This window comes from Gouania willdenowi, chromosome 1 (genome assembly GCF_900634775.1).
Source record: "Gouania willdenowi chromosome 1, fGouWil2.1, whole genome shotgun sequence".
Lineage (NCBI taxonomy): Eukaryota > Metazoa > Chordata > Actinopteri > Blenniiformes > Gobiesocidae > Gouania > Gouania willdenowi.
This window is the reverse complement of record NC_041044.1, coordinates 17,389,373-17,533,551: the sequence shown is the minus strand read 5'-3', so window position 1 is coordinate 17,533,551 and position 144,179 is coordinate 17,389,373. Positions and strand designations below refer to the sequence as shown.

The 144,179-nt window shown below is 39.5% G+C and overlaps 1 protein-coding gene across 1 annotated transcript; it reads left to right on the top strand.

Moving 5' to 3' along the window:
* The first annotated feature begins 24,558 nt into the window (after nucleotides 1–24,558).
* On the top strand, nucleotides 24,559–89,439 carry mtnr1aa (melatonin receptor 1A a). The gene is made up of 2 exons (XM_028454864.1): nucleotides 24,559–25,051; nucleotides 88,136–89,439. Exons 1-2 carry the CDS (start codon nucleotides 24,868–24,870, stop codon nucleotides 89,002–89,004), a joined length of 1,053 nt encoding a protein of 350 aa, XP_028310665.1. The 5' UTR covers nucleotides 24,559–24,867; the 3' UTR covers nucleotides 89,005–89,439.
* Nucleotides 89,440–144,179: the final 54,740 nt, after the last annotated feature.

Genomic DNA, 144,179 nt, shown 5'->3' with positions numbered 1-144,179 from the left:
AATAGTAAAACAATACAACAACAACTAAAATACATGATAATTAAAGGCAAAAATTGACTAAACCAAACCGAGCGGTGAGGTCGCTAGCATAGCACAGTAGTAGCAGTGATCACTGGGAGTAAACAGCCTTTCTGACATTTCAGCGGAAATGACGTCATGTTCCTGCGTACATAGAGCCGATTGCGTGCAGTGAATCTGAATTTGAGATGCAGAAATATATTGAATTTTTGGAATGTACTAAGGTTAATTTTGTTCAACAGGTAAAACACAATTTCAAGTTACTTAAACAGTTTCAAACAGCAAATTGAGTTTCTAGTGGCACAAATCTCAGCCCATACTCTTAGCCCTGGATGTAGCAGCTATAGTGTGGTATGTGGTAGCAGGTTAATAAACTATAGTCTAGTCCAGGGGTCTGCAACCTGCGGATCTGGAGCCTCATGTGGCTCTTTGACTCTTTTGCAATGGCTCTCTATAGCTTTCAAATAAAATAATGAATTGTTATTTCTTACAGAGTTATGACATTAACTTCAAATAAAATTATGATAAAACAATTTGTTAACCTAAAAAATGAATCACATTGTTCAATGATTCTGCCACTTTCCTACTTCACCTCCTGCAACTTCTACAGACTTTCAACTTTCCGTGTACCTGTGGTTAACCTTACTTTTTACATCCCTGGTAAAAAAAAACCAAAAAACAGAAAAAAAAAACCTAACAAAAACACTATTCTGGAAGAAAATATAGATTTTATTTGTGTGGAGAAAAATGTATTCATCTGCCAACATGCCATCTTGCATGCTTGATATGCTGCAGGAAATTAGCAATTAGCATGTGTTATTTTTCTAGCCCTTCAAATATATTAACCTCAAAAAATATTAACATAAATTTATTTGACATATTTTAACTGTATATTCAATTTTATACAATATACTGTTTTCATTGAGAATGTATTTTTTCATCTCCGTAAGGATTTGAATCCATGTGAGATTAAAGAAAATGGCTAGTTTGAGAGTAAAGTTTGAAGACCGCTGGCCTCGTCTAAAAAGTCCCAAAAAGCGTGAACACATTATTACGCACAGATTGATCCTCTAAACTCCAAGCTGACCTATATATTCTACTACCTGAGCCATGAGCATGACCAAATATTACTGAAGTCAACACAATCTCACAGGGAAACATCAGCACACTGTCATCAAAATGAATGTTTCTATTTAATGCGTGTCAACACAGTTTGTGCATTTTGTTGTTTTTTTTGGTCTTTGTGCTACAGGAAACAACTTTCAAAATGTTGTATTCACATTGGAAGTTATTTCTTGCAAACACAACTTAATAGTGTCATGAATGGTGGTTGTGATGGTGGTGGAGGATCCATAAGCAGGTGGCTCTCCACTTGTTGGTAGAGCCAAATGATTAAATAAACAAATCATAATCTCGTCACTTATTACTGTTAACTAATAAAACGTGCCTGTAGAACTGTTGTATTTTATAGAGGCAATATACAGCACCTGGAAGCACAGAGACAAGCGTTATTAAAACTTAAAACAAGACCCACATAATTAAACTAAGATGTACAGAAACAACTAAAGGAGGACCATAAGAGTTAAACAGAACCAACCAAACAGACCCTGATAATTGGAACAGTTTTGGAGGTAAGAAGAGTTGTGTTTATGGTGAGAAATCCGGTTGCAATATATCGGTTTGCAATTCGTACTAAGCAGCTTGAACAAAATCGTGCAGCACAAAAATAAATCGTGTCAGCATCAATAAAAGGTGATCTGGGACGCTTTGGGGGGCTCGGTCGTGCGCCTGGGGGCCGGCGGGGCGATTGCAGCGTCCCCTTGGTGCCCTAGGCAGCTGGAGATGTGGTGGTCATCCCTGGGCGGGCTACTCCCTGTGCTGCTTCTATTCAGGGTCCTTCTGGCCTGGGTTCCGGTCCCTGCTGGCTCTGGGCCTGCCGGCAGGCGCCAGCCGGCTGCCTATTGTGCGCGGCTCTGGCCATCTACGGGCGTGGGCCTTGGCTCCTCTGCTGGGGCTCTTTGGGCCCTCCCTTCGGGGGTTGGGGTGCAGGGTTGAGGCGGCGGATATTGGCGGGGGCCTTGGGTTGGTGGCGGGGTGCGCTGGGTCCTCGGCTCCTTGGGGCTTTCTTGGGTGTGTATGTGGGGTGGCGGTGGCCGACTCTCGGCTTAGGATTTTGGGGGGCGTCTGGGGGGTGCTCGGCCATGGGGGGGTGGCCTGGGGCTCCCTGGCTCCGGCTCATTCTGCTGGTTCCGGGGCAGTGCTTGGTTTGCACATACATTGGTCTACGATACACTGGCACGCCTTGGACTGTGGATAAAACTCGTACTGGGCTTAACTTTAGACACGTTGATTTCCATTTCCTACCTTGAGTCTCTCCTCCCTGTTCCTTCCCCCTTCACCCAGGTGTAGCACTGCCCTCTCTTTTTATATCCTCCCTTTAATAAAATATTTCTTACCCTTCCTTAGGAAGAGCTGGTGATGGTCTCAATTATGCAATAAAATAATATCATTTATTTATTTGCAATAACAAAACATGCATTGCTGTCTTAAAATAAAAAAATAAATAAACAATCATGTCACACAGCATGAAAAATGTGAGGAAATTGTGTTGCCACGCATGAAAGATTACATCAAGTGATTTTCGTCAATTCCCGCAGCTTCTGGCAATTTTGTTTTGATTCGGTATGTTCACTCCATGACTGCTTCAAATATTGTGGAGGATTTATTAGTATTTTAGTAAATATTCATCACTTCTTGGTGTTTCTGGTACTCTGACAGGTTTTTTAAGCCACTCTCTGACATTTCTATGATCACGTGGCCTATTTTTTACCCCCCCCTGTATTTTCCACCAGTCTTGAAATAGATAACGCAATGATAACACCATTGTCACTGAAAGATAAACTGTCAGATTATTCCATTGTCTCACTGCACAATTAGTTTCTACATCAATCACTATGGCAACTCTGACCTTCTTTCTGCACGGGATGAGTGAGGAGCAGAAACACAGCAAATGGTGAAATGAACACGTCCCTTAGAGGAAGGCTGGGGGCTAAAAACGTGCACAAATGTGAAGGATTACGTGTTTTTTTTAAACATGTCTAGACAGTGCTGAAAAGTCAATATTGATCTCTTAGGCCTGATGATGTAAACAGAGGCTAAAGTTGTGCTGAAACGACAACTGTGCTGTAGTACAGGAGTGAATTATGGATTCAAATGTAAGTTGCTTTATTTAATTCTACAAAATTAAATAAATACACAACAAAACCATAAAATTTGCACGTTTCTACCTATAGAATTAAATCAATGGCTTGTTGTCGATCGCTAACACACAACGCTGGGATGCTTATCGATTGGTTTCAACAAACACATATCACTTTAGCGTCATTGCCTTGCTAAAGATGGTTTTTAAAATCACACACATTCAAGTTTGGAGATCTGGTAGAATTTATAAGGCAGCACAGATAATGTATAACTGCTACCTATAAACACAGGTTATAACTAAACTAGAAACAACATTATGCTGAGACCAGTTTGAAAAGTATGTGTATTCCACATTTGTATTTGTGCGCGATCTTGACGAAACGATTAAACAAAAAGTACAAATATGATGCAGTTTACAAACGACACGCGTTTGCGGGACACGAAGTAGTGCACAGGCCCAGAATAAAACATCCAGTTTCATTTTTTAAATAAAATACTCTGTGTTCAATTATTTCCGTTCATTTTCTGGCCCGCTGCTGGTGCCTATCTCTAGCTTTCGTCATGCGCTAGGTAGGGCTACATCCTGAACATTATTTATATTTCACATATAAATATTACACTTATTTATGGTTGAATCACAATAACATCCATAAATGCGGAAGATCTACAGGGCAAGACCGCGTCAGTTTCTTTCTGCTCCTTTTGAAGGACACAACAAACTGTTTATATGGTTTAGTGGTTCTCTTTATAGAGACTACAACTCCTTATATTGTGTGATTGCACATGAATTAAGGAGATCTCATGTCCGGCAGAGCCGCAACAGTTTGCATCACAGGCACATCTGGTGGGGGTTGACGGACAGCGGAGCCGTTGCGACGCAGTTACACATCCAGTGGAACTTCGGTATTAATGTCATTTAATTGACTAGACCATAGCTGAAATAGTTCTGATGACTAAATTGTGACTAAACTACATTTTAGTGAAAAGACTACGACTAAATGAAATATAATTTTGCATTCAAAATGGGAACTTGTTAAAAAATGACATTCAATCAGGGCTTGCAACAAGATATCCAATTTTTTTTTTCTTTTTGTCTTTTTCATCCATCCATCCATCCATCCATCCATCCATCCATCCATTTTCTGACAAGCTTGCCTTCTTTTCTCAGGGTCGCAGGGGTCAACGGGGAACAACACACAGACAAAAAAACACTCACACTCACACTCGCTCCTACGGACAATGGTAAAGACTCCAGTCAACCTAACAGTCATGTTTTTGGATTGCGGGAGGAAGCCAGAGGACCTGAAAACCGACGGCAACCACGGGGAGAACATGCAAACTCCCACAGAAAGACCCAAGTGTCCATCTCAGGACTTGAGCCCAGGACCTTCTTGACGTGCTCATTTTTTGTCTTTTTTCTTTTCAAAATAATTAATTATGTATCGATTGTGTTGAAGCTAAATCATATTGTGAACTTAGTGTCAGTCAATGTCTATAGTCTATAGCCTATAGTCTCAATCCATCCATCCATCCATCCATTTTTGTATCATCATACATGGAGTAACGCTCAGTCAAACAGACGACCATCAAGGAGGATAAACATTCAATGATTTCAAAGCAGTCACTTTTTCTCAACTTACAAAATAAAAACACCAATAATGCTTAAATCACTAAACCTGTGACAGTGACAACAACACTTAAGAAAGCACAGTTCAACTCATTTCCATTGAAGTCGATGTGATTGTGTATGTGTAGTGTAAGTATACTGATTGATTCAAGGTTTTAAATTATTAATAGTTGGAGTACACGTTCATCCTCTCAGTGAAAGTGTAGTAGACCTAAGGGGAGCGGATTCCTGGAACATGTTGCGATGCAGAATCTTGTGAATGGAGCTTCCGTTTCAGCGTCTTTACAGTGAAGCGAGACAGGATGAATAAAGTGAGAAATGAAATCTGCTGGAGCTAGTTTGTTTTAATGGATTGTCCTCTTAAGAGCCACTTAGGCTGAACTGTGGGAAATTACTGCAAGTGTTCAGACCTTTGGAGGGATATTAATAAACACGGGTCTTTGTTGTGTTTTCACGTGTCTGCTGTGGAGGTAGAATAAAAAAAAATTTGATAGCAATCATTTCAACAGTTTGTATCAAAAATATGAACAAAGTCTTCAATATGCATAAAAGAAATATCTGCTTGAGTTGAGTGTACGGAAACCTGACTGTTCGCCCTTCGTTTTTCATCTAAATACTCAGTTAGTGAATTGTTACGTGTGAGTAATCATATGCTGTGAGAAAGCTTGTGCCTACATGTGCGTGTGAAAGAGAGCGGGAGAGGGAGGCAGCGACCACTGACCCCAATAATCCTCTTTCTCACAGCATACACATCTCGTTTCTGGGTGGAGCTCCGCTGTTGTCGTGGCAACCGGGCTGAGCAGCAGTGGATGAGGAGGAGGAGGAGGTGAATAACGGAGGATAAAAGCAAACACTCTTGTTTCTCTGTGGATGTAGTGATGACCAGTGAAGCAGCAGAGACCAGCGTGTAGAGGCTGCCCTCATTACACGGGACTCCTCTGCTTCATTCTGCTGACGGCTCCTTAAATCAGCGACTCAGGCATAAGTTTGGTGTGGGTGTGTGTGCGTGCGTGCATTTGTGTGTGTGTGTTGCCAACCCAGTCCTAATCCTGCAAAGTTCATTCATTCATTCATTCATTCATTCATTCATTCATTCATTCATTCATTCATTCATTCATTCGTTTCTTTCTCCCCCAATAATCTCTCGGATGATATCCCTGCATCTTCCTCTCTTTCTTTAAAACGTTTACAACAGGAAGTATATAAATATGACTACACAATAAAATAAAGAACAGAAACACTGGGTGGAACAAACTGATGATATGTTAAAGCACACGTGTCAAACTCAAGGTCTGGGGGGCCAAATCCGGTCCATTAAAACATCCAAATCGGCCCGCAGGGGAAAGTAAAATGTGTGAGGAAACATGAATCATTGTGTAAATGACCAAATAACGTAGTTTAGGATATATCAGTAGGGTTGCAAAGGAGCGTAAAAATTCCTGGCAAATTTCCACGGGAACTTACACTCAGGAATTTTGGCAATATTCAGAAAAATTGAAACTTTTCATGGGAATATTTTTTGACATTAAGCAAAATTTGGGATTGATTTTAAATCATCCATCCATCCATCTTCTCCCGCTTAGCCATTTCCGGGTCGCGGGGGCAGCATCTTCAGTAGGGAGGCCCAGACTTCCCTCTCCCCGGCCACTTCCTCCAGCTCTTCCGGGGGGACCCCGAGATGTTCCCAGGCCGGCCGAGAGACATAGTCTCTCCAGCGTGTCCTGGGTCTTCCCCGGGGCCTCCTTCCGGAGGGACGTGCCCTGAACGCCTCACTAGGGAGGCGTTCAGGGGGCGTCCTAATTAGGTGCCCGAGCCACCTCATCTGGCTCTTCTCGATGCGGAGGAGCAGCGACTCTACTTGGAGCCCCTCCCGAATGACTGAGCTTCTCACCCTATCTCTAAGGGAGAGCCCAGCCACCCTACGGAGGAAACTCATTTCGGCCGCTTGTACCCGTGATCTTGTTCTTTCGGTCATGACCCAAAGTTCATGACCATAGGTGAGGGTTGGAACGTAGACCGACCTGTAAATAGAGAGCTTCGCTTTTTGGCTCAGCTCCCTCTTTACAATGACGGACTGGTGCAGACGCCGCACCAATCCGCCTGTCGATCTCTCGCTCCATCCTTCCCTCACTCGTGAACAAGACCCCGAGGTACTTAAACTCCTCCACCTGGGGCAGAACCTCATCTCCAACCCGGAGAAGGCACTCCACCTTTTTCCGGTCGAGAACCATGGACTCGGATTTGGAGGTGCTGATTCTCATTCCGGCCGCTTCACACTCGGCTGCGAACCGATCCAGTGAGAGTTGAAGGTCACGGTATGTTGGAGCCAACAGGACCACATCATCTGCAAAAAGCAGTGATGCAATACTGAGGCCCCCGAACCGGACCCCCTCAACGCCCTGACTGCGCCTAGAAATTCTGTCCATAAAAGTTATGAACAGAATCGGTGACAAAGGGCAGCCCTGGCGGAGTCCAACCCTCACCGGAAACGATTTCGACTTACTGCCGGCAATGCGGACCAGACTCTGACTCCGGTCATACAGGGAACAAACAGCTCCTATCAGGAGGTTCGATACCCCATACTCCCGGAGGACCCCCCACAGGAATCCCCGAGGGACACGGTCAAATGCCTTTTCCAGGTCCACAAAACACATGTGGACTGGTTGGGCGAATTCCCATGACCCCTCAAGGACCCTGCTGAGGGTGTAGAGCTGGTCCACAGTTCCACGGCCAGGACGAAAACCACATTGCTCCTCCTGAATCCGAGGTTCAACTATCCGGCGGACCCTCCTCTCCAGTACCCCTGAATAGACCTTACCGGGGAGGCTGAGAAGTGTGATCCTCTATAATTGGAACACACCCTCCGGTCCCCCTTCTTAAAAAGGGGGACCACCACCCCTGTCTGCCAATCCAGAGGCACTGCCCCCGATATCCACGCGATGTTGCAGAGTCGTGTCAGCCATGACAGCCCCACAACATCCAGGGCCTTAAGGAACTCCGGGCGGATCTCATCCACCCCCGGAGCCCTGCCACCGAGGAGCTTTTTAACCACCTCGGCAACCTCAGCCCCAGAGATAGGAGAGCCCACTCTCGGGTCCCTGGGCCCTGCTTCCTGATTGGAAGGCGTGTCGGTGGGATTGAGGAGGTCTTCGAAGTATTCCCCCCACCGATCCACAACGTCTCGAGTCGAAGTCAACAGCGCACCATCCGCACTATACATAGTGTTGACGGTGCACTGCTTCCCTCTCCTGAGACGCCGGATAGTGGTCCAGAATCTCTTCGAAGCCGTCCGGAAGTCGTTCTCCATGGCCTCACCAAACTCCTCCCATGTCCGGGCTTTTGCCTCAGCGACCGCCGTGGCTGCACTTCGCTTGGCCCGTCGGTACCTGTCTGCTGCCTCCGGAGTCCCACAGGCCAAAAAGGCCCGGTAGGACTCCTTCTTCAGCTTGACGGCATCCCTCACCCCCGGTGTCCACCAACGGGTTCCTGTATTGCCGCCACGACAGGCACCGACTACCTTGCGACCACAGCACCGATCAGCCGCCTCAGCAACAGAGGCACGGAACATGGTCCACTCGGACTCAATGTCCCCCGCCTCCTCCGAGACATGGTTGAAGTTTTCCCGGAGGTGGGAGTTGAAGCTCCTTCTGACGGGAGACTCTGCCAGGCGTTCCCAGCAGACCCTCACTATACGTTTGGGTCTGCCATGTCTAACCGGCATCCTCCCCCGCCATCGGAGCCAACTCACCACCAGGTGGTGATCAGTTGACAGCTCCGCCCCTCTCTTTACCCGAGTGTCCAAGACATGCGGCCGCAAGTCCGATGACACGACTACGAAGTCGATCATCGAACTGCGGCCTAGGGTGTCCTGGTGCCAAGTGCACATATGGACACCCTTATGCTTGAACATGGTGTTTAAATCACTGTATCATATACAAACATAAATATTGGCATCCGTGCAACATAATACACTTAATAATACAAAAAAACAACATTTCAACAGATTTACTGTATTTGAAAGTAGTAATTATTCAAGTGGAGTTTCATTGAAACCGAAAAACAATCCGTGTACCTTTTGTTCTTTGGTTATTTTGTTTCAAAACCAAATTGAAAAATTACCCAAAAGTAAAAATAAAAAGGTATTTAGTGGCAATTAACTATTTTTGTGGCTCTCATGCTCCATTGAAATCTGAAGGGCAGTCCTTTGATAAACTAAAGCAATGAAAAGAAAAACTAATGTCTTTGTGATCACGTCCATCCAAAGAAAAGCAAATACTTGATTGTTTTTTTTTAGTTTTTTTTTAAACAATTTTAAATGAGAAAAAAACCTTAAGGGAGACAATAAAGTCCTAAATGCACGAGGGTAATTACAGCAGCCTCCTGCTCTCACTCTATTCATTACTAGTGAAACGGTGATACATGTTCTGGGCTTGCGTCTTTCCAGCTAATATTACTGATTCATAAGCTGTTTCAATTATCCATTAGATAAAACTCTAATAGCTCGAGATAATTAGAAAGTCAGTGCAGGGGAAACATTGAATCAGAGGCTCAATAAAAAACAAGGAGGTAGATACAGAAAATGACGGCATGTGATTTATGCATGACATAAAAAAATATGCAAAGGAATGATTATTACTCATAAAAATGACCAATTTAAAGCATTTCACATTGAACCTACTTACTGTATAAAATACACCTTTTGAATACAATGTGTTTTAGACCCTTTAAGTGCCTGAAGGTCTAAGGCCTGTGCAAAGGTTTGCTAGCGTGCGAGTAAGCTGTACTAGTGAAGCAAAAAGTGTGACTAGTGATAACAGTAAAGCAAAAAGTGTCTCTAGTAAACCACGTATGCCAGAGGTTGGCAACTTTTATTACAGTGGGGCCAAAAATGTGTTTTTTAAATTGAGGGCCATATTAACCAAATTCATGTCAGTATTTAGAATAACTACTACAGTGCCCGTCGGAAATATGTATTCATAAAGTGGGTGCTTAAGTAGAGTTGTCAATTATGGGCATAATAATAACAACATACTCTGTAGCATTATAAAGGGGTGTATTTGCAGGTGCAAAGTAAAATAGTGTATGCAATTTCCCTGGTTTAATTCTATGAGACATGCACATGATAAATGTGTTGGTTTTTTTAATCATTTTTATATTTTTTTGTTTAGTGTATTTTCCTGTAATGTATGTTTTTTTGGAGTCATTATGTGTATTTTTATATCTTTCTGTTGTCTTTTTGTGCATTTTTTGTATAATTATTGTTTTTTGTTGCCATTGTAGTGTGATTCTGGAGTCATTTTGTGTATTTTTTTCTTTTTTTTGTGTATTTTTGTGCATTTCTGTTGTCATTTTATTGTATTTTTTTGTACAAATATGTCATTTTCATATTTTTGTTGTCGTTTGGTGTATTTTTCTGTAATAAATTTTTTGTAGTCATTTTGTGTGTTTTTGGAGTTTTTGTATATTTTTGTGCATTTCTGTTGTCGTTTTGTGTACTTCCTGTATAAATATTGTTTAGTTTTTTGTTTTCACGTCATTTGTGCAATTTTTGTACAATTATTGTTTTTTGTTGCATTTGTAGTTTGATTCTGGAGTCATTTTGTATCTTTTTTTAAGTGTAGTTTTTTGCATTTCTGTGGTCTTTTGTGTATTTTTTGTACACACTCAAGGCTGCCGTCCAGAAGTGAAATACAATTAAAATAAACATTTGGAAATGACCAAACTACTCCAAAATAACAGATGCACAAACTTGGGGTATTTGGAAGCCATTGACAAAGTTTCAGGTCGAACAGGCACCACGTCGGGGAGATATTTGCTCCACACACAGACAGACAGACAGACAGACAGACAGACAGACAGACAGACAGACAGACAGACAGACAGACAGACAGACACACACACACACACACACACACACACACACACCTCCCTTACTTTTATAGGTAGATGAACGATCCGAGCATTAATACAGGAAACAACAAAGAGTTTTCCTTGTAATTTTGTTTGTTTTCCTTACATTCTGTGTATGATTGTGGTTGTCTAGCTTATTGTGAGGCATTTTGTGCATTTCTGTAGTCCTTCTGTGTATTTTCCCTGTAAAATATATGTTTTTGGAGTCATATTGTGTATTTGTGCTGTCATTTAGCATTTTTTTGGAGTCATTTTTGTGTATTTCTGTTGTTATTTTGCTCGTTTGTTAGTACTGTGGGTTTGCTGAGTCATTTTTTTGTGTTTTTCTTGTCTTTTTGTGTACCTATGTTGTCATTTCCTGTAATTTTGTGTATTTTTCCGAGTAATTTTGTGTATTACTGTTGTCATTTTGTTCATTTTTGGAATAGTTTTGTGTGTATTTGGAGTATTTTCTGTGTTTTTCTCTCGTCTTTTACTGTTTATTCCTAAAATGTTTTACTTTTTACAGTGTGCTGCATTTGGTTAAGATTCCTCCTACTTCATTTGCAATAGGTCTACTAGTAAAAACAGTCTACTACTACTACTACTACTACTACACTACTACTACTACTACTACTACTCAAACTCTCGCTACTACTACTACTATACTACTACTACTATTACTCAAACTCTCGCTACTACTAATACTACTACTACTACTACTCAAACTCTCGCTACTACTACTACTACTACTACTACTACTCAAACTCTCGCTACTACTACTACTACTACTACTACTACTACTACTACTACTCAAACTCTCGCTACTACTACTACTACTGCTACTACTACTACTCAAACTCTCGCTACTACTACTACTACTGCTACTACTACTACTCAAACTCTCACTACTACTAGTAGTGAGAGTTTGAGTGTACTTGTAATTGCATTACTGTAAACTAAACTTTTGTCTTACGAGTGAAGGTTTTTGGTGCACTAGTGCGTTAGTAGACCTTACAAGAAAAGCAAAAATAAATCCTCTACTAGACACGTTAATTTGACTAAAATAATATTTTTACTTTACAACTCTCCTTAACCAGCTTTATTTTAAGGTTTTTTCCACTTGAAAATGAAATGAAAACTCCTTGTTGAAACACATTGCGGTCTACGTTTTGGAACTGTAACAGTTTTATCTACTTTTACTGTTGTATAAATGATAATCACCCCCTTATATAACATGTTTAGCCACTTCAGCGAGTTCAAAGCACTTGACACTATTAGTCAATTTCACCCATGAACTCACATCAATTGCGACTAAGCCAAGGAGCAATGCGCTCATGCTTCATCAAGAGGTGGAAGTACTGCCAATTTTGGAAATGGAGGACAAACCACTCAGCAACTTGAACCACAACTGTAACCACCTAATACTCTGCATGACGCCATCAAGTACCGACGTCATCAAGTACCGACGTCAACACGGTGGCATCAGGCCATTATCACTGAATGGAAATTGTAGTAATTACTTCAGTATTTTCATGAATGATGACACATCTGGAGGTTTAATACATTTAGTTCATAAATATTTGAGTTATCTTCAATAATACATTACTTAGATAAAATAAAAGTCAACACAGTTTGTTTTACAAAAGCACTACAAAATGGTAATATTGGGCCAAACTTGGTTACCTTTGAGGTAATTCCACTCATTTATTGAAATGTATTAATTACAATTGTAAAGTAAATAACATTTTATACTGGGAGTATTAAAGAAAAAACTGAAGCAATAGAGAAAACTTGTGAAGTGAAATACATTTGTGTTATTCCATAAGCCACAAAAAGAAGATAGCTGATGATACAAAAATGCAGCACAAAAAGTGAATGAAGTGAAAATAAATGCTGCTTATGAAATAATTGTTTTATCATAATCAAAACTATATTCATTGTAACTACTTTAAAAAATGATGAAATTATTTTTTTCTGATGAAATGAAACACTTGTGACCTTCTTGACTATTTGTAGGCAGAATACCTCAGCTCAGAAACGTCAACTTGTCACAACTGGTCCCTGGACAATTGTGATACTGACAGATACTGGACAAAGTAAAGTGAAGAGCAGACCCTTCCTCTTTTTGTTCCAGAATCTCAAGAGGCAAAAAAAAATCCTCAAAACTAGAGAATTGGATTGACAGTTTGAAAAGTTTTACAGAGTTTAATTTCAGAAAATAATATGCATCCAGTATGTGGCAAAGGTGGACTGGAAGCCTTTAGCCACCATTGGAGGATGGGCCAACGGACTATGTTGTTTTCACAGGTGGAAACATTTCATTTCTAAATTCACACAAGCCCTGACAATCATTTTGAATAGAACGAGAGATGTTTTTTTCCAAAAACTGAAACTGCGATTAGCAAGCATTTCCTAGCAAGACAAAAATGTCCGACTTTTTCCGCTGATGCTGTTGGTGCTTCTTTTATCATAAGAAAAAAAGATACTTGCACACATATACACACACAAAGGCTCCATCTTTCATTTCTTTACATCTTCATCACCAAGTTTCATAATGTAGTCCTTTTCTAAAATGTTATGCTGCATTTTCTCAGAAACGCTTCTGATGATTCCAAAGCTTATTTTGCTGCACCCTTCTTTACGGGCAGGGATTTCTGTCATGTCAGTAAAAGCAAATAATCTCACAAAGATGACATAGAATTGGGCTGAAGATTATTGTAATTTTTGCACAAATACAATGTACAAGTATTGCATGATAATGAGTTTCATGTTCTTGAAAGTTATTAGAATTACTGCAAAAGAAGGTCAAGGGACTTTCAGCATCAAAGCTAAGAAGCATCATGAGAAAATTAATGAATGAATGGATGGATGTCGAGGACTTTCTCAAACTGAGCAGTAGGGATGTAACGATTCACTCAACTCCCGATACGATTCCATTCACAATACTGGGTTCATGATACGATTCTCTCACGATTTATTTTACAAAATGGGACTGTAGACAAATACTGTACTATTTTCCTTTATTTTTCATTGTCAAAAGAATTCCTTGATAAACTATTCAAAACAATGCAATTTAACTAAAAATAAATCTTGCATGAAATAAATTAAAGGAATAATACAAATGAAAATGAAGCCTACTAATTTAAATTCTGGTTCTATAATAAACAATGCAAAACTGGCACATTAGTTCTTTTTCTTTAAAAGTGCAACTGAAAAATGTATTTTGTGCCTTAACAATTGGACTTTAAAAAAAACAAAAAAAAAACGTGATTGCACTGATTTATGTCATTTGGACCAGCAGAGGGCGCTTGTAACACAGTGGTCGGTTGGCATGCAGATATCTTGCAGTGAAGAAGAGAAGCTATGCTAGCAGACAGAGCTAATAGAAAAACGTGACTTTTACAGATATTCAAGTAATATTACAGATATTCTTCGGTGCTAAGGGGTAATGAATCATTTATAAAACATATTTAAGAGTAGAAGGCGGCCAGAAAGAAAGTATTAGCAGACTCTGCCTGCCGCCTACACTTGTGGATAGCGCCCCTGCTGTTTAAAAAAAGTACTGCGATTCAATTTTCAGAAAATCGATATCAACCGTGATACCTATGAATCGATTTTTAACTGCCTTACAATTAATCGTTACATCCCTAATGAGCAGTCTTTGTGGCTGTTTATATGCCGTACAAGATTCACCTTATGATGTGGTGAGGATTAAATCATAGCGGCCAAAGCAATCTAACACAAAGTAGAAAACTGCATAACCAGAGAAAATGCAAGTTACAGTGCAGTCTAGTGAAATCTGCACATGAAGAACACAGGATTTTAGTAGTAATTGCAGCGCTAATAAACAACGCCTAAAATCTTTTATTTTTTAAAGCTGATTCAACTTTCCTTGGGACCTATACTACGATTGCTGGATTTCCTCTTATCGAGTTAACTTCCAGGAGTCATTTGGTGTGTCCTGTACTACGACGCAGGCTAAAGGCTTTAACGTACTCGGCGGACACCTGCAAAATGGAGTCCGCCAATTAAATGAAAAGCTTAGTTTTTACTACCGCGCTGACTTCTCCAGATATATGGTGTCACACAAACAATGCTCTGCTTTGTATCAACCTGCATTAAATGGAACACCGACCTGTATTTCTCCCGCCTGGTGAAACAGAGCAGGAGAGATGGACACGAGTTTAGAGGAGAGACTGGCAGACGAGCTACGAAAGTACGACACCTTTAAAACACATCCCAGCAGTACAAGGACTACAGAGAACCGCTAAGAATCATGGGACATGTAGGATTTTAATGGAAACTACTATGCGGTGGTGCACCCAAGTATGTAAGCTCTAAGGAGAGTGGACAGGCTAAATCATCATGGTAACTTAGGCTGAATGGCTAAGTTGGTTGGGGGTAGGTTTTGATCTGGCTAGGATAAGATCGAGCAAGTATGAAAGTCCCGCCTCCTGAACCAATCAATTTTCTTGGAAAACTACCTGCCCAGAAAAGGTGGGTCATTCTACGAAGACGTCACTGTGTGGATTTGATGTGACACTGACATGAGAGAATATTTAGACGCATCGATGAAATACTTTCATTTCCCCGATGACATCCTATAGAAAACATAGACTTTTAGCTGATGGACTGACTTACTACTAACTTTGCCTGCAGATGAATTCTCCTGGTGTTCACAAACACCAGAATCCATCTTGTGCTGTTCCTGCCTTTGCTTTTCCAAACCGAACCGATTCAAACCAATCATGATCAGTGTTGTTCGGGCGTGACAAAGGCAGAAGCGCCGAAGCAAAAACTGGCACATGGCGCAGTTGCGGGGAGAGGAACTATCTGGGCTCCCGCTATTAGCATAACTTCGAATCAAAATAGAAAGATATTGACGAAGGGAGGATGGTTAACGTGCCGTTAACTCACATACTCGTGTTGCAAAAATGGCAAAAGTCACTCAATGACATAATGGCCGCAGCATTGCTATCCCAAAGAAAGTTTTCACCAGCGGAGACTTGTTGTTGTTGTAGCAGCGTCTCTGCGGTGCATGCCGATGACGACATCATTTGTTACCGTGTGATTGGCTCCATGGTAGAGTTCAGCTGTCGGGCCGGGCTCGGGCTTCATTTTTAACTTTTTTTTTTCTTTTTTAAATCTCTATTACATTAATATTGTTTTTAATAAACGCAAACACTTCTATATTGTTGTGGTATCATTTCTAAAGTGATTTCTGCTAGTAGTGGGATGGGATATTGACTGCGTTGTGTTGTGTTTTGTAGTGTTCACATTCACTGAATATTATTTGCTGATTTTGCTCATTCCTCACTTCAGTCAGGTCTGCGCTTCACGCACAGGCCGCCTGGTCTGGTATGCAATGCTGTAACGAACTGGGTTCTATGTTCTAGTTATGTTCCACTTGTGTGTATTCAGTAGTTAACTGATGCTGAGATTTCCCATGGCCGAGAAGGCATCATGTTTACGTGCAGCTTTCTCTGCCAATGTGTGTCTTTGTTTGCATGTGTTCTGAGTGTTGATTGGCTGGGAAGCTGGGGAAAGGGCGGGCATAAGCGGGGAAAAGACGAGTGAACAATCCTGTTCCCACGGTAGTGTGAGTGTATGACGGTGTAAGACGGTTGTTTGTGTTTGTTTATTTTTAGCATGTTACTATGACCTCCATTAACGCCTGTAAAACTCTGATAACGGCTCGAGTCACATCATTACAATACCTGCGCGAGGCACCACGCTACCAGTCTACCGGCTGCAATACTTTAAATAAAATAACAATTTACGTCGGGTTTGCTTCGGGCTCGGGCCTACAATTAAAGTAAAGAAGTAAACTCTTCTCCCTGGTTCCGAAAGGATTTGCCAGACACAGACCCAGATTGATGTGAAGAACTCGAGTTAGGGGGAGGGTTACACATCAATCTGGCTCTTGCCAAGTTACTGACCTACATTGAAAAAGCCTGCATGCATCGGGCGCTTTCAGACTGATAAATTAATTAATTCATGGGTAATACAAGTCATATCAACCAAGAATTTTCCTTCATCTCTCAGAATTTTGTGAAACTTTGTGAAATGATTGGGGTCCATGAGCAAAGCGCAGAACTCACTTATTTTAACTAACATCCTCTTCATTAGTGAGATATTTGTTAGCAGATATATGGAAGTACAATTGCTACGGAGTCAATTTTAGTATCATTTTTAAGCTCTTTTAAAGCTCTGTCTTTCCCCAAAAAATTCACAGTAGCTGATGATGCCGGAAAGCTTCGCTGTGATATTTTGTGATGGGCAATCCGACACTTTTACAGTTATGAGCAAATATATGCAGCATGGTCACTCGAATTTCATTGACAACCACCAGTTACTTCTGAAGCTGTTTGTTTCAACGAGAGAAGTGAAAGAGGATGGAACCACAAGGACTCCTACGAAAGGAAGCCATCAGGTCTGTTTGGAAATGACATCGGTAAAGTCTCTAAGATATTAAAATTAGTTTTCTTTGGCAGACAACACATTTTTGTTCAGGGAGTAATTGCCAGGAGCTTCTGGTGGTTTGTCAGAAACCAATGATCATAAAAGGCAGGATGGATGCATAGCGTTCTTGGAACCCGTCCATGTTTATTTCTCCAGAAAACGTAACTTAAATCCAAAAAGACAGGAGGTACAAGAAGCAAGGGACCAGACGCAGCAGGACACGAGGAGGGAAGACAATGACATCAACAATGAACCAGCAAACACACTGTGACCAAGCACTCAGCTAAATAGTGGAGGAGGCCTGATTGGGAATGGGCCACACATGGGTGAAAACATGAGGGAGCTAATCAGTCACCAACCAAGCACACAGACATCACTGGGGGTGTAGCTACAAGCAGGAATACCTGGAACACAGACAAGAGTTAAACACAGGAGGCCAGAGTTAAACACAGGAGGCCAGACTCAAACCGAATAAACAAAGACACAGAATAACTTAAAGAGGACCCCAAGGGCTAAATAACAAAACCAACAAAACCTGACAACAGAGCACAATTTACTCCCAGAAAATATCCAAAAACTGTTTTTCTGAGAGAGGGGTGGAAGTAATTGGGGGAGGAAATACATTTATATTTTTGTTACATCTTTGTGCTCACACAATTTTCTTCTTCTTTATTTTTGTGGTATTTTTATATCAAAATGTGAAACATACTGACAGTGGAGCTGAAGCAATGTCCAAACATGAACAAGTTCACACAGTGGTACAAACATATGGTAGAAGAAGAAGAAGAAGAAGAGAGTGACGAACACTAGTGTTATCACATATTGTTTGTTTCCTTGCTTATTATTCATTTATTTTATTTTTCTATTATTTGCACAGGCAAATCCATTGATTTAAGTTTGTTTTGTTCTCTCATATCACTCTCACATGTTTAGAGCATACAGTATATTCATTAAATCATTCAAAGATCTCCAAGTAGGTCCATGAATGGAGAGCAGAGCAGGACGTCAGCAAGCACTAAAACTAATCATCAGTCGTCCTCTGTTAGGATGGAATAACAACCAAAGCTCCATACAATCAAGGTTTTTCTCGAAGAGCAGCTGAGAAAAGAGAAAAACACTAGGGGGGCTGACACATGTTTATCTGAGAGAGAACATGTGGCAGCCCAGAAAAGACTCTGAGCGCAGTACAAAGAAAAATACTCTCTGATGACACAAGACAAAAAAATAAAAAATACACTACCTGGACGAAAACCATGTTACAAGGCTTTTTACCTGATTCACATTCCTACAGTGAGTGGGCAGCGCTATTCAGCAGGAAATCTCAGTGGTGGGACAAAGGGAGGGCAAAGAAAATATGCAGATATGTTGACAAGAACTCACAGCACAGAGCGGTGTCTTAAAAGTTGTTCACCTTTCAGCAAAGCTGACAGCAGAATTCTCTAGACAAGTCCCACACTGTCCTTGAGTGATCCAGCAAAAGCTTAAGCCTTACACAACCTTCAACATCTGTGGACAAAGCTGGAGACAGCATTTCACAGACGCTTGGCATCCAGTCAGATAGAGCTTGACAGGATCTGTGAGGAAGAATGGGAAGAAAAAAAAAATCCTAAATACACAAAACTTGTGGGCAATAAACCCTTTTGAGATGTGGCCAAATAAATTCTTGCAAAGTACTGAAATGAGTCCTGGACTAGCCGAGTATTATTTTACTAGATAATACAAAACACATATTTTCAAATATCAATAAAAATGCTGCAGAACTCAAATTTGATTTAACCTCTTAAGCCCCAGCCACTTCTCTCCAAAAACTCATACGCATAACAAATAACGTTTTTCTAAGCTAATCTGGCTAATTCAGATTGAAGTAGGACCCTTAATAGTTACAAACCTAGATATCCACATCAAATATAAAGCCAATTCTCATTAGGGAAGGCTAAAAAAAAGCAGAAATAATTGAACTAATGTACACAACTGTGCCAACATTTTCCACAAATTTGGGAACAAGTGTGTAACTGTAATATGTCAGTCAAATTGATTCCAATCATTATTAGTCTTATGGTTGATCATTAGGGGTTACAATTTGGCTTGAAATAAAAACATATCAATTTTTATTCAGGTTTCTGCTGTGCCATGCGTAATGCTATTTTTCGTTCCGCTCTTTGATGCTGTTACGCATGGGTGTTATTCAGCAATGCTTTGACCAATCAGAATGCTTGACACATCATTGAAAGGTTCAGAATCTATAGAAATTGGTGATATCAAACACTATGAGACCTCCCATTTTACGCACAAGCGCTATGCGCTCATTGGCATATTTCTCGCCTGAGACACGGCTGGATATCTGTAATGGCGGTATCTGTCTGATGACAATTTCTATTTATCAATAGGCAATTTCAATGTGTACAAACATGAGACACGTGACTGACGTGCTCACGCATACTCGGTGCACAAACCATGTTGTTTACATACTGTATGTGACGCTTGAAAAATGGCAATGAATGAACTGCTGTTAAGGCTCGAAAAGAGTTCAAAGTATGTAGAAAGCTTGTAAACTGAGGATGCGGCCACTTATTTAAGGACCATTGCGGGACCGATGCAGCATTCCCAAAATGAGTGGTCAACCAATGTGCGCTCCTGGCCCGATTTTCAATGGCCAGACATTTATACATATCTGATAGAAAGACCCAGGGTATATACGAAAGAAAACCTAAAAGTATACAAGTAGTATAGTAGTAGTATACTAGATGCTTATAACTACTTGTTACCGAAGGTTTTCGTGTATTTCCACGTATTCTGATCAGTTTCAATGGATCCATCTCTACATTAAGTCTCCCTAAGTCTCGTCCTCACTGTCCCACATCTGCATATCAGTCCATTTACAGCTTTTTATGGTAACTTTTTACTGGATGCAGACTAAGATAGCGCTCCGTTTGTTCCCCGTGAACCATCGCCTCAGCAGCAATCACATTGACACGATCGCTTCTGAACAAATGTAACGTGGTTATTTGGAAAATTACGATGTTCATTTCTCTCATAACCGGCTGATTTTTACTTTATCCGGAATGTTTCAGCACTCTCTCTCTCTCTCTGTGTGTGTGTGTCAGATACGCCAGCAGTCAGCCTCTGTTTGATAGCATGCAACCATAAGTCTCGTCTGTTCTTCTGGAAAGGGAGCCCACCAGCCGGCATGTTGTAAATTTAAGTCCTGGATTGTTTGTACTCCTTTTTGTGCAATCAACAATGCAACACAATGGCATTGTGTTGTTTTTAGAAGAAAACAACACGATCGTGTTTCAATCGCTTGCCAATGCTAGTACAATGCAGTTCTCCGCTTGTTTTGCACCGAGTCTGCGCACGCATGCACTTCATTTAGTTTGCATATGTCACATGAAATGGGTCTATTGGAGCAATTTTGATAAGGAACAACAAAGGTAAGACACAATTAGTCATCATTGCTGACTTTTTCCACTGTGTATTTTCTGATTTTGTGGCATTGTTTTGGTGTGTAACATACCCGACCTGTATACCAATGGATTCAGCTTGGCCTTACGTAGGCTCTTGTTATAGAGCGTTGTGTTTATTTTGTGATTCACAGCAGTGAGAAAACCTGAGTTTGCAAGGTTGTTGAATTTTCCCTCTTTGAACACAATGGGCTGGTGTGTGTGCGGTGGTCTTTGTTCTGAAAGTGGGTTGGCTACAGCTTTAGCTGAGTTTGTTAAGATTACAGAGAGGTTATAGAATTTGTGATTTCATTCATTCTATACAATATTTAGACCCGCGAGAGTCAGGGAGGCTGGAGCTGCATTCGCAGGCGGGTTCGTTGGGTAAATAGAATTTATTTCTGGATAAAACGACTAAGGTGTGTAAACAATGCACTAAAAAGAAGCTATTTATTGTCACAAAATTGTACATTAAGAACATAAAGATACTGTGTGTGTGTCTGTGATATATGTGTGATGTAATTACATCCAAAATATCAACTGAGTTGAAACAGTAATCATCCAACAGGCTGAATTTAGCCTTTTTTCCCCCCACTTCTAGCTTCACAAATCAATAATGAAACTAATTACTTTTCTCCTGGGCAATTTTTCACAATAACTTACAATTATGAGCAAAATAATGTGTACCTTAACAAGAAAAAAGGGTGAAAATACTGAGAACCTGTGGGTGCAGTTACTCTGGTCCAGGAGTAATTAATGACTAAAACCCGGTAGTAAACATCTATAACATTTAAACATTTAATCTTGAAAGACAATTTAATGTTTAGAGACTATTTCTTTGCCCAGAACCTCAAACGTATAGTCCTACAGAATCAATTTGAAGATAAGGATTTAAAACATGGTGACATGCAAAGTCCATGGAAGCCAGCTGCACTGTATAGTTTTGCTATAATATTCAAACCAGATTGAAGGGATGAGAAACGAGGATTTCCTCTTTCATTATAGATAGCTGTCATTTTCTGAGACAGAGCGTGAAAGTGCTGCAGAGGCGAGTATCTGCGAAGGGGAGGGGACGACCCATTTATTTTCAACACCATTAACTAACAATAGCATAAAGGATTTTCATTGTATAGAAACTCCATTCCTTCTCCAGCGCGACTAAAGCCTGCGCCATGCAGGAGCTCGTGTGTTTATTTAGTGTACATTTGTAAAAACCAATAAAAAGCACATCCAAGGGATTGCAGTGTAAAAAAGGTAAAAAAACCCAACACATTCAGTTATACATTGTGTTGTTGATGTAGAAATTAAGCTTAAAAAAGAGTTAATAATGTTTAAGGCAGTGTTTTTCAACCTTGGGGTCGTGACCCCATGTGGGGTCGCCTGAAATGTGTTAATTAACTGTTTTTTTTATTATTGTTTTACTCATTATTCCTTTTCAAATTAAATCATAACACAATCGTAAACAACTGTATTCTATACTTTCACCTTCTAAAATAAAAATCTAATTCAAATAAAATGCAGTATAAAGAAAATAAAAATGTGGAAACAAATACAGTACGAAAACATGTGAGCAGGCACATCGTGTCACTTTGGCTACAATATATTTTTTACACCGCAAAACAAACATGATCAAAAACTAATTCTAGATGAGACTCTTTGGGGTCACTAGAAATTTGTGATATAAAAATGGGGTCAATCAAAAAAAAAGTTTGGACCAGTGATTTAAAGAGCAGATTGAGTTTTCTGTAGAAATCAAAATGATCTTATTCACACTATTTAAACTTTCATGTTGGCTCTGACTGCTCTAAAGTGAAAATCACACTGTGTATGTATTTCCTAGCGTACGGAAGCTTATTGCATTCACTGAAGACATTTCTTTTCTTTTTTTCTGAATTGATGAGATAAAAATAAGTAAATAAAAAATGGCCCTGTTTTTTGTTTTTACAGGACAGGTTTTTTTGTTTTTTTGTTTGTTTTCTGAGTTGATGAGATGATGTTATAGAGGAAATATTTTTCGTTTTTTCTGAGTTGATGAGATTTTTTTATAGGAAATTCAGAAAAAAAAAACTTATTTAATTAATTCAGAAAAACCAAAAAATATTTTCTATAAAAACAGTATGGGGCACCAATTGTAAAGTTTGCATGCTAAAAAAAAAAAACAAAAAAAACTTTTTGCAACATTTAGCAACAAAACACGTTTAAAAAATGTGTGATTTCAATGTATTTATTTATTTTTTACTTTTGACCACATTTACAGCATTTTAAGTTTTCCTAAATTCATTCGAAAAAAATAAAATTCTTTATATAATGTACATAATATACACATGCTATGTTAAGTGTCAAAAACACAGGGAAATGATAAAAATGGCAACATAAAATTCAAAGGTTTACAAAATTAAACCAAGTAAAAAAGTTTTAAAGGACCAGCAGCCAATGACATTTGACCCTCCTGTTTCCGGCGTAATTCAGAGCCACACACAGACAGAGATTCCTTGCTTTTATAAACTTGTTTGGTGCATGTAATAAACGATCCCCGGAACCATTTCTTCATAACAAAAAACGCTCCTTGCCTCATGGTGACAGCGTTTCATGCCGATTCTGTCCATTTCCGTGTTCAACGGTGGATTCTGTTTTCATTGGTCTATTCTGTGATTCCGTCTGCAATTCCGTTAACGTGGATTTTATAATGCTCTAAATAATAATGTATGGTTGTCACAAAATCCCACTTGACACCTTGGACAAAGAGGATTATCATTTGGAGCTGCATAGCAACAGCCCTAGGTTTCACACCATGACATGTTTACATATTGACATCTAAGGAATCAGGTGAGAAAACAAGTTTATAAAAGCAAGGAATCTCTTGTTGTTGGGCTTTTAAATGCTTTTAATCAATATGGATCATTTTATTCTCTCCTACCTGTTGTTTAACTTTTTACAACCGCCAGCAAGTCTCTCCCTCCATGTTAAAGTGTATCTCCCATATTAAAGCACAGTACCAAGTGTTGTATGATATATCATGTAGAACATAATAAACAATAACACTGTTTAATTTGAGCAACTTTACTCTCTCCTTCTTTAAGTTACAGTGGGTGCTGAACATTTCAAGCTGCTTTTTGGATTTATTTGGGCAGGTCCATAATACAGCTTTCAAAACTTATGTTACAGAAATGAAAAATAATAATAATAAAAACAGTTAGATTGGTACATTTGTTTTCATTCCATATTTGTGAAGCGAAATGTTAGTCGTTCTATATATTTATTCATTATTTATTTGCTGCCCCCCTGGCAAGAATCTCAAACTCTGCCTATGATAAAAGCTCATTTAGATTTACATTTAACATTTAGATTTAATGTTTAGATTTAGATTTGACATTTAGCGTTTAGATGTAACATTTAACATTGACATATTTTCAAGAGAAAAAAAATATCACAAATTTCACAAGTAATGCTGTAAATTTGGTCAAAAGTAACATAAAAAAAAAAAGTCACATACTTTTCGGAAATGTGGTTTGTTGCTAAATGTTGCAAAAAGTTATTTTAGCATGCACAACTTTACAATTGGCGCCTCCATAAAACAGGGCAACATTTTGTATTTACCTTAATTTCATCAATTCAGAAAAAAACCCCCAAAAAAACAAAACAAAAAAAAAAAACTAACTTTTTGTTTCTTCAGTGAATGCACTGAGCTTATGTGCTAGCATGAATGATTCTTCAAAATAATAATGATGAATGAGCTGATGGGATAAAGCAACCACAGAGCCATGAATGAACGAACGCGCTTCTGTTTAAATGGAGCACAAGTAGGGGCTGTGGTAGCCAATGGGCTGCAGTAACACAGCTCCACCACCAGGCGGCGGTGTTCCATGCTCAGAGATATAAGCCCGGCTCCTCTCCGGACCGTGAGTTCACATGCTGGGAAGGTTTGAAGTGGCGGCTTCATGTCACACATGCGTACCGACAAAGTGAATGGCACGACGGGCACAGGAGTGACACTGAGGAGACCACCGCGGAGAGAGAGAGAGCGAAAGAGAGCTGAGTGAAGACAAAGAGAAGAAGAGAACAAGAAAGAAAGAAAGAAAGAAAGAAGAATAGATAGGATGGAGATGAAACCCACGGGAGGCTGTAGGAACCCACCGACAGCCCGGCTGTAGGACAGGCAGAAGCGGGAGGACGGTGCGTTTGGCTCGGTTGAGAAAGTTCAGTGACTGTAGTAGTGTAGTGTGTACAATGCTCATAAATGAGTCTGACCTGAACAGCTCCGCCCCGGACCCCATTGACACCGTCCTGAACCGCCCGCCGTGGGTCACCACAACTTTGGGCTGCTTCCTCATCTTCACCATCGTCGTTGACATCCTGGGCAACCTGCTGGTCATCTTCTCCGTCTACCGCAACAAGAAGCTCCGTAATGCAGGTGAGCAACTCACCGGAACTCCACGAAAAGTACCGGTGACGCGCTTCAAAGTGTCACCTGTCCCGAGACAACTCTTTAAAAACGTTTTTTTTATCAATTATTTTAATTTACAAAGAGGGAAATGCTATTATTAACGTCAATAACCTTCACTTTTATGTTTCTTTGACCGCTGTCCTTCAGTGGAGAGTCGCTCATTCAATTCGTTCATTGAGAAAAAAAAAGGATGCACGTGGGGCTAAACGTGCACACCTGAGTTATTTATGTTGTAGGGTAATTCTTTTTTTATTTTTTCATTTTTAGATGCAATTATTATTATCATTCATTTTATCATTGTTATTAATATTGTTGTTAATATTATTATTTTATTATTAATACTATAATCATTACTATTGTGATTATTATTACTACTGTTATTATTATTATTATTATTATTATTATTATTATGTAGACTGAAATATGAAATAAATTTTTCATTTTTTGCTGACTTTGACCGTGTGAAGGATAGCGAGAAGGTGACCCTCCGTCTTTGTCCTTGTTCCAATTGTCAATGTAAGCAAAAAAAACATTTATTGACTGACTTAAAAAAAATAAATAATAAAAAATATATATTATTTGTGCTTCAAAATAACTTTGTGTTTAATTTTATTTTAATCACAGAGTGAGAGTGTAATGAGTTACATTAGGAAACAACAACTTTTGAAGTGAAGATAATTCAGCAGCAGCTCAAACAGCCTCAGATGAGAGGGAAAAAAACACACACAATAGCAGTTATTGACAGTGTGAAGCCACAGGGAAGCCCTGCACTCACCCCCAGCAGAAATGCTTTGACTAATGGTTCCCATGCCTCCACCCCCCAATTGATGTCCCACCAGGGCTGGTGGAGGGGTGATCATATGATTTAATAATGGTAATGAGCAGTGTCGGGAGTAACTAGTGATATAGTAATACATTAGTTTTTGAAGTAACTCAGTAGTGTAACCCAAAAGTGAAAAATGGTAATATACAGTATTATTAGTTATAATTAAAGTAACTCAAGTTACATGCATATTTAATTTAAATGCATATTTAATTTAAGTGCATATTTGCTTTGTTTTCTCACTGTTTGCAATTATTTGAGGAGGAAAAAAAAGATGATTATTAGCTAAATATAACTTATGGGGAACAAAAAAGAGCTTTCTGCTCCTGAAACAGCAGAAGTATTTGAAACAAAACTTAGACCGATGTTAGTCGAACACTATCAGTGTAATATAATTAGTGTTCTGGACCAAAAGTAACTCAAAGTAGTGTAACTCAGTTACATTAAAAAAAAAACAAAAAAAAAACATTAATATTGTAATACAAATATATAATATTTTTATCCCAGTAACTAGTAATATAGATATATTACAAGTTTAGAGTAACTTACCCAAAACTGTGCATGACAACAGAATGTGTAAAAGCGTAACCAGGTACAGGATGGGACTTCTGAATTCTGTGTGTTTGTGTAAAACTTGTATTATACCCCACTTGACCAAGCAATGTAATTATGATATGGGCTGTGGATTAAATTGTGGCCCCCTCTGAGTTCAGACAAGATTGACACAGCAGTGTTTGCTTTACTCAGAGGAGGTGGTAAAACAGTCATAATTTAATAGTCAGAGGACAGAGAGCTGTCTGCACAGAAAAAAGAAAAAAAAAAAACAACCCATGAGGCTCCTGTCATGCTCAGGTCTGCACACTCTAACTGGCAGCTACACATATCACGCTTGTCATCATCTGGAGGCTGTAGTGGGACCGATTTGCTAAATACACGCTTGAAATTACCGTTTCCCTGACTGCAGGAATGTTGGGGTCAGGATACATTTCCATCTTGTTGTGGATGTAGAGCAAAAATGTGCTTTCTTTGAGTTTGGCTTTTCAAATGAGGGCGTTACAACAAGCTCCACGATGATAAGGAATTGATAAAACACTCAGAAACAGCAGATGATTATTATCTATGAATGTGAGAAATGTGATTGCGTAAGTTGTTTTGTTGATTTGTGGAACAAAGCAGACAACGGGAAATATTTGTTTATCTTTGAAGTTTCTCTTTTAATTATGGGTAATAACATGTAAGGAGGTCATAATGCTGCGGCAGGTGTTTGATCAAGCCACTAGTAGTAGGTGTTAATGTACATTTTCCCTGTTATCATCCGAGTAAACCATGAGCTCATTCAGGAGAACAAACACCCGTCCTTATCATTCACGATATTTGAAGATCAAACAGAAGTAGGAAGAAGAAAAAAAAAAACACCCTCTTTATTGTATTTTGCAAAGCTGTGCATGAATACCAACCAGGACTACAAAGGCTGCTGACTTTATTTCTCAAGTTCACATTTGAAGCACGTTTCCCCATTTTTCATTCAAGTTCTGAGAGAGCGCATGTCTAACCCGAAGCTCTTACAATTTTCTGTCCAAGAACCTTTTAGTAGGGAAATTGTGTGCAAATTGGCAGACATATTGATTGGAATAAAAAGTTTTCCAGTTGGACTTTTTATTCCTTATTTCTTTGAGAGGATTTTATCCATTGGAATTAAAAGAAACACACACAAAAACCCTCATAAACATTCAAAAGTAGGTTTCAAATACTGTTTGTCATCCACAAAGAATTCAATTTTTTTTTGTTATTGGATAGAATCTCATCTGCGGAAAAGCAGATATTTGCCTTTTTTTTGGTTTAAGCTTAAAAATGATTGTAATTGTCCAGCAGTCGGACAACAAGGGGACAAATTAAATTACAAGCAACATAATCTATACTCAGTGGAGGAGCTGGCAGGAGAAGTGTTCACATATTGCAGGCAGCAGTAGCAAAGCTGTCTCTGCATGGTCAAACCTTTATTCAGTGCATGAAATGGCCAGTGAGCGAGTGAGCATGGAGCCAACAACACATGGTGAGCAGGCAGAGCTGCATGGCTGGATGCAGAATCCGCTCGGTGTCAATATATCAACATTAACAAAGCTCCTTTAAATCAAATCACACTCACTCACTGCTAATTTCATTCAATTCAACTTTATTCATAAAAGAGCCAAATACAAGTTAACTCAATGGCACTCATCAAGAAATGTAGAGTTATGTTTTAACTTCCACATCATCAGCATCAGTGGAGAGGAAGAGCTTCCTTTAACAGACAGGAAGTAACCTGCAGCAGAACCAGGCTCAGAGGTGGCAGCCATCTGCGGGACTGGTTTGGGTTAGTGGACAGGAAGAGGAGAACAGAACAGGATAGAGAGAGAAAGAAAGAACATCAGGGTATCACAAAAGGGTTGAACCACGAACCAAGAGCCGCCATCTCCAACAGAAGATAAATGCTAATTAGGTAGAGATATCATTGGCATCATCAAACAGTATTTGCCATAAAATGGTCATGTTGGATGTAAAGGTGGGACGATAAATAGTGCGACAAGATATCTCGGTATCAAAACATCACAAGATGTAGCGTCAAGGTACAAGGTGTATCACATGGGTGTGGAGGTATTTGTTTTAGTTTTTTCTAAAAATTGTGGGCAGAGAGAGAGAGAGAGAGAGAGAGAGAGAGAGAGAGAGAGAGAGAGAGAGAGAGAGAGAGAGAGAGAGAGAGAGAGAGAGAGAGAGAGAGAGAGAGAGAGAGAGAGAGAGAGATTTGATTTTGATTTTTCAAGTCACATTTATTTACAAATCGGTGCTAAAACAGTACAAGAACACTCAGATAACAGTACCAAAAATTAATTCCCCCTTAACCACTGAACACAGCACACATTTCAGTGACCATAGATCTTCAAACTCCTGCAGGTTGTCACATGACTTAAAATAAAGAAAATCAGCTTTCAACCTCACTCTGATCATTCTCTTAAAGATAATGACCACATCATCATCTCCACATCCATTGACTTTGTTCTTCCTACTGAGATACACGGCCATTTTGCCCTGTCCCTGCAGGAAGTTCAGTAATCGGCACTCAACTTTCCTTTTTTTTACCTGTCTGATCCCTAGAATAAACAAATGAGTGTTAAAAGTGAGGCCAAACAACAAGAAAAACTGGGACATCAAACAAAAAAAAGGCAGCAAGCCGAGAACACTCAACAAAACAATGAAAAACAGTTTCCCTGTGGGAGCAGAAAGGGCACAGATCAGACACCGTGGGGTCAAGAATTGACACAAAAGAGTTGACTGCAACTGCACCATGAAGAATGCGCCACTGTAGGTCCCCTCCCCTCTTAGTCAGTGGAGGTTTGTACAGTGTACTCCACTCAGGTTTTCGTGAGTCACACAGGGCCAAGTGTGACCTCCATGGAGTATCCGGTCTACCACTTAGTTTCACCTGATTTAAAACTTTAACAGAAAGGTAGTAAAACTCCCGTCCCCCAGTTTCCTCAAACGAAATGGCCGCAGAGGCCCTCAGTCTTAAAAACTCTCCATGATGTGTCATTCTTGGCATCAACGCACACTCCGGGAAGGTATCTGTGGGGTCTGGCACACATCGCCTCTTACCGTGACCTGCAAGGAGCCGTAGCTCAGACTCCACAAGTTGGCCCTTGAGTCGACGGAGAAAATGGCTGACGATCCTGACCGACCTGACGCCGATCTGCGATGCCAATCCTTCGGCATCTTTGAGGAGAGGGCCGGCAAATACCACAAAGTCCGCAAGGGTTAGCACCTTCGAGCTGCAAAGTTTGTTCAGGATTGCGGACAATCCTGCCTCGCATCCAAGACGGGACCCAAACACAACCGGCTCCCTCAGTAGCCACGACAAAGAAGTACAGGGCTCGGAACGGCGAAGGTAAAACAGTTTCCAAACTTTAAAAACTCCCTGGTAAAAGGACGGAAGCTTATCCATTGTCCGACCTTTAAAATCCATCAGGAACAGCGACTCACTCAGACCCAGCCCTCCACACTGCTTCAATATGGCACACGCCAAAGGTCGCCACACCAGGCCGGCAGGAGCGGTCAGGAACCGCTGGATGAAGCGGAGGCGAAAGGCAGCTCCCCGGCTGGCTAGGTGTATCAGACCGTGCCCCCCTTCCTCCTTTGGCAGGAAAAGCACACTTTGCTGAACCCAATGTAATCGATCCCAGAAGAAATCCACCAGCATGGCCTGCAGTCTCGCTAACAAGTCACCTGGAGGTTCCACAGTCACCAGCCGATGCCACAACATGGAAGCGAGCAGACTGTTGATCACCAGGACTCGGCCCCTGTATGACATCCGTGGGAGGATCCACTTCCATTTCTTCAAACGACCTTCAACAGCTTCTAAAACACCAGTCCAATTCTGGGCAATGAAGGTCTCATCCCCGAGATAAACTCCGAGGTATTTCAGCCCACCTGACCTCCACGTCAGGCCTCCAGGTAGACACAGTGTCCTTGTCGAAGCGTTCCCAACTGCGACCGCTTCACTTTTAAGCCAGTTCACTTTGGCAGAGGAAATCTTCTTAAAAGCACACACAGTCTTATTAAGTACATCAATGTCTCTTTGTGTCGTCACCAGGATAATGAGGTCATCAGCATAAACAGACATTTTAAAATTGGTCATACACCCTGGCAATGACACCCCGGAAAGCTGCGCCCTGAGTCTATGTAAAAAAGGCTCCAACGACAGAGAGTACAACATCCCCGACATTGAGCAGCCCTGTCGAATCCCACGTTCAACTTTAAACGGGGCCCCCAGACCACCATTTATTTTCAGCACACTCTCAATGTCACCATACAACACCCGGATCATGGCTATAAAACCAGAGCCGAACCCCATAGCCTCCAGCGTGCGCCAGAGGTACAGATGCTCAACCCGGTCAAAAGCCTTTTCCTGGTCGAGAGAGATCAGACCAAGGTCGAAGCCCAATGCTCTAGAGAGGTCCAAAATGTCTCGAATTAGCGTCACATTATCTGAAATGAGCCTACCGGGCACACAGTAGGTCTGGTCTACGTGGATCACGGATTCCATCACCTTCCTCAGCCGAGTGGCCAGCACCTTGGACAGCAGTTTGTAGTCACTGCAGAGCAGGGACACAGGCCTCCAATTTTTTATGTCCTGCAGGTCCCCTTTTTTGGGGAGTAGAGTCAGGACCGCTCTCCTACAACTCAGGGCCAGCCGCCCTGTCCTGAGACTGTCTCTGAGGACCCTCAGCAGGTCTCTGCCCATCTCAGGCCAGAAAGCCTTATAAAAGTCCACAGGCAGCCCGTCGATACCCGGAGCTTTCCCACTCTGCATACTTTTCAGTGCTGCCTGTAGTTCACCAGCAGTTAATGGGGCATCTAGCTCTGCTCTCAGGTCAGCAGGAACCTGAGGGAGGCCCTCAAAGAAGGCCTGTGTTTCCTCCGCCCCTTCCTGGATCTCACTCCTGTATAAGGACCTGTAAAAGGAGGCAGCATGTTCCCTGATCTCTGCCGACTCCGTCAGTAGCTGCCCGGAGCTGGAGCGCAGAGAGTGCATCAGCCTCCTCTGGCCGTTTTTCCGCTCCAACCCAAAGAAGAAATGTGATGGAGCATCCATGAGAGCCACATATTGGAACCGAGAGCGGACCATGGCTCCCTGTGCAGAGACCCCCAAAAGGTCAGATAGAGTAGATCGTTTGGTTTTGAGAGCTTCAATATGCTCTCGATTTCCCGTGAAGTGTGCCTGAGTTTGCATCTCCTCCACCTCTCTCTCCAGAGCCTTAAGTGACCCATTCATGCTTCTAGTGACATTGAGAGTATACTGAAGACACAACTGTCTGATCTGCACCTTCCCAACATCCCACCATTGTTGCAGAGAATTGTAATCAGACTCTCTACTACTATGGGATTGCCAGAAAATTTTAAAAGCCCTTTTAAAAACTTGATCTTTGAGCAGGTTTGTGTTAAAATGCCAATAAGCACTCTTACATCGAACATTTTTCTTAAAAACCGAAGCTTTAACCAAGGAATGATCAGAAAAACCAACCGGGCTAATCTGGCAACCCCTAAAAACATTAACGTGGTGCTGAAAACAATAAAAACGATCCAGCCTGGCCAAGGACAGATAGTTCGCCCTGCAGTGAGTCCAGCTATACTGCCTCACCCTTGGATGAATGTGCCTCCACACATCACAGAGGTCAAACGCCTCAATCACTTTTAAAAAACAGCTCTTGGAGGCTGTGTGTGGCTCTGGGTGGTTCCTGTCTAATCCAGGGTTAGTGGTACAGTTAAAATCCCCCCCCAGAAAAAGAAGGACATCATCACTGCAGTTAGACAGGACGTCACTTAAAACACTAAAAAACTCCACCCTCTGTCTGCCCACTGTAGGAGCATACACATTAATAAACACCATTGGCACATCTTCAAAAACAGCACTAACTTTTAAAAGACGCCCCGGGATCACTTCCTCAGAGGAACTGGAGACAGGTAAAAAACCCCTGGAGAAGAGCACACCCACCCCACTACTAGTGCTGCTTCCGTGACTAAGGTGAACCTGCCCTCCCCATTCCTTCTTCCAGTCTGCTTCTAATTCTGGTGTGCTGTGTGTCTCCTGGATAAATAAGACGTCTAGCTTTTTAGCCTGACTGAGGCTGAACAGTGAGGCCCTTTTCACCGCCTCTCTGGCCCCGTTTAAGTTCAGAGAACCAAGTTCGAACTCACACATTGTGTCAGCTGGGAATAAACTAACGAAGGATAAAAACACAAAAGAAAAAAAACCACACACCCTAAAACTGATCATCTTGGGAGGCCCGTTTTCTAATCTTGGTCAGAAACTTTTTTAACCGAAAAATCTCCTGCTCCGAAAACACGTCCTGCCCCAGGTTTCCTGGGTTCCTCATAAAGTGTCCCACAGAGTCATGGAACACCTGGAGGTCCGAGAAATAAGCCTCAAGCCGAACCAGCCTCATTCCCTTCGTATCCTTGAGGAAGGATTTTATCCTCTGAAAGGAGTACTGGCTTTGTTGGTCACCCCCTAACCCAGCGCATAGGGAGGGAGCCCCTGCATCTATGACCTGTGAATCTGCGTGTGCATCCTGAGAGGGTGTGAGCAAGTCCTGTGAGTCACTGTGCTCCTCCAAAACTGTGTGCGTGGCCTGCGAGTCTGTAAGTACCGAATCTCCAAGTGCGTGCTGTGAAACCATGTGTGTATCTAGTGCATCTGCGTGTGTATCCTCCATAAGTGTGGGCGTATCCAGTGAATCTGTGTGTGCGCAGCTTAAAGCCGTGTGTGCGCCTCGTGAACCTGTGTGTGTGTCCTGGAGCACTGTGTGTGCACCCTGTGAATCTGTGTGTGCACCCTGTAAATCTGTTTGTGCATCCTGTATCACTGTCTGTGCACCCTGTGAATCTGTGTGTGCGTCCTGTACCACTGCGCGTGCACCCTGTGAATCTGTGTGTGCGTCCTGTATCACTGCGCGTGCACCCTGTGAATCTGTGTGTGCGTCCTGTATCACTGTGTGTGCACCCAGTGAATCTGTGTGTGCGTCCTGTATCTCTGTGTGTGCACCCTGTGAATCTGTGTGTGCGTCCTGTATCACTGTGTGTGCACCCTGTGAGCATGTGTGCATGTCCAGTGAACCGGTGTGCATATCAGGTGAAGTGACATCAGTGTGTGAGATGCCATGTGTGTCAACCTTAGAAACTTTAGTGAACTTTTTAACAATCTTCTCTGTAATTTTACGTTTTGATGAAGATTTCAGAAAATCCTCATCCATCACCACATCTCCCTCCTCCTCCTCCAGTAAACCCCCATTCAGACCAGTGAGCCCTAGCTCTGGCTGAGTGTGAACGTTAACCCCAGCCAACTCACTGCCATCCTCCTTCTGACTGTCACTAGCAGGGGACCCCTCCCCATGTGAGCCGACGGCTCCCACCTCACTACAGTGTGTGCCCCCCGGTGCTCCGTGCTCTCTCTCTGTGCTCTGTGAGACAGAATGAATCAGTGCTCCCTCAGTGACCTTCGATTTGAACGCTTCACCCCGTATTTCCGAATCTCTGCTATCGGGGTCACGTTGACCAACACGCAGCCCCCCCGCGCTGACAGGAGGCGGAGCCTCTGCATCGGCAGATCGACGCGCGCCACCTCCGTCCGGACACGAGCGGATGAGATGTCCCTCTGCCCCGCATCCAAAACACTTTAAATTGTCAGAACTGACATGAACGGTATAATCAAAGTCATCAATGCGGAACCTCATGATTACGTTTATCTCCTGTTTCCCGCTGAGGACCATAAACACCTGCCTCCTAAAGGACACTACATGTCTCAGTTTAGGAGACTTACAGCCCAATGGGATCAGTTTAATCGGAGATACAAGCTGACCGTGCCGGGACAGCTCCTTCTCAAGGAGACTGTTCTTCAAAAACGGCGGAACATTCGAGATCATCACCTTTCTCGCAGGGTTCCCCAACGGTAACACCGGAGTCAGAGCACCGCGGATCACCACCCCACTCTCCACCAGCTGATTGGCCTTCTCCGTGCTCTCCACAAAGATCACCACCGCACTGTTCATACGAGAGGCCGATTTAACGCTCCCGAAACCCACCACTTCACCCACCGCCAAACTACATTCCTCCACAGAGACACCCGGCCCCGTACACAGCTTCACGCCGTGCCGCCGGGTCAGTCTCTCCAGCCCGGGGTTGCTCCGCCCCACGGAGCTCACCTGAGCTGTCATGCTCACCTGAGCAGCGACGGCGTTAGCCGCCGCCAAACAATTCACCAAACTGCGCAATCTAACCAAAAAACACCCAACAGAAACCGAGGCAACGCAAAACTATCACACAGAGTGACGAAATAAGCCAGAAAAAGAAGAAAAAAGGTTCAAACTCACTCACAAAACTCCAAAACACCGGGTTTCCGAGCCTCCACTCACACTCACGCTGCCACTCACTCAGAGAGAGAGAGAGAGAGAGAGAGTTAAATTAACAAGCATGAAAAATATAGGGATTTTAAAATGTGTATTTTTGGTTAAAAATGATAATTATAATGATGGTGCTGATAATGAATGAACAGATGAAGTCATTCAGGGGGAAACCTAGAAGCTGCTGCTTTGTTATTAGATTCAGTTTTCAGTTAGTTTTTTGTTTGAACGAGTGGCCTGCGCTGAATGAATTCACTGAAGATTAAAATTACTTTTGATGATTTGTCATCATCTATACTGTATTGGACGATTGGTAATAGTTTATAATAAAATGAAACCGACAGCTGAACTATCTTTAAGTAAATTAAAAGCTGTTTTCTATTTTGCTGTTATGTACAACACAGTTACAAATGACTTGAAATGAGTATTTGTTACAATTTGTGCCAGTTTCACACTGTAGAGAAAGCCTATAATGTTCTCAAAGCGTACATGTTTTGTGTGATTTGTAACAGGAGGCCAACATTAAGGTGGATTTCCTTCAAATAATTGTTGAAATAAATCTATTCTGGATGGTTTTATTCCACTTATTCACAAAGTTAGATTGTTTGAAAAGTGTGCTATGATTCAGTTATTCCATCATTATGGTCTACAGATGTTTTTTTTAAAGTTAATCTGAGCAAAATGTTTTGCAAAAAGCGTACTTAGAATCAGAATGAAGAGAAAGTAGGAACTTGAGTTTGAGAACCACTGGTCTATCGTATCATGAACATAGTGTATTGTCCCACCCCTAATCGGTTGACATCAGTCGCATTTAGCTCAATCTTTTGACCATTAAGCACATGCATATACTTGGTATCGGTTAATATTGGAAATTGAGTCTTGGACTTAAAGACCGAGTAAATCAAATTCTGACATTTTCTTCTAAACACATTAAATAGTTCATACATGTTTTTCTTAAAACATGTACAAAGCCATTCAACCATTTATAATTTAATTATGGAGCAAGGCTTCAAAAACTCTATTTCCAATTTCTGTGTTCAGGATTTAATGGGCGGGTCAGAAATCAGGGACACGTTATGTAACGCGACCCTGCTGCTGAAGCACACTAAACTTCCACGGCCCCTAGCCAAAAACAAACCACATATTCAGACTCGGGAACAAAACGCGTCCGCTGGTGCCATATTTTCCATGAAATTAGCACATTAATACACCGCAATTTTGTTTTTTGCCGCTAGTTTTGACTCTCCCCAGGAGAGATGCACATATTCAGACTCGGGCGAAGCAGACCTTTCTGCTGATACCTTGTTTGGTCCCATTTAAGCGCTTTTGGAAGCGCACTATCGACGCTGGAGCCGCTTTCACATTGTTCTCTCCCATAGACACAGTACAAGGAGGCGGTGCCCTTCCCACACATAGGCGTGGTTCCAGCGCCTCTAACTGACACGCCCCCAGCATCTCAGAGCACAGAGAAGTGCTTGTTTTTCCATGATTTTGAGACCTAATTTTATATACTTAGCAATTTTTTCATCTTTAAAATTTGGCTCAGTGGTCAATGACACATGTTTCTCCTTTACACGGACTTTAATATCGGCAAAAAGCTAATAGCAAACATTTCTATAATTTAACATGTTTGAATAACTCTGGGATGTTCTATTTTTTTTTTTACACACATTCAAAAGTCATAACACTGAATTTAAGGGACCTGTTTGAGGGCTTCCACGAGGTGTCTGAAAGCTCCCGTTCCTGTCATGCTGTTTTGTTTCTGTCACACCGATGCTGGCGAAGAAAACTTGACAAGTTGTGCAACGTTGAAACAGTTACTCACCTACTGTACCATTCACGATGTGAAGTGACAGATGAAGACAGAAGCCACGCACTGATACCTCTTCGTACAGTGTTGCAGGAGCTGAACGAGCAGGAGAATTTCATGTCACTGCTGTGTGTCAGTAGAATATGATTTTCAATTGCACTGTACACCAGTGCTATACATTTAGACCATTATTGTTTTCTGTGTGAATTACATTGTTCTTGAAGTATATGTGTTTTTAATATGTTAAGGACATATGTGGGGTTTGTTATTCAATTTTTATTCTAAAGTTGGCTCTCACTCTCAAGCTTACTCGTCATGACTGTGAAACGAATACTAACTTCATGACATGCTTCTTGTTTTATTTTCATAATGAGGCCAGCTACTTGAAAGAGTTGGTTTGTGAAAAGCTGGTCATCCCTGAGGCCAAGGTTGATCAAAGCCTATGCTTACTAATCATTATTGTAAGGTGTGAGTGCAGGGGAACAGTAGAACAAAAAAACATTTCTTGGGTTGGATTTGGTACGCTACAATCACGCTTTAAGGTCACATAACCGTGTGTTGATACATACGGCATATATGGCTGTATTTAGCTTTAAAAAAAAGTTTTTTCCTTCTCGAAGTTGAGCTATTTTGCAAAACTCACTTCTTTTTTTTTCACCTGCTCAACTTTTCTGAAACTTAGGAAAAAGAGTCGATGTAGATTTTAATGTTGTAGTGGAAAATAAAAGTTTTGCAGCACTCTTAGTACTAGCCACAATTATAATTTTAATATGTCCGTAACTTGACAGTGCAAGATAAAGGAACAGTATTTGAGAGGTGGCGAGAAAGTTGAAGCCACTTTGCATTATGCATCATCAGCTAGTGTGTCTATCGGACACTTGTATCATATGTTGCAGCAGCAGCCGCTTATGGCATGACTGTCACTTTGTGCCGATGAATGCCCTTAAGCTCACAGTTTCAGCCTCATGTGATTGAGTCAGGGTTGGGGTCAATTATAATTGTAATTGCGTAATTTGTAATTATTTACAATTATGATGTAATTATAATTGAAACCATAATTGAAAAAATATGTTGCTGTTGTAATCATAATTGAATTGTAATTGAGTTCAGATTATTGACTTTGTAATTGCATGAACATATTATAAAAATTGTCATTTACGATGTAATTAAATGCAAAACTACTGTTATAGTTCTATGATTCACACAGTAGTAAAGTAAACTATTATTAAAATCTGTTTCATATCAAGTTTACTCGCTAGTTCTCTTGAGAATCATTGTACCGTTTAAAAACTGACAGAAAAAAGGCTCAGACGCCCACATCAAAAATATTAATACCAATATTTTCATGGATAAGGAAGCCTAACAAATTAGATGATAGATAATATTTTTTAGTATATTTTACAGCTGATTTAAAGACAAAACTGACCCGTTATCATTAGAGATGCTAACAGAAAGCTATCACAAGAGGAAGGTTATGTTTTTGGGCTGTTTTATTAAAGGCTCAGTGATAATGATTAATTGTAATTTAACGTAGTAATTGAGAACATAATTGTAATTGATTTCAGGGGTAAAATAATAATTGTAATGGAAAAAATGCCGGTCAACATAATGGTAATTGGGTTGTAATTGAATATGGATAATTGAAGATGTAATGAGTAATAGTTCAGATTCACTGACCCATTAACCTTGCTGTGTTTGTTGCTAAGTAGCACTTTGAGGTCCCAAATTATTAGTTATTGTCAAAGTTAACGCGTTTTTATCCCATTAATGCATTATCTTAATAATGCAGATAATAATTATAATAGCAAATTCATTTTTTGTAGGCGCCCGTGGTTCATCAGAGTTCAGTTTAATACCATTGCAGGCTTGGCGTCACCGAAAATCATGATGCATTATGGGAAGGGAAGCATAACATGTCCAGACATGTTTCCTTGCTTCCCTTCCCATAATGCAAGTGTATCGTATTTTCCAGGCTATTGAACGCACCGCTGTATTGGCCACATTCCCCACATTTAGCAATTTTCCAAGAAAAATCCACATAAAGACTGCACCGTCACATAGGCCGCACCCTATTGGCTGATGAGGGTACCCTTCAAAAGACTCAGCCAATCAGAACGGGCAGGTAGGCAGGCTGCTATACTTCTGTTCGGTTTAATGGAGATTTCTGTGTATTCTGATGAGGTTCCATCTCCATATGATGTCAACTCCTCACTTCCCCACATCTGCATATCAGTCCATTTACAGCTTTTATGGTCAGTTTTTACTGGAACCAGACTGATACACCACTCTGTCCACTTACTGTGCACTATCTGAGTCAGAGACCTGTGTGCAATCGCTCCTGAACAAACCTAACATGGTGATTTGTCAACTTTATGCTGTTTGTTTTTTCCTACTGTAAAAAAACTGGCTGAGCTATCTTACATTTAAAACTTTATTGCTTTTTTTATACGGTTTTCCCACCGTGAATGCATGTGCCCCAGCACAGAATATTTAACAGATGTATGACTTCTGTAGTCACTCGATCCCATGCAATTTCCTTCACTTGGACACTGTCCTGCATACGGAGACATGACCTGTCGTTATTAGTTATTATTAAGCTATGAATGCTTTCCCTTTTCCTACAATACCCGAAGCTCTTTTCTGAACGTTCAGTTCACCATGATGTTCAGTGGCTGTTCCAGTTCAGTCATTCCATTGTAGGGGTTACTGTCAGTGGTATTCTGCCTCCCGTCACCTGCTTTCACTAGACACATGTGCGACTGATGGAAAAATCCACAAATAGAACGCTCCGTTGTATTGGCCACATCCTCAACTTTTAATAAAAAAAATAGCGGCCTATATGCCAAAATATACTGTATTCTTTTTCTGTTTTTCTGCTGTGAAAAGCAGACACAGAAGGTAGGGGCATGAAAAAAGCTATTATTGACGATTAACTCAGAAAAATCATGTTACTAATCACGATTTAAAATTGAAATCATTTGACAGCACTAATGTATATATATATGTATCCTGGCACTATGTGCTGGACCGTCCTTACAGACATCTTTGGGTATTAAAAGTAATTTCTGGTAGTTCCCCTATGTATGACATGCTTTCTACTGAAGGTTTTATTTGTTATCTAAACAAAAAGCCAATATACAATTCGCTGCGCACATCTTGGCAAGACAAAGTATTTAAATTGGAGGTTGAACCATAATTGTGTGAAAGTAATTTTCTAGAAAGAGTGCTTAAGCAGTGCTGAAGTAGCTTTAATTCAAAAGACTAAGCAACAGCAATAAAAGGACTGTAGTTCAGGGAATACCTGTGTACTCAAGTTGCATAAGACTTTAGTCTTTGCAGGGACTAATTTTCTACTAAAATAGACATTAAGCAGTCGGAACATTTCGTGCAGAATCTTATCACTTGAAGTCTTTTTTATTTAATGTCTTGTGTGCTAACGCAATAGATTCCTAGAATCTGGAGAAAAATGGAATTTAAATTTAATTGAAAGGTAATCAAAGAATACTGCGAAGGGGCACGTTTGACTTGTGATGGATTGAAGGTCGCAGTTTGCTTACAGGTATGTGAGGTCTGTCACTGTCAATGCTGATGGCTGTGATGAGTGTCTGAGCAGCCCAGTAGGGTTCAGCAGCTTAAGAAGTGAAAAGAAAAAAAAGCACTGACTAATTGGGACTCCAACCAGCCAGCAGGTCATGACATTGCAATTCATTTATAGTTTGCCGAAGCTGAATAAATGAACACTGAGTATGAGAGGATAAGGATCTCCTTATTTTTCTCATGAGGCCCTTAACGCCCCGCTATAGATTAGTTAATGCTCCTGCTGTCAGCCAGGACACGTAAGGAAGGAGCGCCTGCAAATGCACCCCAAGGCTCCTTTGCACCTGATAACTTACAGTCAGCATTAAGTGCCTCTTTTAGTGCTCCTGTGAGTCCCTAACCAGGTTGAAAGACTTGATACGTTTTCATTAATTATGCCTGCCTTGCAGATCTACTTTGGAGAGATTTCTCGTCAGAGGCTTTTCTGGCTCTCCTAAGGATTAAAACTCAAACATTAGATTACACACAGATGAAATTAAGCAGCAGATGTATGCATAGCTACATTTTGGCTAGTCAAAGGGTTTTGGCTGATGTTATCGTTTGGAATAAAAACCAGGTACATCTTGTTTACATTCGCTGCCAGTTGTATTCAAAGAAATCAGATGAAAAGGTTGATTGTAAAGATTAGGACAGAGACCATCTTCAAACATTGATAACAAAAAGTCTTATAGGCAAATGGCATATACACTCAGTCTCTATTCAAATCCAGTAAAGTTTTTGCTTTGGCACACATGTTTCACTTAGATGATTATTTGTAAGTCACAGCAATGCAGCCACAATAAAAACATAAAGAAAATGTAATGTCAAGAGTAATAAATCACTGCAAGATAAAGCAGTGTGTACATTTAAAAAAAAAATCTAGCTATAGCCAATTGTCTTCAATGATTCAATAAGAAGACGTCTAATAAAGGCATCGTGCAGGTCTGTGCATATAATGGGTACCACAACAAACACACAATGAGAAAGTATATTGTTCATAGTCACACATAATAATGTTTTAGTTGACTAAGTAAAATTATATCTCGATAGTTCCATTGCATATTCGCTCACTTGGTAAATACTTCTAAATCTCATTTCATGTTTTGAAACTTACGCAGGATGTTTTCACAGATTAGGTGTAGCTAAGTTAACCCCAAACAGAAGGAGCCCTTCATTAGATACATGTCCTTTTAGGTCCTTTTTAGAAAGTCACCTGTAGAACAGACCGAGCATTTATATGTCCATTCATTTAAAGCTGTCAGTGATGATCCCTATCAACCTTTTTTTAACACAGATAAAGACATATCGTAGGCATCACAGATCAATGAACCAATGGTATTTTCTTCACAAACAAATGTCAAAGTTTTTGGGTTTGGGGTTTGTTGACAAATGGTCATGTGACTTGAACTTTGGAAAAGTTTCATGCATTGCATTTTGGAATTGGGAATCCTGTAAAAGAATGCAAATATGGCGCCGAAGTAGAAACATTTCTTGAAAGATTCAGCAAGAAAGGGAGCAATGATTCAAAGGAGAATCATCCTTTTTCATGGCTTTGCCGCAACTTGTATGAAATACATCAAATTATCATGCTAAAAATTAATACTTGAAATGAATAATAATAATAATGCATTGCATAGCGCCTTATTTTTGGTGACTCAAAGCACTTTATTCTTTCACTCCACACTTAATGGTGGTAAGCTACTATTGTAGCCACAGAAGCGAGGCTGCCCTAGTGTGCCATCAGTCCCTCCGACCACCACCAACACTCACTCACACACTACATTTGTACTAGGCAATGTGGGTAAAGTGCCTTGCCCAAGGACACAATGACATATCACTGGAGCGACTGCCATCCCACTGTGGCACCTGGTGTTCTCAGTGGTCTCCTATCCAACTACTAACCAGAGCTGCTTAGCTTATGAGATCGAGCAATGACAGGCAGTATGGCCACCATACTGAAATTATATTTCTGTTCTTTCTGAAGTGTTTTTACTGTGATATTTCTTTCTTTTCATTGTTTTGGCACAACTTTTAATCCATGAAAACACCAGAAATATGATTTCAAAAATGGTTAGGATTGTCACCAGCCGCTTTAATACAAGTTTTTTTTTGTTTACTTCATCTTTAATGCTGTTGGGAACATTAAGGAATCCAAATTATGCCTACAGAGAACTAAACTGTAACATGCTTTTTTGTGCATGTTTACATTATTTCCATTATTTAAAAATTAAAAACAATTGTTATTAACATTAAAAAGCTTATTTTTTTCTTACTTTTTTTCACATTTGTACTTCTAAAACATAAAATGGCAAAGTTGCAAAAATATTGAAGGAACACGGTTTAACTGTCAAAAAAAAAAGTTAATTAAACTATTTCCATAGCTCCAGCCCGAGTAAATTTAAAATCTGGTGCAAGCCTGTCATACAAATGTAATATGCAAGTACTTTTCTTATGGTAAAACCTACATGAGTGCAGGTGCTGTTTTGCCTTAAAGCTGATATCCGGAGTTTCTGAGAAATCTATGTTTATGTATGATTCTTTTGAAATGCGAAAAAAATACCTCTGAGCAGCAGAGTGTCAAGGAGGAGCGCTCAGAAACTCCAAAGTTACCCATTCCGCAATTGCCATCGTATAAAACTTCTACTAAAAGACAAAAGAAAAGTCCTGGTACAAAGCTTGTGGATAAACTTCTTCATGATTGCAACAGAATTTATCTCAGAGCTGCTTTTCAAAGGTGGAGGGACTTGCTGCTTTTAAAAAGATTCAGAACGGACCAGGATTTGGCGACATTTCTCATGGACAGTTAATAAACAAGTTTTAATCAAAAGTTATGGCACTCTAACAATAAAGGTGTAGTTTTTGTAGTTATGCAACTTTGTTATGTTTTGCAATGCGCGTGCACAAACGTAGAGGCGTAGCTTTTGGTAGATTGGCAGAGGCTGGCAGGAAGTAGAGCTGTTGAGGGCGGGACATCGAGACGTTCTCTCAGAAACTCCGGATAGCAGCTTTAAAGGACTTTGAGTCCTTTCTAAGGTCACCTGTGATTGAAACTGAACGCAGCAAGCATCAGTATTGACCTAATCTTTATGAACTGATTTATCTTTTCAACAATTTCATGGTTTCATGGCAAAGGTAGCTCAATGTAATTCAATTTAGATACTCAAACGCCCGTCTCTTAGGTTTCACGTCAGATGTAGGGTTTGTGTTCTCTTTGCTGTCTTCTGCGCACCATTGTCATTCTTCTTCCCTTCCCAAGCTTAATCACACTCAATCATTAACCTTTGATTTTTTTCTTCTTCTTCACTTAAATTTGACCTTCCAGGCTTCATATTCCATGACACCCTGTCTGTTTGCATCACTTTGATCCAACCCCCCCCCACTGTTCTCTGAGGACATTATGTTGTCAGACCACATACCTGTAGAGCAATTCTGCCAATATTGTTTTACATCAAGGCAGTCAGGCAATGAGTTGGTTATATCACATGCACCCTTGGAAGATCAGGTTAATAAAGAGTCAAGTGGACAGAGGGAGTCAAAGCTTGTACTTTGATTTGTGTTAAACAGACAACAATAATGGCTACTGTACACACAATAGGCAATAGTCATCCCTGTGTTGACTGTGAAAGATTTTTCCTCACATTCCTGTTGTTATCTAATGCCCTCAACAGGGACTTTGTTTTTACTTCAAAGCATAAGGAATCTATAAATACAAGGAGGCCTATTTACAGCCATTTAAATTTCCTCTATCACTACCACCACCAGCACCATCCTCACACTTATTATGCGTCCATGTGTTATTTTTAATCATATTGTACAGTAAAAAGTTATATCTGCTTGACATGAGCCTGGGATGACGCACAGGGGAAGCTTAGGGCGGTGAGATCAAGTAAACCTTAACGCTCATTCAAGGGAAACTATGCATTTCTCATGCATACTGTAGAGCTCCGACAGTAGAGTGGTAACTATTTAATTCCACACTCGCATAGGGAAGCAGCAGCTCTGAGATTGAAGATGTTTGCTAGTAACGGTAGTGCCAGAGTGAATCCCAGTTAAGTGAATTGGAACCAGGAAGTTAAAATGGCGCTTTCATCTGTTTCGAGGGTGTCCTTGAATAAAACTCTTCATCCAATAATGCTAGCCAGTCTCTCTACTGTTGGAGAATGAAGGAGGACTCAGCAGCTTCCAGCTGTGAACATGTCACATTGTATGATTGTTACAGCAGGGCACTGATGGAGGAACTGCAAACATTAGCTTTAGTTAGCACTTGATTATACCTCATCCACCAATAGTCATTTTTGAAGTTATTCTTTAATTACATTCATCAAAAATCAAGGCCCAGGTTATCAGCTGATCGAAAAGAACAAACAGCTTCTTCACAAAGCCTCGCCACTCTCAGTGTGCCACTTTAATAACATGCTTTGATGGTTATCAAAGCAGACTCAGGAATGCTGTTTGATCTCCCCCTGTTAATGCTGGCCTAAGTGGTCCGAACATACATCTATTGCTGAGCTCAACTCAGGCTTCAGTTTTAGTGACAATTCAAATGACCTCAATGTCAAAGAAACAAACAAAAACCTAAAATGCTACCTACTGTTTTGGAAATAACTATTTGGTCAAGTTAAGAAAGAATAAATGCCACTGTTCTGTTTGATCATCAACTGATTTTTTATAAATATTGCTTGACTTTAACTGTTTAGCCTTAATTTAACAAAGGTGTAGATTGCATAGGGCAGTGGTTCTCAAACTGGGGTCCTCAAGCTGTCACTCATAAGTCACTAAATCACTATATACTGTATATTACAATAGAGTATAATTACATGAGGACCAATGCAGCAATAAAATAAACATGCTTTAAATGTAGACGCACTGCTGTATCACTGTGAAGTGCAATGTCTCAAGGGATGTTACATTTTGCAATAAAGTACCATGCACGTACTTTGTTTATTGGTATAAAAATAAACACATTTATTATTATAAAAATGACTAGTGCAGGTACTTTTTAACTTCATTTTGTCTATAAAAATCTTTATTTTTGAAGTTGAAACGTTCAAAGACTACATAATTCCTATGGCTGTAAGGGCTACAAAAGTAATTTGTGTCACTGGATCCATAAAATTTGAGAACCGCTGGCTTAGGGGACAGATATTTTTGTTTGTTTAATGTTTTAGGACCCAGTCATGATAGAAAGTTTTTTTTTTTAATTTTGTTTTCACAAGGCTAAGTTTGTGCCGAATCGTCTTTGGAACCCTGCTTGAACTTCTGCGTTATGTAATGATCAGAAGTGGAAAATGTTTTCTGTTTGTAGGATCACTGTGCAACAGACTCGAAGATAGTGGCTCTATTGTTACCAATAGAACAAACACTTCTTACAAAATATGTACAATGTGGACTAAACTGCAGCAATCAGTGATTAAATCTTGAACAAATATTTGTTCTGTTTTTGTTTTTTTTTTCAGAAATCTCATGAAAGGGGTTAATAAAACTGCCCTAACAGCAAAGTTGCAGAGGGAAACTCTAGTTCAAACTAAATTATAATGGTGCAAGATGTTAGAGTTGTTAAACAATGTTATGACCTCAGGTTTCCTGTCCTGTCCATATTTTACAGTCACAGGTAACACTCACTTGCAATCCGTGCTTTGTTTCCCCCCACGCTGGCCCAGCGTGGTTCCCAGGCTCCAAATTATGCCATTACATTTATGTACGATATATTCTTGGCGCAACGTCATCATGATATTTTTTTTTGATGTGGTTGCAGCAGCACAATGTAGAATGAGCCTGCTCACACTTTAAAAGATACCTGTATTAGTCACGTAAATAGCATAAAATGTGTTGAATGTGTTACGAACAAAGAAAGCATTTTCACCAGTGATGTGTCGTGAGCACTAGGGTAGGGTAGTCAGGGCGTTGCAAATCGAGACCACCAATGTCAACACCAATGACAGTTTCATATGTTTCTGCTGGGAAGTGTTAATTCAATTCAATTCAACTTTATTTGTATCGCGCAATTTACAACAAAGTCATCTCAATGCGCTTATCAAAATATAAAATTCATAATAAGAAAGAAAAAACTCAACAAGATCCACATGAACAAACATTTAGCCATCTAACAACATCAACATCATAAAACACCATTAAAGAAACATAAACAATTATTTAATATAGCCTCCATACTCTCCCGACAAGATATATCTCATGACATGGCAACGCATCTGTTTTTTGTGTTGGAAACACGGAGAAAATGACAACAACAACAACTCGGAACAGCCTCAGTGAGGTGCATCCACAAAGCCAATCCTACCATTCACTGTGGAAAATACAAACAATGTTGTGATCTTACCTTTGCTGAAGGTCCGGTAGCTCAGGTGTTGGTCTCCCATCTTTTAAAAGCTGTCGTTTTTTCCTCAAAAGAAAGTTTCTTTATCATGTCTAGCGCTGTCATCCTAATTTTAGTGTTATCCCACCCACTAGCTAGAGAACGTAGCAGTGGCCACGCTCTATCAATTCACTAATGCACTCTGAAGGTACGTATAGCATTTAGCATAGCATGGTTACGTCCAAAGACAGCGTAGAGAGCTGCCTTTTTACATAAATGGTTTTCATCTTGGGGAACTGACTGCACATGCGCAAACATATAAAAACATACTATGGGAACAGAGGCAGAGCAACAACGTGCTTTTGGGAGAGGGTGTGGCCTCCTCCTGCCTTACAGCGGAGTGAGACTGTGCAGTGTCTCTGCCATACCAGGAAATAGCGATGTTTATTCATTTGGGCTATGAAAAGGACAAAATACTGACACTTTCAAACTTATAGCTACTGTAGGCTATCGGAAATGGAAAAATAAAAAAAATTACAATAATATTATAATTAAAAAAATAATCAAAATATAAATTTTCCCTTGGGTAGGCACTGCCTACCCTGACTTAAACGTCACTGATCTTCACATTTCTTGAAGTCCTTTTTTTGTGCAAAAATAAAATACATGTGAAGCAGCCATGTTCTGCCACATTTCATTTCAAATTGTTTTATTTTGATTAGTCAGGGTGTATTTGCTCATCACGGGCCATGTGCATCCATCTATAAATATGCTCCCCGGCGGCGTCTGTGCGCCTTGCTTCAGCACTGAATCTAATAAAATACAATCATTCCACCTATCCAAATAATCCTGATTTTATGTGTCAAATGTGCATGTCGTCTCAATGCATCGTAGACTATAAATCCTTGCTAAAAGCTTCCAAGTAATATTGTGATTTATTGAGTTTTGGATGCATTTGCTTGAAGATACAGTATCTGTTTTTATCTTTTTTTCTCATGTTTGAAGCCAATCTTGTTCATATTAAATACAAAAGGTGGAACGATATATCATGCAATGAGATATCGCAATAATACAATTTCGGAAAATGTATCGTTGAGGGAAGTCAGATAAAAACGATCTACAGCTGACCAGATTGTTATGGTTTGTTTTTATTGTTTAGTATTCCTATTGAGTTGAAAAGATCATACCAAGTGTAATTATGTGGGCCAAGTAAAAGCATGGTTATTTTTCCAATTGCTATTGTTTTTTTTCTCTTTTTGATTTCCAAAAATATTGTGTCATTATTGCAAGTCCATCATCGTCTATCATATCGTCCGCCCCTAATGAATGCATATAAAGCATTTATCATATAAGACTTCTGTTGCATCTCTTAGATCCCAGTGAATTGTTTGTTTCAGTTTCCTTGTTGTAGCAGTTGCGAAGTTGCTGGCAGTGATAATTGAAGTCATGGCAATGCAGAGGTGTAGACTAATTCTCAGGAGGGGGATTATGACACATTCTTCGTGGCCTGTCGTTTTTGTAAAGTAATTAGTCGAGTCCTCCGCTTTGCTCTAATGTGTGGCGGCTCAGTGTGTGAGACTTTTTCATTAGAGACTACTTTTATTTATTGACCTGCAAACAGCCTCTGCGTGACTATTGTTTGAATTGATGTGTTTTTACCCACTTTTAGACAACACTCACACATCATTTGGATTTAATCCGGTGGACTTTGGGTGTTATCCAAAAGCAATATAGAATCAAGTCAAAAGAAGTTTAATGGTGACTAATAATGAGCTTTTTATTGTAAATAGTGCACTGTGATAAAAGTAAGGCTGCAATGATTAGTCGACATTAGGGTTGGGCGATATCGGAAAAATATCATATCACCATTTTTTCTTTCGGAAAATACATCCAGCAACCGAAAGTCGCAACAATAAATCAAGTTGCATTCATGTGAGGCTCATGTATATTATAGTATGTTGGTCACAGGGGACAAACATAAAATAATGTAAATATTTGTTTTTATTGTCACCATTGTTCTCCAGTGAGGCATCTGTCTGTTCACATTACATGTAATTATTGAATCAATGCTCTAAGACGGTATTAATAATAGACCACTGTTGAGGTTCATTGGAACAATGACATAAAAACCTTGTGATGTCTTAATGGGATTGTTTCTTTATCCTACAATTGAGCTGATCAGCCTATTTTTCATGACAGCAACTGTCAACAGACCATAATTATTGACATGCTGGACACAAGGGAATAACAATCTGTTGCATCATCAGCTGTACTTAGGGGGAAATGTACCTGACAGGGACTAACAAAAGGTTGGTCCCCCCTCATCAACCCCTGCCATGATCAAACACTGTCATATATTAGCAGACATTAATACAGAGTGACTCGTGAAAACGAAATGTATGTAACATGGCATGAGCTGACTGAAGTCTGCTTTAGTTGCTTTTCTGACTTCTTTCAGTCCTTAAATATGCATGTATTATGTTAACATTTCAATGAAAATTGCTTCTCCAATGTTAAAGTAACCATAAAACCTAACTGTGCATCTCTGTTCAGTGATTCCATCATAAGGAAAACTTTCACTGTTACTGATGTGTGTGTGGGAGGAGGAAGATACAAGGGTGGAAAGAATAAAAAATGCTTAGACTTGGCCCGACTAAGATTCAGCTTCAGAACTTGTAGGAAGAAGTTCTATAACATTAATAAAACAAACGAATTAATGAGATATAACTTTCCAACCTCTAATGCTGTGAAATGTTTTTTCTGGTTTACAATAGGGGTGTGTATTGCCTGGCATCTGGCGATATGATTCGAATCCCGATACATAGGTCACAGTACTATACAATACATTATATCTCGATATTAAAGTATAAGGCGATTATTGCAAATTTTTTTTAATGTATGATTTAAGAAACAACAAATCTGTAAATTTGTACACTTTCATGAGAACGTTATGGATGAAATAAATTTTATTGGGCTTTTTTACGCTCAAAACAATGGCTTTAACAGGCAATTTTCCAACAACTTAAAATAAAAAAATAACATACAATCTGTCTGTGGCTTTTAAACCTACTTTGACTTTAGTGCAACTCAACTGAGATATATGCCTAGAACAACAAATAAATGCAGAAAGTTAGTACTTTCTTTTTAGATTTTATTGAAAAAACACAAGCTGGTCAACATGCCCAGGTTTCAGAGCACTTTTACAGAGCAGTTCCAATGTCTCCTGCAGTGGAAAAGAATTTCCTTGTTAAATAAAGGTAAAAATTAAAATGGATGGGTTAGGGTTTATTGCCGATATATTGCCGAATCTATTTTTTTCATCACTCCTAGTTTACTATAAAGTAATGAAAGTTACAAATATTTCATTTAATATCGTCAACATTTTTCTCCAATATTACGCTTTATTTCATGATTGTTCTTGTTTGAAATGCTATACTTTTGTCTGAAACCCCATCATAATGTCCTTCCAATTTCTATACACCTGCTGTCCTCTGGTTTCAAAATGACCCTCATTGGTTTTACTGTAATTTAGGGCACAGACATGTATTTATTTAATCAAGTCTGTGTTACACCTGTAGTGTGACTTCAGTCTAACCCATTACCACACATTTTCCCCTTCATTTTAACATTGAAGGCCAATAGACCTTATTTAACAAATAAATATACTGTGTTACATAAAAATGTACCCTCCTGGGCTCAGTCCCCAGAACAACAGCAGGATTAAAATAAAAATTAATTTAGTTTGTTGATTTACTCATGTTTTAATTTTTTCACAAATATTCCTCAAGGAAAGAAACACTTGTGAGCACTGTATAAACCAGGGAAAAAATGTGATCGGTAAAGAAGAAAAAAGTTCCTCTTAGACCCTTGATACAGAACATCTTATTTTTCTTAGTCGGGCTGTGGCATTTTTAAGTTGTTGAAAAAGTAACTATGGTACTTTTATCAATTGTGAGTAAATGGAAAGAGACTTTACTCATTATTTTTTAGAAGCAATTAAATTGACAAACTGAGGGTTTTTAACGCACATTAACAGGTACAGTATATCTCTCCCTTAATTGATAAGTCTGCTGCTATGAAATGCTAAAACGGCTTTACAATAAACACACCGTACAGTAATGTTCAGTGAGTAATGATCCCACTCTGTCGTTTTAATTTTGGTAAACTGTGATGTGTGGCTGCATGGAGCAGCCCGCTGAGCGCCTGTAACTGCAATGACTCGGATCATTTGCATCAACTCATTTTCTTAGCCAGTTTAGTAATCAGTGAATCGTTTCAGCTCTAATCTAGATTTAATAAGGCAAAGTGGTGAAAGCTTGACACGGCTGGAACAGCTGGAGGCATTGAGAAAATAAATAATACCACTTTACTACAAACTATGATGACAACATGTTATTTATTCTTTGGTATAATCCAAAACACAAGAAAATGTCATAGTCGGGCAGTGCTACACTGTCGAAATGAAGATCTTTGGCAGAAGCCAACGGGACCAGATGGGCCGGGTTGGGTTCAGTCTTATCTTCTATATAGTATTTCACACGGACTTGGGTGGTACATTTCGAGAACCATGCGCAAATGGATCAGGGTTCCGGCGGATCCTTAAAAGGCATTACATTCATGAATCTAAAAAGAAGACCTTAATTGTCATTAAAATGTCTCAAATCAATGTTTCAAAAGTCTTACATTTTAACACATGAGTATGATTTTTATGATTGTAATTAGTTTCATATTTTTAGATAAATGGTATCATTAGTTGTTGTTTTTGCCTAAATTAGAATTTAATGTAAAACGTTGCTCAATCATGACAGCGGAACCAACTACAAAACAGACGTGGTGGCAGCGTGTTTTTTAACAACATAGGGAAATGTAAATTTAACAAATATAGCCTGTCCAACGAAGATTTTTGGCTATTTTTGTAGTCATTTTGTATGTTTTTAGAGTGATTTTAATTTGTTTTAGTCTGTTTAATTTGTGTATTTTACTGTCATTTTGTGTGTTTGCTTTGGGGGCCACCAGTTGCACGTCTGCACTAGACACTGGAGAAAATGTACCCTAACTCTATGTAATTGAGTTGGCGTTTTTTCCCCCAATTGTGTTTACTGTGAAGGTGGTCTTAAATTTAATTTCAAATAGCAATAAAAAGTCTTACATTTATTTTGATTGAAGCTGTAGGAACCATGTGGATGCTGAGGAGGTTAAAGGTACAGTCTGCAACTCTTATAAAAGTGACTTTTTGTCATATTAGCTAAAGCTGTCACTATGTAAGGACAGATTTACACGAAGCTAGTAGTTTGTGTGGAAAAAACAGACTCATTGAGTCCCCCGTTGGTCCTGCAGCCTTTGGCAGATTTCCAGAATGCACTGCAACAGAGCAAAAAGGACCAATCAGAGCCAGGATTGTGTTTGATGGGCTATCTGACAGCTGTTGCTCACAGGCCCCGCCCCTTTCCCGGAGTTAGAGCGCTGTCTTTTTTACAGCGTATGGTCTGGAGGAGTAGAAGATGGAATTGGTGACTTTTCTGCTTGAAAGGTAGTTACTGCTGCTTGATTTACATAATGTTTGATTTGTAATTGTTACACTAGAACTCTGTGGTGCATGTGTTCATGTGCGCACAGCAGCCTCCATGTGGGCTGCTGTAATTGACACTGTGTTGTTACTGCTGCTGCTGAGGTGTGTGCACATAGAGAGAGAGAAGCGATGCAGTAATATGCTTTTAACAGTGCATGTTATATTACTGTGATGTTGCTGTCAGGATAACGTTAGCTTGTTAGCTCCTCTGAGGGAGGGACTTTGGAAAGTTTGGAGGCAGGGCAAGAGAGCAGAGGGGGAGGGAGGGGGAGAGAGGGATCTGAGAGTTGCAGATTGCACCTTTAATCGAAGGCTGGCCTCTGGAAAATGAAATGCTCGTTCTTGAGCTGTGTGCGTGCAGAGATAGTGTTGGGCTGTAATGGGTTCGGGATTAAAAAAATCGTCTTAATTTGGGTTTGGTCGGGATGGGGCCGTATTCTGTCAGGCTCTGGCCATGTCGGGACAAATTGATGAGGCTGGATTAAAGCTCTACTATATTGTATAAATATGGTATTTTCCTCATTAAGACTCATGACATAAATTCAACCTGGCTACATGCATCCAACTGTGCACAACTAATGAAACAAGAGTGTGAGTTGTTTATCCCTTAACATGAAATGATTGTAGTTTTGCACGTTGCTCCTGAACCTTATTTGATGTATCCTCAGAAACAGTTTTTTACACAATGTTCTTTTTAGATTTAGAAATGACATGGACTGGAATGGAGAGGAACTGATGTCACCTAGGGCCTGTACTATGAAGCTGGATAAGTAAATCTAGGATATCTCTCCGTTAGCCGGCTTCACCTAACCAAACCTTGTCTGTCAGAGAGCAGCTGTACTACGAAGCTGGATATCAACTTGTTCATCTAAGCAAGTTCATTTCAGACAGAATCTGTGCACAGTCCTGCGACAGTTGTGGAGATTGCAGCATCAGACTAACCACAAACACGGAGAAACTGTGTGGAGCAGTTTACGTCACGATTGAGGGATAATTCTTTAAAAATATGAAGAATTAAAATCCATAATTCAGACCAAAAAAACTGTTGCTTCAGAAAAAGCAGGAAGAAAAGAACACAGGCAGGAAGCTGTCAACATTGTTAATGCGTAAAAGCGTGAGATTATGCAATATTATTCCATCAGATGATAAACTGACAGCGCTCTGATCAGTTTCACTTTATTACATCACAGATGTGTTTCTATTCAGGTAGTCCTCCTCAATTTATCACACACACACACTGGGTTGAGAGCATTATTATAGCGTATGTATGAAGGAATGAGTTGAACCATCCACGCATACAGAGAGCGCCCGACACAGGCTTCATCAGCTGACTGTAGCTGAGTCTATCAGATGTAAATCTTTATTAGGGCTGTGCGGTATACCGGTTCATACCAAATATCGGTATATATTGTCGTTATGATAGGAATTTTTAATATACCGCCATACCAGTGTATTTGATAACACAACTTTCAGAACGTTTCAGACCGGACTCTTTTCAATGTTGCACTTCTAAATAAGAAGGTAAACAGTAGCACTCTGGTGTTAGTTGTGGTGTAAATCATACGTGTAAATGGATAAGAAAGACACAACTGAAAGCTCTGAAGCTGCATGTGAGCATGTGTCTGCGTGCACATGCCTCCGCTATAGGCACGGTTAGCTTAGCATGTTGGCAGTTTGGCAGTAATACACAAAAAAAAGAGCAAAGGATTTCATTTTGTAATTCCTATAATGCAGAAATAAGTTCTGGTGGAGCTGGAAACAAAACGGTCTTGTACTTGAGGTTTATTTTTCCAAACCTGCTTGTTTTCTGGAGTTTTAGCCCACTGAAAAGTCACATTTCTGACCAAATCTGAAACCGAGCTGTTTGAGTGTTATCACCGCTACAAACACTTACCGGCGCTGCAACGTTGCTTTATTGTCATCATATCATATAGAGATTACAGGGATAGTCCTTTCAAAGTGATAGTCTTAACTGCATTGTCGCATTGTGTCACAAACACAGTGATGCCAGATTTGTGGTTCGTGTTTGGGCTGTTTTTATTGGAACAGGCAGGTTCTAAGATGATCTGATCTGGCAACACTTTTACTTGTGACGTCCAAAAATTTGAAACGGAGCAATTTTCTCTGTGTTATAAAACTGACACAAACCACAAACAAACGACTGGATGGTTTTATTTCATATTTACTGGTGGACACTCAAGTTACTTCATTTGTAAACCAAAAACTGCATAAATAGATTTTTCATAATTTGTCCCCTTTAAAGCTAGAAATCAAGCTATTGCTAAAGCTAAGCTAGCGCAGCAAAGAGCCTGCTGCTGTTGCAAACTTGAATTACTACTAGTGTGGAATTATTCTACAATACGCACTCATCTTGACAGTAAAATAGACCATCCTAAGTTAATATACTGCAGTAATTCATCTCTCAATCAGGAGAAAATACTGTGAACACCTGATTATACATGAAAAAAAAAAAAAAAAAAACATCATATACAGTAAAACCGTAAGAATTTTAAAAAATAATGTGATATACATTTTTGGTCATACCGCCCAGCCCTAATCTATATCTAAAGGATGTCATCGGTAAATGAAAGGTTTGCATTTATTCATTAATATTATTTCTTTCCTAAACACAGCTGTCAGATCTGCACCAACCAGGATCTTCTAACAATGAGGAGGTCATTGTCCAAGAGAGCTGATTTGGCAGGAGGAGGGGCTTTTGTACTCGCTCAGATCTTATCCACTTCATAACCTGGTCCCGACCAGGTTAGGTGTTCAGCATAAGTTACAATGGTGATTTAGCTCGGTAAGATGTTAACCAGCGTTATAGTAAAGCACACACTGAATAAATCCTGGAAGTTAGCGTGATAAGAGGTAATCAAGCTTCGTAGTACGAGTCCCAAAGGTTTGTGGCTCTCCTGTTGTGTGTGTGAAATGCTTTGTAAGATGCGTGTTTGATTGGTTTGAAGGTAACACATGACAATCTATGTTTGTCTTCTGTATTATAGATTATTTCTTTACAAAGGGTTGCTGTAGTTGTTGCCTGTACCGCTGTGTTTAGGCTTCCATATACGCTGATCCAAAATGAGTGATTCATCATTCATTTATCATTTGTGATCATGAATTTCCCCTCGACTAAATTATCCTGTGTGCATAAGTGTGTGTGTGTGATCGTGTGCGTGTGTCCGTCATGTGCCCCCTATTTGACATTTACATTGTGGGTCGCTTTGACCCATAATCAGTCCTAAGGTCAAGCTGAAATTAGATAATAAAAATGGCAGGAACATCAGGTTCTCATAGGTTAACCTGTTAACTTAAGGTGAGCTGTTGACGTGAGACTATAGTGTTGAATGTTAATGGAATAATTAATGACTAAATAAAATTACACTAAAATGTGACGTGGTTGTTGTATACTTTTAAGTATTTTAATAGATGTTACTTAAATTGAAATAATTTTCGCGTATTTATGCACATAACTACAAAATATGATAATTAAGTCCCTTTAGAGTCAAAGTGTTTGAGGTCACTGACCAATACTTTGGTATTTTCATCACTCGTTGGTGCAGCTAAATTCTATGAAAAATCAATTACGAGTACAGTGACCAGCATTTTTGCCAATTACAATTCAATTACAATAATTTTGTTATCCTCAGAAATGCTCTCAATTACTAAAATTAAATTACAATTAATCACAATTACTGAGCCTGAAATAAATAACCTAATAAAAGTTAACCTTCCTCTTGTGTTAGCGTTCTGTTAGCATCTCTTATGATATCATTGAATTTCTTTCCTATCTATTGGTTACCTTGTTAGGCTTCCTAATCAATGAAAATCAAAGTTTTAATATTTTTGGTGAGGGCATCTGAGCCTTTTTTGTGTCAGTATACCCCTCGATTTCAATTTTTTTTAAATAGTAAAATGTGAGAAAGCCTGATCTGAAACATATTTTAATAATTGTTAACTACATATGTACATATGTACATGGTTCAACAGTTTTGCGTATAAATTAAAACTGACAGTTTATCATAGAATTTCCGTGGCAATTACAATTCCAAAGTCAATTATCTAAACTACAACAGATCTAAAAAAAAAATTACAATTACAATTGTAATCACACCATGATTGTAATTCATTATCAATTACGTGATTATAAATATAATTCACCCCAACCCTGATAATGACATTTACAGTATTAGTTGCTGCTGCTGTTGCCCCACATTTGAGTCACTTATTTGTGTCCATAAAGCTTGACATTAGTAAAAACCCAGTCTTTTAAAAAGAAATACATGGAATTGAGTCTTCTCAAAGCAGTTTTTTAGTTCGTAATCTTTTACATTAGCACATTTGTGACCGTGTGTCTGTGTAATAAACACACAAATCGGAAAATATAGTGTCTGTATGACATTAGTGGGTGGGTGATTTATGTTTATCTCACCGCTGTTCACGCACAATGTCCTTTTCTCTGTGTATTTATTCTGAGTCCAGGCATCTACTTCCATTAATAGATATTGTTTCTGTGAGCATACACTGAGTCATTGCTCACACGCAGTGATGTTCAAGCACACATTTGATCCCATCGCTTTAAGCGTGATGGAAAATTGCTGCACAGGGAAAGAAATTGACAGACACATGAACGTAGAAAACAGCAGTCACACGAAAAAATACGATAGCCTTTTAATACAGGGATTAGTGGGAATGTGACGGTCTAGTTGCTCTGTACGCGACTCTAAAGCAGAGTCCCCACATTCTGAATGTATAAAATTAGACGCTGTGTCTGACTTTAACAGTTTGAGTGACATTTCGAGAAAAGAAAACGATAAGCTGTTAACCACAGCTATAAAGCATGGCTTACACGTTCAATGGTTTCAAATTGATGGTATGTTGGCTTAAAAACAAGGTTAGAAGATGACATTCAAGAATGCCAAAAGAATCTAAACTATGGTATAAGGAGATTACTTTTTTTTTTGGGTCAATTGGGGTCAAATAAAAAGATGGAAATAACTGCTGCACAAACTAATCATAGATAATAAAGCTCAACATCTGACCTCAATTTTTCATGGGAACGTCAATGATATGTCAAAACATACAAAGGACTGTTGGCTTAAGGACTGTTATGTAACTCATAACAGTATTTTCCAGTTCATCACAAAAAGAAAAAAAACATTCTTGACCGTTGCTGTATGTTCTGCTGGGATCAGTGTCACTAACGTGGAGAGGTTTATTATAAGCGTTCATTTGATAGTATCTAGTGACATTTGGTTTTTGGTTTAGTCTAATTGTCTAATTAGTGTGCAGCATCTTTGTAGGTTGACGAAATGTAAACATGGGCACATATGTGTACTTGTTTATCTTTTTACAGTACAGAGCTCACATGCAGATACCAAAATTATACATAAAAAGACACACACGAGTAAGATAACTGAAAAAAAATTGATTAGATATTTAATGAGTCACTGTTTAACTATGTACGAGGAATTTTACTAGCAGCAGTATAAATAGGAGCGTAAAAAGGTTATTGTTGTCAACACAAGTTTCATTTCACCTGATAAACAGGTCCACAGCATAGCATAGCATAGCATAGCATAGCATAGCATAGCATAGCATAGCATAGCATAGCATAGCATAGCATAGCATGTAACTAAACCTCAAAACCACTGTTTCCTGCTGAAAACAAAAGTATTTTTTAAGTAGTTGTTGCTGATTGATTCTTGTCTAATTCTTAGCATTTTTGTCCAAGTATTTTAATTTGGTGTATTTTGTTACAATCAAATTGGCTATTACAATCACATTTAGGGATTGGCTGAGAATGTTAGTTTGAGACGTTTCGGCAGAGGTGTAAAGAGTACTGATATATTCTACTCAAGTAGAAGTACTGATACTTGATTGAAGTTGTACAAGTAAGTCATACATAAAATACTCAAGTACAAGTAAAAAAGTAGGTCAATGAATAGTTCTCAAAGTAAAAGTTAATAGTTACTTTCATCTCTCATGTTTGTTTTTGGTATAACATTTTGCCATGGTTCCCTGCATACAGTAAACATCTCATGTATTAACTTAAAATAAATAAAATACAAAATGTTGTCAAAATGTATTTTTTTTAGAAATAGAATAACACAGATAAATCAATTCAAAATAAAGAGAATTCTCAGGCTCCAAGTATAGCTAAATTTATGAACTCTAAAATGGAGAAAATAACCGGCATTTAGCGTTGTTTTGGTGCCGTGCATTACATTTAATCTGGTTGGTCGGCTATGGTACTATGTATTTGATTGTTGTCTGGTCATTTCATTTTTTTATAGTTTCACAATGTTCATAGATCATTTTAAAACAAAACAAAAAAATAATTTACACAGTAATGGTTGGGAGTAGAAATGTATTGAATTTACTTCTTTTAAAACGTACTTAAGTACAAGTACCCATAAAAGCAACTCCATCCATCCATCCATCCATTTTCAGACCCACTTATTCCTGTTTGTCAGGGTCGCGGGGGTCTGCCGGTGCCAATCTCCGGCTCTCATTTTGCACTGGGCGGGGGTGCACCCTGGACAGGGCGCCAGTCCATCGCAGGGCTAAAATCAACTCATTTGCAATAATTTTAATACTTGTAATCCATTACTTTCACCTCTGCCACCTTTGGTGGCTTTCTACTTCACAAGCTGCCACTGCTTGCCCTGCCCCTCCTCAAAAAACTAGCTTTTTCTGCAATCTGTGGCAGGTAGTTTGGATTGAGAGGATGACAAATAAAGAGGTAGGCTATTTACTTGTATTATACACTCGGCTGCTATGAATGCACCACAGAAGATGGGGGATTTCTCCATCACATACATTTTTGTATTATAATTTTTACAATGAGCCGTTTTTGTTTTGTATGGTGATAAGTATGCATAACATAACAGCGCATAACAAAGTCTGGTATTGCAGGGTTTCTCTCAGAAAACTTGCTAAACCCGATGGTAGAGAAGCCCACCGGCGGCCCAACGTGTTTTTGTGAAAAAAAAAATGTTTGAGAGGAATTTTGATATTGTGACTATTATGTAATCTTATAAGCTATTTATTAATGATACTTAAATGTAGAGTCTTACAAAAAGGCACAATTTTGAAACACGGTTTTAACAAACACAAAAAAAATACAATTAAAATAAATAATATCAATTGTTTTCACTTAAGTTAAATTCTAGTGAATCTTAAAACAAGCCATTGCTGGTCACATTTAAAAGTAAAACATATTAACATAAATAAAAAAAACATGGCCAAGGTGTAAAACCAGGAAACTCAGAGGCTTCAGTGATTGACAAGCCTACAACATGAAAAACGTTAAAGCTATTCGTTATTTCATAATAGATATTTCATTTTAGTCAGTGTACTGTATTCACATTATTTATTGGTTACTTTTGCTTTTGTTTGCTGTAATCTCAATGCTAGTGTGGTGTTGTAGAGCAGTGGTTCCCAAACTGTTTTTTTTTTTTTTTTAGACAAATTCACCACAAACACAGTATTATTGCTCAATAAAATACTATATTTACTTGTAACTTATTGAAACAGGATTATTTTATGCTGTAGTGGCCATTTTAGCATTAGCCATGTTACCTGGGTATAGCTTAACCAGATACATTTAATGTTTCTTTTTAAGTATTAATTTATTTTTGTAATACATTCTTACAGAATTACACACCATAAAACAGTGGTTCTAAAATGGTTTTATAATCGACCAATAATAATAATTACACCGTGATTGACCCCCAGATGATGCAGTACTGTATTGAGATGATACATTTATTTATTTTTAATAAATACTGCTAAGAATGGTGCATAGAAAATGATTTTTCAGATGCATTTATTTTATTATTATTTTTACAAGGTGCTGCTTTTGTTTTATATACAGCAGTTCTAAGTTTGTGCAGCAGGAAATGAGGTAAGTATACTGTACATGAAACGTGATTTAAAACCTTTGTTTTTAGTTGGAACAAATAGTGGTAATTTTAATGAACTACAAGTTAAAAAGGCTTAGAAATTTCTCTTTTTTTAATGAAAATATAATGAAACGTGACGGTTACCATAAATACCGAACCAAACCAAGCTGTGAATTTTGTGTATCGTCAAAGAGGGTAATGTATTGACCACATCAGCTGATTCAATAGTAGTTTAATAATAACAGAAGCCACTGAGATGAACATAAAATAAATAATCTGTATTTATAAAAATCAACATCGGTGTCACACTAGCAGCAGGAGACGGCGAGATACACCGTTGCAAACATTAGATTTGTGGTAACTAATGCCAAGCTGCAAATAATTCACATGAAACCTGATGAATAAGTAATTCGTTTTGCTGCTCCTGCATGTGAGAAAGTGGAGCACACAGCATTGACACATAGTGGGTACACATACATCTGTGCAATGTGATAAGCTCTGAACATCCACTCTGAGGTATGTATTAACTGTCAGCTGAAAAAATATCTTTGAATCCTGGCATTCCCCACTGTATTGTTGGACGGTATTCAGATCACACAAAAACAGATTCTACAGTATATAGTGAGCAGTTCACTACCAGGGCTTTACAGAAGACACTCATACTCTTGTGTTTTGTTTCTACTTCTACTATGCAGAAATGGTGCAACAGCCTCTTTTGTATTAAAATGTCGCTTTACATTTACAGTAGAGTGGTGATTATAACGGACAGCATGTATAATGGAACGTGATTAACCGCATTAGAAATACATGAGAACAATAGGATCAAAACTTTGAACATGTTCTTCTATAATGTACAGTCACCGCAATAACCTTGAAGCATGATGAGTGTGCTTATTTCATAATAAGCAGCTGTAACTGCTCATTAAATGCTTGCTTTCCAGGGACCGAAATGACATAAATGGTATCAATTGAATCTTCTAACAGGATAAAGCTGCCGAGTAATTGCAAATATGAATCTATGCCACCTTATAATTAGTTGCTGTGTGTATCTGTGTGTATCTGTGTGTGTGTGCGCGTGTGTGCGTGTGCATGTGTGTGTGTGTGTGTGTGCCAGTGAGTGAGTGAATCATTCATGCTCAGAAAGTGATCTTTTTTGTGTTGTATTTGTAGTTGACTAGAATACAATAATTGTTTAAGACAAATTCAGTAGACAATGAGTCAGCAGGTTTTTTTCCCAAAGAGGTGAGACATTTATTATTGTTCTTTTTCTCCTATCGTTGCTACATGTAACATTTTGGCCTAAGTCTGGAGTATTTCAACCTAAATATAGTGAAGAGCTGCAGGTAAGTTGATAATTTGGTTTGCAGTGATGTCATTCTTGTTAAATAATTACATATATATATATATATATATGGGCGTCAGGTGTTAATCACTTCTCATGACCCCATGTATACTACATGATGCACATCACACGATTCAGCAGAGACTTGGCCCAATCCCAAAAATAGACGCACGAGTGAAAAATCGGCTCAAAATGGGCCAAAAATGGCACAGTGTATGCCCGCCCTAAAGCTGATATCCGGAGTTTCTATGAAATCTATGTTTATGTATGATTCTTTTGAAATGGAAAAAAATACCTAACTAGCCTATTACTATGGTCTACTGCCGGTGGTTATTTATATACATTAATGTACATTAGTCCCTCCTTCGTCCTATAGACCCTATACAACTGGAAACGATCGCCGAGTGCACCCAGCCAATAGGCTTCGACTTCCTGTTTTTGAGACTGTCAATCAAAGTGAATACGAAACTGTGCACGGAAACAAGGCCGTGTGTCACAACAGCAAACAGGTAAATATGATTTTGGCTCTTACCTGACCCATCGCTTATATCAATGTGACCCGATGAGACCTTGTTATGTTCCGCGATGCGCATGCAGAAAAGTATAGGTGGGGCTTCTGGTAGATTGCAGAGGAGGGGGAGGAAGTGGTGCTGTTGAGGGCGGGACATCGAGATGTTTCTCAGAAACTCCAGATATCAGCTTTAACAGACACATTACGCAAAACTAGACCAAGACCAAATTCAAAATAAAAGCACTGAATCACAGATATGTATTCATTATATCTAAATAGATTTTCAGAGAACTTTAACTCCTGTGTACTGCTATACCACAATTAAATAATGTATAAAATAGTGTACTATAGGATTACAGTGACAAAATAGTGATTGATAGGAAGACAAGGTATGATGTCATTCCATCAAACTGACTGATGAAAAAGTTTTTTTTTTTAGTTTTTTTTTTTTTACAACAATCAATTTTTATATAGTTTTTTTGACAATGTTGATTTTAGTGTAGGTGTCATGGTTTGCAGTAACTATCTGTTTTCTATTGTAAATGTAGTCAGCCTGTCTGTCTATATATCTTATTTTGTAATTATAGTCATACTTGTGTACTATATAGCGACTGTGTGGTACTGAAATGAGTACCCTTTGGTTAACTGCTCCCTATATATTTGTACTTTCTCTCAGCAGTTAGTGTCAAGTCTGACAGGAACACACCACAAATCTCTGCACAAATGTCAGACTGAAGTTTATCATTATAGTTATCTGAAGCTTGTCTTGAAGTTTGGGTTTAAAAAGTTTTATTTTATAATTTTTTTATCATCTTTAACCATGAGGCTCTGTCACCAGCCCATAACCTATGAAAGATTAGCACAGCCACAATCTAACATAATGACTTTCATCAGACGGTATCTCTTTGCATCGATACAATAGCCTTCTTTGTACAGCTCTAGTTCTGTACACTCTTACGTAACTGATGTGACTTGTACCAAACAAAGAAGTCACTCATGTTAAATGGATTACATTTAGTTCATCTTTTTACATTTCTACAGGACAGCAAGGTAGTTTTAAGTTGAACCATTTTTTTACATTCAGAAGTCTGTTTTTTAAATTGCAAACTATTACTGTTACTGAGTTTGTGACCTTTGTTGATACAAAAGCACTAGCTTCAGATTTGTTAGTTGCGCCTTCATTATGTGAATGTCCTGTTATACCACATCCCAATGGTGCTCTATTATGATGGTATCTTTTGGTAAGGGAGGCCATTAGAAGCACAGTGAGTCTGTTGTCATGCTCAAGAAACCAGTTTGGAAAGATTTAAGCCCTGTGACAGTCATTGTGATCTTGCTGGAAGAAGCCACTATAGGACAGGTGCACTGTACTCACAAAGCTAACACCAGATACAGGTTACTATAAACTGACAAACAGAGACACACAGTGGAGGAAGAGTTTCTTACTGTACATTGTAGAGAATGGCCTTGGTGTAACAGGGGTTAGATAAAGGAGAAGTCAATTTCTTGATTTGAATTAGAGCTGTCACTGAACCATTGAGTAGATTTATGTTCTGCAATAAAGACGTGGTGTAATAAAGACACACTTCTAATCCTCTATGTAGATGTGGCACGTGTAGAAAAGCTATGGACCAACCTTAAGTCATTCCACATTAACACTTGAACACCTCCTCGGTCCAGACATAGACTCACACAGGCTTTTTTTTGGCCAGAAATGTAATAGAGGAAGGAGGATATTTAATTCCAAATATATTTAGGGTTTCAGTTTATGTTTCCCAAAGTGGCACATGTGGAGTCCTGAAAACCGATGCATTGAAGTGTTTTTACAGCAGTAATTTCTTGTTTCTCTTAACCAGACGAGGAGGGCAGTGATTCTCTTGATAGCATTTTTGTTCTAGTTTGTCCCGTTATTTCCCGTGATATCAGAATGAGGTAAAAACACTTCTGCACCCATCTCCATGACACCGCACCCCACAATGCACTGTGTAATTAACTTTTTTATAAAGGCACACCGCAGACTTTTTAACCTAAAGAGTTGACCCATATGAGTTATTTTAAATGATTCCTCAGGCCAATATACAGCGCTTGACAGTATCGATGCTCCGAGCGGGGCTTCCCTCTTGAAATACCACCAATGTATAGTTTGGAGAGATGGACCTTCTTTGGCCAGGTCATGTAACCTGGAGAATGCCTGGAGAATGTATCACTTTACGGCAGTCACATGACCACAGGCTCGGATATACTCATTGGGCTAAAGCCTTTGCTACTGTTTCTCTGCCTGTTCAACTCCTGGTCATGGCCGAGGCAAGCAAAAACTTTAAAACTGCCTCTGAGGAGGCTAAAAAGACGCCGCCGAGACCCGGCTCCCTCTACCGACCCGCCTTCTACTTTTCGCCGGACACCGCCCTGCGCACGCCAGGTTGTTTAAAATCAGCTTCAGTGCCAAAGGAGGCATCGATTATCCTTGTTTGTTTAATTTTTCTACTAAAATAAAAACATCAGTATGCTCTTTTTAATTTGAGTTTATATAGTTCAAAACTATCCTCTTAAATGGTTTAGTTATGTTTTGTTTTTTTAACAAAAAATATTGAATTGCCATACTCGTATATCGTGAAAAACTAATCTAATATGATCTGTTCTCTTTTCTTTTCTTTTTTGACCAAAGTTTTATTATTTATATATTGCGTTTCTAACAGTTAAGGGTTGGTATATGCATATCTGTTTTTAAAACTGTAATAATCACTGTACATAATCTAAATGTTGCCATTTTCAGTTTGGGTCCCTTATTTCCACTACCACCTGTCAAGCAGACATGTCGGCCAAACTACATTTCACAAAAGCGTTTTCAGTCATTATTTGTTTGCTTTGTGTTCGTTTATGGTTTATGGTGCTTGGTTTTTGTGATTGACTCTATTGTTACCCTGGAAATGTTTTTTTTTTTGGCGGCAAAAGCATTCACCTCTAGCAATTCCAGGTTTGTCCTGTTTGCAGTTTGGTGTATTTATAGGTGAAAAGGTTGGCTTTGCAATTTAGAGAAACTCCTTGTCAGAAAGACAGATTTTCATCACAAGCAATCATCCCTTTGAAATAGCTGTATTTGTCACGCCCTCTGGCTCGGAAGCCAGGTAGTGCAGTGTGGATTGTCTTCCAATCAGCTGATGAAGTGCACCTGGGTCTGATCTTCTCCACTGAATAAAGCTTCACTCTGGACTTCAGTTCCTCGTCGGACTGTAAAGCTGAATCGTCAGTGTCTGACCTCCAAAATCAGTCTGTTTGTATATTTGTTGCCATTACTTAACCTTTTGTTCTGCTCTTGGAGCATCTGTTAGTCTTACTTTGGGTTTCCATCCTCAATCTAATGGACAGACAGAACGTGCAAATCAATCCCTCGAGACATTTCTCAGATGCATGTTCTCGGATAACCCCTCTGCAGTCTCTTACCATGGATTGAATATGCCCATGACTCTTTGTCCAATGCCTCCTCAGGTCTCTCTCCGTTTCAGTGCTCTGTGGGTTACCAACCACCATTGTTTCCCTCCCAAGAACGGGAGATTGCAATCCCCTCGCTTCAGTCCTTCCTTCGCAGATGTGAGCGTACCTGGAAAAGAGCCAGAATTTCGCTGCTGAAAGCTTCACGGAGGATGGAGGAGCAAGCCAACCGTTGTCGATCTCCCGCTCCTGTCTACTCCCCTGGACAAAAGGTTTGGCTTAGGGCTAAGGATCTTCCACTTAAGGTGGAATCCAAAAAACTGGCTCCCAAGTTTGTGGGTCCCTTTATTATTTAGCGTGTCATTAATCCCAGTGCGGTGCGCCTTACACCACCTGCCTCTATGAGGATCCATCCTACATTCCACGTCTCCTAGGTTAGACTGGTTAAGGAGAGCCCGCTGGCCCCCCCTGTCCATCCCCCTCCTCCACCTAGGATGGTGGACGGTGGTCCCGTCTATTCGGTGCGTCGCCTGTTGGATGTCCGGCGACGTGGTCGTGGGTTGCAGTATTTGGTGGACTGGGCGGGGTATGGTCCGGAGGAGCGGAGCTGGGTACCCCGGTGTTTTATTGTGGATCCTGCCCTTGTCCGGGATTTTCGCCGGCGGCATCCTGACCGGTTGCTTCGTGCACCTGGAGGTGCACGTAGGAGGGGGGGGGTACTGTCACGCCCTCTGGCTCGGAAGCGAGGTAGTGCAGTCAACTTTAGAAAGTAGTATTTTTTGGCACGAAGTCACCAAAACATCATTTTGGATAGATCGATACTTGCTTTTCTTGGACTAAACATTGCAGGATATTTACATACGTAAATATCAGGAGGAGCATTGCATTTATATTTTATTCATGCGCTGACAAAAAGGTACATTTTTCATATCCTGTTTAGCCGCTACTTCATGACACACAAAGACTGTGTAATCAAATTGACAACATGACATTGGACAACTTGTCTTGGGGGGGCTTTATCAGGGAGACATGACTGAACCTGTCATGCTGTGTCAGGCCACCAGCTATGGGGGCTTGGCTGACATCTAGTGTGACACCACCCGTGGTGTTTTGTCATCTCTGCTCCCTGAACAAAGAAAATAAGTGTGGTGGACAGGTATTTTCACAATACATGATCCTCAAAATACCAGCAGTTGCTGTAAGAAAGAGCATCAGCAGCACTTTGAGGGAGAGCCTGCTTAGAGGGATTTTCTTTTTTTTTTTTTAGTTTTTAAGGTCAGCAAGTTCAGCGATAAACTTCACTAGATCTCAAATTGCATCTTGGTGTCAAAACCCGCAGGACATTATATTAGTGTGAAAGTACAGAAGCTTGGTAAATAATGCAAAGGCTAATGGCTATGATTAGAAAAGTGGCGCCTTTGTAGAATGGCCACTTTGGAGACAGAAATAGCTTGAATTTATCAAAGATGGATGTACCATCAACATTTTATACTATATTTTCCTTCTCAATGGTAAACAGTGTAATCTGGTACAATCCGTGTACCCTTTGTTCTTTGCTTATTTCGTCTTCAAACCAATTCAAAGTAACAAATAAATGGTGTGGTTATTTTGTTTTACTGACTCAAAACCAAAACAGAAAAATCAAAAAACAGCGTTTTTATTATTTAATTGAAATCTTCTGTTTGTGTGATATTTACATATTTACTGAGAAACTAGGACAAGAGCTTCATATTTTAAGCTCACCACACAGAGAGGACCCACAGACGGGGCGGACTTTTACTCCTGGTCAAAAAAAGATCAACACATAAGTCACATTACTGATGAACTGGGAATTGAAACATTATTAATACTTCAATAAAAAATGAATGTTGCGTAAAACATGCACATGATATGTGATTAAAGGAACCAGAGGTGGTGTAATAAATCTGCTAGTGCTCCTCGTTTCCTGTGATCAACTTTCGTGTGTGTTGACGGCAGCCATTAGTGGTTAGCGATATTATAACGTGCAAAAAATAAACATTTCATTGCCCTCAAAAAAGCTATAATAATAATATAAGTTCTAACATCTGTTGTTCCTCACACCAGCCTCACAGTCCATAGTCAGTCTATAAGCTTTGTATTCTCAAACTGCAATATCTTTCTGTTATGATATACTGATTATGCATAAAGGCTACTCAACTGTTCTAATTCAGTCATCCGTCATATCTTATAGATCAGTGGTTCTCAAACGTTTTTTGACTTAAAAGCTAAAGACCAAGTCAAAAACCTTGGTGTTCTGATTGACTCAGATCTTACATTCAGCAGTCAGATCAAATCTATCACAAAAACAGCCTTCTACCACCTAAAGAACATCTCCAGAGTGAAAGGTTTGATGGCTCAGAAAGATCAGGAGAAACTGGTCCATGCTTTTATCTCCAGCAGACTGGACTATTGTAATGGTCTTCTCACAGGAATCCCCCAAAAGAGCATCAAACAGCTACAGCTGGTTCAGAACGCTGCAGCTCGGGTCTTAACCAGAACAAAGAGGTCAGAACACATTACTCCAGTTTTAAAGTCTTTACACTGGCTCCCAGTCAGCCTCAGAATAGACTTTAAAGTTCTGCTGTTGGTGTATAAATCTGTGAATGGGTTTGGTCCAGAATACATCAGTGACATGTTAGTCAGGTATGAACCCAGCAGGTCTCTCAGATCTATGGACACAGGTCAGATAGTGGAGCCCAGAGCTCACAGTAAACATGGTGATGCTGCTTTTAGTTGTTATGCTGCAAAGAAGTGGAACAAACTGCCAGCAGAGCTGAAGTTAGCATCATATGTGAACATTTTTAAATCAAAGTTAAAGGCACTTTTTTTCTCTACTGCGTATGATTGAGAGAGAGATTTTTTGTCATGTTGTTTGTCATGATGATTTTACTGATGATTTTAAATGTTCTTATTGATTTGAAACAATTGAATGTTTTATCATGTAAAGCACATTGAGTTGCCTTGTGTATGAAATGCGCTATACAAATAAATTTGCCTTGCCTTACTCTCTTTCTGTTATTCCTGAATCCAAGTACATAGATCATAATGATTGATTGAATTAGTGGTAACACACATTTTAAAGAATCTTATTTAGTAAATAAGTGGAATGAAACAGTATTTAGTGGCTCCTGAATAGGTTTATTTCTATAGTTTTTATCATTTACGATCATCCTCCCTCCTGATGTGGGACCAAGACTGACTTTTGTGTTATTCGGTTTTTAGTTTTCTAATCAAGATAATTTCTATCATGTTTTGAATGTTTTTGTGTCATTTTGTGTGTTTTTGGTGTCATTTTGTGTATTTTGTCGTTAATTATGTTATTTTTAATTCAGCATATTTTTTTTCATTTTGTGTGTTTTTGTTGTTTTTGTGTGTTGCATTATTTAAATTAATCTGTCTCAGTGTGTCTGTGTTTCTCTGTTATTTTTGTGTATTTTGGGGTGATCTTGTGTATTTTTCTCTCATTTAGTGCGTCTTTGTTGTTGTTTTGTGCGTTGCTAGTGATAGTAATTATTTTTCTCTCTTAGTGGGTGTGGTTTTAGTGTAATTTTGTGTATTTTGTCTTTGTTTTTTTTTTTATTATTCTGTATATTTTTCTCTTATTTTGTGATCACCAATCAGTGAGTTTAAAAAAAACAATTACTGATCACCAATCCAATCATATGAATTCAGTTTTTTTTAGGTAACGACCAAATTCCTTAAATACTACATGATACAGATTCACGGAAAATCAATTGGTACCATGTTTCAAGACCTAAATGCATTCTTGTGACTATGAGGTAGTGGGAGAGTTGGCTATTTCCATGCAGGACCTGAACATAACATTGCACGTACAAGAGCGTCATGGCTCCGCTCTTAAAAATGCAATGCAGACTGAGCACTTGCAGGTGTAAATGTGAGCTAAACCATTTAATTTAGTCCCTGAACAGCAATTGTGTCAACAACAAGTGAGTTGGAGATGAAGCTATGGAGGCAGGCCACACTGGAGCTACGTGAAGCCTCTATCAGCATTAGCATTAGAGGAGCAAATACATATTTCCTGACTGTGGCATCGCAAAACCTTTAGTCCATATTCACAGGTACACAGCAGAGGTTGGGCACATACACATACACCATCACCCTGAAACAGACAGAAGTCTCCGGTATGAAAGCAAAATTAAATGGGAGTGCGTCGCTCTGCTTTAGGACTATCCATTTTAACATGCTAGGGCTGAATAAACAAAACAAGCACACACACACACAAACAGCAGACGCTGTCCCCGCTTTCAGAGCCGGTAGACTGAGGAAGAAGTCTGGCACTAAGTCGCTTCGCTCCAACCGAGAGACATTTTTGCTTTTTGCTCATAGGTTTTCACCTTTGTGCACAAATGTGAGTGAAATAAAGCTGTATCACGTAAACCAAACAACTCTTCGGTGCAAATGAGATGATCAAACAATGCAATAGGAACATCTACAGAAAGCGTCATCATGACTATGACGTCATTGATCATTGAAATTAAGACATTACAGCCGATCACACAAAAAGGAAAATATCGGCCGATCCAATATAGCCGATCAAATCGGTGTAAAGCCTAATTTTGTGTATTTTTATTTTGTGAGTTGCTGGTAATATGACTTTCATATTTAACTAAATATAAACATTATAAAACCCCATAATTTCTCTCTCTCTCTCTCTCTCTCAAGTACCCTCTGTAGTGCTATTGCATACCCCCATTTGAGAAACACTGTCTTTGAGGCTAGTGTGGTTCTATCACAGGTCACACTGGGTGCAGAGTAAGTGACTTTAGTCAGTAATCTGTTTATGGGAATTAGTAAATCTGCAGTTGACTTTCAATCCTCTGTAGTGATAGGAGGCTGTAATCACTTTTTGGGAGCCACCTGAATGTGGCTTCATCAGTTCAAGAAAATTACATTTTGTAATTCAGATTTCAGCAAGTGATTATTATTATTATTATTATTATTATTATTATTATTATTATTATTATTATTATTATTATTATTATTATTATTATTAATAATAATAATAATAATATTATTAATATTATTGTTGCCAATTAAACACTTTTTTTCAAAGTCTCCAGGCCGTCTTTTTTTAACTATATGAATCAGCTTTGTGCTTACCTCTGATATGAAGTAGTACGTGAGGTCACTTCTCATTCAGTTATAGGATTTTACTTTTTAGCTATTCTGGTAACAGCAAAAAATAAGATCTTTTTGTTTGTTGAAAGTTGTGTTACAAGACAGTTGATATTCGTGTACAAGGCTGTTTTCTCAGTGTGCTTTGATTCCCATTCCTCACTCTTGACACAGTCTCTGCAAGGGAAGAAAGGAGATTAAACCTACCAAGAGCCTGAACCAGCAGCAGCTGCTGACTTCATTCATAAACACCACATCCAGCAGTGACCCAGGGACATAATCACTTTCCCTCTTTAGCGAGGCATTCATCGCTTCCTCTGCTGTGAATTTTACTCTCCCCTGGTTACTCTGTGTCCTTTTCTCAATTGGGTCTTTTAAATTACAGCTCATGGACACTTTAGGCCTCACAGATTTTCTTTGTGTGTATGTATTTCATATTTCACACACACATCGTGTAGCAGATACATTTTGTAAAACTCAGTACCGGGACAGTTAATTTATCATTATATACATATTGTTTACATCAGTGTTTCGTACCTAGGGGTACGCGATGGCACTACCATCTTGAGAGAGAGAGAGAGTCGAAAATTAACAAATAAAGTGTCAGTCTTGGTCCCTCCCCAGGCGTGAGATGATAGGAAATGATAAAAAGTATATAAATGAATTTATTCAGGAGCCACTAAATCAGTGTTTTTCAACCTTGGGATCCAGACCCCATGTGGAGTCACCTGAAATTTCTGAAAAATTAGTAGTTTTCTGAATTTTTTTGAATTATTATTATTATTTTAAATTAAAACAACACACAATCTTAAACGACTGTATTATAGTTGGTTTTAAATAGTTTTCTAAGCAAAACATTGTAGTTGGACAAAGGGGGTATTTGGATTCAGAAATAAGAGAAAGGGGGTACTTGAGCCACTCATTTACATCACTGTAGCAAAGTGTAAATATTTAACTCCAGATTTTATATGAATCTGCAGTGTGCTTCATTATTCCTCAAGTTTGGAAATAAGACAGATGGAAAAACTTTGTTTTTGAGCTTTGAATTTTATTGTCTGTTAGTTTGATTGTGGATGGCACTTTTTTTTTTATGTCCACTGTGATGTTTTGTTCATATTTGCAGGGTTTTTACTCATATGGTGGCAAGAGCAGCTAGCATGTGCATGTAGTTGTTTACACTAAATCTGAGTTTGCCTGTTCTCTCCATGTTTGCAAGGGATTTTTCCAGGAACTCCGACACTCCAAAAACATATACTGTACAGTATGTAGGTAAATTCGAGTCTCTAAATTGCCTGTGTGCAATTATGTCTGTTTGATTGGAATATATTATGTCTCTCTGCATGTGGTTCTAACTGAAGACCTTCCAGTGAGCAGCAGCCCTGATTTCAGGCCCCCTCTGTGGCCCTTTAAGTACCATCATTGCCCAAATTTCCAATGGGAACTTTGAGGTAAACACTAGGAGGATGAATGAAGGTCAAACCATGTAAATATACTGTACTGACAAAATAGTTATATTGTACAAACAATATTTGAATCAGTGGATTTTTAGCCTTAATTGTCGTCTAAATTCCTGTCATAAGAGTAAGAAAAAGTTGATGTCCCCACAATCATAGAATAGAGATCTATCTTGGCTGTGTTCATTTGGTGTGTTTTTGGTGATTCAACAAAAAAAAATGGCTTAAAATTGATACTTCATTGTTGTTACCCTCAATTTCCACTGGATACAGGTTTCACTTTAGTTTATGTGTTAATTTTCCACCGGGTCCGGCGCGCTGCGTATCTGCTCAGTCCCAGCTCCGACAGTCCGGAGCAATCCGGCAGAGATACGCATGACTTCTATTTCTGGCAGGTGCCGAAGCACAACGCGTCAACTCAGCACTGAGCAAAAATAGCAAAACAGGAAGTTAAGCACTTACTCAACATTATAACATCTGGTTACTTTCCAAAATAAAACACTTACAGTACATCACCAAAACGTCATAATGGGCAGGGCCAGGCCCGGAGTCAACAGATAAAAGGTTTTCAGAGGTCATTGACTACAACATAAATGAAGAAAAGCTCACCCTTGAGGTGGATAACCACAAAATAATTTATTATGTCACCCATCCTTTTTATAAGGGTAATCATAAGAAGTCCAACCTTCTTGTACTCCTTTGTTGGGAACACTGAACTGTTTAGCTGTTTGTTGTCGCATTCATAACACCGCGTTCTCGCGTGATTATTTAAATATTGCGAGGATTCCTCGGTCTCGTGACGTCAGTCGTCCGAGACCGGACTGCACCGTGGCGCACTAAAACCGCAACCAATGGGAATTAGCGAACAGCGGACCAAAACCGGATCAAAGCCGTAACGCAGCGGAGTCGTATCCAGTGGAAACCCTGAGTTATTTTTCCGAACCCTTGCTTTAGGCCTACTAGAGGAGTGGCTCTTGTGTGTACTTTGGGTCACACAACATATCCAGGTTCAACACATTTAAGTTTGTATTTACAAAGCCTGATGCTCCTCTGAAACGCTGCTACCGCCAGGGAATGTAACAGATTATTATGTCTGTACTACCTCTTAGCTGTTTAGCATTCTTCTCATTGTGCACACACTAACGTTAACTACGGTAACTAATATCAGAATGTCTCCGTGTGTGCAGCAGCTTTTGTTTTTCTAAATGTCTAAGCTACAGCAAAAGGTAAAACTTGATCAAAGTGTAAATTAGCCATTTTCCTCCTTACTAATCAACATACAAAGGTTACAATATTATACGGTTTGTATAATATTGTATATAGTTACATTATTATGCGACAAGGATCTAAATTTAAATGTTGTCTCTGGCAGCTCTCTGGTTTTGCAGGAAATGAAGATATAGAAATTAGTTTAATTGTAGTATAGCTTGAACAATGTATTGAGATAGTTTTTAAATTGTTGTGTATTTGTATTGCCAAAATATTCTAGTGTGGAATTTAACATGCTTTTAGCTCAAGCAGGTTGAACTAAAATTAGACACAGCACATTAAAAAGTCTTGCACCTGGAGTATTCAACTGGCCTTTTATGCTTGTACTTGAAGACAGAAGCTTTTACATGCAGCTTTTATAACCTCCCCTTTTAGAGTCACAGCATAAGCTATGCTGCTGACAAAACAGCATAATTAAAAAATATCATATTCCAGACATTTAATTCCTGGCTTGAAATGTGTCTCTCAGCATATTAACATACATTTAAATGTACTATGAATATAAAACAATGTTTTATACTTTTTTGTATTTTTTTTTCTATTGCCAATGGCAGCACACTAAAGGTTCTCTTTCACATTTTTGCATATTCACACTGACCTTTGTTACTTTCTCTGACAAGATATGCAGTTAAACTTGACTGCTTAGCTCCAGTAATGATATGCCTAGTTGAAAAGAAGTGGGAACTGAGGGTTTAAGGCACAAAGTGTCAAGGCTAACAATGTTCAGAGGGGCTTCTCCTGCTGCTTTCAGCACATGCAATATTCTTTTGCAGCTGGTTGGGGGAAAATGTGAATTGTATGTTAACTATTACTAATTATCACAAAGCGAAATAGGAGACAAGGTCACCAAAGCATCGTGCCCAATTTTGTATCGTCTTAATCGACAAGTCTTAACTTTTTTTCTGTTTAAGGCAGTGTAATGCGTTCACACCGGATGCGTCACAAAATGTTCGTGTGACCAGATTACATACAAAGTCATTAGATAGACGTGGCCCAGGGGTGAAATCTTTCCTGTGCGACGGCAGTGCGGTCCGTGCTTTAAGAGCGTTGGCCGTGCGAGCGCACTCACGATTTTTTTGTCATATTTGCACATTTGCAAGAGTTAAAAATATTTAACTCCTGCGGCTGTTTCGCATGACGAAATCCTACCAGAGTCTGCATTAAACTAGTCTTAAATCACCACAAACTCCCTTTAAAACATCACCGACTCCTAAATACAGAACCTCTAGTGCCAATTTAACTTTGCTGAGCCTGTAAAGCTCTGTCCGTGTTTCGTGTAGCGCAGCGGTGCTCTGTGAAAACGTGATCAGCTTTAATCATCTTCACCTGGTCAGTGTTAGAACTGTTTTGTCTGGCTAACTAAGAATAACTCAGTCCGTGTTGTAATTTAGTTCTTTTTATTCCACCTTTTTGTCTGTGTCTCGTAGTTACACATTCACAGTCAGCAAGCTACCTCAAGTACAACCGTTTCAGTCGGAACTTCTGGTTTATAAAATAAAAGTCCGTTGGAGCAACGTTATTAGAATGTTACATTCTAACATCTCATCAGAGCTACAGTAATTAATGAATTAATAAAAAATTAACTAATGAAACACAATGAAAAGTCAACGTCAAATTCCACATTACACAGAAGATAGGATCATTTAAATTAGGTTTATTTAAACTGAGTTGATCAGAACTTGATTAATAAACCTGCTCAGATTCAGTAAACCATTGATCCCTGAGAGGAGATCAGGTGACATTAATGCTGTTCTCATGCATCTTTATATGACATATAAATAATTAAAAAGGAGCATGACACTACAACTTATATCTACTTTAAATTTATTTATTATTATTTATTTTGTTTCCTCATGAGTTAAAAACTAATATTTTCTTTAAAAAATGATTAATATTGCTCAAATAAAAGGAATTTAAAAAATTAAAGTGGAAAAAAACGGAATTTGAAAAAAAAAAAATATGGAATTTGGAAAAAAATAAAACGGATTTTATAGGGCCCTAGGGGTAGCAGGTAAAAGTTTTCATCTTTGAAAGTCGGCAGTGAGCTAGGATAGCATTAGCCGCTAATCACACCGGCTTTTTTCACTGGTGGTTTATGTTTATGAGAGGAGAAAAAGGAGCAAAACTCTTCGCTTCAGCAGGCAGTGAAACTCAGCAAGTTGGATGTGTTGCTCTTGGGCGGTGCTTCGCTTCAAACGCGCATATGAAGCAAATGGGGAAATTCTTTGATCCTGCAAAACCTGCGAAACGTTTCGTGCGAGAGACGCGTCTGGTCCCGCAGAAGACGCATAAGGCCTGTGGGCATGTTAAGAGCTGGACAATAAACTGTCATTCACAAGATTATCCCAAAATGACAGGTGCACACACATTCACTCAGATGGTCTTTTCATAGACTTAAAACTTAAAATTTTGGTTTTTGGACTATACAAGTGAACGCAGAAAACAGACGTGAAATGCGGAATTTCTCCTTTATTTAAAATCAAGCTCCATTTTAACATGGAAATACCTCACATGCATATTTTAGGACAATATTACACATTTACACGCTAGTTTCCCGAGACAATAGGTGACTGAATGTATTATACATTATCACGTTCAAAATCTCTCGCTACAGAATTTTGTGCACAGTGACATGGAAATATCTGACACATAGGCTAAACCCTGACTTACATGCAAGTCATGTTAAGCATATAAATATAAAATTAATAGTAGTACAGTAGTAGTAGTAGTAGTAATAGTAGTTGACACTATTAATCCTATTTCTTTTTTATTTAGCATGTTTGGTACGATTTTGGGAAGTTTAATAGCCAGTAAAGTCCTCTAAAAAGGGAAAGATGATGAAACTGGTGTTGAAATTGGTAAAATCTGAAATAGAATTTTGGATATTTCTATACTGGAAAATGGGAGTGCCTATGTTATAATATAAAATAACGTGTATACACTAAGATAAAATTTGTGCATTTTTAAAAATGTTTTTATTCTTTCTGAATCTCTGTGTGTTGTGGCAAAATGAATGGAATGGATAAGCAACTCTGTTCTAGCAAATGCACTCTGCTTAACAACACGAAAGGTTCAGTATATGTTCAAAATGCTTCATTTAAATGAATATTTCCTTTAGAAGGAAGCAGATATATATATATATATATATATATTTATGTGATTATTGCACATAAAAAAATATGTGGTTCGTTAAAATCTTTGCTCGCATTATTCACAACCAATAACAACAATAAATACAACTTACAAACTATGAAACAGCAACCTAAAGGAAGTTTTCTTTAAATTGCCAGTTGATCAAATAATATTCTTTACTGTTAAGTAGTTATTCGTAAATATATGGCTTTGGTAAATAAGCCATAACTTAAAACATATTTTGTGATTAAGTAATTAGTTTATTGTTGTGTTCTTTAATTATAGTCACTAAATGTAATATTGTATTTTGAGGTCTTTGGGAGTCATACAATTAAAAAACAGCTTAAGCTAAATCTTTTTAGCCACCATTGAAGCATATATTATGATCCTGGATTGGATTAAATTAGTATATCTGATTTTTTATTTAAAAAAAAAAAGAAAAACATGAGCTACTCAGGTGTTGTTGTGTCACAGCACGTTCATGGTTTGACAGGAATGACCGCTGTCCATAAGGTGAGTAAGATTAACCAGAACGTCCTCGGAACTTTGTGGACGTTGCACATTTTGAATGACAGTCACTAGAATGACACTCGCTGGGCATCCTGTCAAAGTATAAAAATATATGGTGGAAAGAACAGCATGACTTTCAGTGCAAAGCACCTGTCTGCTACCATGAAAAATATAGCGTTGTATTTTTTTATCCCAAAGGAAACCCCTGCTCATTTTTATTCGATGGGTCTCGTCTGGTCATGCTAGTTTCCTTCCTTTTTCTCTTTTCTTTTTTTTTGAGTCTGTGGAGCACAGTGAAGAAAAGAGCAGGGCAGTGTATTAAGTGTTTACAATTGATGACACCTTTACTTCTTTTTGTACATAAAAAAAAGTAGAATGGTAATATATAATTAAAATAGCAGCAGAATTGACTCAAATTGCTGGCAATGTTTTAGAAAACTGTGCAGCAGCTCTGGCCCAATGCTGTCCTCTCAGTGTGTGTTTTGAGCCTGGAGGACAAATCAAGAAGCCAAATGTGAAGCTTTGCATGCTGGTGGCCATTTGCATTCCCACTTTGTGTTCAGAGATTTAAAGTCACACTAACTGAACAGAGATCAGTGCTTGGCTTAGCCTGAAGTCATGACTCTGGCCTAAATATGAAATATAACCATATAATTGGTTTACCCTTCAGCTTGGCCACTGCTTGCATTGGAGTCTGTGGAGGAAAGTCACCATTGAGAAGCAAGTGCTGAGGAGCTGGTTTTACTGGTGTGTATGGAAATTATCAGAGAAAAGCAGGAGGTTCTGCTTGCCTTTAGATTTATTTAATTATTTCAAATGAATGAAAGAGAAGAAAATGGAGGAAAACCAAAATGAATAAACACATCTTAACAAAAATCTGAAATGTGTTTGACAAGGGACAGGAAGAAGCCTATGCTTGTCAAGTCCTACCTCCATTCTTCACCATTAACAACTGCAAAATCCAAAGAAATAAACTAAATTGACAATGCAAATAAATACTCCAATACAACAAACACAATGCACAGGCGCCATCAACATCTGTGAGATTTACATTCTCCTTCTTCAGTCCTGTACTTTTCAAAGATATATCTTTTGTACATTTTTTAAACTGCATTATATTCGTGCTTAATTGTTTCATCAAGATCGTTCCACAAAACCACCTCACAAGAAGGAAATACACATACTCTATGAATTAGTCAGAGCATACTGTTCATTTGTAAACACACACAGGTAGCCACAGTGACAAATATGTAAGTTTCAAACTCAAATGATAGCAATATTGCTCAGCTTCTTGCCAAAATACAACCCTTTGGTGTCACTGGCTCCAGGAAAAGAAAAAAAAAATGAGGAAAAGTTGCACCCTAGTATGACCTAGAATAACTAGGTCCTAAATCCCTTTAGGAATGTTATGGACAGATCTCAGGACAGCTGAACTGGCTCTTCACACAGAGGGTTACTGGGCTGAACAAACCGCCGAGGGGAGAAAAGCAAGGTACAAATCCTATATCGACTAGTCCAGTCAGGATCTGTCATTACTAGTAATTTCATGTAATGCTCTGACTTGATGTTCAATAAGTCTACAAAACTACTTTTAATATTCTATCCATGAATATCACAGTAATTCTGAAAGGAAATCCTTATTTTCCATTTTTGAGATTATCCTGCAAGACTATAACGTGTGTTGGAAGTCTAGTTGAAATGAACTATATACTGTATATCTTTTCGGCTGAGCAGGCTGTGTCAGAATTCCCAGCAGACGACACTGGAAAAATAAGTAAATAAAAAGCTCAGATAGTCTTCAGTTGTACCTAGATCTCAACAGAAATCGGTTGAAAGTGTGGAATTGAAAAAAAAAGAAATAGAAAGACACATCAGCCAAATCTCTCCTTCAGCCAAATGAAAACTCAGAGTCAAGCGTCAATCACTGGCTGAGTTAAAGTGACAGAGACCGTGTGAGAGGGACAGCCAAAAGAGCAGGTGAGTGACCATAGCTGCTAATACTCAGTGACTCTGGTTCAAAACCCTTTAACATGGGCTGGTATGGTACAGTGTGGAAGAGCCAAGGAAGGAAGGAGAGAACTTCAATGACTGTTTGCCAACTGTTGCATGTTGTCTCAACACTTACTCAGAGTGTGGAAACATTTGTTTTCATTCAGCAGTATTCACACATGCACTCACTTTGGATGAGAAGCACTGACATCTTTTTCACTTCTTTCATCCATAGTTCACGGTGAGTGGCGCCCCCTCCCCTCTGCACTGTTGACTTCACAAGATTATATAGAAGATACTTATTATTTATCTAACACACATAAAAAAACAAACATTTAAGGTGCAAGGAGGGAGTGAAGCCCAATTAGCTTGTACAAGAGCTCCTCCCCTTTCTATAAACTTAAACAGTTAGAGGCGAGTAGACACTTAAAAAATCATGAGGAAAAAAAAAATATGCACAATAAATATTTGATGTAAATGGAAAATAATATATGAACAGACTTCACAAATATTAATATGAAATGACAAATGTAAATATTGAACAAATAATTAATTGAAGATCAAAATGAGAAAAAGGAAACAAGAAATAAATTGGTGTAGTGTAGGAGAGTTCATGAATGAATAAACACAAGGCCTTTAAGTCGTCATTTTATTTAGCAATGTTGTTGAAAAACAAGCCACAGTTCATTGTTAACGATTTGAAAGGTCTATCCAAATGCCTCGGTCCTACATACAAACAGTGACTCACTGCCTGGCAGGTATTTAATTCTGATGGAAAGTCTTCAGGGGGAAATTATAGTGTCACAAAGAAAGGAAAAAACAAGCATTGTTTTTGCCCATTTTACATTGCCATACCTGCAGTTACACTACAAATCAGGAAGGAGTCCATCATATGATTTGCAACACATTCTCATTGTCAAACCTTCAACCAGAGAAGTGCAACACAATATAGTTCATTTAATTCACTTTTGGCATTGATAGTGTCATGAATAAGGATGGAATGTTAGACAGAGTTGACAACATCACACATTAGACCAGTGGTTCTCAAACTTTGGGCTCAAGTTCCCCCGTTCTCTTGTTTCTGAATCTAAGTACCCCCTTTGTTCGACTACAATGTTTTGTACTTATAAGTAGAATGAAACAGTATGTAGTGCCTTCTAAATGTATTTATTTCTATAGTTTTTATTATTTCCAGTCATCTCCCACCCATACCTGTCAAGTTTTGGATTTGAAAATAAGGGAAATTTTCTAACGCCCACTACGATCCGTCCCACCCGCCCAACCAAGGTCCAGTATCCCTTATATTTTAGGACAAGTGTACAATAAATCTAAAATACCCACTTGTCAACCACTCACTAAATACAATTATGTGGTTAGAAATGCGCTGAACATTCCTACTATGGCTGGGTGATTTGGACCAAAACTCATATGTCAATATATTTTCTTAAAATGGTGATGTATGATATGAATCTTGATAATTTTACCAAATAAAGTCTGACCAGAAAAACAAGGGACATTTATTAAGAAACAGCTGATCAATATCTGACACTCAGAAATCCATCTAACTGAGCTTCACATGTTTTTCTGAGAAGTAAAAGCAGTGACTCCTAAAACTAGTATTTGATTCATGATATGCTATAATATATATATATACACTATATATGAGATACTATAGTTCTCTATATCACCAAAACAGAAAACTCGATACATCTTGAATCTCGATATATCGCCCAGCCCTAATTCCTAAATTATAAAACAGCCTAAATAAAAACATAAATGTGTAAATGAAGCACATGTGTTTATTTAATATACTTACAGTTCATATAGAAGTCAACACGTTGTATATTTACTGTTAATTTCACGTTGCTTATCTTTAAGTGAGACATCACATTTTATTTTCATTACATATTTTCTTTTACTTTCTCACGGTCACTCATGTGGTTCTCTGGTATTCACTAATGACTTATTAGACATATTTGTTGCAGACTTTACATCCTTTAACACTTTTTGAAAGCAGTGTATATTTGTGGCGCTTGTGATTGGCTGATTTTTCATGGTGACTTACGTGTTCCGTGGGAGACGTTAAAATCTCAGTTATTAATCTAACAGAACGTGTAGCTGTGTCCATCTGTATCACTTTACAATGTATTTACACCAGTTCTTTGTTTTTTCATTCATCATCTCTTTTCTGAGTTATTTCCGGGTTTGTTTCCGCAGTCGGAACTCATCTCGCGAGAACTGCAACTCAGGCCATTTCAGATGGCAGTTCTCGCTAGGCTAGTGACAACGTTCAGTTTAGTAAGGCATCTTTTAATTATTATTACATTAAAATACTGGATATTTACGGGAAAATACTAATACGGGAAGATGGCGGGAAAGGGGTAAAATACGGGAGTTTCCCGGCTAAAACGGGATACTTAACAGGTATGCTCCCACCTGGTGTGGGACCAAGACAGAACTTGTATCTTCAGTTCATGTTCTAATCAAGATCACTGCCATCATCATTATTATGATTATCATTTTTAATTAAAAAATAAGCATTGTAAAACCCAATATATTTAATGCTTTTGTTTGTTAATTTTCCAATTTATCTCTCTCAAGTACCCCCTGTAGTGCCATCACATACCTTTAGGGGTACACATACCCCCATTTGAGAAACACTGTGTTCGACGATAATGAGTTCACAATAACGATACAATACAATATTTTGGGCAAGGAAATTAGACCAAAAAGTAATTGGAAAAATAACCATATTTTGTTTGACTTTTACTCTGGACATGCTTACATACTTAGTCTAGGTATGAACTTTTCAACTCAATAGAAATATAACATGGACAATAATGTAATTGTCGTTGTGTCCTTGTGTACTTTTCCCACATTGCCTTGCATGAATGTGTGTGAATTGTGCATTAATTTTGGTGGTGGTCAGAGGAGCCCTAGGTGCGAAATGGCAGCTGTGGCTACATTGTAGCTTTCCACCACTGGTATGACTGATATGAATGAATAATGGTTTCTAAATGCGCTTTGAGTCTCCTTGAAAAAAAGCGCTATATAAATCTAAGCCATTATTATTAAAGAAACTAGTACAGTGTCTGTTGGAAGTATGTATTCATGTGGGAGCTTAAGTAGAGTTGGCAATCTTGGCCAAATGAGTATGTGTTTGAAGGTTGGATGTACAAAGCGGTGTACATACTCGGGTGCAAAGTAAAATAGCGTGTGCGATTTTCCTGGTTCAATTCTATGGGACATGCGCATGAAGTAAAGTTTGTACCAATGCGGCGGTTTAGGTAGAATCTGATAGAAGGACGGCTTCCAACTTTGACACGGTGAGTCTGGCAGTGTTTGTGTGTGGAAAGGAGGAGCTGCTGCTCTGCTCCTGCAACAACGTGCACACACTTTTCTGACTCAAAATCACTGCACGTTGTTTGATTGCGTCACACGTTACTATTCGGCCTTGCCTTTAACTCCACCGAAGGCCGAATGTGTTTTTTTTTTTTGCAATTTTCGGCCGAATATATTTGGTTACAGAGTATTCGGTGCATCATTAATTTAGCATTTAACATTTCTTAGTGCAGGTGTGATTATCTGGAGGGTTGATGCTGTCCGAGCCGGTAGACTCGGGAAGAAGTCGGCGCTCAGCCGCTTCGCTCCAATCGATCAAAATTTTTGCAGTTCCCACATAGGTTTTCACGTTTGTGCATAGATGCGAGTGAAATAAAGCCGTGTCACGTAAAGCAAACAACTCTTTGATGTAAATTAGATGATAAAACAATACAATGGGAGCATCTACAGTATACTGTATTAGTGGTCCGTGTGCTCACACGTCTGGTGCGTGCTCACGTAGCTACTCAAGCTTTTCAGCGATTGGCTCCGGCCGCACACGTGACTCTAGCTCGCCACTGTGATTGGCTCTGGCATGCACTGGAGCAGAGCTGTGCAATGACATTGCAGTACAAACAAATTCGATGTCACACAGCTTTGAATCAAGCTGCAGCTATGTAGCAAGTATGAGCTCTGTCTGTCCCTGAACACCAGAGATGTTTGAGGCACAGACAGACAGATTCCTTGCTTTTATTAAGCGATAACCACGCTTTCTTAATTAAAGTGCCACTTTGTCACATTTTAATATGGTTACATATTGTCACATGATACTGTATGTCCCACCTTTAGTAACGAATCACGAGTTGACCAAACTATTGTTTGATTTCAGAAGTCATTAGATGCTATTATTCAATGGGATACAATAGAGAAAATGAAGATCCATTGTTGTGACTGAGATGAGGTGATTACATGAAAGCAATCAGTACAATCATACACTAATGAAATTCCATATGTACCACTTAAAATGTTGACTCTACATACCCATACTAACAAAAACAGGCTTCTCCAAATTCTCCACCGATGGCATCTTAATGATAGATTTTAAAGGAAAGTAATTACACAGTAAGCCACATGTGATCTCTTCTAGACCATGCTCTATGATAGATAACACAATTGAGCTGCTAATGCCTAGGTGAGATTGACAGATCGGTGGCCCAGTTAGAGGAATGTGTCGGATACCCAACGGCCCAAATAATGAAATTCCCTCCTGCGCTGCTGTGATCGTAGATACAAGAGGCTTATTTCCTACATGCAGGTCCTCTGACATGCAGCAAATGCATCTCATCATGTGTGACAGCATGTTGTCACATCAGCAAGAGGGAATCAGAGCTTGTCATGAGGCCTTGTGATATGGTGTTTACCACGATAGATGGAGGCCAACCCACTGATGTGGAAGTGACAGCTGTGAAAATGTGGGGTGGCTAACTGCGAACATCATTGTGACAGGCCCACTTAATGGCAAGCAAAGCTCAAATGTTAATGTGAGCACAATTATGAAACACTGGAGGCACAAAGCAATGTAGCACCAAGGTAACAGTAGTGGTTAAGAGTTATGCTCAATGGCCCACAGTCAATTTACTTCTTTAACCGTTATGCTACAAAGGTCACACAAACACATCAAGGTCACAGTTTTGGCATATTTTTGCATATTTATAAATATTGCCTATATGCCAACAGATGTAGTATATAAATCATCAAATCATCGCCTTGTTTTGTGGTGTCCCTAGTGGAATAAAGTGCATTGTAATTTACTAATATTTATAGAGAACATTATTTTAATTGGCCAACCGAGATCATTTCAAAAAACGATCAAATGCTCCCATCATATCTACTCGTACAATACTCGACTTGCTTCAAACTCCAACTTAGTCACCAATCATCCTAATACCAACCATTTACAAATTTCTGTCTTTTTTAGAGCTTTTAACAAATGGAACAAATTGCCTAGGGACCTGAAAGACATGTCAACTTTAGGTATAGATTTAAAAAAATATATTTTCATGTATTTCTTGATATATTTGTTGGTGTAATGAAAATGTGTCTTGAAGTCCCTTTTTATGGAATGTTCCTGTATATTTTAACTGTCTTTAATTTTTCTGTTCTTAAATGTCGTAGAATCTTTTTTTATGGACCCTTGGAAGGTTAGCAACCAGCTAATGAGGATCCAATGAACAAATAAATAAAGGGGAGGCCCTATCTTCAGCAGTGTTGTCACAGACACATGGTCCTTTAGCAAATGATTACATAGAGCATCTTCAGTGTGTGGTAGTGTGGGTGTACAGGTCCTCATGTTAACATGAAGTCAAAAAAGGTGTCATCAATAATTAATAATTCAGTTGAGATGATATCAGGTTACGATTTAAAATAAAACTAACCAAATGTGATGCTTATACAACACTCATACATAAGAAATGCTTTTTGTTGTTTGATCTTACCTGAAAAGAATCACAGAGAGAAAAGTAATAAAGTCTTAACATCCTTCCTTGCGCGACAAGTTTCATTATTTCACCCACTACAAGCCAATGACAATTGGTTTCATTCACTTGTTTGTTTCTGTATCACCTATTTGAAGTTCTAATATTGATTTATTAGCAGACACCTATTTATGTTTAACTTGATGCATACAGTCAATTGTGGACGATGTTCAAGGTCGTTAGGATATTGTGATTTAATGATAAAGCCTTTTTTTAGTGTGTTTCTTAAAAGCCATTTCTACATTTTGCTGGATTTTATGTTCAGGAATATATATATATATATATGTCATTTCAGAGTTGTGGATGAGAACCCAAGCACAGAGACAGAATCAGGCAGGCGTACTGTTCAAAATTAAAGTCCATTTTAATGGTTAAAAAAAAACACAAGGAAACCAGGGAGCAGGGTATAGCAGGCACACAAGGAGGGTAACATTGACAATGATCCAGCGATCATTCAGTGTCCAAACACTCAGCTAAATAGTGAGGGGGGTCTGATTGGTAACGGGCTACACCTGGGTGCAAAACATGAGTCACAATCCAAACACTCTGACATCACTGAGTGTTGGAGACACGAGCAGGAATACCTGGGAACGCAAAGACGAGTTAAAACATGAAACTAGAACTATAATGGAAACTAAACAGAACCAACAAAGACTTAAAGACAATTAAAACTAAACAGAACCTGACAATATATATGTCTGCTAGCATACATTAGGAGAATTTTGCAAATACATCCTTCCATTCGGTTCCTCTTGTAAGGCGGTTGCAGAAAACAATTGTAGGACATTTGCCCACCCAAAAATGAAAAAAAGGACAATTTCCCAATTGCTAAAATATTTACTAACAGTGACCTTAACCCTAACCCACTTCTGTTTTGTCCATTTTTTTACTTGTTGGTTGACCAACTTTTCTTTGTGCCAATGTCCTAGCACTGCGCAAAACGTGTATATAAAATAAGTGAGCGCCTGAGCACCAAATCTAAAACTAGGGGGGTATGTTACGAAGCGAGAATACCTCTTATTGCGCTAAGTTCCGGGATTTAGTCAGTGTCTGTTGTCCTACGTAGGGTTTAGATCAGGCCCAAAAAATTCAGCCCGACCCGACCCATTAACTTAAATTGTAGGCCCGAGCCCGAAGTAAACCCGAAGTAAATTAATTTTTTTTAACCTATTGCAGCCGGTAGATTAGTATCGTGCTGCCTTGGGGAGAGGGGGGGTGGGCACGCACACACACTCATCGCAGCCTAAAAAGTATTGTAATGATGTGACTCGAGTTATCATAGTTTTACAAGCTTTATTGGAGGTCGTAGTAACGCCAAAAATAAACAAACAAACACACAAAGAACCGTCTTACATACACTCACACTACATTGGGAACAGAATTGTTCCCTCTTTTCCCAGCTTACACTCGCCCTTTCCCCAGCCTCTCAGCCAATCAACACTCAGAACACATGTAAACAAAGACACACATTGGCAGAGAAAGCTGCACGTAACCATGATGCCTTCTCGGCCATGGGAAATCTCAGCATCAGTTAACTACTGAATACACACAAGTGGAACATAACCAGAACATAGAATCCAGTCCGTTACAGCATAGCAGACCATACCAGACCAGGCGGCCCGTGCGTGGAGCGCAGACCTGACTGAAGCACACAATCGTATTTGTTCCCTGCGCTCCAGCAGCAAGTGAGGAATGAGCAAAATCAGCAAATGCGTGAACAACTAAATGCAACACAACGCCATCAATATCCCGTCCCACTACTAGCAGAAATTACTTTAGAAATGATACCACAACAATATAGAAGCATTTTTGTGTTTATTAAAAATTAATATTATTGAAATAGAGATTTTTAAAAAAACAAACGTTAAAAATGAAGCCCGGGCTCGGGTTAAGAATCTAAACTCTAGTCGTACGAAGCTCGCATAGTCTTACGGAGCTAAATCGCCATGGTAACTTAGGCTGAAAGACTAACCTGGTCAGGAGCAGATTTTATTCTGGCTACGATCTGAGCGAGTGTTAAAGTCTCCCGCCTCCTGACCAATAAGTTATTTTAGAAAGGGAGCGCTCCAATAAAAGGTGATGTGTGAACATGTCACTGTGTCGATGACATCCTTTCGGAAAGATATAGATTTATATGTAATGAACTTATCTACAGTCAGCTGATGAAACTGGTGTCTTTGTATGCGCGAACGGGTGAAGTTATTAGTAAATTAATTCATACACTATAGTGAGGCTAACCGCATCAGCAGGAACATACTACAGACTGAAACAATGTGCTCTCATCCCAGTGTGTGTGATAAATAGGTCTACTTGAATAGAAAAACGTGTGCTGGAATAAAGTTTAACTGATCAGAGCGCTGTCCGTTTATCATCCAATGGATTAATGTCATAAATAATCTCACGCTTTTACGTATTAACAGTGTCAACAGCTTCCTGTCTGGGTTTTTTCATTCCTGCCTTTTCTGTAACAACGGTGTTGTTTTTGGTCTGAATTATGGATTTTAATTATTCATCATTTTAGACTTAAACAACACCTAACCTGGTCGGGACTAAGTGATGAAGTGGATCAGATCTGAGCGAGTATAAAAGCTCCGCCTCCTGCTGTGCGCTGCACTAACGCTGTTGCTCTTTGCTGTCATCATGGATTTAAATTCATTATATTTGTTTAAATCATAAGCTGTTATTCCATTGTAAAGACAGTCACTCTGCCAGGTTTTCCATTGATTGGTCAGACTCTGCAATCTCCTCCCCTTATATGTGAGCGTGCACATAGGCTGAAAACATTTGGCTTAAATTAGCGTGTTGTAATCGAGATTCATAGGACAGCTTCTCTCTGACAGGTAATGTTTGGTTAGATGAAGTCCGCTATCAGAGATTAATCAAGGATATAATTACCTCCATTCGTAGCATAGGCCCTAGATGTATGTGCAGCGCTGGACATACTAAATGTGTACCAGCAGCTGTGGGAATGCAGGATGTGTTAGAATAACTCCACAAAGCAGCTGTTAGGTTTAAAACTTCAGAGCACAGTAGGAGCTCACGCTGCCTGTTCCTGCTCTATTTTGGAGAACATGTCAACACATTTTCCTCCAAAACACGACAAGGTGGTTTCTGAAAGTCAAACTTGAGAAAGTGCAACTTTCAGTGGTAAAAATATCTAAATCTATGTTCACTGCAATGAAAACTTTGACAGACTTTTTTTTCTTTTTTTTTTTTAAATTGTTCAATCTGAAAAATCACCACAGAAGTTTTGGGTTGTGTCATTATTTGCGTTGCATCTCTTTTAATATCAGATATTTGAAAATCAGCAAATATGCTTTCGCAAGCTGTTTTTGATTTGACTTTGAATGAGGCACTTGGCAGAGAGTAAATATGTTAACTCACAGCCTCTCAATCTTTTTTAGCTTTGAATCTGTTCTGTTTTTGTGGTCTGTGACTCATGTCTCGTTTGTGGGCGTTTGTGTTTTATTTCCAGGGAACATCTTCGTGGTGAGCCTGGCAGTGGCGGACCTCGTGGTGGCCATCTACCCGTACCCTCTGGTTCTCACATCCATCTTCCACAATGGCTGGATCCTGGGTTACGTCCACTGCCAGCTCAGCGGATTCCTCATGGGGGTCAGCGTTATTGGCTCCATCTTCAACATTACCGGCATCGCCATCAACCGATACTGTTACATCTGCCATAGCCTTAAATATGATAAACTGTACAGTGACAAAAACTCTGTATGCTACGTGATGCTAATTTGGGCGCTGACTGTTGTGGCCATCGTGCCCAACCTTTTTGTAGGTTCTCTTCAGTACGATCCACGAGTGTATTCGTGCACCTTCGAGCAATCTGCCAGCTCAGCCTACACGATTGCCGTGGTTTTTTTCCATTTCATTCTACCTATTATGATTGTTACCTACTGCTACCTGCGCATTTGGATATTGGTCATACAGGTGAGGCGGCGGGTCAAACCAGACAATCGGCCCAAGCTGACGCCGCATGACGTTAGAAACTTTGTCACAATGTTTGTGGTGTTTGTGCTGTTTGCCGTTTGCTGGGCGCCGCTCAACCTCATTGGCCTGGCCGTGGCCATCAAACCGCAGGTTGTGATTCCCCTCATTCCCGAGTGGCTTTTCGTGGCCAGCTACTTTATGGCCTACTTCAACAGCTGCCTTAATGCCATTGTGTACGGTGTGCTCAACCAGAACTTCCGGCGTGAGTACAAGCGTATTGTAGTTTCCGTGTGCACCGCTCGCATCTTTTTCCAGGACAGCTCCAACGACGCTGGGGAGAGGCTCAAAAGCAAACCGTCGCCTCTCATCACCAACAACAACCAGGTCAAGGTGGACTCGGTTTGATCAGCAACTCACAAACAAACTGGTGTTATGTTACAGAGATAATTCAAAGGAAAGTGAGAGTGATACCAAATATAGCCAAACAACTTATGTCCTCTGTGCTGTCTGAACTACTGTCACACAGTGCTAATCAGACCCCTGAACAATCACAGTAAGAACAGGGGTCTCTGTTATCGTTGTCTGTCATCAAGCACTTTCTGTTGCTGTGTCTGTAGTACCGTAATAAAAAAAAAGTATGTTTTGTTTTCTGTTTACAGTGATGATATAAATGTATCATGCATTATATAACTATTTATTTTGTACATCATGTAGATATCTAGTAAAATATATCAGGTTTCAGCAAAGTGGTATTACGAGGCCATAAAAAGCAACTCAATAAAAAAATTGGTTGAAAAAAAGGACCTGGAGGTTTATAAATAAAAAATATATTACCTTGATCTGTGCAAGCAAAATAGATTGCTGCTGTTCTATTATACCCTACAGTAATTGTCCCTTACATTAAGTGAACTATATATTTTAGTAAGACAGATCTTTATCGCTCTCTTTTATCTATCGTTATCTATCTTTACCACATCGTGAGCTCATTATACTATATGCATGGATATCAGGAATCATTCTTATGCAAAATAAAAACTGCTATTCATAGTGAGTTTTTTACTGCCCTGTGCTGTGTGCTTTGTTTTATCTAAATACAATGTTTTAATTCAATTGTAAAATGGGCTTTGATAGACTGTTTAAAGCTGCTCGGGACGATTCTAGGAGATAAAGACATTGTGTGGGCATAGATCAATAAATTCAACATCAACTATGTAGGTTAAAATTACAACTCAAAACTTTGTTTTTGATCCCCACTATAAACTCTTATTTAGCGCTTTGCATTGTGGGATGTGGAGTCTGGTTGACGTTTGCATAAAACGCTGTTTTCTTCATTCTTACTGTGATGGACTTACCAACACATTTCTGGTGTTTTAACGGACTGAAAGTCGCGACTAAGCAATGGCGTATGTTTATCTCAGGGCTTACATGAAAAGATCTGAATCCGGCTGAACTTGAACGTCACTGGGAATACAGGGAACAAACAAGAACAAAAATGGTGTCAAGCAAATCACTGTCCATCTTGTCTGATGAAGAAATACAAAATGTTTTTGTAAGAATCATCTAAAAACCAATCTTTCCATTTGTCGACAGCACTCCATATCCCACAATGCAATGCGCGAAACCTTTCCAACATCGTCAACTAGTGTTTATAGTAGAAATAAAAACAAACTCTCAAGTGGAAATTTCAACCTTTTACATCTTTTTTCAAACAAATAATATTTGATTTATTGATCTATAAGGTCTACACTATGTCTATCTGAAAACACAAAAGCTTGTGAAATCATGAGAAGATGATAGTACTGTGTCATAGGTGATACAAAAATTTAAAAATCATCACACCAAAACCCTATACATTCATTTTAGGGTCGGCTTGCTTCTTTTCAGGGTAATGGGGACCAAAACCCTAAACAAATATATTGTATTTGTAGTTCTATACATAAAGGCTGACATTACGCTGTCATTATTATGACATGATACCTGTCATTAGCAAGAATAAGGTGTCATGAAGGTTGTCATTAAGTGTTGTTTATTACCCTACCTAACCCCACGAGATCCCTCCACCTGACCCAAAAAATGCCAACATAGCTCCAAAGGTGTCATAATTTAGTGAACGACACTTAATGACAGCCTTCATGACACATTATTAATGCTAATGAAAGATAATGTTGTTACCATATATTGACATGTTGATGACAAACCAGGAGCTGTTGCTTTACAGTGGAGGAGGAGGTGGGAAGACAATACAAAGAACACAAAAAACAAAGAAAATCTGACCTTGCAGCAAATTTAGTTTTTTTATTATTATTATTATTTTTTTTTGTCAAAAGGGTTTGCTTGAACCATGCTTGTTCACATAGGTCGTAAACCAAAGGTACAACCTGGAGTCAATGCCAGTCTTTTCAAACTGAGAAGTACATTCACACACTAATTTATTCTCGTACATGTTTGTGGATTGTCGAAAGAAGCTAGACAAAACCCACGCAAGCGGGAAAAATATACAAACTCTACACAGTAAGCTTGTAATATACCCTGGGAAACACTTAACCACTGTGCTGACTTGATTTAATATCATTTTATTTTATCGTTTACTTGCTTTTTATATTGTGATGGCCTGATGAAAAACAAGGTCAAGTTTATTTATTTCGCACCAAAATACAACACAGCCATGCCATTGCTGTCGTCAATTTTTTTTTTAAAAAAAAAGGCATAAACGGGAGGAAAAAAACCTTTCCACTTGACCAAACAAAAGTCATTGTGAAAAGGACCAAAGCTGTCGAATATTAGGAAGAAACAAAAGGGATAAGACTCAAGACGTGTTGTGGTAGTGTCAGTAATATGAATGAATGACAGATTCACTTGTCTTTTGGTCTTTAATCTTCTATTGCTGTGAATTGTACTATGGTTTTTCATCCTCATAAAACATCACTGTAGTCATTAAAGTCCTTTTTGAAAAGTGTCTGTGTATTGTATATCACACAAACGGGAATCATTCCCACAATCTCAGATAATGAAGTGTAACAATTTTTAATAATAGTCAAACCACACAAATAATGTAGAGAGCAAGAATTAATAATTAAGTGAAACATCTGCTCTCACATAACATTCCAAATTACATAATTACAATGCCCCATTTACTAAAATTGGCAAGCGCTAGTCTTTAGCGAAAACCAGACAACTGAGGCTAAGACGCCGCCAGTGATTGTTCCAACATTGTCTGATTCGTATTGTGTTCGTGTCACTTCAACACTTGCGCAATATAAGTTCTGTTAGCAAACACAATCTGTTAGCACATCACGAGGTGAGCTCATAAATGGTGTCCGCTGGCAGTCGTGTCCATCCTCGTGTGAAAGACTCAGCGGTACATAAAAGGCAGGCGTACTATAGGCTACTGTACATCAGTGCGTGTGACATTGTGTGGGTGGTCAAAGAGTAGACAAAGGCAGCATCCGTCACAAAGGAGACTGGCTCAACAGTGCATTGAAATCCACTTGGCTTACATAATAGCAGCAAACTATCATCAAAGCAAAAGCTGGAAAGCCAGCTTCCAGTGGACTCCCTGCCCCCTTCTCTATCTGTTTAATCCCATGAGCTGTGTGTGGCAGAAAAACTGAATGGGTTGGGGTTGGGCAAATGTAAAAATCCCAAGGATTTACTCCGCCCCCAGACAGAGTTATACTGTAATCTGGCCCAATGACTTCTAAAGCCTTGCATGTACAACAAAACAGGAGGGGGGGAAATTAAGGTGTCACGTGACCAATGGCATTGAGTTGTTGTTTTTTCCTTCCGACACAGATTCCACCATGTGAAATAAAAATAGAAAGGTGTCACTCTCTGCGACCAGGCCATTGACTGCATTACCAGCAAAGCACATCGACTGAAACGCTAAGCACACCAAAACAAAAAGTTCTGTAAAATATTGTTCTAGGCTGAAAATAACATCAATATGCAGACAACAACCAACAGAGCCTCAGAGTCAATGTTATTCTCCCACAATTTAAAATGGCAGGATAACTTCCTAGTCCACAGTTTTGAAAAACACAAACAAAAGAGGACAATATATATACACACACACACACACACACACACACGTATATATTTATATATATATATATATGCTCAAAGGTGACTATGGATTTTTGACCAAATGAAGCCAAAAAAAAAAGCATATTGAATCCTTGGCAGAAGTAAATACATTTTAAAATTCTGTCTAAATGTTTTTTCAAAATAAATGAATGCTTCCTCCCACTTTCACGAGCACAAAAAATTAACAAATTGCCTGAATGCACAAATTTGGCACCTATTATAGATAGATAGATAGATAGATACCTTTATTTCAGACTTTTATCTAAAGAAAAACTTTGACCTACTATGGAGCTGATTATCTGTTTCTTGTAAGATTTTGACATAGATAAATTATTCTCATAATGATTATAAGTGATTTTATTTGGTCTGGAATAAGTTAAAAGGATATGTAAGAACTATATGTGGCTAGCCAACATAGTTAAAGCATAAACAGGAAAACGTATCGGAGATATTCAGGGTTCAACATTTCTAACAAACATCAAAGTTTACACTTTGTGGGTGGAAGGTCACACCAGCAACTGAGCCTGCATAAGCAGACCAACGCTAGGGAGAAATGCCCAGCTCGGACATTGCAGCCCTCTGGTTGTGTTTTCCTCTCGGCGCCTTGCCGTTTACAACCCCACTTTAAAGACGTGCTTCTGCTGGTGTAGCAGCCACCGGTCTTCTTCTCCTCTGAGGCTTGGATTTCCTCCACACATCCAGCTTTCTCTGCCCACCCCTAAAAGGATAGTGAGGGGAGTGGTTTTGCAACACACTGAATTCCATATATGTCCACATTTATTACTGATTGAGAGACGCACACTATCCTTACCAAAATGAAATAACCATTGTGTTGACGTGTATAAATATTGTGAATAGCTGAATTTTACAGTAGGTTACATTTACTGTTCTACTAAGTTCTACTGTTCTGCTTCCTCACCACCTGGGTACTGGGATTCTGCCAGATATCCTAATAAAGACATTTTAAAATCACATTATGACTATGTGTGATGCAGGCCAAAGGCAGCTTTTAGAAACAAGACATTTCTTTATTTATAAAGCATGGTGATGGAAATGCAATGGTTTGGTCTGCACTGCTGCTCCTGGGGCTGGATTTAAGTAGGCTATGTATCCCTTCGCATAATGAATGCTTTCTGTGAGAAAAAGTAGCAGCTGAACCGTTGAAGAATATCATTATTACATAATAAAAATAAATAGAGTCGTCTCTTGTGATCTGTGCAGCAGTGATACCCAACCACCAGGCCGTGTACCGGTACCAATCCGTAATCCATTTGTTACCAGGCCGCAAACTCTGTTTTTCCAGGTAGTTGCTACTTGTGTTTAACCCTCATCACTCTTGCGCTTAATGCGGCGAATCTCAATGAGCTCAACAAACACGCACAGGAATCCGTGTACCCTTCGTTCTTTGGTTATTCCATTTTAAAACCAAATCAAAATAACAAATAAACTGTGTGGTTATTTTGTTTTACTAACTTTAAACCAAAACAGAACTACAGAAAAAAATCAAAAACGAGACAAGCAGTGTTTTTCTGTCTTAAAATGGTAAATCTTCTGTTTGTGTGATATTTGGATATTTACGAGAAAACAATGAACAAGAGCTTCATGTTTTAAGCTTACCACACAGAAAGGACGGTGGCGGACAGGGCTGGTAGATGTCCAGGTAGATGTCCAGGTAGATGCTGCGTTGACTGTGGACTTCAGAAAACACCGTGGACCGACACCAGCAGATGACATGGCAGCTCAAATCATCACAGAAACTTCACACTAGACTTCAAGCAACGTGGATTCTGAGCCTCTCCACTCTTCCTCCAGACTCTGGGACCTTGATTTCCAAATGATATGTAAAATGTACTTTCATTTCAAAAAAAGGACTTTGGACCACAGAGCAACTGTCCAGTTCTTTTTCTCCACAGCCCAGGTAAGAGGCTTCTGACGTTGTCTCTTGTTCAGGAGTGGCTTAACACAAGGAATGCGAGATTTGTATCCCACGTCTAGGCTTCGTCTGTGCGTAGTGGCTCTTGATGCGCTGACTCCAACCTCAGTCCACTCCTTGTGAAGCTCCCCCAAATTCTTGAATGCATTTTGCTTGACAATCCTCTCGAGGCTGTGGTCATCCCTTTGGCTGGAGCACCTTTTCCTACCGCACTTTTTCCTTCCACTCAACTTTCTATGAATATGCTTGGATACCGTACTCTGTGAACAACCAGCTTCTTTAGCAATGACCTTTTGTGGCTAAACCTCCTTGGAGGGTGTCTTCTGGACATCTGTCAAGTCAGCAGTCTTCCCCATGATTGTGTAGCCTACTGACCCAGACTGAGAGACCATTTAAAGGCTCAGGAAACCTTCGCAGGTGAACTTTTTCACAATATTCTAATTTTCTGAGACACTGCATTTGGGTTTTCGTTATCTGTAAGCCACACCCATCAAAATTTCAAGAAATAAAGGCTTGAAATGTTTCACTGTATGTGTCATGAGCCTATATCATATATGAATTTGACTTTCTGAAATGAGTGACAAAAAATATTGAACATTTTCATGATATTCTAATTTTTTTAGATGTACCTGGAGTAACACAGAAAATAAGTTCTAGTGCTTAGTTAAGACTAACTCAATCAGTTCTAAAACTGATAAGTTGGGAGAGAAACTGTGGAGTTGATCAGCCTATTGTGGGGCTGAAGTTAGAATCAGATTTACTTTAATGATCCAGGGGGAGTCAAACAGACGCCTGTCACTGCCTTTTAGGAACCTGTACTTCTTAATCTTCATTAATCAATCTAAATTAAACAAAACCATATACCATGGTTCTGTAATTCCAGGTTTTTCAGCTATTTCTACTGGCTGCCATATTCAAATGAAAGTAGTTAAAATTACTGTTAAGCCTCTAGCATTCATGGAGCAATTCATCTTTGCTCTGGCTTTAGGATCAAAACTTTTAATCCTAGAAAGAACCCTAGAGTAACACCATCACTAACCGATATAACATACAGTAGTCCCTCGCTATATTGCGGTTCACCTTTTGCAGCCTCGGTGTTTCGTGTATTTTTTTTACAGTGCAGATTTGGATGCATTTTTTACAGCGTATGAACGCGGATTGTGTTCTGCGTCCTGATTGGCTAATGCTGCGTTCACCCACCAGCAACACATCCAACAAGGTGAGTTTCACTGCCTGCTGAAGCGAGGAGCTGCGCTCCTTTTTCTCCTCTCAACATAAACCACCAGTGAAAAAAGCCGGCGTGATTAGCGGCTAATGCTATCTTAGCTCAGTGCTGACTTTCAAAGATGAAAACTACAGAGAGAACTTTTACCTGCTACTACCACCTCCTCTGTGTTTCTCCTCCACGCCAAATCCTTCCTAGTCCAGTCCAGTCCCGGTTATAAAGGCCCTATCATACTATTATTTACTATTATCTTATTATTATCATTATTATTATCATTATTATTATCGTTATTATTATCGTTATTATTATCGTTATTATTATTATTATTATATTTTCTTTTTCTTTTTCTTTTTCTTTTTCTTTTTATTATTATTATTATTATTATTATTATTATTATTATTATTATTATCTTGTTATTTTATTTAGTTTTGCACATTCTAGTCTAACTACTGTTTATATTTATGTTTATATTTATTATTATTTTTTCTAGTTGATTGTTATTATTTAATGTTTACACTATTAGAGAGAGCACAGTTCACCAAGTCAAATTCCTTGTGTGTATAACATACATTACTTGGCAATAAAGTTGATTCTGATTCTGATTCTGATCATACAGCTCCAGGTGGTCACACACAGCTTCTACTTCATGGTTGAATGGATGAACAGACCGGTGCCCGTGTTGACGACCTGACGTCATCGTCAACAAAGACTCATGCGTTCAGCATCGATGTCTGATCGCTAGCAGTGTGACTCTGAAGTGCTGTATGTTTGAAAACAGGTTGAAAATCTACGAAGGTTTGAACTTTGAGAGTGTTTAAACCAGAGAGAAATGTTAATTCCTGTCTGAGAAAAATGTATAAGTGTGTGGTGAGGGGTTTTACAGCCTTAAAACATGTATAATAACTTCACGGATTTTGCCTATTGCGGGTTATTTTTAGAACGTAACCCCCGCAATAAAAGAGGGACTACTGTACCCAATAGAAAATAATTATGATCAAAACATGACAATACATGACAAAATGAAGAAACTACCATTGGTGGACTATATTTACCAAAATTACTGAAAAATTAGGAATCTTGGAACAAAAAATTCTTAGGAAAATAAATGAAACTGGAAACTTGGGCTTTGGTCCATCCATTTTTGGGGCATTTGAGGCTTTGCTGGTGAAGGCATCATCTCCTTGACACACAAACAGCTGCCGGAGAAAGATACAAAAAATAGAATTTTTTAATGGGGTAAAAATGATCGCCTGGCTAAAATATTTTCATCACCAGATTAATTTCCTTAAAAATCATTACTTTGTGATATTTATTTACAACTACTGGACTAAATAAAGATAGAAGGAAACTTTTAGTGCCCAGCAGTGCTGGGTACGTAGACACACATCAGCAACTGTCGATATCTCCTCCATTGTTGCCGGGTCCTGAGATTGGGCAAAATCCTCACATAGCTCCGCTTGGTAAACTGTGAGGATCCTGTGGAGGCTTTTCGTGTTTGGCAGAGAGCTGGGCCATTTGTATAGCATGCCAATACAAATGGTGCCGGGTCGGGAAATGCCCGTATGTTGTGACATCAAGTGGGAACTATGTATTGCCAGGTGAAAATCACCTTGTAGGAAAAAAGTGGACTTTGCAGTTGGGGAACATCCACAACTTCTAAACATCAGAGAAGACGCTGAAGTTACCCCAGAACCAAAGACACTCTGACAAACACAACTTCATGAAAATAATGTAAATACGTTTGCTCAGGTGAAAATCACCCTCCAATAGTGTTCTAGGGTTAAAATGTGAATGGTCATGGTACTATCAGGATATTTGGCGCTTGGTGGCGGTTAGCGCTCTCTGAATGCTCTTGTGATGCATTTTCTAAAGAACCTGATCCATTTTATGCCTTGAGGCCAGCAGTTTATCTTTATAGCTATTTCAGTTTGCCTCTTAGAGTCATGTCTACATACAGTAGACATGAACGATGACTTAAATTGCTAAGACTCTTGGTAAATAAGCTCAATCCTCCCATTTCTCTCTCATACGGACATAATCCACCTGTGAATCATGGCTACAAACCTAAATGCACCCCAGAGCCCCTAAAGCCTGCTAAAGAAAAACACTGCACTTTGTAGAGACAGTGCAGTATTTAGACCCAAATGATCTCACTGACATGTTACATAAAGTGACACGACAAATCCAGCCAAAGGACAGACACTATTAGTGGCTTTTTGTAACAGCTCTAACAAGACTGTGTAAGAACCCTTCTATTAATTCATCCATAAGCCTTCTATCCCTTAGGGTTGGAGGGGTTTGTGAGTCTATCGCAGCTTACTCAATACAAGCCCACAGCCTGGACAAGCCACTAGTGTATCACATGGCGAAGACACACAGTCAGACAGCAACAAATGGCTCATGGAAAACATGCAAATACTCCACATAAAAACATAGGCAATCAGGGCTTGGGTACAGAACCTATTTGCTGTGACACAGTGAGCAGCCATTCTACAATTTATAGAAATCCATAATTTCCCAGCTGTATTTTCACACAACCATGGATTCTATACTTCTCGTGTCAGTGATATGCTCAGAAAATTGCTATGGTGTGACACTCTGCCCCTCGTGTCCTCTCGGAAAAATAGTAAAGTAGTTTTTTCCTGTTTTGTATCTTTTGCATTCTGCATCTTTCAATCATTTTTGCTTTCCAGCTGTTTTCTTGCTTTTATTCAACCGTGGAAATCTTTCTTGCATACTTTTATACCACGTTTATACCAAGCTTGGATCCTGCTTGACCACTCAAGAAAAATGTAAACCATCTCATAGCGTGGAGACAGACTGATGAAGAACCAATGGTAGAATTTAAAAAAAAACCTGGATTCAACCATTGCAGAGCAAAAAAAGTCTGAATCCATATATCCACTGAAAACAGTGCACAAACGCTTTCCTTTATTCCAGCTACTAAAATATAACAATGTGCATCTTTGTCTAAATAAAGACATACTTGTTATGTGATCTCTGTATAAAGCTTTGTACAAAGTTATGTAATGCAGCAGAAAATCTTCTCATATTCGTGCACATTACACTTAACAAGTACTCAGCCTACAATCAGTTAAGTCTGAAAAGATGCAATTTAAATTACACAATGGTAATGGGTTACATCTGTGGTATAAAGAGCTAAATGCTTTAAAGCTTCCAAGAATAGATGCTCAAGATAAATTGGGAAAAAAAAATAGTATTTCGAATTGCATTCTTTTTCTCATATGCGTACCTTGATTACAGGCCTGTTTGCGTCTCCAGAGCATTGATAGACTCATTAATGTGATTATTGTGTTATGCATTCTGAGCCATATTCTCCCATTTGCGAGAATGGAGATACACATGTTTTTGTTACGCAAATCTCTCATTCAGACTCCTGACACACTCACGGCAAGTAATCAACTAAACATGTGCAGGTTGTGAATTGAATGCGGCTTATGTCATTCTTTCCCAAAGGAAGTGGACCCCCTTGCCTTCTCTGGACCCTGGGTTGGGTCAGGAGGGGTGCACGATTTACACAGGTTTTTTAAATAAAAGCTACCAGAGACTAAATTCAGTTTTTCATATGAAAAAGTGTTTGTTTTTGTTTGAAATATATCCAATCAAAGTAATTCAATAATAATAATGCCTCCTTTGTGAAATTGCTATTTTTATAGACACTCAAAGCACTTTTACATTGATGTGCATTATTCTTTCCTTCCATACACAGTGGTGGTAAGCTACTAATGTAGCCACAGCTGCCCTGGGGCAGACTTACAGAAGCAAGGCTACCATAGTGCGCCATCAGTCCTTCCAACCACCACCAACCCTCACTCACACACCACATTTATACTAGGCAATGACTAGTGTCTTGCCCAAGGACACAATGACAGATACCACTGGAGCGACTGTCCCTCACTGTGGCCCCTGGGATTCTCAATGGTCTCCCATCCAACTACTAACCAGGCTCAACCTTGCTTAGCTTCCAAGATCTGACGAGATTGGGCAATGACAGGCTGGTATGGCCCCTTAATTTAGTCAAAACACTGTTCTTATCGTCTCGTACGATATAATATCCAACACCTTATTTGAGTGAAGGACTTATTCCAACCTCAGAAGTGCATAGGAGGAAATGTGGTTCCATGGGAGAATACGCAGGCAATGGCCACATTGAGGGCTGCTCCACCCAGACCGAATGTCTGTGTTATAGGAGCGGGGGAGAATCCTGACAGCTTTTCCTTCTTGTGCAACTTGTTACAAACACATCAAGTTTCCAAAGGATAAAGATAAGCAAGGTTGATAGATCATCTTTATTGTCACATATTTAGAGCTATATACATGAAATTTGTTGGAGTAGTTCGGGTTAAGGGACTTGCTCAACATCCCACAGTGATGGACGAGGTGAGATCCAAATTGGTGACCCTCCAATTTCAAGCTTGCTTCCTTAAAGAGAAACTAAACCCCTGCTTTCTGCTGACCTGCCAGTAGGGTGGAAATTCAAAAAATGCCTTGATTTTGGGTGTTACTCCTGACACAGTAAGACACGCCCACTCGGACAGCCGGGTCAGTGCTGGAAGTAACAGACCTCAGGACCACAAGGCCTCACACACACACACATACACATAAAGACACACACCGCAGCGCTAAGTACATGCATGCTCGCGCACACGCAAAGACAGACAGGGATACGCACACTATGTGTCCGTACATACACACACAATCTGCTTTTTATAGAAGCACGGAGTCAAAAACAACATTAGACGTCCTCTATAAAACTGTCAATCAATGTTCACTGAGGGCTGTGATTGGAGGAAACCCTGCTCCCTCCTCTCAGCTTTTATAGGAGGGGCGGGGCCAACAGTGAGAGTTGATGATGCAGGGCAATCCAAAATATCCATTTCAACCAATGGCAAAATACACAATAGCCAGCGTTCAACCCTTAGTGGTTATTTTACAACTAAATACGCAAAATTAAAATACTTTTACTAAAATGTATAAAGTTGGACTAGGATCAATCAACAGCACTACTTAATACCCAAATACATACAGTATGTATTCAGCAAAAAAAAAGTGAGTTTGGGGTTTAGTTACTTTTTAACCACTAGACCACCACATGTAATAAATGTAATAGGCCAAAAATGATCTGCCTAAAGTTGTTGGTCTCTTTTCACAGTGAACGTTATCTTACATTTTATATTTGTTACTTTATTATCAGCCCAAGGTGTAGAAATGTAGCTTTACAGGAGACAAAAGAAGACAAACCCAAATTTTAGGTCGGTTTCATTCAGATACCTGTCTGGAGGTCTTTTCAATTGAAAACATGGTGGAAATTAAATGTAGTCACAGAATGCCATTTCCCAGTCTCTTGATTGCTTCACGTACCCCACCATTAGCCCTTTTCTGTTGTCCATATTGGCTCCATTTCCTGTCAGATTGCTCCTCAGACATTCATTTGTCACAGTGTTTCAATTTCCTCGCTTTTCTCTCTGAAACAAAGCGTTCCACACCCTGCCTGCCTGGACAAATCTGCGCTAAGGTTCCTGCTGTCATCATACATGTAACAGATGGATTTGGCTGGAACATTTATTGCGCTTGAGTTTGTGAGTCATCAAGTTAATAAAGGTGACGCTGTGGAAAGTTTTTAGTTGGAGCAGTTGACTTGTTTCAGTATTTTGGATGCAGCACCATTGTCAAGTTGCGAAAAAGGCCTTCTTAATTCTCAGGCTGCAATGCGTCAAGCTCTCTGGTCCACCATGAAATGCACTGAAGTGCGACTTGGCAAATTTGGAGCGATGTATCAAAGGCACGTGACCCAAATGTCTACCACAGCTTCAGCTTTGCTTAGGAGAGGGAAAATATTGGCAGAAGCAAACACCCATCTGTGTGGAGTGATAAGGAAACTACAACATTCTGCAAATCAATTAATGAAAAAAGACATGTGGCATGTTGCCATCCTGCTTTCTTATTTGTTTCACATAGTTTGAAATTGGTCTTAGTTGTTGTTTTAATTATGTCGTTTTATTGTGCCCTCTTCTGGCTCGTACTGCCAACAAACTGATTTAATTGGAACAATATGCTGTTAGTTTGAGAGATACTGTACATGATTAACTAAATTATATCCCATACTTTGAGAGTTGTAGCCTGTATGAGCATATTCTAGTAGTTTAAAAGAAAAAGATAAAAAAAATACAATGAAGAAATCCAAAATCTGAGACGATATGTACATAATAGAATATATATATACTGTATATAATCACTAACCCTAAAATGTGGTCATTTTTCATGCTGATACAACGTTGCTCATCCTGTCTTGTGGTTTAAACATCCAGGCTGTTGCCACCTAAATTATTCTTGAAGGATGCTTGTCAGGGGAGTGTGAGTTTGAAGTCTTAATGCTGTAGGTTCAGAGGACATGTCTGTGCCCTAATTAGTTTTGATACTACTTTTACTTTCCGAGATAATTAGACTTTATTTAAAAATCAATTCACACCTACTGATGTGATCTACATAAAGTAAAATGTGTTGTATAAAAATGGGAGCGTGGAGCTAAGACTCTTTTTTTGATTGTCCCATTCTATTAAAACTATAAAAGAAGGAAGAGAGAAACTAAATGTTTGCAGTTGGTTCATGTTTGCTTATCATACCTCTTAATGGGGTCTATTCCCCCATGCGCGTTAGCTAAAAAACCCGCCAGCTATTCTCGCCCTGTACTTAAAGCTGATATCTAGTCTTGTACTATGGTCTACTGGCGGTGGTCATTCATATACATTAATGTATATAAGTCCCTCCTTCGTCCTATAGACCCCTATACAAATAGAAACGATCGCCGAGTGCACCCAGCCAATAGGCTTTGACTTCATGTTTTTGAGTCTGTCAATCAAAGTGAATGCAGAACTGTGCACAGAAACAAGGCTGCGTGTCAAAACAGCAAACAGGTAAATATGATTTTAGCTCTTACCTGAGCCATAGACCTATATCAATGTGACTTTGTTTTGCTCCGTGATGCGCGTGCAGAAAAGTAGAGGTGTGGCCTCTGGTAGTTTGGCCGAGGCATTGGGAGGAAGTGAGGCTGTTAGGGCGGGACATCGAGACTTCCTCTCAGAAATCCGGATAGCAGCTTTAAGTCAGTCGCTACGCGCCACCATCCCTGTTACGTACTCTAGGTGGAGCGGCCCTGAAATGTGGGTCTTCCTAATTCCTTCCTTTTCCTCTTACGCACTTCTGAATCTGGAATAACTGCAGCGCCCCGATAAGGTAAAATATTATATTGCACTAGAAGTTTGGACTTAAAGCCACACAGACTCATAATATTGCAGAAGAGACTCCCGGAAAAAAATCTATCCACGCTGTCACGGGGTGTGTGGGGAGTCAAGGGACTGACCATCAGCTTTACTAATATGTTCACATTTACCAGTTCTAGACGGGACAAAAAGTGTTACATTTCATTATATTTTACCCGTGTCGCTGACTCCTTGTCTTGGAAGGGGGTGCATCGCGGAGTTTATCAGCTGTGTGTGTGTGTGTGTGTGTGTGTGTGCGCCTCGGCTGCTGCTGCTTGTTACAATGAAACTCTGACAGACGTCAGACTGATGTCCAACTATTTTAACACTGTGTACAATGTAAAGCCACAGTTTGATCCACTAAAGAGAGTAAATAACAAGTGAAACATTGATGGCAGATGATGATGATGATGATGACGACTAATGCGCGCTGATCATTTTTGAATGCAGGAATGTAAGAAGTTAATAAAAACAGGCTTTCCACACAAACAAACATTAATATGGCGTTAATTCCGTGATTTCTAGACAGCCACAAAAAATGACATCATGGCCCTGTCCTCCTCCATTGCTTCAGACCGCCTTCATTCACAGACTATGTGCTTTTAGTTGATGTATGCGTGGTGGGCACGTCAGGAGCCTGGACCAGAGAATACACGTAGGAGAGAAGCGTGTAACTGCAGGTGTGTGAAAAAGCGCTTAAGTCCAGACAGGAGAATTAGAACAGTGAGAGTGTGAGAGCATATAACTGTGACTTTTTCATTTTTTTAAACATTGCTCTACACTGGTTGAAAACAAACAAAAGCAAAGCCAAATGCTGAAAAACCCTAAAAATCCAAAATAAATGGGCTCAAATGAGTTCCTCTTACTGCTGAGAAAGGAAAACAACTCATAACACAAACGAGGAGTTACTCATGCTACTATAATCAAAACAATCACTCAACACTTAATATGCACATATCAGAGCAGGATAACGCCAGAGGACACATCACTCAAAACTGTCTACTTACAGTGAATTGTTGTTATAACAGTAGCTGCCTTAGTACGTAGAAATACATTTCACATATTCACTCCATTGCTAAACTTCCTGCCTATAGATTAAACCTAGCTAAAGTATGAAACATACAGATGTGAAAGTAATGGATGACAAGTACTCACATCAATGTAATTGAGTTGCTTTTACGGTACTTGAGTTTGTTTCTAAATCAGTAAGTTTACTTGTACTTAAGTACGTTTTAAAAGAAGTAATTCATTACATTTCTACACCCAACCATTACTGAGTAAATTATTTTTTGTTTTTGTTTTAAAATGATCAACAGACATTGTGAAACTACAACAAATGAAATGACCAGACAACAATCTAATGTCTCACATCATAGCTGACCAATCAGATTAAACGTAATGCATGGCGCCAAAACAGCATTGAATGGAGGTTATTTTCTCAGTTTTGGAGTTCATAAATTTAGCTAGATTTCGAACCTAAGAATGTATTTATTTTGATTTGAATTAATAGGTGTTATTTTACTTAAAAAAGAATTGTACATTTTGACAAAACCTTGGTAGCACTTTATATTACAGCCCGTGTCTTACAGGGTATCTCCCGCTGTCTTACGGGGTAACTCTCACTGTAAGTTACCTTGTAAGACAGATACCCCGTAAGACAGTGGGAGTTACCCCGTAAGACAGCTGCGCCCGCTGCAGCAACTGCAGGCAGCAGTGTGGATGAAGTAAAAGTCAGCCAGTTTGTAATAGAAGGATAAACAGCATAAAGTTGTTAAATCACCGCGTTGGGTTTGTTCAGGATTGATCGGTGCTCTGGACTCTGAGGCTAATGGAGACGTTTCCGTAAGGAGGACGGAAAGACGGAGCGGGGATCAGAACAGCCTGGCGGATAAGCAGGTCCTACCAGCCAACCAGGGCATGGCAGCTGGAAAAAGTGCTTCTGAGAGCTGTCCCAAAACTGACCTCCTCTGATGGACAGTTCAGTTTATCCAAATGTTGTTTTTCTTATGTCTGCACATGAGGGAGAACAACAGGCTGAAGAACCCAGAGATACTGCTCCAAATTGATGACTTGGCAAGTCACCTTTTATATAGCCTCTTCAGACGTTGTGGCGTTGAGCAGATTCCCCAGGTGGAACAACAGTAGTACAAAACCTTTTTTTTTTACCTTTACTTAACCAAGAAAGTCTCATTGATATTAAGAATATCTTTTTCACGAGAGTCCATGAAGCAGTTAGGGTAAGGGGGCACACTCTTCCTGCCTTTACCTCCAGGTTTTGGCAATTTTCTGTGTCTTCACGTTGTTAAAATTCTTGAATTGTGAGTCAGATCAGGTAAATTATCAGGTGGTAATAGACTGATGTTGGAAAGCTTGATGCTGATTATCTAGCATTCGTCGAAGGCTTGCATGTTGACCAAGTGTTTTTTTTTCAGTGGCTGTCTCTCGAGAATGAGCAGGTGTTGGTAGAGAATAATGCTGGCTTACGCTGTTCTTCTGGCATACGGTGTGTTTCAGGTTTTGAGTGCATTTGGAGTCCTATTTGTCCAAATAGTATCTCATCTGCATGTTGAGAGTGATGGATAAAGTCACTCATCTCGTTTACAAAGCTAGTATTAATGAGTTGAGCCTCTGGGGTACTCACAGTAGCCATCTTGGGTCGAACCATTGGCTCCTCATCAGCTAGTCCAGCTGCTTATGCTCCCTGGCAGCTGTCCACAAAGCGTATCGAAATAGTTTTGCAGTGCCTCAGAATCTAGACTCTTCTCTTCTACATTACTCTAATAGGTCTCATGTTGACCAAGGTTTTGCATTGTAACTCAGCCTCTTATACGACCAACACTTTTCATTAAGGGGTATCCCGATTTGATATTAGTATCAGATATTGGTCCAATGTCAGCAAAAATAAAAGTAAAACATTGGATTGTATCGGCCTGCTCCCGCGACACTAAAATATGACAATGCGGGTCTGAAAATGGATGGATTGCTATATAGGCCTGCATCTAAAATATTCAATACAAGTACTCTGATACATAATTTTATGTTTAAGGTAACATTTTTTGTAACACATTGGTTAATGTAACTCATAGGTTAATAATCTGATATTTGAATAATATCACTTGATCAAGCCTTTTCTTTGCAACTAAAAAGTAGTGTGGTCGGTTGGAATTTCGGTATCGTATCAGAATTTTAAAAAAAAGTTGTATTGGGACTACCCTATTTTGTATTTTGGTAAAGTTTCTTCATCTTGTCCCTTCCTGAAAGGTAATAATCCCACTTCTGAAACCAACTGTTACACTTCAGAACACTTGTCCCAAACTCCTTTTTAGATTGAATCTGATGGGTTTTTAGATTATGTGTGTGTCATCCACGCACTGGTTTAAATCCCAGCACTGGCAGCTGTTTGAACACACATGAAAGTGGCCTGTCCCCACCCTCATCACCAGGACGTTCTTCTCTGGAGTAAGGTCTTTATCCCTGAACTGCTTCCTTTGTGCTGCACACTAGCTCTCAGGCACACATTTGATGAAGAAGACAAATTAAATATACTGTGTATAATGGATATATAAATAAAGGGAAAAAAAAACCCATTTATAATGTGTATATGTATGTGTGAAGCCCATTCCTGCTGACATCGGGTGTAGGCTGGCTAGCACCCTGCAGAGGACTAAGACAAACAGTCAATCTCATTAAAACTTAAACCCAGTTTCCCTGCCCATCGTAGTGACTCCAATTAACCCTCTCATATTTGTGAAAGAACACTGGAGTGCCCGCAGCAAACTCACACAACCAATTTCTTCCATATTAACTTGCTATTAATATCTCACATTTTCATATAATTTTTTTATTATTATTTCTAAAATATTTGATAAATTCAGTTGCTAGCAACCGCATCTCCGCCATCCTATTTTCATCTGATGGTATCCATCTCTTACCTGTGTGGCAGTCGATCAGGCAGTAGCCTGCTCAGGAGGAATTGTTGTGTTTTTACAGATAAGAATTGTATTAAACGCTACTTAAATATACGACTGAATCGAATGTAACAGCTTGTGGTCTTCAATATACTGTATTCCCCTCCAGTCAAAGATGTCTGTCCTTGGTTTAGACACTTTTCCCTCATTGCCATCTTTTTTCTTGCTTTTTTTCACCTTGTCTGCACATATACTGTAAAAGGTCCAGTGCAATCTTTTTACAACAGCTATGCATGTTTTATTATTGCAATGAAACACAAATTTATTATTATTATTATTATTTAATTGTGACCATCACAAGCTTTAATAGAGGGAAGATATAAAAAGACGGGGCAGTGTTACACCTTGGTGAGATGGGAAGGAACAGGGAAGGATGAGTTAGGGTGGGACAATAAAAGGAGTGACAGACGTTAAGCTATTTTGGTTGTGTTGAAAGTATAATGTGATGGGGCATAATCTATTGAACCAGTCTGGTGAAAAATGTGGAGGGATTGAAGCAATAGTGATGGTGGCTGTGAACAGAGGTAGAGCCTAAGGAATGCCAGTGTATCCAGGGCAGATGTGTGTGCGAAAGCCACTCAAGCGCCGCCCCAGATCAGCAAGACCAGCCAAACCGGCAGCACCAATGGGTGCCAGCCCCCAGACACCCCAGAGACCCCAGGCCGAGAAGCTGGAGAAGCTGAGATATCAAAATTAGTTGATAATTTGTTCAATAATTCATGTTTTTGACATTTTTATTTTCTCCTGCGTGTGCCAAATTGGATGCTCTAAAGGCCGGATTTGGCCCCCGGACCTTGAGTTTGACACTGGTGAGTTATTGTGAATTAATGCTAAGGCAAACATTTCTCTTCTCTGACACTTCTCTCCCAGAAGACATGTTTGTGTGATTCACCATTTTATTTAAACTCTTCTTTGACTTACATTTCACACATACTGTATAAAACACATTTTTACGCTCTGTTTTCTTTTCCTGTTTTCAGCCTCAGAGCTTTAACTGATATTCATTTTGGATTTTCCAGTATTTAATAACAATACTAAAACAAAGATGTGTTTTCATTGACTATGTTCTGACTGTATTTAGCCCGTAAACAGTATTGTAGGTCTATTTAATGTTGGACCTGCACTAACGTCAAATAAAAAGGCTTTCAAGCACAAAGCTGTTAACATTGAATCAGTATAGTATAGTCTGGATGTCTGTTTCTTAAACCAGACCTTCTATTTATTACACTGAAGTTCAGTCGTATTTCATTTCAGGTTGATGTCTATTTTTAGAGCTCTGACAGAAACGTAGGCACGAAAGGTGATTGGGTCACATGTGATTCTGCATCTACATGTGAGCGCGTGTGCTTGTGTGGAGATAATAGACGTGAAAGACTCAAAGGCTGTTTGGAGAGGTACTTGATTAAAACAGGACAACACACAATGTTGTGTGTATTACACCACATCAACTGCATATTTATAATTCACCATTTATATTGGTCAACATATATTTACCTCTGTGTTAAAATAATCAGTTTAAGGCAACACAAGGAAGCTCATACTGTTCTGTTTGCTACATGTGTATTTATTTCGAATGAAAGAATGAACGAATAGAAAATGGATGAAAACTATAATGGATAAACAATCTCTATAGAAATCTCTGAAATAAAAAAAACTCAATTTCAATACAATACACTTGATTCATTTGACAAAGGATAGAAAGAAGCCTGTGCTTGTCAAGTCCTAGCCCCATTCTACACCATTACACTACTAAATTGACAATACAAATAAATACTGTTATTGAGCCATTAAGAAAAACAGAGCAAAAACAAACAAAATGCACAGGCACCATCAACATCTGTGAGATTTACCTTCTCCTTTTTGATTTCTGTACTTTTCAAAGGTATATCTTTTGTACATTTTTTGGAACTGCATTATATTCATACTTAGTTGAATTGTTTCATCAAGATCATTCCACAAAACCACCTCACAAATGGAAATACACAAACTTTTTAAATTAGTCTGAGCATGTTACAAGTTTAGTTTCCTTCTAAGGTTATAACGCCTCTGTCTGTGAACAGTTTTTGTATGTTGGTAACATTTAAATTGTACCAGATCCCCAAACTAAGATGTGTGATTTAAAAAAAAAAAAGTATGTTGGTGTGTTCATAATATCCTACATTGTGTACTATACGGGCAGAGTTTGAGATTCTTGCCGTATTAATATTAACATCAATATGGGAGAAACAATTTAACATGGAGGAATAACCACTTAGTTAAACAACAGGTAGGATCCATATGGATTAACAGCATTTAGAAGTCCAACAATGTAGATTATGGCAAAGGGCGACCGTAGCTCAAGTGGTAGAGGGTCGTCTTCTGATCGAGAGGTTGGGGGTTCGATCCCAGTACCTGACTATGTGTCGAAGTGTCCTTGGGCAAGACACTGAACCCTATGTTCCTCCCAGTGGTCTACTAGCGCCTTGCATGGCAGTCCTGTCCCACTGGTGTGTGAATGTGAGAGTGAATGGGTGAATGAGCTGATATGTAAAGCGCTTTGAGACTGCTTCAGTGTGGTGATAAAGCGCTATGTAAATCAAGTCCATTTACCATTAAAAGTCTCTAACAACGTTACTCCGCATTCGCTGATTGTCTATGTGCTTCCGTGGCCGGTGGATGCCAATTTTGACGCGGGGTAGATTATCACAACGCTGCTCAATCCACCGCTTTATATCCAGACAATGAGCGCAGGGTTTGCTCGTTCTCTGTTCCAGCTTGTTTATCAGTGCATCACTACAAACAACAGACTAGTGAGTCTATGGAGCACCCACGGCCATGTTGTAAACAGAGCACTCAGCTGCCACGGGAAGCAGGAGGGTCAAATGTCATCGGTTGCTGGTCCTTTAAACCTTTCTTACTTGGTTTTATTTTGTGAACCTTTGAATTTTATATTGTTGATTTTATTATTTCCTAGTCTCTGGGTTTTTTTGGGAAAACTGTAATGAAAACTTTTGACCACTGGGGGGGCAATGCCCCCCCCCCTCTGCAAACTTCTACACAGTACTTTAAATATGGTAAAACATGTGAACTATACAGAATTCAAAACGTGCCTTGTTTGACCATCAGTCCAATGCTCTGTGTTACTTTTGCTCTCATATGTTTTATATGGGGTTTCCAACACATTTTGTTATCAAGAATCACACCCAGAAACATTTCTACATGGTCTTTTTGGGCTATGGAGACAATTTATTGTAGGGAACTTTTAAAAAGTACACTCAAGCTACTGCTATTTTCTGACCCAGATATAAATCAATGCTACAGTGCAAGTATGGCTTACTAGCCATAGCTTGCCCATTACTTGTCCAAGCAGTTGGCACCTAAAACTTGATTTTAAGTAGCCGTCACTGAATTCGGCTGAATGATCTGTTCAGCTGAGTGTTGGCAGGCCCGGCCGCCTGGTTAGCTTTCATTGGTTGAATACATCCAGGAGTTTGTTACTGTAACGGTTGTCTGGGGCTGACACAGTCTTGACACAGTGTGAGATAGTATAGTTGTGTTGATTAGACAGGTCAGTGATCATCAACAAGGTGACAAAAAGCCTCAAAAGAGCTGGAGCTCCAAGAGAATTTTGTGAGCGGGCACTTCCTGCAGCCACAAGCTGCAAATTCACAGCCTGAAAATATGATTTTCCTTAAAATATATATATATATATATATATATATACACATATGTATATATATTAGACAGGACAAGTTTTGTTGCATAATAATTTTAAAACGGTTGAAAAAGTAAGACAGTAAATCAATGAAGGCACCCAATTTTAAATGGACTTGGTAAAAATGGACTTGATTTTATATAGCGCTTTATCCCCTCACTGAAGCAGTCTCAAAGCGCTTTACATATCAGCTCATTCACCCAATCACTCTCACATTCACACACCAGTGGGACAGGACTGCCATGCAAGGTGCTAGTCAACCACTGGGAGCAACTTAGGGTTCAGTGTCTTGCCCAAGGACACTTCGACACATAGTCAGGTACTGGGATCGAACCCCCAACCTCTCGATCAGAAGACGACCCACTATCACCTGAGCCAGACAGAAGCATGTGTAAAGTTTCCCCAGTTTTGTACCACATCAAGCTTTAGGTCAACCCAATAAGTTCATGGTGTAAATCGATTCAGCTTTAGCTTCATACATGTATGTTTAGTGTGCAGGTTGGCAGAGTTTAGCAAAACTATATAACAGCTCTGGGTCAAGATTCATTTTTCCATAGTATTTTAAAAACAAGCAAGATAACATGTGCTCAATAAATGTCTTTAAGGGTATTTACAGTTTTCCCTCGATTGACACTATCTTTCATTCACTGCACACAGACACCAACTGACTGCAAACATTTCTCAAAAAACTGGCCTCTGATGTCAAAACCTTGAACACAATCCATGGTTTGCATACCGTTTCCAAAACTCTTGCACTCTCTTTGCGAAAGACTGAACACTTTTTTTTCTCATTTGAACACACTTTTCACTCATAGCACACAATTTTCAAAAAGTGAAGACTAAGAGGCAGAATTTGAACACTGTTCCAACACAGCTGTCACAATGTAAGACACAACAGGTCAAAGCTGAAATCAACCGCACACTATAAAACCTTCTGGGAAACAGCATTAGTTGTTTTTTCTTTCAACAAGAGGTCATGCTGAAAAAATAAAGACGTGGACGGGCCAGAACCCAGACCTGCCCTTGCACCTGGTTCAGAACCAGAACCCAGAGCTTCCCATGCATCTGGTCCAGAACCAGAACCCGGAACTGCCAATGCACATGGTCCTGGACCACGACCCAGACAAAGACAAAGACCAAGGCCAAGACCTAGACAGGCACAAAGACCCACGCAGAGAAACAGAATTCCAGATTAAATGTGTGCCACTGTCTTTGATAATAGTTTTTTCTGCTGCCATATTCTCCCTTTCTAAATCCCGTAGAAGAATTATTCTCTGCATAGGGGTGGAATATGAGCAGCATCCATACATTTGGGAAAATATCTTGCCTTCAGTGGTTTTGGCATGTGATGTTTCTGTTGATACATTTCAGGACTAGGTCTTTTTTTCCACATTGCCTGGCCAGAGTAAATATAGCTTGTGATGTTGACGAGGTCCTATGGCCCCACCAAGCTGGAAAGAATAGATGCAGACATGGTGTAAAATTTAGCATACTGTACTGTGTACAATACAACGCTGTAATTTTGTGTGAGGTTATTTCTTATTTAGTGATGTAGTCAGGCACTGCATTGGCCCCCTCTAATTCATTTATAGGATGCATTTGTGATTGTTGAAAGTTCATATGAACATACAGTGAGTGTTTTGTATTTAGCAGTGCAGTTTGTCAATTTTACTGTGTGCTAATTTTGAAAACAATGTTACAATTTTGACAATAAAGTGCACTTTTGACTCAAATGTGCAATGCTTTGTGAATTGTGTGCTAATAAAGAAAAATATGGTGTTTGGGGAAATGTCTGCAATTTTTCAGGAACAGTGTTTTATCAATTGAGAAAAACTGTAATATGTGCTGCATTTCTCTGCAGGTGAACCCTAGACTGCCTTCATTCAACCATTAGGGAGTTTAAACAAAGAAAGATTTTGGGACAGCGACAAAACCCAGAAAATATTCTGTGGACTGACGAGACAAAAGCTGAACTTTTTGGAAGGTCTGTGTCCCATTACATCTGGCGTAAAAGTAACACCACATTTCAAAAAAAAAGAACATCATATCAACAGTAAAATATGGTGGTGGCAGTGTGATGGACTGGGGCTGTTTTGCTGTGATAAATGGAAGCATGAATTCTGCTGTTTACCAAACGATTCCTGAAGAAGAATGTCTGGCCATCTGTTTGTGACCTCAAGTTGAAGCAAACTTGGGTTCTACAGCAGGACAATGATCCAAAACACACCAGCAAGTCCACCTCTGGCTGAAGAAAAACAAAATGAAGACTTTGGAGTCAAAGTCCTGACCTCAATCCTATTGAGATGCTGTGGCATGACCTTAAAAAGGCGACTCATGCTCGAAAACCCTCCAATGTGGTTGAACTACAACAAAACACTTTTTCACACAGGGCCATGTAGCTTTGTATTTTTTTTCTTCCTCATTAATAAAACCCTTCATTGTGTGTTTACTTGTGTTATCTTTGACAAATGATTATATTTTTTTGATGATCTGTGTCAAGTCCTCCTTAATTTTGTGCTGTTCCTGACTTGATGGAACCTCACTTTACTGGATGTTTGCCCCGGATTTCACTCAAGAACCAGACGTTCATTTACTTCTTTCTTTTTTATTTTGAAGTAATGGCTTTAGGTTTGCACATCAGTTTAGCCTCAGCTTTAACTTCAGCCTTAGGTGAAAAATCTCGAAAGAAAAATACACAGTACAATAATAATCAGACAACCATTCATTCAAAGAAATAAACTTTAGCTTTCCAACTCTAACTCTTTTCACATAATTCATGCAGTTATCCGATTTTTAAACAAGTAGCACTTTCTAGACAGGGTTTCAACCTTCAATATAAGTCCATTATATTTAATCATTTTAACTTCCACACTTTTAAATATTTAATCTGTACCATAAACTTAGTGTTTATTTTATTTATTTAACAAAGAAACAAATCATCTCTTTATAATCATTATTCTTTTTTACCACCTATTTAGCGAACCCAGATTGTTGAAAGAAAGTCAACTTAATACTTAATAACTCATGTCTCTTTTTCAACAGCTTTAATATTTCTACTGAATATAAATCATTTTAAACTACTTATTTAATCTTATCTTATTTATACTTATATGTATATAGTTTTACCAACACAGTTAACTTTGCACCAGACATAAATTTAATAACCCCTTAAACTAAACAAGTATCAAACTCAAACATTTTTTCACTGCCTGTTAAACAAACACTTTTATAGAAATGAACAATAAATGGATTCAACTCAATTTTCCATTTTAGCAGTGTTTACGTCTTAAGTCTAATGAATTGTCCGATAAACAGAAGTTATCTCTCAGCGCTTACCAGCTGCCCATCCAATCATTTAAAGAGTCTTTTGCACCTCACAGTAAGTTCAGTCCCAGGTGAGGGGACAGAACACTTTCCCACTGGAGCTAAGCACTGCTACTGTCTCAGCTTCACCCACAGTCACTGGTTTGCCATTATCACCCTCAGGTGTGCTCACTCACCGGTGGGAAGGACTTCTACCTGGCCCCTCCCCTGCCTAGCAGGAGGGTGAGAGGCAGCTCACATGCAGTTTAGCAGAACAATCTGAAACATTTAGATGCGGAAAACATGCAAAAAAGTAAGAAATCAGGAAGGGGGCAAAGAACTTTTTTCACACCACTGTATACAGTATACTCTGGCCCTTTTCAATGACATTTAGAAAGAATTGAGACATCTGAAGCAGTGCACAAGTCAAGATTCACCTTTGAGAAGAACATAACATAACATAGCTACTACCTTTCGCCCACTTTCTGCCTTGTCTTTAGAGTTCTAACAGGTCCTACTGTTATAATCATTCATATTTCTCTGATGGGGCTTACTTCTTCATTAGGTCCTGAAATGATTCTTTCATTACTTTAGTTATTTTGCATTTCACACTAAGCATTATTCTCTTTACTCAGGGTTCATTTGAACCTGGTCTGAGCTATTCCCTTCCTAACAGACTGTTGTCCTCTATGTTTTTGTTGTTTGACTTGATTGAAGAATGTAGCTTGTTTCTATTTCTTTTGCAGAGACGCATGATGGTGGCACAATCTTGACCGACAGCTGTGTGGATGACAGGTGTAATCATCATGCATCAATGGTTACTATTGAAGCCAAATTGATTATACCGGTCAGAAAAACAACCTAGTTTTTAAATTTATTTACATGATGTAGCCATGTCTACATATCTCCTGACCAAAAAAAAAATAGGATAAAATATTGTTAATCAACAAAAGAGGGCATCTTCAAGGTTTTCCAAAAGCATCAATCACTATAGTAAAACAAAACTTAATCCATTCCTTCAATGGACAGATGATGCAACCCAAGTATGAAGTGAACAAGGTCCTCTGCTGTGTCCTCTTAAGGATTTTTATTTATTTTTATTTCTTTTTTACAGAGATGCTTTTAATTAAGACGTCCTCCTCAGGTCCTGGATGAATTGAGAAAAAGTGATGATGGATGGGTTAAACTTGACAGTCCACAAAGAAAGATGAGCAGAGACAAAAGAGCATAGACAACTCACAATAGGAGTCCCTTTCAGCAGTTGTCCAGGCAGCAACACTTTCCCCGAATGAGGGTGCAAGACGACTTTTGGACATGCTGAGAAGCCATTAATGGTGTTAACTGGGTTTGCTGGAGGTGATCCCAGGCTTCAAAACTTAGCAACATCATACATGTCATGCACGTCAGACACAAACACATCTACTGTACTACATTCTTTGGATTCATTTCTACATGGGATTTTTTTAATTCTTAAAAATAATACCTCATTAAGAAAAAAAAAAAAAAAAAAACTGTCATGACACTTAACCCTACTGTGTCTCAGGGGTGTGGCGTGAGTCAATTGCAACACAGTCGCTTAAAAAATTGTTTGTGATATCTTTTTATGAGGCTTTAGCAAGAGTAGTGAATGGTGGTTCAAAACAAGTTCAGTGATCAGTGCCCAGAGCGAGTTTTGAACCCAGATGTCCTGTATGCCATGATGTAGAACTCCCAGCAGGCTAAACGGGCAACATTCATATTCAAAGACAGTAAGCAGTTCAGTTTATTGAGGGAGAGACAAGGAGACATAGCCAGAGGCAGAAAGCAATCTAGTTATCAAGGCCGGTGTCGTGTAGAATAACCGTACCATGAAAGTTTCCTACGGTAGACAATGGGCATGCGCACCTGGTGAACTGCGCATGCGCGTTCGTCACGTTGAAAAAAAGTAAGAATCTTTCCTCTAAATTTTAGGGTTAGGGTTAGAATTAGGGTTTATCATAATAGGACAATTTAAAGTAGCAAAATATTGTACGTATCCATTTAAATATTTACTACGCTATTACACCAGTAAGAGGCTTTCACGCGTAGGATTATTTTTCACTACACCGAGATGGGGAGATGTGGTTGGAAGCAGAAGGCAGTTCAGTTTGCCTGGGTGGAGACGAGGAAACCAGTTCAAGAGTAAGAGCTTGAGAGTCAGGCAAGCTGCAAGGAGTGAGTGACCTACAAACAGTAATAGGCAGGTTAGGGCCAGCAAGGCCTTCTCTGTAGAGGTGTGCAGATTGATCCAAAATATCGATGCCAACATTGGTATTGAATGATATACCGGTGTAAAAACATTGATCCTGGAGTTGAGTTTTCTCTCTTGCGCGCACTGACGCTGCGCTTTCAATAAAGACGGGACCTGGATGTCTCTGTCTGTGTGTTACTAAGCATAGTTTATTAAATTCATTTAATTAAAAGTATAATTTATACATTTATTTAATTGAAAGTGTTATTTAAGATTATGCTTTTTTTCATCCCACAACAGGGAAATATGCAGAGTTACAGTAGCAAATTATAAACTAAATATAATAATGCTCGGACTTGATTGAATTTAATAATCCTTTTGTGTTCACTGTTTAAAAAATACTGAAAGATTACTCACAATTTTAAGACCTAATATATTCAATTTCACTTTGCCGATTCCCCAAGAGCAGTGGAGATAGTGCGCCTGGCAGGAATGATGGCAAAAGACTGAAAATATAGTATTTTGTATTCACATATAAACATTGCCCATATCATGTCCTAGGTTTTAACAAATAATCCAAAGGGGGGGAAAAATCACAAAAAACCTAAGGGGTAGGCAGTTTGATGATACATATCAAATCTTGCAGTATCGCCTACCTCTACTTCTCTGCTGACCTAAACATATGTAAAATAACTGATCTATATTTAAAAGCTAAAATATTTGTTCCATCAGGCTGACCTAATTTGTTCTCAATTATTTATTTATTCAATTGGTAGAGTCTCTTGGTCTCACTGCTTTGACTACATACATGTAAATGTTAGATTTTTTTTCCAAACAGATTTCTGCCTCCATGTGTTGCCAGGAGTTCCAGGGCTTTAGAATTAGTAGCGATAGCGGATGTACCCTTAAACTATCATTAGAAATCAAATTGTTTCCTTTAGCCAATCAGATTCTACATTCACTTCTCAGTAGCCCACAATGTCACCATTTTTGAAAGGTCATTTTTACAAGAAACACACAAGAAGACAGCGATGTGTAGATAACAGATAGATCCGGGGATGTGTCTCCTTTATTCACCTAAAGTGAATGTAGCCTTGGCCAGAAGGAGTGGATGTCATCAGGTTGTACCCACCGATCATCAAGTGTTTCGACCCTCAACCACAACACCCTCCCGGTGGTTGGTTCGGCAGTGGAGGCCAAGTTAATGCCCATCTCCACCTCCTGGCTTCCAGCTAAACACCTCTCTCCTGCTCCACAACCAGCAAGAAGCTCTTTCTGCTTCCTCTCCCATCCTGGGAGCTACTTTCGTTCAGACTCCACCTGTCATTCAATTGGCTGTAAGCATTCTCCACACTAACTGGGCAGTCAATCCTTTACATCTGACCTCCGCCGGAACCAGCCAAGCTTACCATCCTCTCCCTCTGCAGTCCAGTAGAAAGTCTTGGTATTTGGTACTTTTTCCTTAACAGGACTGTTCACATCCCTCTTCCCATGGGACTGTAAGTTCTATGAGGATGATATTTTTGCCTTTTCAGACCATACTCCCACATCTGGCCTCAGTGTTGTCTGGATGATCTTGGAGAACTGCAGTCTTGCACCCAGGTCAAAGTTCATTTTCCGTATTTGGTCCATATGTAGCAGACTGGTTTTGTTGGTCAGTTTTCAGTTCCTGATCACCATATTTCTGGATTATTTTGGCTTGAACTTTATTCTGGCACACAAAGCCATGTGGTCCCTAACATTAAACATCCACCTCACCTCCACACGGGCTGTGGTCATCACGGTAAGGTCGTCCATGTAACCTCTTATTAGGCGTTGTCGGGTGCTTGACCCCATTTTTGAGCCCCAGGTCTCCTTCCCCGCAGCTGTTTTGGAGGTTCATTGTCATGATGAAGAGAACTGGGAAGATTGCACAGCCAGTTACACTACCCTTTTCTATGCTTTGCCACTAAATTGTAAAATAGGCTATTTTGATGTGTAACTGGATTCTGCTAAAGAAGCTGGTGATCATTCCCTTGATGTGCTGAGAGATGTGATAGTAGTTCAATGCTGCATAGATGAGGGCAAGAGGGATTCATCCAAAGGCATTCGCCAAATCCAGCCAAACAACAGTTAGGTTGTTGGCTTTAGCCTGGATCATCTGGCTGAGGACACCAGTGTGTTCCAGGCATCTAGAGCAGTGATTCTCAACTGGTGGGTCGGGACCCAAAAGTGGGTTGCAGACCAGTACTGGGTGGGTCATGGAGAGCTGGTCAAAAATAAATACTTTTTTTTTTTTTTTTTAAAATAAATACTTTATGTCTCTCATGTTGGACTTTTTTTTTTTTGCAAGGCGTGCTGTGAAATGCATGTTGCACACGAAAATATATAGATGTATGTCATCAGCTATTTTTGAGAAACTAAATTTGGTCTGAAGAATTCTTAAAAGAAAAAGTGGGTCGCAAATTAATGACCATGGCAAAATGTGGGTCCCAGGGTGAAACCAGTTGAGAACCCCTGATCTAGAGAAGCCTGAGATTCCACCCTTCTGGATTGCAGTGTTGATGTAGTGTTCTCTATTATGTATAAGATCATCCTCTTGGCCAGTAAGGAAAATACAATTTCACCTTTTACGCTTCGTAGTGAGATTGATCTGAATTGGTCAACGTTTGAGGAGTTCTCTTCCTTTGGCAGAAAACATCCCTCTGCTTTTTTCCAGCATGATGGAATGGTGCCCTTTCTCCAGATCCTTCAGAACAGCTTCCATAGCCTCCAAAGGAGCATTGGGCACTTCTATTAAACCTTGTAAGGTATACTGCTTGGGGCCAGGAGCAGATCCTGTTCTGGCCTTCTAAACCATCTCTTGGACCTCCTTCCATGATGGTTCACTGATGTTGTGCTCTTCTTTTGGAATCGCTGCGCTGATAATGCTTGGGTTGGCATCCCAAACCTTGTCACTGTGGATGTCATTTTGGATCTCCCTCAAGAACGCCTCCACATCTTCTCTGGAACTGGTCAGCCTTCCACATTTTGTTTCTCTCAGCAGTGACCTGGCGAATCAGAAGGGGTCTTTGGTGAACTGTGACTCTTTGTTCTCCCTATCCTCACTCTTCTTCCTGGTGCTTTCTGCTTTTCAGAGTCTACATAGATGTTGATTTGTTGGCTTGTGATCATCTTGATCTCTCAAATTCAACAATGGATTTCTTTTTATCTTCTGTTAGACTCCAAAATGCTCAACTCTCCCTTGCCGGGTTGTAGGTTATTGCTATGAGGGTATTGATTTTCTGCTCGACTGTCCCTACTACAGGTAGTGTGGCTTGTAGTATTTTGTTGAGGTCTTGTTGTATTTGGTACCATTCTTTGTTGTTGCTCATCTTAGGTCATTTGATTTGTTCCCTTGCAGAATAGGGTTGGTTTTTTGGGGTGCCACTGTGTGCTGCACTTTTCTGCAGTTGGCTTAGCTTTAATGTATGTTAAGCTTTCAGTTGTTCTTGCAGGTCTAGCCGCAAAAACACTCTACTTCCAATACTTTCCCAGTTAATGTTTTTTTTAACAAGTCATCTCTTTCCTGGCCTTTAGCGTTGCTCTGTATTGCTTTCTGCAGCTTGATTTGGTGCCCTCTTGCGAGTGCTGTGGATAAGGTTGCTAACCTCATACACTAACATCAGTCCTTCCTGGAGGTCATCTACACTACTGTACATGAAAACTGAAGGACAAGGGAAGATTGATTTCGTCTCAGACATGCTTATAAGTCAATTTTCAAGGCGGACTTAACTGGAAATGCTAAACATCCTAAGGAAAGGAAAGCCTGAAGATGGTGAATTTGACTCAGACTAGTAAAGCATTTGACCACCACCACTTTCAGACTACTGCCAACTCCTGGTGGCACTGGTTTACAGCCTCTGAGGAGCTTCTACTGGGAATGCCTGTAATTTGCAAGTGCCTTGATGTTTGGAGTCACAAAGGTATTTGAGCTGTTTAATCAAGAAGCAGGGCATCACCAATCCACAGCGAGGCACCTGGAGGTTGCACTGCTTATGTGAACATTTGGGGAAGCTGAAGTTCATCTCAGCTCAATGAAAACGTGCAAAATAACGGAGCTCTACAATTAAAAGGTAAAGACAAACAGCAAAAAGTGTTTGGTCCACTGAGTGAGAGAGGGGATGGTTTGAGGCTCCTCATTTTGTTTTCTTTTTCGTTTCCTCTATGCACATCTTAGGTGAGCCGAGTGCACAGGAAGGCCTATACACAGAGACATTCGTGCACGTATACAGGAATACAATAGGACAGAGTGACCTGCCTTGGCCTCCATGACTATGAAAAATGACTTACTGTTCGAAATCAAATCAAATCAGGCTTTATTGTAATTTTGCTGTACAGTAGTGCAGACAAGATGAAGAAACATTTATCCAGAATCCAATATAAAACAAATCTAAGACAATTAGGTTATCATATAGGCAGACTTTTCAGAAAAACAAAGCCTCGAGCAGCTAAAATGCTCAAGGATTTGCCTCTGTGAATGTGCCTTTAAACAGTCAAAAGTAGGTAAAACTGAGCGCTCTATAACTGTTAAAAACATGATCTATAGACACTTGTATCCCTGCTTGGCCTCAAGCATATAACACTTCTGTAGAGGTGTCAGCTCCTGTGGGAGTAGAGGAGTCACCTTTTCTCAGCTGGCTGAAATGATAAGGGACACTATTTATCTAAGAGTCTTGATCAATTTCCTCAAGCACCCTGCTAGTGCTGCCATGTCTGTTCAAATTGGTCATTGTCACTCTCACTTTGGAATTTGTCTCTAGGACAATAGAGAGCCTTTGCCTTCTTCTCATGCCTCTGTGTCCCCTCAGGGGCCCGTGTTACCGTCCAGAGCGGACCGTCTCCAGTCTGACCCGTCTGGAAGGACATATGCTGCAGCTACTCTCTCAGTCAGGGTGCTGAATGTCCTCTCTCTCCTCACTGCCTATCAGGCCAAACTGTGAGGATTTTTCCCTGTCTCAGGACCTGGCAACAATGGAGGAGATATCCATGGTTGCCGATGTGTGCCTCCGCACACAGCTCTACTCTGTGCAGGCCATGGGGAAGGTGATGGGTAACATGGGTATCCAGGAGCAGCCTTACTGGCTCGACCTGACCAAACTGTCTGACGGAGAAATGTGTCATCCTGGATGCCCCCGTTGTTCCACAAGGGATTTTCGGCTCCGCTTTGTCCTCAATGCAGCGGCACTGCGAGGAGAAAAAGAGAACCTCCCCAGGTAACCTCCTCTCATGTCTCCACTGGTGCAACAAAGGGCCTTCCCTCATGCTGCTCCCCAGGGTCCGTGGGTTAAAGCAGCGAGACCTTCCGTTCTCCGGTCAGCTTCGTCGCAGCCTCGTCGAGGCTCGCCCATCTGGTCCGGAAACCCCACAGCTCCGACGGCTGCTGCTGCGCCAACACAACCGGCTCAGCGCACGCAGTCGAGGAGGAAGAAAAAGACTGTTTGACCACTCTCTTCTCCTCTAATGACAAGGCTAATGTTCCCTTGTTTTCTGGCTTTGTCTCCTTTGTTTTCTCCGTTGCGTTTTTGGGCTGTTCTCGCCCCGCCTCCCCCCTGCCAAAGCTCGGCCCTCTGCTGTTTGTTAGAGACAGACTGGTTCTGCAGGACTTTCGGCTGTTGCCACCCCCTGCATGTCCACAAGCACGCACCCACACACACGTTCAAAACAGAGTGACATGTTCATCGCTCACGCCCCTAGGCCGAAGGCCAGGTGCACATCATGTAAAAGCAAAGTCTGCCACAATAAACAGAGTGGTGGCGGGTCCCATTATTCCCACTCGCAGGGAGGCTCCGGCCCCCTCCTGGTCGGAAATGTCAGTTTCCTCGTCATCACCCCGTTCCCTGGAGCGAGTGGTGTGTGCTCGCTCCGGGGTGTTGCCCTGTTCCACTGTCAGGGGGCTCCTCCGCTGTGCAGGAGGCCCCTCTGTTGTTGGTCGGGCGGTCGCCAGCCGGTCGTGCCCCCTGGTGGCGTGCGGCCCGCTATCGCGAGGGTGTTTGTCCGCTGCACGGATACTGCGATCGCTCCGCTAAGGAGGCGGGGCATTTGTCTACCTGGACGATTGGCTGCTTTTGGCATGGTCAGAGGAGGAGGCCAGGGTGTACACACGCATTCTGCTGGAGCAATTGTCAACTCTGGGATTTGTGGTGAATGCGGAAAAGAGCACGTTGTCCCCTACACATGAAATAATTTTCCTGGGTCTGTCCCTGCACTCGGTACCGTTCACCACGCATCTTTCACCGAAGCGGTTGAAGATGTTCGGGGCGTGTCTCCCGTTGTTTCGGGTGGGCACGTTTATTCGGTTCAGACTGTGTCTTTGTTTACTCGGGTTGATGGCTTCGGCCATCCTCGTGATCCGCCTCGGTTGCCTTCGCATGAGGCATTTCCAACTGTGGGTTTTAATTTTGGAGCAGCTGTTTCATGCTTTATATGCACATCATTTATGGTTGTTTTATAAAAGTTGATCAACAGTGGATTATTATATTATTACAGCACTAATATGAAGCTGTATGGACACAAATGACCCAAAATAAATATTACATTCTTTAATTCTAAGTTTTTCTCCCATTACACTTTGTAATCACAATGACACAATAACTTAACTATTCTTATTACAGATATTCTTTTCTTCCACATTATTTGGAGGTTCCCTCGCTTATAAATTCATGATTCATGATGGCCAGGGACCACCAAAACACAATGACTCACGGGCCTACTCATCCTGACTTCAATCAATTACAGCCTTCAAATATCTCCCATAATAGTGTCTGAATCATTCAATGGTGCATTCTATTCCCGTCTCAATGGGACACTTTTTATTTACCCATGACGAGGAGGTATTGTTTTCACCAGCATTTATTTACTTGTTTGTCTTTTAGCAGGATTACCTCAAAAGTAATTAATGGATTTTGACACAATTTTAACCAAAGATTGGTCTCACGCCATAAAAGATTAGATTACATTTTGGAGGTGATCTGGCTAAATATACTGACTCTGGATCAGTCTACAAAATCAAACATTTATTTCGAAAAAGAGGCAAATGAATAAACAAATCTCAACAGAAATGTCTATAAATTAAAAAGCCAAGTTCAATATTATACATTTGATTCGTTAATCCCACTTAGTTTAAACCAAGCCTTTAAATTGTTAATGATCTCCTAGCACCTTAGGGATGCCACGATTACAAATCATTTACGTATTAAATGTTAAGATTATTTAATTGCACATTTTCCTCAATGCCATCAATTTCCATAAAATATTATGCCTGAACCATATTGGTACTTCAGCACAACCCGCCTGGACCGAAAAATAAAGTTTGCAGTGCACAAAGCAGATGTGATTTTGTTTAAATAATTTTTAAATTATATTTTTTCTCATTTTTTATGAGTTTATCAGAGCCCCAAATATGGAAATAATATATGTATTTTTAACCTATGAGCGTTCATGTGATTTTACTAAGTTAATGCAAAATTAATCGTGATCGCATAATTGCAATTATTTCTCTGATAATTGTGACATCCCTAGTTCACATTACCTTGAACCTTGCACATACAACTTCATGATAGGTGTTGGAGGGTGGTTGGAAACGGCATCTCTATAGTGTCCTATTGGTGGTAATGTTAAGTGAAATGACACTACTTGGACTTTTACTTATTTGTCATTCTAGGTTGACACTACTCATGTTTTATTTTTTTAGGTTGACACTACTCATGTTTTATTTTTTTAGGTTGACACTACTCATGTTTGACACTACACATGTTTGACACTACTCATGTTTTATGTTTATAGAGGGCCTATACCTGAATAACAATTTTGGGTGACATTTTAGCTTAGGGAACACCTATTAACCATTAATTAGTTGCTTATTCGCATGCAAATTAGTAACATATTGACTCTTCATTAGTCATTATTAAGGACTTATTAATGCCTTATTCTTATTATTATACAACCAGTAAGCCATTAACTAAGAATTTTTCCTCAATAACCTCAGAATTTTTTTACTTATTAGCAGTAAGTAAGGAAGTTGTTGTATATGAATTACAAGCTCAACATGCTAACCCTAGGGTTAAAGTTAACCCTTATCCTAACCCTTATCCTAATCCTAATCCTAATCCTAACCCTAATCCTGTTTGGACTGAGAGACTGCCATTAAGTGTATAATGATGCATTAATAAGAATAAGGCATTAATAAGTACTTAATGATGTCTAATTAAGAGAAAATATGTAATTAATGCTAATAATCAACTAATTCATGGTTTATAGGTGTTCCCTAAACTAACGTGTTACCATTTTTTTCTGAAATAAAGTTATGACATTAACTCTTGAAATACAATGATTGATCACATTAATTTAAATGTGACTTTCATTTCTACAACAATACAATGAAATAGCTTAGTGATTTTTATGTCTGTGTTCAACACATGCACACAAATAACTATACAAATTGTGATGATGAGTCAATTGTCAATAATCTTCTCTGTACAAAACAATAGAGCTCATTGCTATTAAAAAAAGCACACGAGTGAAATTTTAATGAATTCAGGTAATCCACCTTTTTGCCAGTATCATTATTTTTCCATCAGTTGTGCGCTTGGCTGATACACACTGTGCAAGCTGAACCTCATGAGCCTCAGAGAACGTTAGCTCGATGGCTTGTTCTATGACCTCTTTGAGTAAGTCTAATGTTCGACTAGATACAGCCGAGAACTCTAGGTTAACATTTCAAAGAAATGAACTACTCAGATGGAAAGCAATCATCTTATGCTTTAAGGCTAATGAAAGGGGCAACTTATCAAAGCAGCTTGTGCATCTCATAACTCAAAGTGCATTGGCCACTGCCAACCACTGGACAAAACAGTCTAATCATCTGGAGGTAAAGCTCTACACAACAGTGTTTTGGTATTAGCCTAATGTCAGGGAACAATTACTGGTATCTCTACCTAAAGTTTTATGTTTTGACTTTTTAAGAAAGCAAGCGAGTCATCACTATGCACAAGAGCCATTCAGGCTCATCTTAAGGTACAAGTGATCCAAGTAAAGAAGGTGAGAAGCAAAGCAAAGTCCAGTTTTTGTAGACATTGTGGCACGACGCAGGGCTTATTTGTCTTGTCAGCCTGTTTTGTAGGGAAACTTCTCAATAGCTTTGTTTAGGTGAAGTATTTTCTGGATGATCTTCCAATCTTCACCGTAATTATACCCTCAAAAAAATCATGAGCATATCAGGAGGATAGCCAAGCATGACATGAAAATGAGAGCTTTCTCACACTGCAATAACCTGTGCCTGTATCTTGGGCTTGTTTGAGTCTTATGAAGTGCTTTGGTTCTTAATGGTCTTTCCTGTGCAAAATCTGCAACAGTTTTCCATGAAAAAAACTCACAAAATCCTTTGTCATGTAGTGAACAATTAACTTTTATCTCACTGATCTAACAGTTGGGCTTAAACACAACATGAATGAGACCCGAGAGGCAAATTAGCCAATATCCAATATACTTAGCAAGGTTTATGTTTCTTGCGTGAGGGTGCCAGGGGTATTATATAGTGTGACAGTGAAAAAAATACCTGGGTTCTAGACAGTACAGGTGAGCTTCCTTGTAAGGGAATTGGGTTTAAATGAATTATGGACATAAACACACAAGTAAACAACATTTAATGGCAAATGTATTGGAATTAAATGCAACCAACACTTCAGTTCAAATGAACAGGATGTTAACTTTTCTGCTTTATTTTAAATACTCAATACATTTTCAATAAAAATACATAGAACAGTAGGTTTACCGACTCTTCTGCTTGTTTGTTTTTTCAACAGAAATCTGTTCAGGTTAAATAAGCAATGGTTGAACCTGCTAAATTATATAACTTTTCATTTTACCATGATGACGAGGCCCGAGGCTTCATATCAGGTTCATATCTTTATGTACCTGGTTTTGCTAAAACACTTTGAGGGGTTGTTATAACCTTCTCACAAGAGCACTCGGAGCAGTAGATAACAGACAACAAGCAAATATGTGAGCAGGGATTAAGGAATTAAGTGCTATCTGTAAAACACACTGTAGCTGTCAGCAGGAGTAACTGATACAGATCTCGTGCCATGACACAACTCGTCAGGTTCCTCAATGATCAGAATCTTCAGAGGTCACAAGTGACTGAAAGTGTATGGCTAATCAACCCTCACAGGGACTTCATCTTGGATTTGGAAGAAAAACGTTGTCAGGCGTTGTCTGCCTTGGCATTAGGTAGAGCCTTTCATTGGGGTTGGATTCAGCAGCTCTAAAGTCCTTATCTTGGTCCAGCAGAGCAGTGAGACCACCATACACTGTCAGATCCACATCTCTTACTGCAACATTTCTGCTCCGAGACTCAAGGTTAGCTCAAACTGACTGTGATGCCTTTTGGCCTCTAACTCATGTCTGAAAAGAGTTCTTTTTTATTTTTTGCTTCATGTTCTTCTGTGGCAGCTTACCATTTCTTTCTTTTTTTTTTTTTTTTTAACTAGTGCAATCATTTGTTTGCAAGCTTTGCTATCTCAGCTCAGGGCAAGCTGTTGTCATAGCAACACCCATCTCCACGGATGATAGAATCTGTCACTGGAGTAATTCAGCAACGGGGCTACAGCTGCTGGGTAACCGTTGCGCCGATTTTGCCCTAAACAATGACATTTATCTGAGAAAAATCATTATTTAAAATAAAATATCTATTCCTGCGGTCATACTTTTTTTTTTTTTTTTTTAAGTTTACATATTGGCTGTCCCTGTAAGCATCTACTGTGGCATATGTTGCACAGCCGGTGGGGTCATGAGTAATGACCCATATTTGAATTAATGGCACCTGCACAGAGGTATTACAGCAAAAACAAACACCGAAAAAAAAACCAGTACGGAAGTATTTATTTCTAGGAAAAAGCAGGGAAAATGGTTCACTTACCCACTCTCTTGGGTGAAGATATGATCATGATTAAAGTACTTACCAGTGAATGTCAGATTGCTATGTTGACAGAAACTGAATGGTCTTTTCAATATAATCTGCGCCCGTGCTATCAAATTTGAAAACATGTGAAAAAGAAATTTGAGGTTGCGTGCTTGTATTTACGAGAAGGCACCAACGTTGAGTACTTAACCACGTGATGATGATTACAATTGTGTGTGCGGCTCTGTGTTTCACATCTATTTTGGTCCTATTCACATGTCATTTACTCAAGGATTATTTATATGATGCTTGGAAAAAAGGACACACATTTCTATGCTGTATGCAGGGTGTGGATGAATTTCAAAATAAACCTTGTTACTCAATAAACACTGGACTCTGGAGTACAACATTTCATGCATATATTGAATGGGGGGGGTGGTGTTTAAATGTGCTCACTCATATTGGGCACGCAGAGCTGTGTGCAGCTGGTATTTTTAGCTCCTCCTTCCACTGTTTCTGGCCCTGCACGTGAGGCTTTGGGAATGCCAACAGAAGGCTGCAGATAACAAAATAGGAAATGTCAGAGATGAGAGAGCTGCTGTGACTATCACTGTGCGTTCTTCTTTTTAAATATTGTCACCGTGATTAGCGTCAGGCTTAGAGGTAAAACATTGGCCTTTTTGCCTGTCAGGAAAAGCGTGCTTGTTTATAGGTTTAACGCTTTCAAATCCCCCAGTGAAAAGATGATTTGGGGAAAACGCAGCTGCTATTTTTAGCTCACGTATAGTCATGTGTACAGAAAGACAGATAAAAAATACGAGACGTAGAGTGAGGCTGTGGGAAAGGGAGAAAGGTAATGATTGGGTGCATGAGAATGTAGATGTGTGTGTGTATAGCAGGGTTGGGGTCAATTATAATTGATAATTAATTACAATTATGGTGTAACTAAAATTGTAATTTTTACAATCTGTTGTTGCCATAATCATAATTAAATTGTAATTGTGTTCAGGTAATTGTCTTTGTAATTGTGATTGGCATGAAAATTCTATAATTATAATTTAACGCAAAACAGGGGAACCATGTTACAGTTCTATGTACAGTTCTACACGTTATAGTTTCATATCAAGCTTTCTCACACTTTACCATATAATAAACTAATAAAACCTATATTTTCATTGATTAGGTTCTAATTAATCAATGAAAATCTAATTTCTATTTTTTTTTAGAAACCAATAGTAACCAATAGATAGGAAAGAAATTAAATGATAGATATTTGTTTTTAGTGCATTTTACAGCTGATTTAGGACCTGCTATCATAAGAGATGCTAACAAAAAGCTAACACAAGAGGAAGGTTAACTTTTATTAGGTTGTTGAACTTTAGTAGTTGAGAACGTAATTGTAATTCACTTTCTGAGGATAAAAAAATAATTGTAATTGGAAAAAATGCTGGTCACTGTCATCGTCATTGAAAACGTAATCGTAACTGAAAAATGTAATTGACCCCTACCCTGGTGTACAGTGTTGATTCTAAAGGATCAAATACAAGTCTTTATACAACTTTATTATACATTTTTTTTGATTGATTTGGAAAAAAAATTGACTGTTTTTTTGCCCCCTACGACATGTAATTAGTTTATTTTGAAAGGCCATTGGTTTTTTTTGGTTTTTTTGTTGTTTTTTTGTCCCTGGCTTGGACAAAGCAATAAATAAAGGTAGTGGTTGGAGAAGTTTGCTCTGTTTAAATCCAACATCCATGTCTGAAAGTTAAAGAATTTCAGAGTGGCTGGTACCGAAACATCCGAAATTTAACGTCAGCCAGTGTAACCTTAACGGTTTAGCACACAATACAAATCAGTAGATTAGTTCACAACAAACCGCGTTGTGTATTGTATTAGAATTTTTATCAAATGTATGCCTGTATTATTCTTTCCTGTATTTAACGGTTTTAAATATCCATTGGCTTTTTTAAGAGACTGAGGTCTTTAACAAACTTTATCAATATTTTACCAATATCTGGATATAAGTTTTGTCAAAAGTGAAGAAACGCACATATGGACTATTTGAGGGGTGACTTTCACATTTAATGCAAGTAACCAGGAGACTCCAGATACAGTGCGCTCCAGTCCGATTAAAATCCGGGCGCCATGGCAGTCAAGAAAAGTTTACGACTCTTTGCTTTGTAATGAATGAAATGAGCCAACTCTGCTCTTTTTCTCATCCCAAAGCGTGTAGCTGTAGAGATTTCTTTGACCTGTGTACAGACTTAAGTAAAGGTTAGCATAGGTTTAGTGAAAGCAGTAAAAGTCATAGTGAAAGTCTCTCCTGGTGTCCGGTCTGCTTCTGTACGCTGAAGCAAGAAAGGTTAACAGCTGCAGCTCTGAACACAGACTGGAGTCCAGAGGTCGGGATTATGTGGATGTACTTGCCATCTGCTGTGGCTCATGCAAGACATTGAAGGATTGTAAACGTATATAAAAACATGGAAGAGGAGAGCTGCTCCACTGTGGGGATTCTGCACTGCTCATTCTATAACTCCTTGAAGTTAAAGTTAAGTGTCAATAAATCAGCATTGAAGAGGTCATGCTCATCCTTCAGCTTTTACAACCTTTTAACCATAGGCAGAGTTTGAGATTCTTACCGGGGGGGGGGGGGGGGGGGGGGGGGGGGGGAAACAAACGTTAAATATATAGAATGTCTCCAGTTTCGCTTCACAAATGAAGAATTAAAACAAATGTAGCAATCTAATTGTTTTTTTTATTATTATTACAGGGTTTGCTCGTTCTCTGTTCCAGTCAGTTCATGTTCTCGGCGCATCATTACAAAACAACAGACTTATGAGTCTACCGAGTACCCGAGTTGTTGTAAACAAACAAAGCTCTGAGCTGCTATGGGAAGCAGGAGGGTCAAATGTCATCGACTGCAGCGGCCCTTTAAAACCTTTTTACTTGGTGTTATTTTGTCAACCTTTAAATTTTATTTCACCGTTTTTATCATTTCCTAGTCACTGTGTTTTTGGCACCTAAAATATTTGAACATTGTTTAAATTATATTAAGAATTGTATTTTTTCGAATGAATTTGGGAAAACTTAAATGCAATGCCCCCCCAGTGATCAAAAGTTGGGAGTCCTATTTGGATTCCTATGAATATGATTGTGTCATGTGCAATGGACTGGTGCCCTGTTAAGGGTGTACCCCCACCGAGCACTCAATGACAGCTGGAGATAGATGCCAGAAGACCCCTCTACCCTAAGATAGAGTGCTGTTGTGATGAAATATTAGCACTGGTGTGAAAGTGTCTTAATCCAAATGTAAAGCTGTGTTTCATAGCCCTCATAGCCGAATAAATTAAACCTAGAAGTACGGAAGCATGCGTGATATTTTACTTATACTGGTTCTTCTTTGGCTTAAACACAAGCTCATTAGAAACTATGCAGGGCAGATTTGCTAAATGACACTGACCGCTGAACAAACTAGTTCGGGCCCTAAAACGTATCCGCGCTAAATAGCATGTATTACGTCAAATGACTCGGTTCTACCGAGTAAAAAAGTGGGGCTCCTTGGCACCTCCGTTGGCACATACACGGGGTAATGGGCCCTTATTCATATATTGGTATGTGTCAATGGTTCGGTACCACCAACTGTCGCAATATTTGACTCATAAATAAATGAGAAAACAACTTTAATGGAAATTGCCAGAAAAAGGGGGGTGGGCCCCCTGACCCCTAATCGAATTGTGCAAGGCACAATCGTAGCCTACGTTAAATTACCTTTGAAACAATATATCACAAGACTATGTTCCCATAAATTTGAAATTACCGGAAATGGAGGGTTCCGACCATCTCATCATACTCATTCATAGAGTATCCATACCAAACTGCATTCGATCTAACGAGAACTAACGGAGGAGTAGAAAAATGGGGCCCCCTGGCGCCCCCTTGACACGTACAAGGTAATGAGCCGCATTTATATATTTATGAGCCAATGATTTAGTACCACCAACCGTCGTAAAATATTTGACTCGCAAATAAATGAGAAATCAACTTTTGTTGCTTTTTTTTTTTCTTTTGGGCCCCCAAATTGAAAATCGGGCTCCGAGCGTCAATGCGTACACATCCATAGATTATACCAAATTTCAGCGCGATCCGTTCACGAATAACATAGGAATAGCGTAAATAGTGTACACAACAACAACAACAACCAGAAAAAGAACAACAAAGTGAGTGGCGTTTTGAGTCTGGTAGCCCGGCCAAAAACAGAAGCTGTGAACTGTGACATAAATTTTTGTGTTTCACAGAAAACATTATTACTCATTCATCCGACCTTTTACACACTTTGCCAACATACTTTACCAGAACATCATTTCTCATTTTTAGAGTTACTTTTTCATCATTTCATTATAAAACAGATGCATTATACTAGGATCTATCTTCGATGCCTCTTATCTGTGTCTTTGATACATCTCGGAGAGTTGTGGATGCCAAAATGACTCAGAGAGTGAATGATTTATGAGCTTTCCGGGGACAGCTAAACAAAGGACTGGGTCGTAGGTGACGAATAGATTGTGTCTCAGTCCACTGCCCCTGTTTAAAGATGGCCTCACTCTCTCTCATACTAACAGCTTGATACTCAACTAAAAGGAATGTTCATCTTCTTTTCGATGTAGATGTCATAGCCATTGTGCTCAGCAGTGATGGAATTTTCGTGACACTATTGCCTTTGCCCTAAAAGACCATCATTCCTTGGTAGGAAAACATGTAAAAAAAAAAAAAAAAAAAGGAGTTTTTGCTGTGATGTGGGATATGTCTAAGCAGATGTTTTAATTTTTTTTAGGTATTATTGTTGCCCACACCAATTTCTTTGACAGCTAAAATTTTATTTTCCAAGTTTCGTCTGTTCCACAACAATTTTGTAGTTACAGCAACAATTATATTAAATGATGAAAGCTATAATTCTTGAGTAAGAACAATCGGCCCATGTGACTCTGTTAGAGAGCATTGGTGACAATGGACAAGCTAAATTTACCAAAAAGAAACCAGTAAGAGAACCAACTTCAAAAATCCACATGTATTATGAGCTAAAAAGTTGGATTAAAATGCAATTTCACTATAGACTTTCTATGGTAGAGGAGGGGGATGGAGTGCACCCTTGATGTTACGTCAATGTAATGTCCGTATACGCTGATTATCTGAAATCTCCAAAATGGCTCTGCGAAATGAAATCTATCTGAATACTCCATCCATCCATCCATCTTCTCCCGCTTAGCCGTTTCTGGGTCGCGGGGGCAGCATCTTCAGTAGGGAGGCCCAGACTTCCCTCTCCCCGGCCACTTCCTCCAGCTCTTCCGGGGGGACCCCGAGACGTTCCCAGGCCAGCCGAGAGACATAGTCTCTCCAGCGTGTCCTGGGTCTTCCCCGGGGCCTCCTTCTGGAGGGACGTGCCCTGAACGCCTCACTAGGGAGGCCTCACTAGGGAGGCGTTCAGGGGGCATCCTAATTAGGTGCCCGAGCCACCTCATCTGGCTCTTCTCGATGCGGAGGAGCAGCGACTCTACTTTGAGCCCCTCCCGAATGACTGAGCTTCTCACCCTATCTCTAAAGGAGAGCCCAGCCACCCTACGGAGGAAACTCATTTCGGCCGCTTGTACCCGTGATCTTGTTCTTTCGGTCATGACCCAAAGTTCATGACCATAGGTGAGGGTTGGAACGTAGACCGACCTGTAAATCGAGAGCTTCGCTTTTTGGCTCAGCTCCCTTTTTACAATGACGGACTGGTGCAGACTCCACATCACTGCAGACGCCGCACCAATCCGCCTGTCGATCTCTCGCTCCATCCTTCCCTCACTCGTGAACAAGACCCCGAGGTACTTGAACTCCTCCACCTGGGGCAGAACCTCATCTCCAACCCGGAGAAGGCACTCCACCTTTTTCCGGTCGAGAACCATGGACTCGGATTTGGAGGTGCTGATTCTCATTCCGGCCGCTTCACACTCGGCTGCGAACCGATCCAGTGAGAGTTGAAGGTCACGGTATGTTGGAGCCAACAGGACCACATCATCTGCAAAATGCAGTGATGCAATACTGAGGCCCCAGAACCGGACCCCCTCAACGCCCTGACTGCGCCTAGAAATTCTGTCCATAAAAGTTATGAACAGAATCGGTGTCCAACCCTCACTGGAAACGATTTCGACTTACTGCCGGCATTGCGGACCAGACTCTGACTCCGGTCATACAGGGAACGAACAGCTCCTATCAGGAGGTTCGATACCCCATACTCCCGGAGGACCCCCCACAGGAATCCCCGAGGGACACGGTCAAATGCCTTTTCCAGGTCCACAAAACACATGTGGACTGGTTGGGCAAATTCCCATGACCCCTCAAGGACCCTGCTGAGGGTGTAGAGCTGGTCCATAGTTCCACAGCCAGGACAAAAACCACATTGCTCCTCCTGAATCCGAGGTTCAACTATCCGGCGGACCATCCTCTCCAGTACCCCTGAATAGACCTTACCGGGGAGGCTGAGGAGTGTGATCCCTCTATAATTGGAACACACCCTCCGGTCCCCCTTCTTAAAAAGGGGGACCACCACCCCGGTCTGCCAATCCAGAGGCACTGCCCCCGATGTCCACGCGATGTTGCAGAGTCGTGTCAGCCATGACAGCCCCACAACATCCAAGGCCTTGAGGAACTCCGGGCGGATCTCATCCACCCCCGGAGCCCTGCCACCGAGGAGCTTTTTAACCACCTCGGCAACCTCAGCCCCAGAGATAGGAGAGCCCACTCTCGGGTCCCTGGGCCCTGCTTCCTGATTGGAAGGCGTGTCGGTGGGATTGAGGAGGTCTTCGAAGTATTCCCCCCACCGATCCACAACGTCTCGAGTTGAGGTCAGCAGCACACCATCCGCACCATACATAGTGTTGACTGCTTCCCCCTCCTGAGACGCCGGATAGTGGTCCAGAATCTCTTCGAAGCCGTCCGGAAGTCGTTCTCCATGGCCTCACCAAACTCCTCCCATGTCCGGGCTTTTGAATACTAAATGTTGATATAAATGTTTTTAAATACATTTGACACCAATAAGTGACAACGTTTTGATTATTCAACTTTAAACTGATCCTCTAAAGCAGTGTTTCTCAAATGGGGGTACCCCGGGCTACGCGATTACAGGGGGTACTTGAGAGAGCGAGAGAGAGGAAAATTTACAAATTAAAGTATGGGGTTTTATGTTTATTTTTTGTTAAAAATGATATTCATACCAAAATATGACCAGCAACTCACAAAACAAAACAAAAAAACACACAATAGGAGAAAATATACAGAATAAAAAGATCAGACAAACAACAACAAAATACACAAAATGGCATCAAAAATACATGCACTGAGAGAGAAAAATGTTTGTTATTACCAGCAACACACAAAACGACAACAAAGACACAATAAATGAGGGAAAAATACACAAAAATAACAGAAATATACAAACCGACATAAGAAACAACTGAGCAATACCAAGAACACACACACACACACACACACACACACACACACACACACACACACACACACACACACACACACACACACACACACACACACACACACACACTAAGATAGCATAATTTAAATAATACCAACAGCACACAAAATAAAAGAAGAATATACAGAATAATGAAACAAACAACAAAATGCACAAATGGACACCAAAAACACAAAATTATAGAAATGATCTTGATTAGAACATGAACTAAAAATACAAGAGAGCCTGTCATTGCCCGATCCCGTTAGATCTCGGAAGCTAAGCAGGTCTGGACCTGGTTAGTAGGTGGATGGGAGACCACTGAGAATTCCAGGTGCCACAGTGGGGTGGCAGTCACCTCAGTGGTATCTGTCATTGTGTCCTTGGGCAAGACACTTCACCCACATTGCCTAGTATAAATGTAGTGTGTGAGTGAGTGTTGTTGGTGGTCGGAGGGGCCGATGGCGCACTTTGGCAGCCTCGCTTCCGTCAGTAAGCACAACAGTAGCTTACCACCACTAAGTGTGGAGTGAAAGAATAATCCCTTAATTCTGTAAAGTGACTTTGAGTGTCCAAAAAAGCGCTATATAAAATTGATGCATTATTTATAAGAATCAGTCTTGGTTCCACACCAGGAGGAAGATGTATATAAATAATACTGTTCAGGAGGCACTAAATACTGCTTCATTCAATTTAGTTATAAAATAAGATTCTTTAAAATGCCTGTTATAACTCATTCATTCCATCATTATGCTCTTTAGTTGTTTTTTCACAGAATTCTGAGCAAATAGTGGTATTCAGAGGTGGTACTTGGATTCAAATTTAGAGAAAGGGGTACCTGGACGAAAAAAGTTTGAGAACCATTGCTCTAAAGCATTTACTGCAAATCTTAAAGTGGTCTTAATGCTAACCTCGAAATCATGATGAAAAAATTGCGCTTGTCCAATTCCTTAGATAATAATTTTGTTGGCACCTTTTTTTTTCCAACATCAATTTTCAATTAACGAATGGCAAGATGTTAGAAATAATGGACCCGGTCTGCACAATAGATCAGTTTTATGAGAATAATACTGAGTTTTTCTTTTGAGACGTCAGGGAACATTTCTACATTAGTATGACTATAGTGCATTTAATGTTCAAAATAGGTTTAAACGATTCTGTGAGCTTTTTGAGCTATAATAATTATGACATTGTCTCATAAGACATGGGGTAAAAACTATCTTTTGCTCCTTTTCACCCTCCAATCATGCCGCCCTGATATATGGTGCAATGAAATTGACTGAGCATTGATGTCGTGATTAGCGTGTGGAAATCAGCTCAGCCTGTCAGTCATTATGGCATCACAGCAGCCATCAAAGCCCAGAGAAATGAAAGCCAAGGGCACATTGATAAGCCTGACAGAGGAAAAAAAAAAAAAAAAAAAAACAGATTGAGGGCGGGGGCTATCGAGCTCGAAAGGGGTTTGAATTCATGACAAAAGATTTGTTAAAGGAAGAGGGAAATATACATTCAGGAAGATAAGTATTGAATACATTGTGTGTCTTATACAAAGCATAGGATGTCAAGAAAACATGTCTATGCACTAATGGGGAAGATATAGTGATCAGAATTTTCAAACTCTTTGGAGCTTATTACACTGCCAGTCACATTGGGGTTTGGCTCCTAATCTGATCCCAAACAGAGCACTAAATCCATTAATTTGTATTCTTTCCCTCACACACTAATGTAGGCCACTGAGGACTGGTGTACATACGGCAGGCACAAATCTTCAACTCTGATCACAGACGGCTACTTAAGCTCATTCCTCAGCAGAAAACGCATGTACCTTTTGGTGGAGAATTTGAAGGGCATGTGATGGAACCAAAAATCTGCTTTCTTCCCCCGCCGCCCCCCCCCCCACCTTATTCCCTCAGGGCTATGTTCTTCCTTTGGTGCCCTGTTTTCAACGCAGGCCAAACCTTGAACTCGACTACATGTCCTGCAATGCAATGCAAAGTGACACAAGCATCAAGAGGGGGCTCACACAATGTGACACTGCACCCATGACTGGTAGAGCACAGTGGGAGGGCTGTTAGGGTGATGATCAGCAGCATCTTTGGCTCAAGATAGTTGTTACTTTACATCACACATGGTCGACTGGCAGCCCGGGGGGGAAGGGGGCACGGTATGGCCTTTGATCCAATAAAACAGCAAAAGAAATGCACAAAATGACTCCTCAAACACACAAAAATAACAGAGCAATATACTAAAATTACTCCAAAAACATACATGCATAAAACAACTGCAGAAATAACAGGAAAACATACAAAACGACAACAAAAAAACAGGAGAGAAAAATATACAAAATAGCTCCAACAACACACAAAACAACAGAAATACACACAAAATCCTTCTTTATTGTATTAATAGCTATGATGAAAATCCAACCGTGGCTCAGTGGTAGAGTGGGTCGTCTAATAACTGAAAGGCTGGGGGTTTGAATCCTGCTCTATGCAAATCATTATTGTTGTGTCCTTTGGCAAGGCACTTTACCCACAGTGCCTCATATGAATACGTATAAATTGTGCATGAATTTTGGTGGTGGTCAGAGGGGCCGTAGGCGCAATATGGCATCCACGCTTCTGTACCACCACTGGTATGACTGATGTGAGTGACAGGTGTGAATGTATAATGGTTTCTGTAATGTGTGGGCCCCAAAAGTTGTCCAACTCTGCTGCTGTACATTGTAGTGCATGGCCTCATGCTTTACAGGAGATGCTGCCGAAGACTAACAACTGATGCCAGTGCCAATAGTTGTGCCAGCATTTTCAGAGTTTTTGCTTAAGTAAAACTTCATAATCTCCCCCAGAAAAAAAGAGGGCACCTTTAAACACATTAGCACAAATCTAACAGGCACAGCCTCAGTCTTTGACATGGCTCTTACAGCAGGATTTCAAATCGCAGGTAATCACTGTTCATTCAGCTACATCAGCATGAGGTTTGCACTTCTGCTCTACACAGTAGGACAAACAGCACAGGAACCCTCATTAAAAATTGTGTGATGACTTTTTCTTCAGGGGCTGTAGGCCACATATGTCCTAGAAATCTAACTGACTGGTAACACCATTAAACTAGAAAATACAATGTCAGTAGGTTTGATCAAATTTGTATCTTAATTGAATAAATGCTGCTAAAATTGTTCAATGAAACTATAACTAAATAATAAAAGTAGTAAAAAAGGTTTCACACCAAGTAATAATCATGAAAATACATAAAAAAAGGAGATTCATGTAAAATACATTGTTAAATCAGTAATTGTACTTGTACGCAAGTACATTTTAAAAGAAGTAAAGTAATTCTTTACATTTCTACACCCAACCGTTACAGAGTACATTTTTATTTTACATTGTGAAACTGCAAAAAATGAAATGACAGAACAATTAATGCGTCACATCATAGCCGACCAATCAGATTAAGTAATGCGCGGCGCCAAAACAGCATTGAATGCCGGTTATTTTCTCAGTTTTAGAGTTCATAAATTTAGCTATACTTAGAGTCTCAAGGCGATACTGGAGCGCAATTGGGGGGTCACCGGTTCAAATCCAACCTGGGGCTTTACTGTGGGATGTTGAGTTTTAAAACCTTTAACTGCTCATTATGCGTCACTTTGGATAAAAGTTTCTGCTCAATGAAACTGCACTACATGTAGTGTTGGCCTTTGACAGTATAAGCAAACAAAGTGAAGAAAAAAAAATATATATATATCCTGCTAGATAAGAGTGGTCATTCATAGTGCAACTGGTCAAATGTTACTTAAAATAATTATTAAATTATTAAATGATATTAAATAATATTGAACTCCTGCGGCTGTTTCGCATGACAAAAGCCAATCAGAGTCTTTGTTGACAATGACGTCAGGCCGTCAAACACGGACACCACTCTGTTCACCCATTCAACCATGGAGTAGAAGCTGTGTGTGACCACCTGGAGCTGTATGACACGGCCTTTATAACCGGGACCGGACTAGGAAGGAGGTGGTAGTAGCAGGTAAAAGTAATCTCTGTAGTTTTCATCTTTGAAAGTCAGCACTGAGCTAGGATAGCATTAGCCGCTAATCACACCGGCTTTTTTCACTGGTGGTTCATGTTTGTGAGAGGAGAAAGAAAGAGTGCAGCTCCTCCCTTCAGCAGGTAGTGAATCTCACCAAGTTGGATGTGTTGCTGGTGGGCGGGGCTTCACTTCAGACGCATGTATGATGCGAATGGGAGCAGTTTTTGATCCTGCAGACCCTGCGGTGCGTTTCATATGGCAGATGCATTCGATGTGAACTCAGCATAAAGGTGGTGCAGATTACCTCAGGGAGGAAGAATAAGAGCCCCGAGGCAGAAGCAGATGTGACATAAAAGTCCAAAAAACATTTATCCCTTTGAAAACTGTTAGTCAATATAAAATGTTTTATTTATCTCACATAGGGAATAATTACAGTAGCAAACAAGCAAGTGTACAGAGAAAACAAAATGACAAGAATTGGATACGTACAGAACAATTTAATTCTAAGAAATATGTAGATAACCATGAAGTATGAAATGTGTAGAGATTGAAACAAATATACCGAGTATAATAATGCTCAGATTTGATTCAATATGATTATCCCCCCCCACACACACACACACACACACACACACACACATACATTTCTTTCAATGTGCTCTTCAACAATATTCATTCCTGTGCTCATTATTAAACTGTTTTCCTGGAAAAAATCTAGTATTTATTTAAAATGCAAATATGGCACCACATTAATCAAATGTATTGGTTTAAACAGTTCATATTGTTTGCTATACCTCCTACACAGGGCGTGTGCAGAAGGATATGCTGGTAATAATGCTATATCAACATTTCTCAAAGAGTGGTCCGCGGACCACTTGGTCCTCGAGAGACTAATTTGACAGGGCAAATATGTTTGTGAGACCATTATATTTTAAAATTTAAATTGTTTCTCAATCTGTTCACAATCGACTGTAAATTCAAATTGTGCCAGTAATGAGGGTGATAGATTTACTGTACGTCTATTTTGTGACACTGCTTCTTAGGTACAAAAGTATGCGTTTTATGATCTTATGTGAAAATAAGTCTAAAAATGGCTCTCTGGCTCAAGACGTGTGTTAACATTTATTTCTTATTAACCCCTATCACGCCATCCTGATGCATGGGATTGACACCTCAAGTGATTCCGTATGATTATGAAATCTTCTAAACTTAAAAGGCATTTTGAGACAATGCAATTTCAGTTAGTATTTAGGGCCGGAAATCGATTAAAAAAAAAAAAAGTTAACTAATTAATTGCAAATCTGAAAAAAAGCCATCAATTAATCGCAGTTTATTGCATGTCAGCTTCTAATAAACATGCAAAAATGTAGAAAAAAAAGTTCATTTAATCCAATATTTGCACAGAATTTGCATAACTGATGTGTAACAAAGAATAACTTAATACGTCTTTAAAAGACAAAGCTTATGACAAATACATTTAGTGTGTTTCCAAACATTGTTTGTGCAACATGGTACAATTCTATAATGTAGACAATGAACAGAAAATGAAAACCTCAGCTGTGAAGCTCGCACAATTAGCTTATTTGTTTGAAATGCAATAATGTAATGTAAACAATGTACAGTCATTTATCACAGCAGCAGTAGAACATCAGCTTATTTGTTCTGTTAGCTTTGTTAGTTTAACCAAACCCATTCCTCTTTCACATCGAGCCAACTGCTGAGAAACACTAACCTTGACTGCAAAATGGATTCTCCTGGTGTTCACAAACACCAGAATCCATCTTGTACAGTTCTCGCCTTTCGAATAAGAACCAAACCGATTAGAACCAACCATGAGGCAGTGTTGTGGGATATCCGGGTGTGACGAAGGCAGAAGCGCCCAAGCAAAACTGGCGAATGCGCAGTTGCGGGGAGAGTAACTAGCTGGGCTACCGCGATTGGCATAGCTTCGAATCAAAATAGAAAGATGTTGACGCAGGAGGATGGCTAACGTGCTCTTAACTCGCATACTTGTGTTTTAAAAAAGGAAAAAGTCACTCAACGACAATGACCACAGCATTACTATCCCAAAAGAACGTTTTCACCAGCGGAGTCTTGTTGTTGTTGGAGCAGCGTCTCTGCGACGCATGCTGATGACATCAGCATTTGTTGCCGTGTGATTGGCTAAAACAAATTATTGTGGACAAGCGCTTCGCAGCTTCAAGCATCCCTCCCTGGTTCAGAAGGGATTTACCAGACACGGACCCGGATCGATGTGGATTACTCGAGTTAGATGGAGGGCTACACATCAATCTGGCCCTTGCCAGGTTAGAGACACACCAGTTTCTCTACATTAGCAGAGGAGAGAGAAGCCCTCCTTTTCTGAATTACATGTCCTCTCACAGGGCACTGTGGTGGCAGGAGAGGAGAGGAGAAAAGACAAATTTGTGAGCAAGGAGTGCTAGATTACTGTAGGAGTCCTTTCTATTCGGCCACCAATACAGAGGGCATTCATCCATCTCAAGTTTTGATTTTGACTTGTAGCAGTTGCGCATAATTTGGATGGTCTCCACTTCTTCATCCGTGTCTGAATCAGATGATGCTTGTAAGAAAATGATTTTCTTCTTTGCTGGCACATCTGTTTTTTCAGGAGTCTTGGGGATTTTTTCCTCCTTTAGTAGCACTGTGAAAGATTCCACACTTCACCTCGCTCAAAATTGGCCAGGCATTTTAAGTCCTTGAATCTCAGATCAAGAACAGTTGCAATCTTGAGCCAAGAGAGATTGGAATTTTGTTTTCGTTGAGACAGGTCCTCAGAAAAGGCCTTTTTTTAGCTGAGCTATGTTCACCAAATCATCGTCTGAAGGCTCCATGACTCTGAAGAGGTGGCACAAGACTGGCAGCACAGCTGAGTAGGAGATGTAGTGATCCCTAGCCAGTATTTCAGTGACATTGTTGTAAAGAGAGGGATATAGGGTTAATTAATTAGCGCACTTGAAAACATCAAGATGAAATCAGGACAAAAACGGATCTAAAAAGGCTCTAAAATGGACCTAAATGTGACTAAATTGTGTCTGAACTGAATGTAAACCATGCCTAAACCAAAAAACATTTAACCTAAATGTATTACAAAAGTATAAATGAAATAATCTCTAATTAAAATGAATAAAGCCAGAGGGTCTACCGTACCACCTGAAGAATCACTGGTTTAGGGAACACAAATGGTTCATAAATTCATTTAAATAAGCAATAGCTTAAATAACCAATAAATCTAATTTCTAAAAAAAATGAATACATAGAATATTTATCTGCATGGTTCAAGAAGCTCTGCCAAATTCTTCAGCTTTGCAAGCTCAGCTTCAGTAAGCATGTTGTGCTCTGACAGTGTTGCAGCTATCGGTGCCTCATTTTGCTGGACCCTTTTCATCATCTCGAAAGTGGAGTTCCACCTAGTAGGCACGTCTTGAGGGATTTTTGATTAAGTGCCACTTGTTTTTCATTCAGCTCTCGAGTATTGGATAAACTGTGCTGAAAATGACAAACTATTTTTCGGCAGTTGGCCAAAACTGTGTCAAAGCCATTATCGTGCAGTGCGACATTGATTGATTGCTATATAGCGTGTGGATTGCACAGCAGATGTTCATAGGGAAGCAGTCTCACAGCTACTGTCATATTGCAGGCACTGTCTGTCCCAAGCGTTGAGATCTTTGTCGATATTCCATTCACGTGCAATGGTTTCTAAGTGTTAAGCACAGGCCTCAGCGTAGTGGATCTCATTGTATTTATTCACCGTTAAAGCAAACAATTGCAGATGCCATTCATCATCAACAAAGTGAGCTGTAACCCCCAAATAGCTCTTGTTTCCACATGAAGCCCAATGATCTCCTGTTAGGGCGACATAAGGAGCTTTCTGCAATATTTCCATTTTTCGAGCCCGTTTGTTGTTGTACAGCGCATCAATTTTGGAAAGAATCATTTTTCTGGTAGGCAGTTTATATGTGGTGTCCCCCATTGCAGTTTGAAGTACCTGACACAATCCCACATCTTCAATAATATTTGGAGGGCGGCAATTTGTAGCTATCCAACAACAGCGGCCCACTGGTCTGTAACCAACAGAAACTTCAGCTAAGCCGACCGATGCCACCTCAAAATGAGGAAAAGGAAAATAAGGTTAACTAAACACATTATTCACTATGAATGAATGCACAGGTAAGCCCCACAATGAACACAGAGAGATGGTAGTGTACAATTATAATGATCTTTATTTACAAGTCTCAACAGTAAAATTACTTTATTATTGTTTCTAATTGTATTTAAAAACCACAACGCAAACACTGAAGGGGTTACGGAATCAAATCGAAAACTCCGCAAACTAAGTAACACTCACCTCACATCAAAAATAAATTGTACAAAACTATTCAAGATGCTAAGTGGTTAAGTAGGAAGAACCAAAAAAATAGAGATAATAGAACAAATAACTCAAATAGTTACCTTGCTCACTCTGTTCCAGCACCACAAGACTCTCAGAGTAGTCTCAAACAGAATTCGACACAGGCCTAAAACAGGGGCCAATTTAATGTTTGTCATAATATTACATTCAAATAAAAGAAAGCTACTTATATCCCTGCCACACCAAACCAAGCCAACAGTTCTACTAAAGGAGTGCACAGGTGGTCTACTAGATTACCCAATTAAGTGGCACATGTAGCAGTGGTGCATTCAAGGACACTGGGAAATGTGCAACTCACCTCACAACAACTAATTTATTATATTCATTTGTAACATACTGTCAGAATAGTAAACAGATCTAATGGTTTTGGTGGTCCAGGGGTTCTCTTTTATTGGTTAAGTGGTCCTTGGTCTGAAAAAGTTAAAGAAACGTTGCTCTAGATGATGGATGGTCAATGAGAGGGACACAGTTGATTGCCTACTATTTTACATTTGCACTCACGACGACCATCTGTGTGTATGACAGTGTTCTTTCTAACCCTAGATGTGAGGCTTTTTCTTCTCAAGCAGGTCATGCATTTGTCAATCATCTCAAACCCACTTTCCTTGAGGTCATTGGAGAGTTCAGAGCAATTATCCCTTTCGTGTCACACTTTTCTTTTGTCTTTATCCTTTTTGTCCTTGACTGAAGGGATAACAGGCCTAGCTCCACAGAGGAATTTACCTACTTACAGTCAGCCTACAGATGCCCTAACTCTCTTTAACCTGAGGTTAATCATCAGGTTAACTTTACATTTCGTTTACAGACTTTTAATACACAATAAGTTGCTGAATACATGATACTTTACTAGACTAACTGTTCTATTCTGCGATTATGATCCTGTTCTTCTCACACCATAATGTGAGGCCTATTGTATTAAAACACACACATTCTTGCATGGTTATAATGAACATTATGAAATGCCCTTTTTTCAAGTACAAGGTGATGAACTTTAAAAAATAG

Excerpts from the sequence above, each read along its gene's own strand:
- mtnr1aa (XM_028454864.1), top strand. The coding sequence starts at position 24,868 with ATGCTCATAAATGAGTCTGACCTGAACAGCTCCGCCCCGGACCCCATT. Across the intron at positions 25,052-88,135 it reads CAAGAAGCTCCGTAATGCAG|GGAACATCTTCGTGGTGAGC; the intron begins GTGAGCAACTCA and ends TTTTATTTCCAG.